Here is a 111,178-nt window from a genome sequence, read left to right as displayed (position 1 = left end):
TTTCCCATTGCCAGCAATGGGGTGGGTGCAGTTTCGCCATGACGCATTGGGCCCACGGGTTGGCAGTTTGACACCCCTGGTGTAGACAATGATTTCCTTCTGACATTCTATGAAGGCGAAAATTAGATTCTGAAAAAGCAGAATAGAAAGCATATTAATTCTTTTGCTGTGTGAAGTTACTGAAGGTTCTTGAGAATACCAGAAAGAGCCAAGGAAATAAACTGATCACCAAATAAACCCAGAATTCTCACTTAAAGCTCACATGATCTGGCTCAAATTATCCTACTTTGAACACATTATATGAAGACTTAGCTCTCTGGTATGATGCTCTGATGCTGGGAAAGGTGGAAGGGAAGATAAAAGGATGACCAGCACCAGGATGAATAGATTCAGTTACGGTAATGATTGGCACACCATTAGAAAACCTGAAGTCCTGGGTTGGTGGCAGATCATCTTGGAGAAAATTGATGTGATTATAAAGGATTGGTACTGACTTAATTGCACTTTGTCAATCAATTCTATTCTTAAATGTTGAATGAATACTTGTAAATCTGAGATGAAGTCCAGTGAATGAAGTAAATGAGAACATTGTCTCTAAAAATACGAAGTGAAGAATAAAAATTGTGGTTTCCATTTGTAAGGTGGAGTCCAATATATAGATGTTCATGTCTTGTTGAACTTTTGTATGCACTCTTATTAGTGAAGTTGTAGGGTGAGCATATAGTAGAGGCATTGCTTTTTATAGAGACAAGGTTTCCTCCAGGGAACTGGCAAAGCCAATGTCTAGTTGTGAACTTTCCAAAATTTATGTTGGTTTCTGCTGCACAGATTACTCTTATGAACTGAGGGAGAAAAACCCCAAACAAAACAGACAGCCAGGTCGGTGTAATGGTGAAAGCACCATGCTAGAAATTGAGTTCTAGTCCCACCTTAGCCAGCTGGGTGACTTTCGATCAGTCATTTGTTCTCAGCCCAACCACCACACAAGCTGTTGTGGGGAAATTAGGAGGCAAAAGTAATAGGTATGTTAGCTTCTTTGAATTATTTATAAAAATAATAAAGATGGGATGTAAATAAAATGAACAAACCCAAACATTGTAAATACCTACCCTATTATTCCATCTTTGGTTAATAATACATACATTATGTCTACTCAGAATGAAAGCCAGTTAAACTTTCTTTTCTTTTTATGACCCTGTAATCCTTTAATTTGGGTAAGAGTAAGGGCAACTGAATCGAGCTGAGTATTTACTGGCCAGATGCCCTTCCTGACACCTACATGGAGTTCGCAGCAAATTATTTTCTCTTTGGGCCCTGAGAGAGAGAAACATCCACCACTGCCTAGGATTGAACTCTCAGCCTTCTCAGTTGGAGGCAAGCACCTTCATTACTAGACCATCATGCTGCTCTTCCAATTAAACTTACATTATTCTAAGTTATTTCCAAATTAAGTGTACATAAGATAGCATCCAGAGAGAACAATACTAGAGACACTGGAGAATGTATGTAGAACAGACACCACCACTTTCAAAGCCAATATAGTTGTGTGATCACAGGGGGCTTTGGGGGCTTTTGCCAATTTACTTTTTTATATAACTGTCTTTTAACTGTGTGTTTATGTACTCACATACATAAATAAATAGACAGATATATGCATATATATCTTCACACAAAATTTCTATCTGACTGGTTTCACTGGGAAAGATAACTATTTCTCCAGTTCAGTGGTGGGATTCAGCCGGTTTGCACCACTTCGGCAGAACCGGTAGCTAATTTTTTGTTGCCTAGGCCCAGAATGGATTTCCAGAAGCAGCATCCACACAGAGAACCGGTTGTTCACATATTTGAATCCCACCACTACTCCAGTTCTGGGACTGATGTTAATAGTGTGTTGAATAGGAACATAAGATCTTTGAACGTACTTAATTCAAGGTTTCCCCAATCATCCTCTACAGCAGGAATAGCAACTATGGAGTGATACTGGCAGCCTTTCCATCACTATAATGAATAGGCTTTCAGCGATGGACATATCTCTGCTTTAAATATCTGAGCACTTCCAGCACCTTCTCTGAAAATGTAGAATTAATATTCTAAATCTGAATATATCTGAGATGGACTCTTATTATGTGGTAACTTCCTTAACTGACCAGACTAAAAATATAGTGGTTATCAATCTGTCCTAAATTCAGTAAGGCGTTTAATTTTAAATCCACTAAGGACCATCTTAAGGTAGCAATAGACAACCTTTCTGAAACAATGATTCAAACTGCATGTGCATCTGCACGATTATGCCTTCAACCTTAATAAGTCAATATATTTACACTCCTTTCAAAACGTATAAATCCTCAGTTTAATCAACACAACCATACAGCGGTGACTTGTGTTCAAATCAATGTTGACATAACTTCATGCTGAGAATGAACTTTCCATCATCTTCATTTTGCGGTGAAGACCTTGCCAGCAATAAATCTTCCGGGCTCTATCTCAAAGCCATGGCACTCTTTCTGCAAAAGAGATACTTATTAGCCATTACTAGAGGAAGAAAAATAGAAAAAAACAGTATATGAAACACTCCACTTTGAACAAAAATAGATTTTATTTTCCAACAGACTGTAAATAGCATTGCTGTGACTTATTCTAATTTAAAGGCTGCGAGCTATGAATGACATAAAAATGCTTAAGACAAAAAAGATAAAGACATTTCACAATTGGTTGTAATTGGGATCTTAGGGAACTTACTCACTTATTTTAGGATCAGAGCATACTAATCCAGACATGTATCCCTCAATCCTAATGTTTTCCAGGAATCCATGACTCATCAGGACCCAGGAAAGCTAACACCATTAAACAACTTTAATTAAGCATCTAAGGTCAAGTTTGGTTGGCATTTGGACTTTAGCCAACTGATTTGCAAATGCTAACCATTCAGTTGGCATTTGGACTTTAGACTGTCTTGCAGTGCTAAATAATAGTGTTGCTATGCTCTTGTGGGAAACAATGACATTAAGAATCCTGCATGTAATGTCATTTTTCTCCACAGAAGCGATTCCTTATTTTCCAACTGTTCTGGAGGGTGGGTACATTAGAAATATGCCTGGCTATAATATTGCTCTAATGCAGGGGTTCTCAATCTTGACAACTTTAAGGCTTGTGGACTTCAACTCCCAGAATTGCTCAGCCAGGCTGAGGCCAAGGTTGAGAACCCCTGCTCTAATGGCTTATCTTGCAGCTTTTGTCCATGATTTTATAGCCTTCCTGAGATTTTTTTTAAATTACCCAATATATGCTATTGCTGCCCCTCCAAAGACAAGAGTGCTTAAGAAACCTACCTTGCCAACCATAACTACAAGCTGTATCTCTGTTCTGTTGAGTCACAGTGTGGGGAACTCCTCAAAGAGATGGACCTTCTCTCAAGGACATCATCAATCTCAAAATCAGTGGCTCCCTGCAAAATACTTGTCCCATTAACTTGGATCATTCATCATGATCAGCAATGCTAAATGTTCCCAACTAAAAACAAATATATCAGCTGTTACAGGAAGAATTAAAACAGCCTATGATTACATGTTCGGGAAGAAATGATGGATGACACTGTCCTCTGTACATTATTGGTGGGGGTAACTTTCTATTAATGTTCATTACAAGTATGTATCATTTTAGAGAGACAACAGCAAGTAATGTCACTGTAGGTTAACTCACATGGATCTGTACCTCCAACATAGGGCACTGGATACAAGTGCAAATAGCTTCTCTGGTTTAAACAGAGATAACAAGAGGATTATGGAGGCGAGGTAAAATATCTGCATGATTTCTCAATAGAAAATAGCTGTGCAAAGGAGCGGCACACTAGTATAAAAAAACCATCTCTTTTATATTATGAGAACCATAAGACAAATTCTGTGATTAATCTACAGCAGACATGTCAAACACAAGGCCCGGGGACCGGATGCAGCCCGCGAAGTGGTTTCATGTGGCCCACGAAGCCATCCTGGAAACAGTGAGGGAACGGCCCCCGCTGCCTTAGCCCTGGCCCAGGCCAGCCGGGCATTAATGTACAATTTTGTTGTGGCCATCTTGGCACTTGCCCTGGTGAACCATGCCTTGGCACTTGCCATGGTCCCATCCCCTTCTGCCAGAGACCCTCAGATCTGTCCCACTCCTGCCCAGACCCTCACAGGCATCCTTGACGCGAATGATGTAGAACTGGCCACGCCTACCCAGTAGGCCACACCCACTCCAACCACACCCATCCAGTAGGCTGCACCCACTCTGGCCACACCCACCCGGCCCCCCAAGGGCAACAGCAATGCTGATGCGGCCCTCAGTGAAATTGAGTTTGACACCCCTGATCTACAGCGAGTAGCTCTACCATTGTAACAATTAAGGTAGTCTTAGTTGACAAACAACTCATGAACCTTTCTGCAACAATGGGTACTGGTGTCATTAGACTACGGGGTTTTGTTTTTAGCAACAATTTATGGCAAAATCTAAATGTGAATTATCTAAATAACCATGCTCCAAACCATCCATCTAGGAACCAGGATTCAGATTAGCTTGCTAAAAAATATAGAGTAAGAAGCATCTGCTGCTTTTGCTGCCTGTTATTCAAAGTCATCTGTCCCAAATGAGTTTTATTACATTCAAAAAATACAAAGTTAGAATGCCAGCAATCCAAGAAAATTCTTTTCTAGGATACTCCATTCCCCCTTTCTTCTGATTTTCTAGTTTCTCTGCTGCAACAGGGAGTTAGCATTTGATGTACAGACAGCAAGGGCTTTTTTCTGAGCGATGGAAGGAGTATTGGTAGGAAAAGATTCTTCTTGTTAGGACAGTTTTTAATCTTTGTTTTTTTAAAAAATTCCTATAATCCTTTTATTTCTCCCCAAAATCTCTTTAATGTGACCCTCCGCGTAGCTGATACAATTTTAGCTACCAAAATCCACGTTCAACAAATTCAATTTGCTAATAGTACAGACTACAATCCGTGGAGGAAAGTTAGCATATAAATGTAACAAAGAAAAAGAATTCACCAGCCAAAGGATTGCAGAGATAGCCTCAACAAACAGCTGCTTAATAAATGATACACGTAGGAAATAAGGACCCACCTCTCTCCTTATTTGAGCTGAACTTCCAAATCTAACTTTTGAAAGCTACCATTATTTACTTGACCTAAATATATCACATGCTCCATTGTTTTTGCTCATATAAAGGGATGACGATGATGATAATAAAACCAGGATAAAAGTTTGTTTTTGATTTTCCATGTGGAAGGAAATCGTTCCCTCCTTTTCGTTCTTCACCACTACCATAGCATTCAACTATTGAAAGGCCACCACTATCTTTGCAATACCATGTGATGCGGCCCAGAGACGGATTTATCATCTCAGCAAAGGCCAGCCTTGCCAAGGAGTAAGTGCTTGATTTTTGAGAGGAAATATAATGCAAGAAATTGACATTACAATTAATCAAAGCAGAAGATGAGCTTTCTCCATGACTTTGTCACCTTCATTTGAATCGTCAAAACTGGCAACTTGGGTGTCATTTTGCTACTCTGCAATGCCTAAGAGTATTGATTTAATTAATTAATGTGTATGCTGCCCATCTCACTAAGAGGCAACTGTAGGCAGCCTGCAATGAGATTAAAACAAAATAAAATATGAAAACAGTAAGTAAGTATCCCAGTTAAGCACATTGTACTTACAATGGAAAGCCTTTCCCTGGCTTCAGGAGAGGTAAGCAGATTCCTCACTCTCTCATTAATCTCCTCCCAGGTGGAATTGGGGCTGGAGTATAATCTGAAAAACATCCGACACTCAATACCCATGCTGTTGTCTAGGCCAAGGGTATCCAACCTTGGCAAGTTTAAACTTGTGGACTTCAAGTCCCAGAGTTCCTCAGCCAGCATGGCTCCCTGGGGAATCCTGAGAGTTGAACTCCACAGGTCTTAAAGTTGCCAAGGTTGAACACACACCTGGTCTAGGCAGATGGTCCCTTCAGATAACACAACAACTTCCATCTGCTGGCATTTCCGCAGGTTCCCCATTAGTAATGGATCTTCTTCACTCTTTACTACTAAATATGACTGCAATATATGTTCAATTTTTGTGTTCTGCAAATTGGGCTCACAAGTTACCAGCACATGAACAGTAAATGTTACTATTTTGCTGCAGAGATCAACTTTTGCTAAAGTGCTGACTAAGAACTCGAAGTATCTCTTTTACCAAGCAATTCAAATGTGTGAAATTCTCCCAGATTTTTTTTTCTATTTATACCACAAGGTCAGAATTGTTTATGGGACTTGCCTAGATCTTCGCTCATATTTTTCTTAATCTAAGCTGATCAGCATCACTGCATTGTATCCTTTAGTCAGCAGGAGGGAAGAAAATGCAGAAGACTTTCACTTTAAATTGTCAATAGCCAAGTACTCCAGACATTGCCATCTTTCATCGAAGTACATAGATATATCTTATTTAGTCATTGGCACTTTTTTTTCCCACTTTCCTCCTAACAAAATTCTCTGAGGCAGCTTGCAACAAATTTGGATCTAAGTTTTACAGAAAGTATAAAAAAATAACTATTCCAATTTGTGACACTGATGCACTAAATAGAAATATTAAAAATCCATCAGATATCACCAAGGATTTGATAAATAAAATCTATTAGCTGGTGTCTAAATTTTAAGAATTGGGACATGCTCAAATGAAAGATAGACATCTGCTTTCTGGTCCTGGAATCACTATAGAAAAAGTGGCACTCTGCCAGAGCACACCACCTTGCCTCTGAGATTTACAGATGATTCACAGTGAAAAAGGGCTATAAAGTCAATATTCTTCCCTTTCCGAAAATTTTAAAGGTCTTGGAACTGTGTCTAGAAAAAGATGGGAAGCAGGAATTTTGCTAAGCATTGGCAACAGCGTGGACAAATCTATTCAAATATAGATAAAAGGGCCAGGCTATCTGAAGGACTTTCTATCTCCTATAGTTTGATAAGATCAGGTAGAGCTGGTGTGCTTCAGATCCTGTTAATCAACCACATCATTTACTGGGATCCAGGAAATTTGTTTCCTCTTTAGTGGCACCTGCCCTATGGAATGATACCTGTCAGAGATCCAGAACATCAGGGTGGGAGCCAAATCTTAAGTGTTCTTCCAGACCTTGGAGTAGGATCCTGATGGAATCCTGCTGGTTATGTTTAGTTACAGGCAGTCTGCATATCCAGACCATGGAATTTTCTTTTTTGGTTTTAATGTCAAGCAGCTTCTAAATCTCATATAATAAATTCAGTGGCTGAATTTCATGCTAGCTGACGTTTCCAAGCAGACTTCAAAAATAGCCCTAATTATAGCATCCTGGAGGACTCTAACATGAATGTTACTTTTAATTTTAACCTTCACTTCCTGTACTTGTAATGTAATCAACCTTATTTCTTCTGTTGAAGCAATCATTTGTTTTAATTTCTTGCTTATGTCTTTATCTGTACTATCTTAGCTGTGTAGCTGCAACAAAGGGAGACTACGGTACAAGATGCTTAGAGAAATGGAATAATATTTTAAAAACCTTAAGAGATATTTTACTAGCAAATCAACTGATTGCTGAAAGGTGTTCTCAGGACTAGAGAATAGTGCACATCAACACAAAAAGCCAGATCTGGATGCAATCATAAGTTGTAAAACTGATCTTTCAAGAAGACATGAGCAAGCAAGATATAATGCATCCAAAAGAGGCTACAGTATATACAAACTTCCTGACAAAAAAAAATTGGCTGACATGGCTGAACTGAGCTTCTAATTACTGACTCTATTTGCAACTACTATGGTTCTTAGACAGCTGTTCCCATATCCTATGCAGTGATAGGGAGGGAAAAGCAGGCCTCTTTCCTGGTAATAGAGGTTATCACCAAGAAGTGGGTATTTGAGTCTTCCTTGACAGAGAGACGGAGCTTAATTATTCTATGACTGTTACTGATATGATGAAGGCAAGAAGCAGCAACTGCAGATGTCAACAATTTCTGTTGATAGGGATATGCTCTAGATCAGTGTTTCCCAAGCTTGACAATTTTAAGGCATGTGGACTTCAACTCCCAGAATTCCACAGCCAGCGTTGCTGGCTGTGGAATTCTGGGAGTTGAAGTCCTCATGCCTTAAAATTGTCAAGTTTGGGAAACACTGCTCTAGATATACGGTCCACTGGTGCTACAGTTAACCCCTAATTATCTAAGAGTGATAACCTGTGCTGGAGAGATGCCCATCTCCCACTAGGACTTGATGACTCATAATGGTTTGGGAAAGGACTTCTGTGGCAAAGACCAGGGGTCTTCCATGCATAAGTGGCAGCAGATGTCTTTGCTTCATGAAATGGTGACTCGTAATCCAAATTCTGGCCTTCCGCCGGTTCTCTGATAATCTATGAAGGAAGGAAGAATTTCCCAATAAGAGAAGCCTGCTGTAGTCCGCTGTTTTTTTCAGACTACAACTCGCCAAAGTGCCAGCCAGCATTCTGGCAATTACAGACTCCAAACACATCTAGAGGAAAACAAGATGGAGGAGATGGAGTCAGAACAAGGAACATTAATTGTGAAAAAGAAAGACACAGATAGCTGTCCACCGAATGACTATCAATGGAATCAACAGAACTCCAGGGGAGGAAGTTGGCAAATGTAACTTCCGGATTTTCATATACATACCATCACCTGTGTGGAATAAGCATTTGTCTCACCCAGGCCGAGTTTACAATATCAGATATGTTGATGCTTCAGCTCTTTCCCATTCTGAATTCTAGCTGACCATTGCAGTACTGGGGGGAGGGGGAGGGAAGGTGGTAATGGAGTTCACACATCAGAAGGCATGTATTAACTACACAATGGAATAATTGCTTAAATAATCCAGAATTCTGAATTCATCAATCAACTTATTTGCCATGTTTTTACAAACCTCTCCCCAAATGTTTACCTTAGCAGCTGGAGATGTGGTTTTCCAACTATCAAACGATATTGCTACAAGAAACAAAAACAAGCATTCTGATTAATGCCAATAATTCTTATATTGCACATGTCTTGTGTGTTAAGAGAGTTTATGAAATATCACAGGACGGTTTAATACGGCTGGTTAGATCTATTTTCTGCAATACTTATCATCCAGCTCTAATCAATTTTCAGGTACAATCTGAAATTTCAGCATGGATCTAGGCTATATTTATTAAAAGTATATAATACAGGGCATGGTTACAGCTTCCTGCTGAATTAAAACTTCTGATTAATGCTTAAGAATAGAACAATCTATAAATAACTGTCTGGAGTGTAGATAAAGATTGAAGTGCAACAATTTGGGAAAGGTCAAAACATGGAGCTGGGTAATCTGGATTTAATTAGATATAGGTATATTTTGGATGTTTCTGAATTCTTTTTTATTGTTTTAAAATGTTTTTAATATTTTGATTGCAATATATTCCTTGAATTGTATGCCATCCAGAGTCGTTGACTGAGATGGGCAACTATAGAAATTGAATAGGTAGATAGCACACAAGTTGTCTATTTATCTGTGATATGCATTGGTTTAGAATGACACCATGTCCTGATTCTCTGAAATTTAGACTGGAGTATTTTTTTTCCTGATTAATAGGAAAAAGAAACACGTTGAGCTCAACAAAGGAAATACTAATGCATGAAAGGTTTTGTTCCTTGGTTTGCCAGAATTTGGACAACATTCAATTGGGCTTTCAAGAAAAGAGATAACCTCACTTGTTTCCCTCTATTAGCAGTTGAGAATATGGTTTGGCAAGGAAATGCAAACTCCCATGTCACATGTCACTTTGAAAACCAGAGAAAGAACTGTATGCAATATAGATGCTTATGATTATTTATTAGCTGGCTAAATGCCACAGTTTATTCACAACTGAGTAACTCAGAAGTGTTTTCATCATTGAAAGCGCCTTCTACAGTACCACACTGATTAAATATTTACAATACTTATTTATCCTGGCATGTAAAAGTTTATACAATTTATCTAATAAAATGTAAGGTTTAAAATTGTTACCAAAATGGTATGAAGTTGGAAGAAGAATGCAAATCTATGGATACCTAACAAGCATCTCCGACACCAGCTTATCTCAGTTACAATTATTTTGTAAAGATAGATTTGGGTCAGGATCAGAGAAACAGATGGCAGTTTCCCGGGTACACAAATCTATGATTTGGGGGGGGGGGAAATCCCTCTACTGGAAGACTTTGAATGAAAGTCTTGGCTCTCTTCCAGACCTATGTAACAACTGCACCTTTATTTCACGGATAATCTATTCCAGATATCCTGCATAATATTACCTTGCAAGGGCATGCTGCATTGACTACAAGAAGAATAAACTGAAAGAAGACTCAGCAGATATAAGTACAAAATGTGATGCCTGAGGAGCATTTTTCCTGAGCATGAAAGGCGTTATGAAGGGTTTGTATTATGTGCCACATTTTATCTTAATTTTATGCCATTAAGAAAGATATCCACTTCTGATATAGAAAAGAAACAAGATTACTAGTGGGAAACACAACTTTGCTTAAATCACAGATCTAGGTTATCTTCTGGGCCATGGAGACTGTGAAGCACGTCATCATTCACTAGAATTAACTACTCCAGCCATGTGGTTTGTGGTCTCCCATAGCAATCTTTGTTGTAGTTTACAGAAGCAGAAACTTCCATTTACTAAATAAAATTAGATGTTCTGCCTTTGCTCTAAAATAACTCTCCTAATGTATTTAAGATCTAAGTAGTTAGTGCATGGGAAAATGGTCACAAGGAGCATCTAGAACAGATCTGGTATTTTATTTATTTATTTATTTATTTATGAGACTTATATACCGCTTTAAGTGCAAGCACTCTCTAAGCGGTGTACACCAGTAAGCAATGTATATATATATATATATATATATATATATATATTTTACATTGCCCTCAACAATCTGGGTCCTCATTTTACCTACCTCGGAAGGATGGAAGGCTGAATCAACCTTGAGCCGGTGAGATTTGAACCGCTGACCTGCTGAACACAGTCAGCTAAAGTGGCCTGCAGTACTGCACTCTAATTGCTGCTCCACCTCCAACTCATGGCCTGTAGACCACATGCAGCCCTAGACAGTTATATATGCGGTCCAAGACAATTCCTCTTCACTCAGTGCAGCCCAGGCAAGCCAAAAGATGGGACAACCATGATCTAGATCAATGGAGATCTCCAGAACAGGTTCATCAGAAGGAATAAAGATGATAAAATTCAGCCCCCATAGCATCAAAATGTGACAACATCCTGAGATGTAAGCAGACACAAAAACAATTAACATTATAAATCAATGTGTAATAAATGAGTAAGTACCTCGTTTCAACTGGTATTTGTGAGGATTTCTTGAAGTGTTGGTACCCTGTCTTGCATTTCGATATGGTAAGGGAGACAGAACTTCCTCAGAAAATCCTTTAGAAGCATCCACCTAAAAATAATGAGGAAATAGTCTCAAAATGGAATCCTAAACAATACTGAAATAATTGAAATAAAGTTTCAGGGGAGTGTGGTACACTTACTACTTATCTTCACTTGCCCCTAACATCCTTTAATATAATTATTAGTTTTAATATCATTGCAGGGTAAATATTAAACTAACTGGCTGATTTAAAAACTTGAATTAAGTCAAAAGGTTTTGCAGATACTACAAAAAATAATTACCTAACAAGTGGGCTGCTTTTAGACCTGGCATTAAGATGGGTACAAATCCAGTGCAGGGATATTTGAGGTCTTTATATGGTCCATATCTATGGTGTAGATAGGAAGGAATGCTATGTATGTATGTATGTATTTTTCAGACTACAATTTTTAATGCATTTCTTGGCTTAAAATATACCATACGTCATGAGATGAAAACACTGTGATCCACTTATCTCCACTCCCAAGAACCCAACTATGGCTGTCTCCTTATTGCTTACTGTTCTAGCTGATTAATTTTGGTCAGTCTACCCTATTGATTGTGATTACATTGTTTACTTATTCAAAATTAGTTCACGAAGCAACTGGAAGTTCTAATGCCTTTGAATGAATCAGTGTCCTGGCCACGTCTCTTTCAAAGTAAGGATGGAGGAATCAGAATGGTATAGGTAAATTTACTGATCGGCAGTTTAGTCTAGTATTTAAGGCACCTGGCTAGATTGCCAGAGATCGTGACCTTAGCCATGAAAACTTTGGGCCATTCACAGTGTCTTAGCCTGTCTACCTTACCAGGTTGTTGTTGTGGGGAAAATAGGAGGAAGAAGGATGTATTCGCTACCTTGAATAATAAAGATGGCATATCAATCAATCAATCAATGCACATAAGCTCTCATGATGTTGATTTTATCCTACCTCAAAATAATGGGTGAAATAGACTTTTGCATTATCAAGTATAGACAAGAGTCATTCTCTTGTTACTTATAAATCTATACTGTTTAAATAGACCCAAGTGGATTAAGTCTATTACATGGCTTGCTGTTAATTAAATCCCGTCATTTCTTAAGAATAGGAGATAGCTGGGATTGGTGATTTCCCAAGAATAGTATTGATTTGTTTATATAACTTTTGCAGAGGAAAGGGGCGATATTGTGAGCACTGAAACACTGGATTTATAAAGACTTCTAAAGAGATTTTTTTCTTTAGTTATATAGAAAGAAATCTTTATAACTGTCTCTGTAAGGGCAGGGAAGAGACAAGAAAAGAAACATTGATTTTGGGATGGGAAGAAAAGTGAAAATTGCACCATAACAGTTTTCTTGGAAAACATTACAACCAGCTTCGCTTGAAGATGTCAGTAGTAGCTTTACACCACAATCCTACACATGCTTACCTGGATTAAACTCAGTAGGAATCTCTTTGAAATCAATGTATATCCTTCATCAGAAATCCAGACCAAAGACTCTTATTAGGCAAGAATCCCCACTGATAGATGTGCATCTTACATCTGAGTAAAGACACACTGGCAGCATTTGTAGAAGTTTGCAAGCAACTTTAAGATAGTAAGAAATTCTACTTCCCCAATTTTTATTACACCACAGGAAAAAATGACAGTCAGACCTTCTTCATTTTAGGGTTATTATGCTAGTAAAAGGAAGTGACTGGAAGTATGTATATGTATCTATATCGGTACACATACACACGTACTTTCTGTACAATGCAAAACACACATGGGAAGTTGAGGCAAATCAAGGCTATTTTCATGTCACTGGAGAGAGCCTAGCATCAGGGAGAAGAAAGGTCTGCCCTTACAACTCCCATCAGACCAAGCCATCATGGTTAATGGTGAGGATGATGGGATGCAATCCAGCAACAGAACCAAATATTGTCAACAAATTCTTGGATCTAACAACAACACATTCCAGCGTGTGTTGAATGTACGCAGATAAAAACAAGATGAAAAACAGAATTTATTTAAATCAGCCCAATTTGAATTCTTAATCAGCCCAATTTGATGCATGTTCTTTTTTAAAAAATGAATATAACTTAGCTTTGTTATCATCCTTTTGCTTTATTTAAAGCAAAGATGCATTTAAAAAAAGGTATTACCTATGGATAAACTGAATGTATACAATTGCTAATCAATATAACATTAATCAAAGATAATAAGCAGCATATATTTAGTTTTTAGGATATATAAAAAATATAATTTAAGGTTAAAGCCAACATCTTCACTATATTGTTTATAAATGTTGCAAAAGAAGAAAAGAGAAAAAGGAAAGGTGCCCCCCTCCAAAATAGTATAGGTAAATATTTAACTTCTAACTTCCCTCTTCTTTGTGTTCCAACTAGTTTGCAATACTTAACTGGCATAAGCTTTGAAAACATTACTCCTGATGAATGTTCTTAATTGTCCCAACTAAAATCTACCATTCAATCAAAATGAATTGTTATGGAATGAAGCTGTAATAAGTTCTATCCATTTGTCCTAGAGACTCTTAACACGGATTACTCCAAAAGGAAGATGCACATTGCTTTTGTACAACACTATGTTCCTGAAGCTTTGAGAAAACTGCCCCAATGTTGAAATGAACATTTCCATCATATTTTTGGGACTTACATGCCTAACTACGAAAGGTGGCCGGTGGTCCACTTCTGTTTTGAACCGAACACCTCTCAGGTTCAGGGAAGATGGTGGCTGGTGCTTATCTCTGCAGACTTCCTGGAGACGCCTTCTCGGGCTTGGGGACGAGGAGCGGGACTCCAATGACCTCGAAAGTCTCTTACAGTTCCGACTTTTTGCTGCCTTATGTTGCACTGGTGAGATGTTCCTTTTTTCAGGTGATGTCGAAGGCCCCCCTTGTAACTTGATTTTATTGCGATCCTGCAAAATGTAGCTGATTTGTAATCTCAAGAATCAGCTGGGAAGGCAATGCACTATGGTACAGGTAACATCCCAGAGGCAACTGTTTGAACCCATGTTGGGCTGCACCCTCAACCCATGAAAGAATCCTTCTGGGCAGGACGAGGAGCCTCAAGGACAACAATGTGGTCAACGTATACAATCCTCCCTACTAATGGTGGAAACAGGCTGGCAGCTGCAGCAACTTTCAGCAGCAGCAACAAATTGACAGCAGGGTTGAACCGAATCTCCGCTTTTAGATTTGGTTCAGGAGCTCCATTAAGCCCCCCTAACAATGGCCCATTAGAGCCACTGACTGCAGGTAGTTCTCGATTTCCAACTCCAATTGGAACCTGAATTTCCATTGCAAAGCAAGGCAGTTAAGTGAATTTGCATCCAAATTTATGACTTTTTTTGCCATGGCTGTTAAGGGAATCGCTGCAGTTAAGTGAAACGCGTGGTTGTTAGGTTGTTGCAGCTGTCATGAATACATGTTAGTTGCCAAGTGCCCAAATTTTGATCAGATGACTGTGGGGAGGCTGTGATGATTGTTAAGTCCAAGAATCAATCGTATGTCATTTTCTTCAGTGCAGCTGTAACTTGGACTTACAATCATCATAGCCTCCTCACAGTCATCTGATCAAAATCTGGGCGCTTGGCAACTAGCACGTCTTTATGACAGCTGTGACATCCAGGCACAGAATCCACATCCCCAAGAGAAATGTGGTTCTTGATTACATTCAGAGACAGATTGCCCCAGATCCCCTCTGCTCAAGATAGGAGCTGGGAAAAACATAGGGCTAACATCTCCCCACAGACATGGATAAAATTGTGAAACTTCCAGGGAAAAGATTCTTATTATAGCTAAGAACTTCATTACTGCACTTTTTCTTATTTCTCTGTACGGTTAAATCTTTTTTTTTTTAAAATGTCTCTGCCCAATCTAGTGAATTCTTGCTAACTTCAAGTTCAAAGCAGGCAGATTTGATCAGATGAAAACTTTTGATAAGGTCAGAAATACCTGTTTTGAACTTGGAACAGGACATTTTGAACTTGAAATGGGACTATTTATAAAAGACAATCTTCTATTTTTTATTATTTTCAGATAATCTGAGTAAGCTTCCTTGTTTATTGTTGCTCTCTTTTTTAAGACTGCATTATGGATTTAAGTGTTTTCATAGAACATTCAAAACATACAAAGCATTATATTAAGAGTAGAGATAGGAAAAAATAAATTTGGGCAAATGCAATTGGGTCTGAAAACGACCATTTACTAAAATTACTTACACTATACCACTTGCTGGGAAGAAGCGGAAGCTCTGTAATAGTTGTTCTTGTTGAAAATTCTAATTTTGGTGCAATGCCCTTTAAACAATTTTAACATGAGGAATTAATATAAATAAATGCATGCAGAACAAGATAATACATAAATGCACTACATGAGATTGCAACTGTGTATTTTTCATTAATTTGAAGAACATCAGGTAAAATAGATATGAATTTAAATTAACTGTTAACAAGTGCATGTGCTTACAAGTTACTTTAAATAAAAATGTAAAGGTTGCATCATAAACTTACCAATTGCTTCCAATATTTTTATTTGCAGCTCATATTCTAGCTAGTAGTTACGCCAACTATCATATCATTTCAATTATCTCAAGGAACAGCAGCGTAAGGGTTTATAAGCAAATTGCTTAGTGTGATTTACATATGTGTGTTCTACTTTTAAATCATGCTGAATCAATTTCTAACTTCATATAGACTATATTTCCTTCTAGCACAAGGAACCAATGAGTTTGCTAGACCTAATATTACAGGTAATCCATGACTTATGTCATAATTGAGCCTGGAATTATGGTAAGATATGTCGATTGTTAAGCAGGTCACATGATTGACTTGATTTCACTTTTTTTGGTTGCAATAGTCATTAAGCAAAGCAATTGTCCACAACTGATATTTTTTTGTCATAAAACAGAAGTAAATGCCAATTTCTGGCAAAAAAACATCATAAATTGTGGTCCTGTGACTACAGAATAGTATAAATCAGGGGTGTCAAACTCAATTTCATTGAGGACCGCATCAGCATTGCAGTTGCCCTCAGGGAGCTGGGTGGGTGTGGCCAGGGTGGGTGCAGCCTACTGGGTAGGCGTGGTTGGAGTGAGTGTGGCCTACTGGCTGGGTGTGGCCAGCTCTACATCGTTCACGTCAAGGGTGCCTGTGGAGGCCTGGGCAGGAGTGGGATAGATCTGAGGGTCTCTGGCAGAAGAGGGTGGGACCAGGGCAAGTGCCAAGGCATGGTTCACTGGAGGAGCCTCACTGTTCCTCTCAGGCCATGTGGGGGGGGGGGCTTATGGAGCTAAGACTGAATGTGTTTCAGCATATATGGCCACCACAAAATTGTACATTGGCTACCGGCTGGCCTGGGCCAGGGCCAAGGCAGCGGGGACCGTTCCCTCACTGTTTCCAGGATGGCTTCATGGGCCACATGAAACCACTTCGCGGGCCACATCCGGCCCCCGTGCCTTGTGTTTGACATGTCTGGTATAAATGGTTGCCAATGTGGGACAGTTGCCAACTGCCTAAAATGTGATTACATGATTGTGCGGGGAGGCAGACATCAGAACTTCAAATCCAGGTTTTAAGTACCTTTTGGGAGTCTGTTGTAACTTTGACCAATCATAAGTCAAGAACTACCTGTATAAATGGCTACTTTAGATAAATCATGACACAATTTGGGAAGGGGAGCTCTCAAAAAGTAGGTAGCCACAACGGCCATTTTAGCTTTTTTAACCACCCCGCCATGTCCTGGCCTGGGACCAGGCTTCAGGTTGTTGACATCATTAGTTTGAATCTATGATATTGATTATTTTGTCTCCCTCGTGGCTCTTAAGGTCACCGTTGCTATTTCCCAACATTATTTCAATTTGGAAACATAAAAGGCACTTTCAATATTGCACAAGCGTTAAATACATATTCGAAAAGGAATTAACAGATGGAAAGGAGTTCTCTACAACAGCTTTATCAGATTATAATAAAAATGAATGACTAGGAGAGAATAACGTTTTAATATATTCTTTCATAAAACAGTCATGTAATCTGGCAAAAGCTGAAGGAGCAAATCCAACAATCTGCATCTAGAAAATCTCTGTTATTACCTTCCACAGTTCTGGAGCTGTCCAGACAATTGCTGAGAATTATGGGATTTTAATTCTGGCCCATTTCAAAGACACCAGATTAAATTAAGGCTGAAGTAACACATAAAATAAAAAAAAATCATACCAAAATTTTGGTATATGCTTTGTCACTTAAAAAATAATCCAAATTCCAAGGAAAAAATTAAGTTCTTCCCACATAGTACAATGGTTTATCACTAACTTACTAACTACTGTTTTTATTATGTCAACCGAGACTATCACTGCAGTATATTTTACTCTTTGAATTATGATAATGATTTTACTGTAAAGGGACTGTTCATGCTTTGAAGAGTTTTTAACTAATGTTCACAAATAAAAAGGAAGAAGTTGACAGATCAAATAATTCATTTCAAGATCAGGTTACTGAGCAGACATTTTTGTCATTGCTAGATGTAATCTCATTTCATACCAACATACCGGGAAAGAAGGGTAGATGTTCATTAATATCTCTCGATCCACTCCAGGATAGGAAGGAGTCAGCTTTGGCTCAGGAAATAGAAAATACCGAGTGTTTGTTTCATAAAATGCCAGCTCTTTTCCATCTGAATAGTAAATAGAGAATTGTGGCCAACAGAATAATTTTGACCAATGAAACATACAATCTCATCACACTGTACCGTATTTCAGAAAGCAAGTAATTATACTGTCCCCCATGACACATTCTGTCCCACGGCGAACAACAAATAGGCTAACAATTACTACATAATGGTAAGCATTGGATCCTGGGTTCTTCAGCCAAATGGAACAAGCAACGTGTTCACATGTACAGCTATTTCTTCTTTACACAAGCAGATAAACCAATCCAACAGAGAAATCACTGCATAATGAATAAATCCTGTATTATTCCCAGGTGGGCTAAAACTATAAAACAGTTTCAAACAGGGTTTGTTATTCACTTATCAATTGTGGCTTGTTTAGGTTTAATAACCCCAAATTCCCTGTTCAAACATCATGATAAAATTTGAAAAAGGGCTTGTACACAAGAGACAACTAATAACCTCAATAGTTTCATTTCATTTATGTACTGCAGGCAAAAGCTTTGCATTAAATCCATATGCCTCAATGCAAGAAGGAGAAGAAATTGTTGCTGAAATCCCAGGAATCATGAGAGCACCTTTTACAACATTATACAAAGACCTTTCTAACTGCAGTCAGAGTATATATCATATTATTCATCCAATTATGACTTCAATGATAATAGCCGAAATGTACTGCTGAACCATATTAGGAACACTGCTGGGCTTTGTGTCTGTGTCTGTCTGTCTGTCTGTCTGTCTCTCTCTCTCTCTCTCTCTCTGTGTGTGTGTGTGTGTGTGTGAGAGAGAGAGAGAGAGAGAGAGAGAGAGAGAGAGAGAGAGAAAGAAAGAAAGAGAAAGAATGAAAATGTCATTCAATAAAATCCTTCTTCCACTGATGAACTTTTCCTTTTTTGCAAGAAATTACTTCATGTTCTCAGGTTGACATGAACAATAGTTTCCATACTTCTCTCCTGAGTTATAATACAGTTTAGGACCATAAAGCTGTCTAAAGCATTTCCAGGATTTGCTCTATGCAGGTAATCCTCATTTAGTGACTGCAGCTGCGATTGGCAACCTGATTGTTAAGCAAAGCAACTGGTAAGTGAAAAATCACCTGACTCTGATATTTGCTTACGATTCTGTACTAACTTGACTATAACGGAAAACACATGACTGAGAGAAAAATGCAAGGATTGGTTACCAAGTTACTTTTTCCATCACTGTCATATCTGCAAACAGTTGCTAACTGAGGCGGTAGCTAAACGAAGATTATCTATACTTCCTGTAAAGGCAGAGGGATCATCATAGAATCATAGAGTTGGAAGGGACCTTGGAGGACCTGTGAGGTGGAAGTAAAAAATCTCAAGGTGGTGGTTATACCCACATGATCAATGATGGAAAAGGGGGGCGGGACTTCAAACTGTATATTCATATTTACCCTTCTGACTTTTTTAGCCCCGCCCCTCACAGATGAACCTTTGCAAAGACCAAGCACCTTCCTCCTCCATTTTTCAACAATCTCTAAATAAGAATCCTAAGCTGAAAGGAAGCCCAGCACAACTGGTCAAAAAAGGAGCTGGATTTTGTTCTGCCATTTACACGAAATGAAGCATTTAGGAGCAGGGCAAATTCAGTTAGCTATCAATGAAATAGCATTCTTCACTAGAGATTAAAGATTCTTTCCCCTCAGAAGTACAAGCGCATGCTTCAGCTAGTTGCTAATTGCATTGATAGAATTTAAACCTAGCCATAGGAAAAATGGATAAATATAGCACATGCTACTGTTTCTTATTGTAAAATATGTCATTTTTCTCTGTGACATGGGATTTAATTTCCCATTCTCCCTGTCCTCTGGCATGCGTCATTATTATATATAATTGGATTTGACCCTTCATTATCTTGAAGCATGTGGTATCACCAGAAAGTATTGTCTGTTCACTTTCATGCATTTTGTCAGCAAGGGTTTATTTTTAGCTTTCAATAGCAAAGCAAAGACATTTAATTTGGGAATGGCAAGATTCACAGCAATGTCCAGTTACTGGAGAGGGCGGTTTTGCAATGAAAACATATATAAGTCTCCTTCAAAATAAGTCCCAGTGAGTTCACCTAACAGTATACAAGATTACATATCCAAATGGTTGAAATATACCAATGTAAAAACATATTCAAACCCCAAATGTTTCAAGGATACACAGGGTTTATTGTGATTATTCCTACACCTCATAATAACACAAAATTACATGTTCTCTTGAGAAATAGCCACATGTGATACAATCACGGCATGAGAGAAAGCAGGAAAACAGTCATTTTACACTGGATACGTAGGTGCATCTGTCTGTGAACTCCAAACACTCATGATTTGTTTATCTTATCACAAGACTCTCTTTGTGGTTTGTGTTGTTGTAATTGGTCTAAATAAAAAGATGAAGAGGTCTTAAATGTGGGTCATTCAGCAGTCATTGCAATGGAAGTACCATCAGAACAGTGAGGATCCCTTTCTTATGGGTTGGTTGTTCTAGAATTAGTGGAGATATATAGCTGAAGACTCTCTCTCAAAATCCAAGAACATGCCTTGGAATTAATTGATTTGTTAAGCCACTGATTTGGCTACTATGGTATAATAATTAATGTTTATAACCTGGGGAAGGAAGAACCCTGAAGTTATGCTTCCTTCTGTAATGAAAACTTGGCGTAATGTTGCAAAACTAGAGTGTGATACTATATTAAGCTCTTGGCTGATTAGCCCTTAGTACCACATTCTATTTATGGATGATGACTATAAAAATTCAATGTCAAACTGCCCTGTAAATTTGTAGACAACTTTCAAAATCACATCTCAGCAAAGAACATATAATATTAAGATCCTGTACACCGTTGTTACACTTTTTTAATTCTCTATTTCTTGGTCACTAATTTTAGGAAGCTTGTGAGAGGCTAAAGTTATCAATATCATGAACGTTAAGATACAATTATTGCATTGCCTTCCAGTAAGTTATCAATACCAGATACATTTATAATAGATGTATGTTTGTACGATCTTTATGAAAACCACCATTGCAGTATATAGCAACTACATGTGCCTATTTTCAGTGCTAACTACAGAGCTTTCTGGATCAGAGCATCCATACATGGTGATTCATGCTGTAATAATCTTGCCTCTTGACCTCTGTAATATACTCTATAAGAACTGCCTTTGTTAGATGCTCTAGTGCAGAATGAGCTGACTTGTTACTCAGCAGTATGCGTGATAAAACTATTCTAGACCTACTGAGGAAATCATACAATCTAAAAGTAAAGATGGTACAAGCAGACCGTGAGGAATCTAAATGTTGTGATGATGTCCAAAGCTTAAATACTGAAACAGAAACAATAGAAGACATATTTTTTTAAAAAATTCTTGTCTTAGAGTGGCACAATAAATAGAATTCTAATAAAATCCAGCTAAGCCTGAAACAAGTACTTTATATTAGACACTTGCCGAAAATGGAGTCCATAAGCTGGACCTGGGAAAGGTCAAGCAATGCAAGGGATTTTGAGACCAAATGACATGAAAGGAATCCAGAAATTCTTCAGTATAAATAAGTAGCCTGGCAAAGTTTTGCACAGAGATCATTGTGGAACACTCTCATAATTGAAAATAAGAATGTTGAGTGAGAATGATACGAAAGTGATTTGCAGGCATTAATTTTAAAATTAAAGACTATCCCAAATCTCTGTTTTTCTGTACTAAAGTTCAGCAGAACAGCTTACGCTGCAAAACAACACAACAGAGATATGGCTAGGAACTCTACACTGTATATTCTAATCAAGCATTCTTTTAAAGTAATCAAAGTTACACATAGTTTGGGAAAGAACCATTACCTGAACATAGAAAAGTTCCATGTGTTTTCATTTGGTCAAACAGTGCAGCCCCAATAAGAACACAAACCTTGGAAATGTATTGCACAGATACTATTGCAAGGTGCCCTGAAGAGTTTCAAGAAATCTTAATAAAATTTCAATGATTTGATATATGAAAATTCCATAAAAACTTCATCTTGCACTGGGAGAAACTTTATACAGAGCATTCCTCTATAAGCCACCAAAGAGGATTTTATACAGAAGGACACAGAACCGATAAAGTGTGGCAGTATTTAAGTTTTCTAACACTGTTAACAGGCAATGGGAATACAGAAAACCATAGAAGAAGATGAAGATATACAGATGGTCAGACACAGGAGAAGTGACCAGACTATATATGAGCTACCAGTGGAGGTTTAGTGCCCAAGATGGGATCTTAATTAGAGGCAATGAGGCTACTCTTTTTCAGGCCTTGCAGTTCCACATAAGTAAAAATACTGATAGCAGACAAGAATATCAATCTTAGCCTGGCATAAATGCCCAGATGAAAATGTAGAAAACTGAGATAATCTATTACATTTTTATTCTAATTTTGTGGAGAAAGACTTACTGTCAAATACCAGGTTAAAGTTAAGAGTTGCTTCATTCACTGTGTAATAGCTGATGTAACAGTTCTGAATAATAAGTCACAATTTATATATAGGGAATTTAATGCTTTCCAGACATAGTGGGAATCATAGTTTCAAACTACTTTGCCTGCTTGTTCCCATAACAGTGAAAAAGCACATCCAGCTGTCATGATAACAATAATCAAAGAAAACCAAGAAAGCTGGACCTAATTTATACCAAGTCTTCTTTGATATCTTTAAATGCTTTTGAATCTGACTCAAAAACTGATGAGTTGGTGAACTATGATCTTCTGAATATCAGAGGGCCATAATAAAGAACTTGGATTTTAGTTGAGCAGAAAGTAAGATGTAATGAATACTGTAAAATATTGATTAAGTGTCTTTCTGCCTTAAGAACAATGGGCCAATATAGGGGTGTGTGTGTGTATCTATATATGTATCTATATATCTATATATCCATACACACAGAGACACACAAAAAGAGAGAGAGAGAGAGAGAGAGAGAGAGAGAGAGAGAGAGAGAGGCAGACAGACAGACAGACAGACAGACATGATTGACACCCCAAAAGGATATTTTCCTTGCTTAACCCACAACACGTAGTGGGCCCAGTTACCAAAACTGGAGGTTTCAGGACCACCCAAATACTTTTGACTATCATCAGTTTCAACATTGCCAGGAAAGACCAACCTTTGCTGTTATACCATGCAGTAGAACTTTGGCTGGATTACTTCTGCAGAGATTCGTTTCATGAGGGCATATAAACACATTTTAAAAATATAATTATTTTTGAATGTTACCATTAGAAATAATATTTTTGTTAAAGTGGTTGAAGGAAGGATGTATCAATACAGGGAGACCCAAACTGAAAAGAAGTAGGGAAGCAGAAAATAGGACAAAAGGGATTTAGTCCTTGCTCAGAAGACCTATTCTGCCACCCTGTGTTCACTTCTAAGAAAGTTTTAACACATAACAAGCATAGTTGCTTCCCCTGAACTTTAAATTATGCACTCCTATCAGGACATTTATTTTGCCCAGAATGATTTCCAATTTTGAGAGCAAATGAAAATTTCAGAACATGTAAGGGCTGGTGGGTAATGCCTATTCTCTAAATGGTTTTTGTAGGAGAATAAACATGGCCAGTCACAAAACATAGTGTCTCAATATAAAAAAAAAAGTGGACTTCTGAGTTCTCAAATTCAAAGCAATTCTTAGTATCTTTATGAAAGGAAAGATCACTCCTAAATCAATTTTCCAAACAGACCCCACGAAATAAAGACACGGCTATACATCCTATACAGCAAACTCACAGAAGTGTACTCAAAATACCTATTCCCTTACAGAAATAACTCATCATACTTCTGCCATGCATTCTTCTCCAATTTTCTCAGGAGTCTAACCCTCTTTTCACACCACGTCAATATTTCCTTTAAAACAGGTCTGTCCAATCTTGTCAAATTTAAGACCTGTGGACTTCAATTCCGAGGATTCGCCAATTGGCCATGCTAGCTGGAGAATTCTAAGAGTTGCCATTCACAAGTCTTAAAGTTGCCCAGGTTGGAACAACCTTGTTTTAAAAAGTTTGCATCCCCCATGATTATATCCCTTGCTCTAGAAGTATCACAATTGCTCCAGCAACCATCATTCATGCTGGCCTCAGGTTTCCAGGCAAAGTTGGCTGCTCTTTTTCTGTCTTTTAGTTTTAACAAATGGATTTCAATGCCAATCACTGGTCTGCAGGCGCTATCAATTTCCTACAATGCTAGGGGTAGCTTAAGGAAATAAGAACTGTGGCCAAAGAATTGGCATTTGTCTTGTTTATGCATCAACAATTACATAAAAAAGAAGAAAGAATGAACTTTACAGATTTCTGAGGAAATAATATTTTTCATATACAGGTAGTCCTCAACTTACCTTTACTTTTGTTCATTTAGTGACTGTTCCAATATAACAGCACTGAAAAAAGTGACTTATGACCATTTTTCAGACTTTTGACCATGGCAGCATCCGCATGGTCATGTGACGAAAATTCATATGCTTGGTAACTGACTCCTATTTAATATGGTTGCAGTGTTGTAGGGTCATGTGATCTCCTTTTGTGACTTTCTGACAAACAAAGGCAATGGCAAAGCCAAATTCACTTAACAACTGTGTTACTAACTTAACAACTGCAGTGATTCATTTAACAAATGTGACTTGAAAGGTCGTAAAATGGGTCAAAAGTCACTGAACTGTTTTGCTTAGCAACATAAATTTTGTACTGAATTGTGATCGTAAGTGAAGGACCACCTGTATAAATTTCATACTCGGAAACTTCAGCTATATAACTTCTGTTCAAGATCATCTCATTTATAACTAAAACTAATGATAAATATGGCAACATCAGAGATCAAAAAGCTCTCTTCATAAATAGTAATTCATTTCACTTCACTTCACTTACTTCACTTAATTAGTAATTCTTCCATTACAGAACAGATGAGGTTGAAAAAATATTTCTCAAATTTACCTGAAGGTATCAGTTCAGATAATCGAAACTTTGTCACATTTTCTGAAAATGACAGATAAAACACGTTATTCACGAGAGCTGAGCAAATATCACATTTATATGCAAAAGTGCTGAAGCCTCGAAACCCTATGAGGCACATGTTCTTAGATCCTCCATATGGTATTACTCATCTTTTATTCTTCAAGGGACTCCCCTTCATTTTAGTTCACTTTAATGAATGATAGATATTGAAAAAACATTCAAGATTTATTTATTTATTTGTATCCTGCCTTTATTATTTTTACAAATACCTCAAGGTGGCCAACGTAACCAACACACCTTCCTCCTCCTATTTTCCTCACAACAACCCTGTGTGGTGAGTTGGGCTGAAAGAAAATGACCAAGATCACCTGGTCAGCTTTCATGTCTATGATATCCAAATGCTACTTCTTTCATCTAGTAATATTCTACTCTATTGCAGGAGGGAAATAAAAGGCTTTTCTTGAAATATTCCCAAACCACACATGATCTTCAAACGTATTCCTGAACATTACAAAGAAGGAAATGCAAAAAACAGCACACAGCAATTCTTTTTTTCTTCACATTCTATTTAAAAAAAAAAAAAACCTATACTTTTGATTGTGATTTCACAATTCAAATGGGGTCCTGAAACCTTGGTTTGGTCCTTTGTTTGATCTCAGTATTAATACAGTAGTTTAATCAAATCCATCCCCCAAGCTGAAATAGCATCGGGAACTGCTCAATTTAAAAGTTAAAAAAAAAAGTCTGCTTTTGATCCTCTGCACTGCCACACAAGAACAGAAAGGAAAAGATTTTGTATATATATATATATATATATACTGTCTACAGCACCTTCAATCTGGTCCAGTTTGGTGAAGTGGCTTATGTATTATCTCAACCCGTGAGTTGAGAGCAGAATTAGAACTGTCTCCCAAAGGGTTAGGGGAGGTGAAAAATGATGACACAAGCATTGCAGCTTCACAATGTACCTTATGCCCTTTTTGTACATGGGTTGTGGCACTGCAACAGCTATCAGGCCAATTATGGCATAATTACTGAAAAACATGACTGCCAGGCCCCTGCAGGATGGAATTTCAAAGCTATAATTTTATGTTTTTATAATGCTAAGTAACCGTGAGAGCAAATATGATTTACTCATTTATCCAGGCTTGTACACTTACAATAAGTGCCTAAGTACATTTAAGAACCAATGAATTAGAATGTTGGGATATCGTTATCTCAGTTTTTACTAAATGTTTAGTAATTAGTCTGATGGTTTAATTCAATAATTAATTTTGTGTCTCCTACCTCCTCTTTCGATATCTCATTATTTTATTTTTATGCCTTCATGTATTTAACTTCTTTAAAAGAAACTTACATAATACTGGTCACCGGCCATTCTGAAAGCAAATTTTACTTGTAAGAGCAAGTAATATATTTTGGGAGACTTACTTTCTAGCAGCTCTACAACAGTAATAGGATCTGTAGCATTTTCAAATACCTACAAGAATAGAAACCAAAAAAAAGGGACGATATTAAAACTGTTAGAAATAGCAATTTGTTCAAGAAAGTTCTATTTGATTAATATTCATCCTTTCAGATTTTTAATTTATTCAATTGAGTGAAGTTAAATAAACATAAATATTATCAAAATGTCAATTCAGACATTTTCGGCATAGTGAAGGAAATTTAAAAGATCCTTCACTACTATCCATCAGATAAAATAACCTTGCTAAATAAAACAGTCTGAATTACTAAGTTGGATTCTGGCATGCAGACACTGTGGTAGATGTTTGCTGTCATTAATCATTAAAATAAACCAAAGTTAATTCACATTGATAAAACATACCAGCAACCCTTAAAAGAAACACCCCATAATACCCATATTATATGACAGTGGTGGCGAACCTATGGCACACGTGCCAGAGGCGGTACTCGGAGCCCTCTCTGTGGGCACACATGCTGTTGCCCCAGCCTTGCCTCCTCCTGTGACCCCCTCACCGGCAGCCCCCCAGGAGGAGAGTCACCGAGCGTGGCCCGCGCGGAGCAGCGCAAGCAAGGACATGGCAGCCCGGCAATGTAGACAAGACTCTGCCCTCACACCCCATCACGCACAGTTGATGCTGTGGAGCGCGGGCAGAGGGCATGGCTGCAATGGTGCTGCTGGGCTGCCTGGGTGATCTGCGGTGGGCCCTGGAGGTGGTGAGTGGCCCTGCGGGCAGGCAGGATAGGGGTGGGGCAGGGGATGGAGCAGGGGCGGGGCCAGTTTTTGGGCACTCGGTCTCTAAAAGGTACGCCATCACTGTTGTATGACAATCTTTACATGATGAGTGGAAAGCAATTGGCCAAAGTTAAGCCATGCTAAAAAAGAGAGGGAGAGTGTTTACTCCCCTTAAAAAAGGACTGGTTTAGAGGGCACAGTTTTGCCTTCTTCTCCGATCCTGCCTCTCTCAAAAATTGATGGAGATGGAAAGGGTGCTGTGGGGAGCAGCTGTTGCATCACTGCGGGAACCACTGATGCAAAAAGCTGCATCAGAGAGACCCCAAAGCAGCCTCTGAGGCCTAGAAGCACTATGGAAAATTAGGATGGCAGCTGCTATGCAGTAAATGTCCCGCCTGATATTTATATTCATTGAGCAGAATCTTGAAGCTCACTTGAAAGATTGCAAAAAAACATTTGGAATCCTGGATTCCAACAAAGAGCTCAAAAACATCTACACGGGGGGTAGGGGTCAAGAAATGCAAGATAGCAGCCATAACCCAGGATCAAAGTCTCAGCTCTCTGGGGCATTGATCCTACCAGGGTTATTCCCTTTCTCGGCAACTAACTTTTACAAAGTGCGGAAAAAGAGTAAGATACAAAAGGTATCAAAGACAGAGGATAAAAGACAAGCCAATGAAATCCTATCTAATATAGAATAGAATAGAATAGAATAGAATAGAATAGAATAGAATAGAATAGAATAGAATAGAATAGAATAGTGTTGGAATATTCATGAACAGGAAGAGTCATGTGGTAACTCAGTCAGCCAATGGGAAGAAAGTGCTACTGAGTCTGTGCAAAAAAAGAGTATTGAGTTAGGAGCTGGATTTCCAGTCTCAAGTTTTTGTCTCTGGTCTGTCTCTGTAAGAACTCTTCAATTAAGCTATGTTGCTGTAAAGAAGAATGGTATTGTAAATATTTTTATATAAATATAAAGTTATTTGAATCACCTAAATGCAGTCAACTGTGAGAGCTTCTGATTTATTTTTCACCAATAGAGAAAATTAAAAATCTCTAACAAATAGAATAACACAGTTGAAAGGGACCTTGGAGGTCTTCTAGTCTAACCCTTTGCTCAGGCAGGAAACTCGTGTTTATGCCTATACATTTCACTGTGCCTTTCTGTTCTTTTTAATCTTTGCAAACCAACCTTGTGTCGTGAGAAGAAGAACAACTATCTATGTAGTAGATGCGTACAAAATGGCTTTCAAAATATTTACACCTCCCACATGATTATAACAGGTGAATGTAAATTTCAGACAGTTTTCCATCAAGCATTAAGAGAAACAGCCTAATGCTAGTGTTATTTAATATTTCATCATTCTGCCTTAGAATGAAGTAGATACTCTTGTCATTATCCTTCTCATTACAGATGTTGTCTTGACAAGAGATTGGGTGGGACAGATGATCTCCTAGGGCAGAGGTCCCCAACCCCCAGTCAGTGGACTGGTACGGGCCGCAGCATGCCAGCAACCGGTCTCCACAAACAAGCAAAGCCCCATCTGTGGGACGCAGGCACTCTCAGGTCTGTGGAAAAACCTTTCTCCACGGAACCGGTCCCTGGTGCCCAAAAGGTTGGGGACCTCTGTCCTAGGGCTTCTGAATGAGGCTATCTTGCTTGTGACTTTCCATACCTTTGGGTCTGATCAATGCTTACACTTAAATAAGAAACAAGGCCATGACATTGGGCGTTTCTGTTTTTGTTTTTAACATACCTTCTCAAACCACATTTTCTCATGAAACAAGAGAGGGAACATTGGAGGAAGGCAATCGGTCTCCTTGCACTGACCCAGAATACAGACAGTGAGATAAACATCGTTCTTCTCTGTCAAATATACACCAGGGCAAGATATCTTGGATGAAAAAAAGAAGAGATTACAATCATCATGAGGTGGTCAGAGTACTCAGTGTAAAATATCAGGTAGTCCTTGACTTACAACAGTTCATTTAGTGACCGTTCAAAGTTACAACAGTACTGAAAAAAGTGACTAATGACTGTTTTTCACACTTACAACTATTGCAGCATTCCCATGATCAAGTGATCAAAATTCAGATGCTTGGCAACTGATTCTTATTTACAACGGTTGTTGTGTCCCAGGGTCATGTGATCCCCTTTTGTGACTTTCTGACAAGCAAAGTCAACGGGGAAGCCAGATTCACTTAACAATTGGATTACTAACTTATCAACTGCAGTGATTCACTTAACAACCGAGGCAAGAAAGGTCATAAAATAGGGCAAAATTCACTTAACAAATGTCTCACTTAACAACTGAAATTTTGGGCTCAGTTGCAGTTGCAAGTTGAGGATTACCTATGAATGGGATACATTATCTATTTAATACATATAGCAGGGGTCTTCAAACTCGGCCCTTTTATGACTCATAGACTTCAACTCCCAGAATTCCTCAGCCAGGCATGCTGGCTGAGGAATTCTGGGAATTGAGGTCCATGAGTCATAAAAGGGCCCCTGACATATAGCATTATCTAATTGCTACATATTCTACCATTTGCAAAATTATGAATAATTGCAGACACAGTAACACAGACATGGGATTGATTCAATGTTTTCTTGGAAATATTTGCCATGGTAGAGAAAGAAGATCTGTCAGATAAAGTAGGTGGAAAGCCATTTCATACTATGCATGCCTTGCCGTCACCTGGCATAGGAAGTGTTACACATGGCTGCATGATACCGTATGGATGTAATGTTAGATTGGCTGAGGATGATAGATGTTCTACCTGCTGGAGTCATAGTATTCCATCTGCAAGTGCTTGTTGTGCTACTCTTTAGAGTGCTTTTAACGGTTAGACATAAGGGGGGGGAGTAAACATAGAGTTAGGATTTTAAATGTTTAATCCTAAAAATAAATTTGAGGATTAGCATTAGGGTGAGATTTTGGACACAGCAGTGCTTATTTATTTATTTATTTATGAGACTTATATACCGCTTTAAGTGCAAGCACTCTCTAAGCAGTGTACACCAGTAAGCAATGTGTGTATATATATATATATATATATATATATATATATATATATATATATATATATTAAACAATAAAATATACGAACACCAGGAAGTTATAAAACTATAAAAAGTTTTAATAAAACCAGAATAAAACCAAGCTTTCGCTGGCATCTGCCAGCATCATCAGGGTAGTCTCCAGTTGATGGGAGAAGCTATTTATAAGTGTGGCGTTCTTTGCGCCCGGCTTCTTGACCTCGTCATGGGTCCCAGCCAATCCACCTGCGTTTTAATCGTAGTTTCTGTGTTGCAAGCTGTAATTTCCTCACTTTCCTTACTTATGCTGGTACCGCAGCTCTTCCTCCCTTCTTTGCATAACTGTAAGTCAGGGGGACTCCTTAATTCCACGTAATTAGATGTGTACTGTCTGTGTTTATGTTGTTTATTCACCTCATCCTCCTTCTTGGTACTCCCTATTTCTCTTCTCCTCCCCCTGTTTCTCTGTTTACGACCCTATATATAAAATGAGGACCCAACAATCTGGGTCCTCATTTTACCTACCCCGGAAGGATGGAAGGCTGAGTCAACCTTGAGCCGGTGAGATTTGAACCGCTGATCTGCTGAACACAGTCAGCTAAAGTGGCCTGCAGTACTGCACTCTAACTGCTGCGCCACCTCGGCTCAAAAATGGATGTTAAAGTTAGGGCAGAGTTCTGGGGCAATGCTTCAGGGAAAAACTAAAGCTGAGGTTAAGGTTAGGGCTAGGTTTCCTTGAAATCTATAATAAAAATGAGTGTGAGAATAGAACATGAATATTTATGCAAAGTGCTATCCTTTGGTTGATATTAGGAGGAAGGTAAGAGTGCTGAAGCAATACTTTAAGTACATATTATTGATATACCTAAGGATAAGGATACGGCTAGGTTTCGGGTTCCTTGAACTAGGACAGCGGTAGGCAACCTCGGCTCTTTTATGACTCATGGACTTCAACTCCCAGAATTCCTGAGTCAGTTATGCTGACTTAGGAATTCTGGGAGTTGAAGTCCATGAGTCATAAAAGAGCCGAGGTTGCCTACCTCTGAACTAGGAGAAGGTAGTGTTGGTTAGGTCGGAGTTGAACTTCCATTCACCCAAATGTGAACCATAGTAATCATTTTTAGCTGCAAACTATACAGAAGATTCCCTTTAAGAATAAAAAAATACTCCCCAATTTTATTTATTTATTTATTAAACAAACTTATATGGCTGTGTGACTCTGGGCAGCTTTACAACACTAAAAAAAAAAACAGTTAAAACATTTAAAAGCCTATCATATCTTAATGGATTTTAAGTTTAATAAAATTGAATACATATAAAAGTGTTTGCCTATGCATTGACCTATTATTCACCTTAACAAAAATCTTAAGACACAATCCATAAAATTGCACTGCCTCCCGGTTTGGGTTAAGATTCCTTAAAACTGAATTAAACTTTAGTATGAGGGCTGTGATTAGAATGCATCCTTATGATGATTATTGATTAATATTGATTATTGATTAATATTAGTATTAACAGTAATAAATGAAATATTAATATTTATTAATAGTAATAAATTAAATTCAATGTAGGTAATAGTAAGGTCCTACCCTTAGGCAAGAAAAACTAACTGTATGTATAGACCAGGTCAAACTTGACTCAATGCCAGTAACTGTAAGAGGGATCTTGGAGTCCAATCACTTAAGTATGATTGTGCGGCAGCAGCCAAAAAAGCAAATGCAATCCTAGGCTGCATTAATAGAGAGATAGAATCAAGCTCACGTGAGATATTAGTACTGTTTTACAAAGCCTTAGTACGGCCACGCTTGGAATACTGCATCCAGTTTTGATTACCATAATATAAAAAAGATGTTGAGACTCTAGAAAGAGTGCAGAGAAAAGCAACAAAGATGATTAAGGGGCTGGAGACTAAAACGTTTGAAGAATGATTACAGGAATTGGGTATGTCTAGTCTAGAGAATAGAAGGACTAGAGGAGATATGATAGCAGTGATCCAGTATTTCAGTGGTTGCCACAAAGATGGGGGAGGGACAAACTATTTACCAAAGATAAGAAATAATGGATGGAAACTAATCAAGGAGAGAAGCAATCTAGAACTAAGGAGAAATTTCCTAACGGTGAGAACAATCAACCAGTGGAAGGGCTTGCCTTCAAAAGTTGTAGGTGCCCCATCACCAGAGGTTTTCAAGAAAAGACTGGACAGCCATTTGTCTAAAATGGTATAGACCAGCAGTTCTCAACCTGTGGATCACGACCCTTTTGGGGGTCGCATGAGCCTTTCACAGGGGTCACCTAAGACCATCGGAAAACACATATTTCCGATGGTCTTAGGCAGGGCTTGTCAACCGCCTTCTCTCTCCCCTCCCTCCACTCCACCTCACTTGTTTGTGGAAAATATGCTGCTTGGTGGTAGTCTGCACAAACTCTACCAAATGCGCCCTGCAGGGGGCGCATGAAGAGCACAGGTGCAGAGCAAGGCCCCGTCGTCCCCAGAGACTCATTGTGCAGCAACCGGATTGACTTCTTCTCGTGCATGCAGGTCAGCAAAGGGGAGGCTGCCACAGCACCCAACTCCTGCACCCGTCAGCTGGTGACCCCCGAACTTGCGCTTGTCAGCCGGGAGGTCTGGCGACGGCCACCGGTCTCCTTTGCCACCCTGCACGTCCTCGACTCTGCCCGTTCATGTCGAGCCCGCCGGGGCTTGACAGGGAGAGAGGGAGGGAAGGAGGGACTCCTCCTCCTCTCCTAAGCTTCAAAGCACAATCGGCTTCCCAAGAGTGCCACAATCCTCACAAAAGCGGGGGGGGAGAAGCAAAGGGGGCGAGAAAGCTCATGGCAGGCTCGAAGGAGCACCTGTCAGCATTGGTGACGAGAAATTCCCCACAAACCCAGGGAAGGGGTGGAGAAAAGGAGCCCCCTTTGGGAGGAAACCGCCACCTTCTTCTCCTTGGTTTTGCGCTCTTGTTTCTCGCCAGCCAGGCTGCCAAGCCTCTGCTGGCTGGAACTTCCTTTCCTTCCCTCCCTCTTGGTCTCTTTCTCTTTCCCTCCCTCTCCCCTTGTCCGTCCCTTCCTTCCTTCCTTCCTTCTTTCCTTCGCCTCCCTCTTTGTCCCTCCTTCCCTCCTTCTTTCCCCTTGTCCCTTCCGTCCTTCCTTCCTTCTTGTCCAGGATCGGGGCAAATCTCTACAGCTGATCCACGCTTTGCGGGAGCAGCCAAGAAGCAGGTCAGCTGTAGCAGCTCCCCTTGGCTCCTGCCCAGCAAACTTGCTCAAGCTTTGCTAGAAAACATGCTGCTTGCTAATTTAGCAGAAGCGCAAATCAGATGTAGCCAGGCGCTGATCCTGGGGCTTCTGCTAACTTAGCAAGCGGCCTGTTTTCTGGTGAAGCTGAGCAAGTGAGCTGGGCGGACTTCTCCTCTGCCTCTGGCAGCCTGTCCCCCTCCCCTTGTCCCTTCCTGGGCATGGAGGGGGGGGAAGAAGGAAGGGACGAAGAGGGAGGGAAATAAGGGACAATGAGAGAGGGAAGGAAGGGAGGAACAATGGAAGGGAGGGAAGGAAGGGACAAAGAGGGAAGGAAGGAAGGAACTAAGAGAGAGGGGAAGGAAAAGAAGGAAAGGACAATGGGAAAGAGGAAGGGAAGGAGGAAGAGACTAAGGGAGGTGAAGGAAAGGAAGGAAAGAAGGAAGGAAGGGACAATGGGAGAGAGGGAGGGAAGGAGGGAAGGAGGAAGAGACTAAGAGAGGTGAAGGAAAGGAAGGAAAGAAGGAAGAAAGGGACAATGGGAAAGAGGGAGGGAAGGAGGAAGAGACTAAGAAGGAGGTGAAGGAAAGGAAGGAAAGAAGGAAGGAAGGGATAATGGGAGAGAGGGAGGGAAGGAGGAAGAGACTAAGAAGGAGGTGAAGGAAAGGAAAGAAAGAAGGAAGGGACAATGGAAAGAGGGAGGGAAGGCGGAAGAGACTAAGGGAGGTGAAGGAAAGGAAGAAAAGAAGGAAGGAAGGGACAATGGGAGAGGGAGGGAAGGAGGAAGAGACTAAGAAGGAGGTGAAGGAAAGGAAGGAAAGAAGGAAGAGACAATGGAAAAGAGGGAGGGAAGGCAGAAGAGACTAAGGGAGGTGAAGGAAAGGAAGAAAAGAAGGAAGGAACAAGGGGAGAGAATGGAGGGAAGGAAGGCAGGCACCCACCCCAGTTCCATCCCAGAAACCCACAGATTCCCCCCCACAAGCACTCTACAACCTGAGTGATCAGCTAGCCATGCCCCCTGGCCATTGATCACGTGACCCTGGGACACCGTGAATGTCATAAGTATGAATCAGTTGTCAAGCATCCAAATGTAAATCACATGACCCTGGGGATGCTGCAACAATCATAAGTGTGAAAAATGATCATAATTCACTTTTTCAGTGCTGTTGTAACTTCAAACAATCATTAAGCGAATTGTTGTAAGTCGAGGACTACCTATACTTTCCCATTTTTTCTTTTTTTTTTTTGGTCAAGTTTTTGATACCCCCCAGCTAGCTGGATGGGGGGGTTGGGGGTCACCACAACATGAGGAACTGTATTAAAGGGTCGCGGCATTAGGAAGGTTGAGAACCACTGGTATAGACTCTGCTGCTCGAACAGGGGGTTGGACTAGATGGCCTCTGGGGTCCCTTCCAACTCTCTGATTCTATGTTCTATTACATTGGGAATTGCCTGCTGGAATAAGGGTTAATGTAAATATTTGAATTGGCTTTAAGATGAAATTACAGAAGAGGTTACCACTCATTGAGGCCTAGCTCAAATTTTGCATTAAGCTTTAGAATGACATCTTAAGCTTCATGCTAATTTTATGTATATCTTCCCCCTAAGAATGATTCTTTCCCTTCACTTTGCAGTGAATATATTTTTATGTATGAGTTAAGGTTAGAGTTGAGATGAATTTAGGATCAAGGATAGCAGACAGTATATGCTAATAATAAGCACAGAGTTTTAATGCATAGAGTTTGTTTAAACTGATATAGTTGGGTGCTGCAACAATCCTTTGGGAAAATAATCTGATGCCAAAAGTTGAAGTTAAAGTTAGAAATAAGTTTCCTTGCAAGACGGTTAGCATCAGGATGCAATTTTATAAATACCATGGTCTTCAGTTAATTTACCAAGTAAGATTTATAAGTGGAGCAATGTTTGACAGAATATTTTTCTTTAATAGATTGAGGTTAGGGTTAGGGTTAAAATTTCAAGACTATTAACCTAGTGTCAAGAGCAGCTCATTTTAGCAGTGCATATTTGAATGAACAATAACGTTGCAAAAATGTACTGGGATAGGGTGTAAAGTGACAGCAGAGCTGAATTACAGAGATCAGGACTTCCAAATTTCTCAAATTAGTGTCTTCGGCATTGAGCCGTGATTTTTCATCGTTGCAACTTCACTTCCGTTTTGCAGAATAGCCTGGCAACTAACAACATGAATCTTCTGTCAACCATTCCCCCCGTCCCCCACCCGCCGCCAACCTCCCACGAACCACTGAAAGTAGAAAAAAAGGCACATTTTCCCAGTCCAGGATGGGGCTGCAAACATTTCCCGCTCCAGCTACCTTTGCAAGGTTCCCCCTTGCTGGCTTCGAGCCCCTCTCACCGCATGGATCTGCAGCTCCACCACTACTTTCAGCGGCATCCCCACCAGCTGTCTCTCCGCCCGAGGTCTCGGCGCGGAAAACGGGGGCTCGGCCACGACACCTGTCCCGCGGAGGGGTGGAAAGGAAAGCGTCGAGTCACCCTGGAGACGCCAACGTTCCAACAGTCCCGACCAGGCGGAGGGGAGGGGCGGGGCCTCGGCGAGGCTTCAGGTGGAGCGGCCGGGTCGCCTTCGCAACTTCGGGCGATCCCTGGTCGCGTTGGGGGATGCAACTTCGGTTGGGCAAGACTGGCGCTTCGCGGCTGATCTCCTGCGCGCCGAGCTTCTCCTCACCCAGCCTTCGGGAAAGGGGGTCGCCAGCCCCGATCGAGCCCTTTGTAGCTGTGGAGCAGGCTTCCAATATTGGCAGTTCAGGGAATTTAAATGCAGCTGTTACATGCGGACCACGTTTGTGAAAGTTACTGGAGTTAAATGGCCTGTCGCTTCACAATTTGGTGCAATCCAGACTCCAGATGTTTTAAAAACGAACCGAGAACTTTCCTTGTCTTTTTTTTTTTTCCTTGCTTGCCCCCCCCCCTCTTCTCCTTTAGGGAGTGGATGTATTTCTTTCAAAAACAAAACAAAAAATGGAGCATCATCAAGGCTCCCCAACCGGGGGCCTTTAAATTTGTCGGCTCAGCTGCTAGTTGGTGTTGGTGGGAGCTAGCCCATCTGGAAAACAGCAACGCAAATACCTGAAAGGCCGATAGATGATGCGCCGTACCCGTTTGCGTATTTTTTGCAGCAAAAAAAGAAAGAAAATCAGCAATCCCGTGCAGTGACTTTAAAAAAAAAATAAAAAAACCAACTCCGTGGATCTTAATGTACAAACAAAGGCGTGAGGGATCGCTTGTATAGTTGTTATATTTTTAAGTGAGATAAAACTTATTATTTTGCGCCAAGAAATGACTGCCAGCGGGTCCGCCGGAGCCGCGCACGGAGTAGCGAGGGCACCATTCACAAATTACTGAAGCGCGCGCCGTTGTGGCGCGCTCCCCCGGTCTCCTAGCAACATCCTCCCCGCCCGTCAATGCCGAGATCGTCACGCGATAGACAGACGGGGGAGGCAGCGCGGTGAAATCATAAATAGGGGACGCTTTGTTGTTGCCGGAAATGACTTGCAGTCTCGCTTCCGGTGGGGTCCGCAACGGTTTCTGGTAGCGGCGCAAGCCAGGAGGAGGCGGAGGAGGTCCTCGCCTTTTGGTGGGGTTCGGCGAGAGAATGGAGCTTTGGCCTCCGCGTTCTCGTGAGGTACCTTCGAGTCGGGTTGAAGACCTTTCTGAGCCAAACGCCCAGGTACGGCCACTTTCTGCATAGCCACGCCGCTTCTTTCACGCCCCCTTAAAACTAGTCCGCAGGTGGAACATGAATCTCTCTCAGCCTGGGCATTCTGCTATGGCGACTGCCCTAACCTTGTTTCCTTTAACCCTCCCTCCTTTCCTCCCTCCCTCCTTTCTTCCCTCCCTCATCCCTCCCCACCCCCGTCCCTTCCTCCGTCCTCCCTCCCTCCTTTCCTTTCTCCCTTCCTTCCTCCCTCCCTTCCTCCTCCCCTCCCTCCCTCCTTTCCTTTCTCCCTCTCTCCTTCCCTCTCTCCCTCTTTTCCTTCCTCCCTCCCTCCTTCCCTTCCTTTCTCCCTCCCTCCCCTCCCTCCTTTCCTTTCTCCCTCCCTCCCTCTCCCTCCTTTCCTTCCTTCCTCCTCCCCTCCCTCCTCCCCTCCCTCCTTCCTCCCCTCCCTCCCTCCTTTCCTTCCTCCCTCCCTCCTTCCCTCTCTCCCTCCTTTCCTTTCTCTCTTCCGTCCCTCCCCCTCGTCCCTTCTTTCCTCCCTCCTTTCCTTTCTTCCTCCCTCCCCCTCGTCCCTTCTTTCCTTCCCTCCTTTCCTCCCTCCTTTGTAATCTATGGCATTTCAGTATTGACCTATTATCATTAATGGACTTGGCAATTTAAAAAACCCTTATTTTTAAGGGATTGAGATTATTAACTCAATCTCGTGAGGCATCCGTCGCTCAAAGAAAACTCATATGTTCTGCATGGCTATTATATAAATACCTGCATTACTTTTACTATACTCTGTTGAAATAAATACCCCCAAAAAGAATCATGTCACCCAGTTCTGTTCCTATTTGGCTATCACACTCATGTGGGCAGCGAGGGCTACATTTAGTAAGTATCATGCAAACTATCCTTATTCAAGTAGTCCTCAACTTATGACAATTGAACCCCAAATTTATTTTGCTAAGTGAGACATTTGTTGAGTGAATTTTGCCCCATTTTATGACCATTCTTGCCGCAGTGGTTAAGTGTATCACTGTAGTTGTTAAGTTAGTAACATGGTTATTAAGTGAATCTGGCTTCCCCATTGGCTTTGCTTGTCAGAACATCACAAAAGCTGACCCCAGGACACTGCAACCATCATAAGTATGAACTAGTTGCCGAGCATTTAACTTTTGGTCATGTGATCATGGGGATGCTGCAACAGTTGTAAGTATGGAAAATGGTCATGTCACTTTTTTCAGTGCCGTTGTAACTTTGAATAGTTAACAAATCAACTATTGTAAGTTGAGGACTACTTGTATGTATTTGTGCTGGATCTGTGCTCAAATAAGTGAAAATTTCTTCTAGAAGCTATAATCTAATTTTCACAGTTAGAAGGTAGTCCTACTGAACTTAGTTGTAAGTAGAGAAGTCTATAATTGTGATTCAAGGGTCTTTCCTACTGCTGCATTTAAGTGTTAGCCCGTCTCTCTTGAATTGGCAATTTAAGCTTATGTCACTTAAGGGCTAGGAACTAATTTTTATGTCTTTATCTGTCTTGTACTTAGTGCAAGTTTATGTATTAAAATTAGATAGAATATGAAGTCCTTGATTTTATATATATATATATATATATATATATATATATATATATATATATATGTGTCTTTGGTTGTTCGGGTTTTCTCCCGCGTAAAATTGGAAGTGTCTTGGCGACGTTTCGACGAAGTCCCATTCGTCATCTTCAGGCTGGTGTTTTCAGCTTCGTGCTTTGAGCAGCAATGTGTGGTCGTAGCTGTTTCTTCCTTTTAACTGCCAGTGGGGGTATGAACTGATTGGGTGGGAGCTTGGCTGTGTTCTGATTGGGTGGAGGTGTGTTCTGAATGGTTAGGGGCTTGGCTGTGCTCTGATTGTCTGGGGGAGTGTTCTGTTTGGTTGTGCTCAGGTTAGTCTGAGTTGCAGAGAGGTTTAAGATTTTAGGCTGCCTTGCTATTTTTTGGCTTCGCGTTCGTGGTCGTGCCTCCTCTTCATGGGGGGTGTCAGTTTGCTTCATGTATGGATTGGAGGGGTTTAAAGTGGCTAATGATGCAGCTGTGGTCTGGCTTCTGGTTTGTGGTCGTGTCTCGTCATCGGTGTGGCTTTGAGTTTGTTTTTTGCGTGGATGTGTGGTGGTGACATCCTGTGTGGTTTTTGTGAGTGTGGGTCTGGTATCATTTTTTGTGTTAGGGAGTCGTTTGTCAATAAGGGCGGGTTTCCAAATGGCTGGTAGGCGGGAGGTATCATCTCGCTTGTTCATGCTGTGTGGGTGTTTTTCTATCTCGATGGCTTCCCTGATTATTCTGTTATTAAAATGTTCACTTTTGGCAATGGTTCTGGTATTTTTAAAGTCATGTCCTGTGGCTTTAAGGTGTTGGACCAGCGAGATGACCAAGTGAGATGATACCTCCCGCCTACCAGCCATTTGGAAACCCGCCCTTATTGACAAATGACTCCCTAACACAAAAAATGATACCAGACCCACACTCACAAAAACCACACAGGAGGTCACCACCACACATCCACGCAAAAAAACAAACCCAAAGCCACACCGATGACGAGGCACGACCACAAACCAGAAGCCAGACCACAGCTGCATCATTAGCCACTTTAAACCCCTCCAATCCATACATGAAGCAAACTGACACCCCCCATGAAGAGGAGGCATGACCACGAACGCGAAGCCAAAAAATAGCAAGGCAGCCCAAAATCTTAAACCCCTCTGCAACTCAGACTAACCTGAGCACAACCAAACAGAACACTCCCCCAGCCAATCAGAACACAGCCAAGCTCCCACCCAATCAGTTCATACCCCCACTGGCAGTTAAAAGGAAGAAACAGCTAAGACCACACATTGCTGCTCAAAGCACGAAGCTGAAAACACCAGCCTGAAGATGACGAAAGGGACTTCGTCGAAACGTCGCCAAGACACTTCCAATTTTATACGGGAGAAAACCCGAACAACCAAAGACCTACATACAAATACCCGCGAAAACCTTAGAAAACATATATATATATATATATATATATATATATATATATATATATATATATATATATATATATATATATATATATATATTTAAGAACATTGTTGTAATTCCATTCCGTGAACAAAGATAACACTGTGTTGAATGAGTTCGATTTGCCAGAATGATTTAAAGAGACCAAGTAAATTTCATCCTTCGCTGACTATCATTCTACAAGTTTAAGAATATTTATTATATTGACTAGTACAAGGCTCTTGAGTGATTCTTAATTATGTGATAAAATAAAGAAGATATAACATGATACCATTATTACTATATGTGCGTAGCAATTAAGTACATATAGTGAGACATTCAGATTCACTACTGAAGTTATAATAATTGATCATTGTGAGTATGTGTATATTCTCTTTCTTACACACACATAAACACACGTACAGAATGGCCAGATATAGGATTGATTGAAGTATATTTGTATATTTTACTGAATTTCACCCATTCATACCGTGTAACTGTTTCACATGCAATTTCTTAAGAAATCTTAAGAATTAGTTCATTTAACCCCCCAAGTTTCATGTAATTCTGCCTGTCTAATTTCCAAATAATGGAGACATTAATTTGCAGACATATAATGATGGAATCGAACTGGCTTGCCAACAGCAAAAAGAATTTGTAAAGAGTTCTGTGGAATGCAAATGGAATTTAGCAGAAGCCCAGCAAAAACTTGGAAGTTTAGCATTACACAATTCAGAATCCCTGGACCAAGAACATGCCAAAGCACAAACAGAAATGGATGAATTGAGATGGAGGGAAGAAGAGTGGCGGCGGAAGGAGGAAGTATTAAGACAGAAAGAGAGACAGAATTTATGGAATACGGATTTTGTTAGCAAAGAGGTATTTAACAAGGTATAGAATAATCCAGATTGTATAAAAATTTCTGCATTCAGGTTTTCTTTGTGTCTTGAGTTTCTGAAGTAACAACTTCATGTATACCTAAACTCTTCATAGAATTGGGCCATTAAAGTTCATTTCTTCTGAATCCTATAAGTAATTTTTTAGAGCACTACAATTCTAATTGAGGTCTGAAGCAAAAAAAAAAAAAAAACAAGATACATAAGAGGAATGTATAAATTACAGTGGGTAATATGTTTTATTTCTGTTGGCATTAGCAAGTGAAAGTATTTAAATTTAGGCTTGTTTCCACAGTAGGATTCTTTAATATTGCTTTATTGCAATCAACCAGAATGCCTTCCTAGTAGCCACAAGTTATACTGGATCTTTTTTCCAACTCTGCAGAAAAAAAGTGAGAAGAATACATTCTATAGAGGCATTATGGAAAAAATTTGATTCCAAATCAAATTAATTGATTTGAATTTGATATGAATTCTTTGAAACCAAAATTCCACTTTTCTTCACTTCCTGCTTTTATACTATTGTCAGCAGTATTGCACAGTTGGTCTAGATGGAATGAGAAAATGGGGTATTAAGAACAATTAAAAAATGGCACAGTCTTAGAGATTAAGAAGTTTATTTAAAGGGCCATGAAGAAATTATTTGTTTTCAGTACACACTAAATAAGCTAGTGTTGCATTTAAACTAAACATTTAAATACATTCCATAGTTTAAGACATTGGAAATTATGATGTGGAATCAGAGGTTAGTAGAAAAAAAATATATAAAACCCGAGTGAATGAAAGATTCAGTTCAGATTCAGACTGCTGCATAATCATAATTAGAGTAGCTTTACTAATCTAAATAATTTAAATAACTCCTACTTTTAGAGAGCCTAAGTATATTTTAATTAGTATAAATCAAATGGATGTATCTAATACAAAATAACCTTGAAGACTATTTGAGATAATTGAGCAATGATTAATTAATGACTGTCAGATGTAACATTTTAGTACATCGTATATTTTGTTTGCCAGAGTTTCATTAATCAAAAGAAACTGAAAGAAACTGAGGATGATGCATCTAAATCGTTTATGCAGAAACATGAGGAGAAAATTAGACATTTTGGTAAGTTTTTTCCTTATGAATCATTTCATGACCTACATGTACTATAATAATGTATTTCTGTTTTAACAAGCGAAATATTTTGCCTAAAATTCATAGTAGGGTCCTTGACACGCATTGTTTCTGAATAACTGAACTAAAAAAAGTAATAATATGGGATGGGTATCAGTAACAAAACGCCTAATTTGTTCCTGTCCAGCATAAATGGGACTCAGTTATAACCAAGTATTTTTTTCAGTTTTAGGACAACTATTTGTTGCATCTCATTGTTTTTCAGGAATGTTGAGCAGATGGTTTGATAGTCAGAGATTTCTCTCTGATCACCCATACCTTGTCTGTGAAGAAACAGCAAAATATCTTCTTTTATGGTGTTTTCATCTAGAAGCAGAACAGGTATAATTTCAGTGTTTCGATGTTGTAATTGGAACAAAGCTTTTTTTTTCTATTTACCCTAAATTGCATTGAGGTTGTCCATATTGGGAAATTTACTAATTTCAGGGTCATATTTTCTTCTGGACTTAAATATTTTAACTTCCTAATATAGTGCAAAGTTGTATTGTTTCATTTTAGCAATGAGATTTAGATATTCTGCAGAGGCTTATCACATGTTTAAGATGATTTCTTATTTGCTGACTGAATCCTCATAAAATCCATAGTTATACAAAAGTCAAATTCTGAAATCATTTATTTAATAGTAGATATAATGCATCATAACTGTACATGTCTACATAAATAATTAATTTGTGGATGGATAATGCATTTAGTTCTTAAACCTAAATCTCAAAATCATTTACTCTATGTAACATTGCTAGATTGATATTTAACCACAGATTTGTACATTTTGAAAGGTAGTGTTTGGTTTACATTAATAATTGGCCATTATTACAACAATCATCCAAAAGCTTTGAATCACCCCTTTTATTAAGCATCAGCCTTGAACCATTTTTTATTCTGAACTACAAACTAATGACTGCAGTCATAATAACTATTATCTAATGTGTTTTCAGAATCAGACTAATTGAGCTACGTCTGTACAGCAACTCATTTGGAAATACTGACTTACCTATAGTATTACATTTACATATGTGGTTATAGCAGGTCTTTCAGTAAACATACTGTTAGCTAATACTGTATTGACATTTTCAAGTACTGTTTGTAAAACTAAGAATTATTGAAGATGAAAAGCTATAGAAATCCTGTATTTCACATCACACCTCCTTGGCAGTTAACTAATATGTTTTGACTATCAAAGGAAGTTTTCTAGTGCATAGCTTAGTTTTGCTCCAATTAATATGGGCTTCATTGCATTTTGAATTGTGGTACAGGTAGTCCTCAACTGACACCTCTACTTAGTGACTAAACTTATAAAGCTGCTGAAAATAATTACAGTTGGTCCTTACACAACCATTTCAGCATCCCAGCGGTCACATAATCAGAATTTAGATGCTTGATGACCAGTATGTGTTTACAATGGATGCTTTGTCCCAGATTCACAAAATCACCATTTGTGATCTTCTGACAAGCAAAGTCAATAGGTGAAGCTCAAAGGCTTCACTTAATGACCACATTGATTTGTTTAACAACTGTGGTAAAAAAAGATCATAAAATCAGGCATGGCCTACTGAATGACCATTCATTGAATCACAAATGTTCCTCTCCCAATGTAGACCTGTGTTTGGGGACTACTGTACGCTGATTGTTTCTTACAGATAATTTGGATTATCTTTTTATAGAAAGGAGCTCTAATGGAACAAGTAGCTCATCAAGCGGTAGTGATGCAGTTCATCATAGAAATGGCCAAGAGCTGTAATGTGGATCCCCGGGGATGTTTTCGTCTATTTTTCCAAAGAGCTAAGGTGAGGAGGGGAGTTTTCTGTTCAACATAGAGGAGGTGGGGGGGCTATTCTAAAATGTTTTTAGGAACCCACTTCAAAGCCTAGCCAGACTTTCTCCTTGGTTGTTAGATGCTAACATGCCTTATCAAAAGAATAGTTTGGTGATTATTGCTATTACTGTTTTTGTTTTCATTATTTCAGTCAATGGCCACCTATCTTAAAAACAGTAACTCTGGGTGGCTAATAAAATAAAATAAAAATCAATTAAAACCACAATTATATAAATGAGCATAGTGGCAACCAAGGACAGCACTTCCTAGGTTCTATCAGATATCATTTCTTTATAGATGAAATCCAAATCATGCCTCTTCTGTTGGACATATTTTTGTCCATCTTCCTTCCATTAAAAACTGTTCTCACCAAATCATGGATATTGTTATCTCATAGGGTTTTGTTGTATTGCTTGGTTTCTCTTAAGTGTGGTAACACTCTTCAACAAATACCTGTTGAGAGTAAGCTGTTTTAAAGGGCATTATAATGTAGATTCATTAATAAGAATGATGGATTCTACATAATAACACACAAGTAAATTTATATATATAAATGGACTTTAAATTCTCCTTGTCTCTTTTCACTTCCTCAAGCACAATCCAAATCTATTCTAAAGATTCTTCGTCTTCTGATATAGGGGCCCATTTTTATACTGTTTTATGTTTAACAGATTAAGTATATATAGGATTATTTCCTAAATTATGTACAAAAATATGCTATTTTCATATAATATGAATCACACAGTGACAAAAAGTGTCATGAGTGTCCATCCATCCTGTTAAAAAGATCATAAGGAGAGGGGAGAAAATTTGCTTTGTGTGCAGGCGTTTTACTCTTTATGGATGGTCAAATTGGATGTATTCCCCACTAAGAATATTCCTTGGAGACATAACTTTAACATGGCTGTATAAACCTCTGTAACAGGTCTTCTGACACTTCAGGAAGTTTAAAATTTAATTATTAGCACTTATTCAAATTAGCAGTAATTTTATAATTGTAGATTAGCGCATTTTTATTTCAGTGCATGTGACTAAAATGCCAGAAGACTTTTGATAGCTCTAGGGTATATTCTGCCATTCTGAGTATACACTTTTAGTTTAGTCTGTTTTTGGGCTGAGCATAACATAGGAAACTGATATTTAAAAATAGTTATCTGCTGATAGCCTTGCACATGGAGGATTATGAAAAGAAATTTGTTTTATTTTATCATATTTACACAGCTGCCCATCTCACAGAAAAGTGACTCTAAAAGGTAACTCTAAAAGGTAGCGCCTAATAAAAATCAGTTGTAAAATCAAAATATTAAATATATTTAAAAAGCCATAAAGCAACATTATTAATAAGATATTAAAGAAAAGGTGATGTTAAAAACAATGCACCCATTTCAATAGCTGACCATTTCTCTGAGATCCACAAGCCTGCTGACACAGTTATTTTTTTGTGGGACTTCCGGTAAGATATCAAGGATGGGGCCAATCTCACGTGTGGGGAAGAGGATAATGCTCCACAGGGAAGGTGCTGTGGCAGAAAAGTCCTGGGTCCCACTAGATCAGGGTTGTCAAACTGCCAGCCCACGGGCCGGTTGCATCATACGGAGGCCGTGCTCACCCCAGCTCCGACAAGGCAAAAAAAGTCGTGATACATCACAACACGTCATGTGACGTGGTGAGTTTGGCACCCGTGCAGTAGATGAAACTGTTTTGCAAGGCAGGACTCACAGTATACCTTTTCTGCCAGACCTGATGGGACAAGCAAATGTGATCAGGTGGAGGTGGTCCCTCAGCCCTGTCCCAAGCCATGAAGGGCTTAATAAGTCAAAACCAGCACCTCGAATTGGATCCATGTGGTAGCGTATGCAGCTTGTGGAGCTCAGGTGTAATGTGTGTCATGCCACTGCATTTTGCAGGTAGCTCCTTAAGGGGCAGAGGAATAACAGGATAACAAGAGTTGGAAGGAACCTTGGAGGTCTTCTAGTCCAACCCCCTGCTGAAGCAGAAAACCCTTATATCATTTCAGACAAGTGGTTGTATTTCAGACAAATGGTTGTGTACAAGGAAGAACCCCCTTGAAAAGTTCTCCTCACTAGAACCTATCCACGTCACATCTTTCTGGTAGCTTTAGTTAGCCAAGAGAACATGGCTCTGAAGAGTAGTTGGGCAAGCTCACTGTCATAAGGACTGTATCTACTTCCTTGGGTCCAACATTTCAAACCCTTCCCGGATAATAGAGCATTTTAATTCCAAGGTCTTTTAATTCTAGGTCTTGCTATAACTATCGGTAAAACATCACAAAAATCCATATAATAAAACCCATACAGTTTTCTTGCAATATACAATATACACATTAAAAAGAAGAGTTAAAAGAAAAATATTGAGAGAGGTTAATTCTATCTATTATAGCTAAGCACAGTCCATAGTTTGCAAGTCTAATGGTATATCCTAAGATTGAGAAAGAAAGGACTCATTGTATAGATGGTGATTTTTTTCGTGTGGCAATTTATTCCGTTTACATCCTCCAGAATTGCTAAGTTGTTGAAAATTATGAGCACTGTAGTATAATTGATATGGAGGGGAAGAAGAATGCTCCTGTTATAAACTACATTGTCTGAATAACTTTCATAACGATTTGAACATCTGTCACTGTGATTATCCTCCATTATGATTAGCCAAAGTAAAAAAACACAGACAGAACAAAAACAAAAGTAGAAAAATGTGAAAATCTACGCTTATCTGAATGATATAGATTCCATGGTTAGACTCCAGTCTGCTTGGCTGCAGTGTCTTATTTTTTAGCACAAAATATTGAAAGTTAAATTGTAGGGTTATTGAATTACTTTTGTGTTTGTTTGACAGACAGGGGATGAAGGCTATTTGGAAGCTTTTAAAAATGAACTGGAAGCATTCAAATCAAGAGTGAGGATTTGTTCACGATCTCAGAATTGTCAACCTATGCCTGTTCAGAATCCTTTATTTCACAATGATCTGAATTGTATAGGTGGACTTGCACCTCAGGTAACTTTTGTTTAATTATTTTTACTATTGGCGTGTCAAGAAAAAAAATCTTTACTTCCCATCTTCTTCGTATTACTTCCCTATATTCCTTCTCATAGACCATGGTAGAAAACTAAGACTTGTTTGAATGTTAAGTAATTAATATATATCATTTCACCAAGTAGTTTGAATGAAAAGAACAAACGCTAATGTTTACATTTATTTATTTATTTATTTATTTCAAAATCATCCTGCCTTGGCGTCCACTATGTTTCTATCTCTGGTCTCCCTGTTGCAGTATTTTCCACTATTTTTGGGCTACTACAAAGTTACTTACTATAGCAAGAAGCCAACCATTCTAACTGTTACAGTGAACTGGGCATTTTTGTCCGGTTAGTTCCGTTCATTGGATGATTCATTTAAGCTATAGCTCTCCAGCTGCTTTCTTCACTAGTGTGTGTGTTTCATCAGCTAACGTCCCTGATTATTGAACATGATTATTTCCAGAACAGCTTGTGGAGGTATTCCTCACATAATGTATGTCTAGTGCGTGCCATTGTAATCTCTGCTCTGACTCTCTGCATTCCCAGACAGAGTTTCTTGGGGTGTCATATCAGTTCCTGTTACATAATCAGTTCCTGTGCTAAAATAATTGTTTTATTTTTTAAAAAGAGCAGTTACTTGCTTAGCAGTAATACATGAAGGAAATTCACACTTGATTCACAAAGTCACGGAAGCACTTTGTGGGACGAGGCCCAACTTTTGAATAAAAAATCTGAGATTTTTTTATTTATTCCTCCTTTTCCAGTTTGTTTTTGCAAAAGACTGTAATACTGAACACATCGGTAGAACCCTTCAGAAGCTTAAAATGTTACTTTCATTCATTGCCTGCTGGTTTTTGGTGGGAAATCACAGGGAGGAATTTGGGTAGCATAATCTTGGTCTGTGTGTGTGTTCCATTGCTTGTGGAAATTAGCTTATCTACCTTTAGCCCAGTTGAGTTTAAGATGTGATGACAATGAATCTTGAGTGAAGTGTCCACGTGTTCCACCCATGGTGTAAAAAAAAATACAAAGCTGCAGCAACACAAAGCAAAGATTAAAATTAAATGTTTTTCAGAAATTGTTTTCTGACATGTCTATGCTCTTTATTGCAGAATGCAGAATCGCTTCAAGGCTGCAGTTTGCAGGGTTTAGTGGTACACAGAGAGGAAGAAGAACCTAAAATGATGGATACAGTATAGTACTCTTAAGACTGACGCCAAGTACACTTCTTTCCAAGAGAAGAAGACGGCAATTTTCTTTAGACTTCTTTTTATGGGTACTGCACTTTATTTTGATGGAGTGGGAGGGAATTGTTTTGTTTTGAGCTTTTGGAGAGAGAGTAAGGCAGAAACATGCATCATTTTCTTTGGGGGGAAAAAGTGTGCTGCTATCTTTCTTCCTATGTTTCTTACTTTTAAGAAAGGGATGTTCTTGTAATTTGCCGAATGTGAAACTACGTTTTCTGCTACTGCTAAAAAATCTTGCCTTTTAATTTTAGAAATCAAAGTATGAGAAATCTGCACAATTGCAATGTTTACAATTGATTCCTTCAGGAATCCGCTTTAATCTTATTAGACACTACCCAAGAGTTGCTGTGGATACTAAAGATCATTGTAATGTGTTCTGTTGCTTGCATACTAGGCATTCAAATCTGATTTTATCACAGATAGCAATAAATCTATGATTGCTATCAGTGTTGCGCCTCTGGATGGCTCCCACAAAAGCACTAGCCATTTATACTACTGTTTTTTACTGTTTCTGTATTTTATTTTGATTCATACATATTTTGATGTGTAAGCAGCCATAATGGAGTTATAACCAGTATTTCTGCAGATAGATCCACATATGTTACAGAAAGTTTAACTTTTCTTAAATGAGAACAATATGATAAACATCAGCCATTGCTGAGTGTTTCATCAGGTGCCAAATGCTGATTAATTTTTTTTTCTCAGATCTTACAAACATGAGCTTACAATCTTTTATTTGGTAAATGCCTCAAAAGAAATAAACAGGCACTATTTTAAAACCAAAACAACCCAAATAGCCATGAAATTACTTTGGTGTAGACTTGGTTCTGAAATGTTATCATTGTCAATCAGATTCGGTAAACCTTTTGTTATAAATTGTTTACAAACTCCAAAATACTGAAAAACATTTTTCTAGTATCCTGTCCATCTGCTTCTGCATTCATCACCTTTGATGTATGTTAAAATACAACTGTTGTAAATGCTGTCAGTACATAATTGCATTCAATGAGTCTTGAAACACCACAGCTCTAGAGTAAGGAAGGTTTGTAGATTCTATCCAGAAGCATACTTGCCTATGACAAAGTCCCTAAGAAGCAATATTGACATGCAAGATAAGAGTGACAAGCTTTGTTGCTTTCTTTACCCTCCTAAAATCCCCTCCTTTAAGCAGAACATTGACAGTGGGAGCTACTGAGGTAAAAATAACTGAGTCTCAACTCATTCACACAATCTTCCCAGAACTGACAAAGTTCCTTTTGGGTCATTTTTTTTTTTTTTTTTTTTTTTGGTATCGAATGGAATTTCATGCTAGTTTTCTGACTAAAGCAAAGCATAATCTTTCTAGGTCTCACTTAGTACTATGACTTGGGGTTTGATTCCTTCTTTAAATGCCATAAGTGTAGAGGCTGATCTATCATTCTGGATATTCCCCAGAATAGCTTCAAATAGTGAGGTGTTCATAAGAGTAAATCATGATTAGTTATTTCACATTTCTGAAAATTAATCCAGAAAGGGAGGTCAAAATGAGACACTGTTTTTAAAACTAATATTCAGTGATTGATTGAGAAGATATTTTTATGCATTAGCAATTCCCTGGAACCATGGATATTTTTTTTTAAGTGTAGCAAGGGAATAGCTATGCTAGAATTGGCTAACTAGCAACCAGTGATGTGTTACTTGGGTCTTGGTTATTATTTTAATTATGATGAAGTCTGAACTTAACAAATTGGTTCAGATGACAAGATCAGATAGGCCTTGATGATACTAATTGTATAGCATAGAGAATCTTATTTGCAAGAAACTAATTCTGAAAATCCCATTTAAGACCTCAATTTATGCAGAAAATACATATTGCAATTTAATCAGATCTTTTGGGGTTGAGACAATAATGTGTGATTCTGATTTGTAACTGAATGAGAAATGATGGTTAATTATACTCACAAAATAACAGAATGGAGGAAATAAGTCTCAGAATTGTATGGAAGCATCATTTCTTTTGAGTTCAGCCAGTGTTTTTAAATGCTTACATTGTAACATTGTAATGCATGGTCATGTCTTCAGCTCTGTGAGGATAGAAAAATACGGTTAGGAGTAAAAACTGGATTTCTTTTCAGTTAGGTCTGCTCTTCGGAATATTAATCTGTAGGCAAAGTGATTTGGAGCAAGCAGGAAAAAAGCCCCTAGTGCAGTGTTTCTCAACCTTGACCATTTTAAGGCATATGGACTTCAACTCCCAGAATTCTACAGCCAGCAATTCTGGGACTTGAAGTCCACATGCCTTAAAATGGTCAAGGTTGAGGAACACTGCCCTAGTGATTTAAGCAAAAAAAACAACAGAACTATCACTCTTTAAACTCAAATAGAACAAAATTAGGGATGGTGAAACAAAACTAATCAGTATCTCTTTCCAAAAATAAACCACACTTCAGTGGAGCATGAAAGTGGTGGGGTTCTGTGTGAATTCCCCCTTAAATAATCTTAACGCAAATATAGAGTGTTTCAAGATTTGCAAAAGCAGCCTCCTGAAATTTCCAATGGAATTATAATTTAGATGCAAGTGGGCTGATAAGAGTTACATATTTTTTTTTTTAAAAAAAATACAGTTTTAATAAAAGCAATAGAAAAGACTTCTCCATCTGGTTCCTTCTGGATAGGCTGAGTTGCATTATTTAGAATTTCAGATCAGCAGCTTCCAGACCAACCCAAGCACAGTAAATCAGCAACAAGTTTGTGAAATGGCTTTAGCTACCTGTATTGCTATTGCGGCTTTAACCTAACGCTGCAGAATCAGTGGCAAATATGAGATCAGATTTGATAAGAACAAGGTAGCAACAAGAATAATAAAGTCAGTAGAACTCTTGTTGCATGAAATGTTGAGTGTACGTGAGAAAGCACTATTCGACTTCATCTAGCTCAGGGGTTCTCAACCTTGGCAACTTTAAGACTTAAAGTTGTCAAGGTTGAGAACCCCTGAGCTAGCTAATGTTCTGTTATATTAGAAAGAATGTTCTGAACTCAGATTATTTCTAAGATGGTAATTGAGCTGGAAATAAATTCTTAAAGCAAGAGAGTAATCTGGCAGAAGTTGGCTTCGTTTCATGTAAACATTCAGACCAGCCATCCACTGAGTATAGCCGTGCTGTCTAGTCTGGCCTTGTACTTATTTTTCGAGCCATCTGATTAAGACAAGGAGTGTAGACATTTCAGTTTTTGAAGACAAAAAAATAAGTACAAAACCTGGACACTAAAAAGGTGTTAGCTGGCTTGCAAAATGGGTTGGGAAATAAATCACCTCTGGATTGTTCTGGGCATAACTAAAGGAAGAATTAAATGGATATAAGTTAAGAATTGTGTTTTATCTGACAACCTCATTTTGCCTGTGATTTTTTTTCCCATGCATTTTTTTTTCTGGGTCTGTATTCACCTCCTCCTCCTAACACTTTTTTTTTTCACAATCATATTTGTTTTGTTGTTGATCATTTCATTAGTATGTTTTTAACAGCTGTTGTATAATCCAAAGATTCTGAAACTAAAGCTTATGAGCAATTTTGTTCTGTTTTGAGACAGATGAAGTCAGGCCTGTATTCTGAATTGAGCCTTCCGTTCGACTGGCATTTAGAGTAATAGAGGCTGTTTTACGCAAGGCTTTTTACCTATGTGAAATGGGATTTTGACTTTTTGTGGTTTTCAAAGTTAAACACAGAAAGAGGATGAGCAGTGACATTGATCGAAGCAAAAACTAACCAATATTATACTGGCATTATAGTCCTTTGCTTATTAAAAAGGTGTATTCATTAAAGGCAAGATTATATTTGTTAAAATACGAGTTATGTTTGTGTTTTTGATTTGTAGAATAAACCATTTTCAGTTATCCATAGCCACCCTGTATATTTCAAGCACTTGGATGAGGGGAAAAGTGAGAACTGCTGGCTTACCTGCATTGTAGCCAATTTGCCTTGTAACTTCACTAGGTTGTTCTAAAGCAGTGACTCCAAATCTTGGAAACTACCAAGTGTGCAGACCAACTTGTATGATTACCCAGCCAGCCGCTGGCCCTTGCTGAGAATTCTGGGAGATGAAGTCCATACATCTGGCCCTCCCCACTGCTGCAGAGCACTTTTCTAAAGCCTTAAGAAGAGGGCAACGTGGCAAATTTTGCTTCATGGTCTGAAATATATTGTAAACAAAGATTGCCCCATACAAAGTTTGGAATGAAAATATAAGCTACTATTAATAAAATAACTGTACTTTTGCTGTAGCATGTTTGATTTAATCATGACTTGAGATTTTATCCAGAATCATGATTCTAATAAAGCAGGGGTGTCAAACTGCCGGCCCACGGGCCAGATGCATCATGCCAAAACCGCACCCACCCCAGCTCCGGCAATGGGGAAAAAGTCGCGACACGTCATGTGACGTTTTGCAAATTTGACACCCCTATAATAAAGGAAGCACATTTCTGTTCAGGAATTTGGGGTGTAGAACCATCTCATGAAAGGGCAGTTGGCATGGGAATGCATTGCTTCCTCTTTCACCTTAACTGCTTATAAGCCAGTTGGGGCTGGCCCATGTTGTTTGATCTTGTAACTTATCTTAAACCTTGGTGACCTTTCTCAACTGCTAAAGACTTCTACTTTTGATCTTACTATTTGTAGTTAAATGAAAACCAGATGATCTACAGACGTGTCTGTTACACTGGTAGGCAATGTACCTAACACTTTCTGGGTAATTGAGGACCAAAGGGATGGCTGATTGTTGGAGGGAAGGAGAATCCAGTAAGTCCCAAAATCACTGGAATTTTCTGGATATTTTTTTCCTTTGAATTTTTAAAAGTTGGATGATTTTCTTTAAATCAGGTCAAACATATTCTACGTTAATGCTCCATGTTGTACATTAATTCATGTTTCCTATCTGCAATGTTCATAAAACTGCAACCAGTTTTCAGAAAGAGTGGTAAAAGATGGCTTGAAGGATTACACTTGGCTCTTCAGTTGCCCAATCCTGGCCTGGTGGCTGCCTTCCAATGCAGGAAAATATTGCCATGAACTTGTCCTTTCAGAAATATGGGACAAGCAACTTAGAAATGGTGAAGAAAAATGATGGAGGAAGGAAAGAAATTAGTATTCTGACTATCTTCCCTGTTGTCCTCACTTCCATCTAACTCCCTTACCAGGCTCTGTAGTTTTCCATATGCCCTTACCTCTCTCCTCACCCCATCCCCAAGCCCCATTTCTTCCTAGTTTTTCAATACTGTCCTCTTCTTGCATTCGCATCTTTCTTGGATCAGTGAACAAATGGATGTAAGGCACCCTTTGCAAAAGACCGAGACATAACTGATAATGGCTTAGAAATTCTTTTTCTGTGTGGTAATTCTGACATAGCTGAAGCTCTGTGTATCACATCAGCCAACTCAATTTTTTCAAGCCCGATGTGTTTGCTAAAACAAAGGACAAGAAGTTCAACTTTGTCTTGTATCCCAAAGCACAATGGAAATGCAAGTTGCAAATATTTAGAAGTATTTCCTCTAGTTTGAGGAAAATAGGCCTAATGGAGTCTAACTTTGGATCATTTTAAAGAGTATCAAATTGGGGGTGGGGGACTTTTCTGTAGATTTTTTTTAAAATTACCCATTGGTTACAAATCTGGATTCAGATTGCAGATTCAAGTATAAGAGTGTTGATTCTCTTCCTTCCTCTGGAACTAGTTCTAAGTGAGGAGTCCCTAGTCCCATGCTGTGCATTGTTCCAGGTTTATATGTCTCCACTCCCGTTCAGCATCTGCATGAATCCATTGGTGAGGTCATCCCAAGCATAGGTGAGGTATCAGTATAATATGCTGATGATAGACAGTTCAACCATCCCTGCCTGCCCAAATGAGTTCAATTTTTGTCTCAAAATTGTGAGGTTTGAATGGGAAACAACAGCTTAACTTCAACCATAACAAGACTGAATTGTTATGACTATTAGGGCTTTCTAGTTTTAGGGATTTGCTCTGGGTGGGGTTGCGCTACCCCAAACAAAATCTGTGCCAATCCTCCCTGGACTCATGGTTTCTCTTTGAGGAACTGGTAGTAGCTATGGCTAAGAACTCCTTTGTGCAACTTTTTGTTTGTGCCAGTTTTGCCTGTTCCTGGATTTGGAGGCTCTGCTCATGATCACTCTTGCCTTGGTCATCTTTTGAACACATAATGTACTTTATGCCTTGATCCCAAATCTATAGGGGATACAGAATGCAATGATGTGTTGTCAGCCCTTCAAAGTAGACCAGGCTAGGAAACCAGTTAGGAATGCTAATACTATTTGTATTGTAAGGTTATAGTAACAGAATTTTGCAAGCTTGAATATACCTCCCTTCTCCCTTCCTTTAACTTCATGAGAACTAGGGAGGGTCATGTCAAAGACAGTTTCACAAATTACATTTCTGCTAAGGATTCAAGGTTTCTTTCATCTGACCAATATCTTAGTTGCAGCCCTTCCTCCTGTTCCTCAAGGTTATTCCTTCTGCCCATTACAAGCAGACAATTATATGCTCTCCTCTATCAGCCCATTACACCTCTGCTCCACAAGCTAGTATGTTTCTGGGTTCAATTCATTACCTCCAGCAAAAGAGATAAACTCCAGGGCCTATTTCAAAATGTCTTTTGGCAGGACCAAGAAGGCAACCTTTGCTGCCATGGTACCCCCTTTTAAATATCATCCCCCTGACCCTTTCATAAGGCCTTCAAGTCATGGGGTTTTTTCATTTGAAGATCTGGAGGCGTAGCAGAGCCCATGCAATGGTCACCTTCATTTGTTGCTGCTGATTATTTTTGTGTTTTTATAGTTGTGTATTATAATGTTTTAACTGTTATTAGTTGAATAGAATTCTTTGCCTTCCTTTTTTTCCAAGCTAATGGGATGCTATCCTATAAGATTAGGAAGCTAAGCGTTTGTGATACAGCAAATATTATAGTACATTTGAGGAAGCAAAATGGATGCTGTAATCTTAAATTACTAATGCTGTCCTGAAACTGTAGAAAAAGAGGCACCTTCCTACACTACTACTGCTTTCAACATAAAAAAAAAGCCTCATTGATTTAATGATAAATTCTAAATGCCTAGGTAGGAAAAAACATGTCCACCCTTGATATAAACACCAAGATGGTAGGAAGTTCACTTTCAGGACTGCTAGCCACAAGATCCGTCAGCTGTTAGTAACTCAAAAGCATTGGAACATTGTGGTAAATATTGACAAAAGTAGTCTAGAAGCTTGAAACAAAATGTTCTACACGGATTTTTCAGTCTGAATTCTTAATACAGATGTTTTAGGGAAGTTTCCAAAATAGTAAACGGATATATTTAAGATTGCTGTTCTTTTATAGAAGCCTCATGCCCCATAGAGTACAAAACAGACTACCTCATTCTTTTTATTATGATCTTACCTACATCCTGTTTAAAGGGTCTTGTGTAAATTTTCAAAATGGGATTGATACTTCAAATTATTATCCTTATCAAACTCCATGGATACTTTAATTAAATGTTGCTAAAAATCAGTTTATTATTAAATACATTTTACAAAATCCAGATATACCCAGTACAAAAATTAGCAATCGATCATCCTATTAGATTTTGGCATAGAATTAAAACATGCTCATTTTAGAGATTTCAGACAGCTATATATCAGGGTGGCTCATAATTCCATCACTAAAATCCCAGTCCGTTCCTAAATTTTTATGATTCTAAAGGTTGCTAGAAACTGGATATTTAGCCATATATTAGTAGTTTCCGTATATTAATAAAACGAATCATGTTCAACCCGTCTGGTTCACTTCAGGCAGCTTCGTTTGGAGGAAACGATAAACATGAGGCCAGATTTTGTTGGTCTCTGTTCCAGAAAAAGATTCCAGAACTCCTTTTTGGCTAGAGAGAAGACAAGAGTACATTAGTTATTTTTGCACATTAGCAGTTTTTCTCTCAATTCTTAGATTCTGAGATTCTAGTATAGGAGATTAATTGGACCAAAAAAAAAAAAATTAAGATTCTATGTTCTACAGGTTGGCATACTAAAAGTTTGCATACTATGTTCTAAAGATTTGCATACTATTCCATGTATGCAAACTTTTATAAAATGCATACAGATAGTCCTCGACTTATGACAGCTGAGCCCAAAATTTCTGTTGCTAAGTGAGACATTTGTTAAGCGAGTTCTGCCCCATTTGACACCCTTTCTTGCCACAGTTGTTAAGTGAATCACTATAGTTAATCAGAATAGAGCTGGAAGGGAGCTTGGAGATCTTCTAGTCCAGCCACCTGCTCAAGCAGGAGACCCTACACCATTAATAATAATAATAATAAAAAAGTTGGAAGGGACTTTGGACGTCATCTAGTCCAACCCCCTGCTCAGGCAAGAAACCCTATACCATTTCGGACAAATGGCTGTCCAGTCTCTTCTTAAAAACTTCCAATGTTGGAGCATTCACCGCTTCTGGAGGCAGGTTGTTCCACTGGTTAATTGTTCTAATTGTCAGGAAGTTTCTCCTTAGTTCCAGATTGCTTCTCTCCTTGATTAGTTTCCATCTGTTGCTTCTTGTCCTGCCTTCAGGCGCCTTGGAAAATAGCTTGACTCCTCCCTCTTCTTTGTGGCAGCCCCTGAGATATTGGAACACTGCTATCATGTCCCCCCTCGTCCTTCTCTTCATTAAACTAGACATACTCAATTCCAGCAGCCGTTCCTTATATGCTTTACCCTCCAGTCCCCTAATCATCTTTGTTGCTCTTCTCTGTTTTCCTTCTAGAGTCTCAACATCTTTTTTACATCGCGGTGACCAAAACTGGATGCAGTATTCCAAGTGTGGCCTTACCAAGGCATTGTAAAGTGGTATTAACACTTCGCGTGATCTTGATTCTATCCCTCTGTTAATGCAGCCTAGCACTGTGTTGGCCTTTTTGGCAGCTGCAGCACACTGCTGGCTCATATTTAGGTGACTGTCCACTAGGACTCAGAGGTCCCTCTCACAGTTACTACTATTGAGCAAGGTACCCCCTATACGATATCTGTGCATTTGGTTTGTCTAGCCCACAGGTCGGCAACCTGCGGCTCCGGAGCCGCATGCGGCTCTTTGAGCCTTCCCCTGCGGCTCCCAGCCTCCTCTGCCTTTGCAGAGAGAGACAGAGACAGAGAGAGGAATTGCGCTTCCCTGCTTCTCTCTCTCTCTCTCTCTCTCTCTCTCTCTCTCTCTCTCTCTCTCTCTCTCTCTCTCTGTGTGTGTAAAAAAAAGAGAGTGCACTCACAGTGTTTTCCGAGGAGCTGAAAAGCTTACTGGGCGGAGCTCCTCCCTTTGCTACGTCTCTGCAGGAAGCAGGAAGGGCAGGAGAGAGCTAGCTAGCCCAGCTAGGCTGACTCAGGAATTCTGGGAGTTGAAGTCCATGAGTCATAAAAGAGACGAGGTTGTCTACCCCTGATCTTGTTGGACAACAGCCTGAAGCTTGTCAGGTGAGCAGCAGATAGGAGAGGGGGGGGGAGAAAGAGAGAGAGAGAAAGAGAGAGAGGGAGAGAGAGAGAGAGAGAGGAAAGAGACAGAGAGAGAAAGAAAGAGAGCCGGGGAAGAGGAGTGGCAGGCAGACCAAGGGCAGATAGAGAGGGAGGGAGGGAGGGAGAGAGACAGAGAGAGAGACCCTTTTGACATCTAAAATGAAGATAACACTGGATATATCCTTTTTTTACCTGTGTGTGTATGTGTGTGTGTATGTATATATATATATATACATACATACATACATACATACATATACACACACACACATACATACACACACAAACACACACACACACACACACACACACCTATAATAAAGGTAAAAAAGGATATATGCAGTGTTATCTTCATTTTAGATATCAAAATGGTTTTGCGGCTCCCGGTGTTTTGTTTTTGGTGGGAAACTGGTCCAAGTGGCTCTTTAAGTGTTTTGGGTTGCCTACCCCTGGTCTAGCCTAAATGTAGAACCTTGTTTTTTTCATCATTTCAGACAGGTGGCTGTCCAGTCTTTTCTTAAAGACCCCCGTGATGAAGCATCCACAACTTCTGGAGGCAAATCATTCCACTGGTTAATTGACCTCACTGTCAGGAAATTCCTCCTTCCGGGTTGCTTTTCTCCTTGATTAGTTTCCATCCATTGTTTCTTGTCCTGCCTTCTGGTGCTTTGGAAAATAAGTTGACATTCTCTCCTCTGTGGCAGCCCCTCAAATACTGGAATACTGCTAAAGTATTTAGTAACGCGGTTGTTAAGTGAATCTGGCTTCCTCATTGACTTTGCTTGTAAAGAAGGTCGCAAAAGGTGGTTGCATGACCCCAGGACGCTGCAACCATCATAATATGATCAGTTACCAAGCATCCAAATTTTGATCGAGTGGCCTTGGAGATGCTGCTGCGGTTGTAGTAACAGTCGCAAGTTACTTTTTCAGTGCCATTGTCTCTTCAAATGGTCACTAAACAAATTGTTGTAAGTCGAGGATTACCTTACTTGTTTTTGCACTCTTTTATTAAGTAGTTTTAAAACCTCCTTCAGCTTTACAAGCTGTTTCCATCTTTTCTTTTGGCCTTCTCTTACTTCAAGCCTACTGTTTCGTTCATAGTGGACCTGTCAAGCTATATTGCTTTCTTAATATATCGTGTTTCCCCAAAAATAAGATCCAACCGGAAAATAAGCCCTAGCATGATTTTTCAGGATGCTCGTAATATAAGTCCCACCCCAAAAATAAGGCCCAGTTAAGATTGTCAACCAGATGGACACATTTAGTACTATTTCCCTGAATATAAGCCCTAACCGGATAATACATCTTTTGGAGCAAAAATTAATGTAAGACCCGGTCTTAGTTTTGGGGAAACACACGGGTAACTTGTATCAATTCTTATTCTGTGCCTGAAGTCTATACTTAGAACACATTATTTGGCTTAGCAGGAGACAGAGATTTGAAGATGGCCTTGCAGTCAGAAACTCAACTATCTGGCATGTGGGAGAGGCCCTTCTCTTGTGCAGCTTCCAGATCACGAAGTGCATTCCCTCCCATGTTTAGTCTTCTCTCCCAAGGTTTAGGAAACCGCCAAAATGCATCTCTTTTGCAAACTTTAATGATACCGTTGTAGCACTTAACTCTTATTTTACTTCCAGCAATTTTATGACTGTGTTTTCTAAGATATATTTTAATGGCTGCAAACCATTTTGACTGTTTATCCAAACAGAAAGACAAAGTATAACTTTAATCATCAGTAAAATAATAACCACAATTGAAAACAACCCTGCTGATGGAGTAACCAGCAACTTCTAGGAAGATAAAGACACAGGATACAGTCATAACTGTAGATATTGTCTCAGCGAGCAGTAGATAAACCAATAAACCATTTCTCAGCAGCAATTATCTTGCAGGGGCTGATTAGGAAATGACAGAAGTTATTGTAACCATTGGCCAAGTCCTGTTTGTTGCCTTGTTGCCAGAGGACAATGTTCATGCAATATTGTTTTGGTGGTGCACAAATCCAAGTGATTCCATGATAGGGTTGATTTGACTCTAAAGCAGGGATCCCCAACTCCCGGGCACAACCCCTTTGAAACCAGGACACTCAAGCAATGGGTGAGCACATGCAGTTCCATTTGCGCAAGCAGAGAGCGTTCATGCGGGAAGCTCCTTTTGAGCAAGCAGGCCATGTGAGCGACAGGCTGGTGCACATGGAGCTCAACTTGCACAAGCATCGGGCTGATGCACACATGCATGTGTGCGCAGTTCAATTTGTGCAAGTTGAGCTGTATACACAGCTCAACTTGCATGCATGCTGGCCCGCTGCTCATGCAAGTCAAGCTGCATGTGTGTGTGTGTGTGTATGTGCCAGCCTGCCACTCGCATGGCCTGGTTGCAAATACGCCTAATAGTGGGCCGCAGCCTCGGGGTTGGGGCCCCCTGTCCTAGACCACCCCATGGAAGACAAAAATCCATGCATAAGCTTCTTTTGTCACTATTTGCACAGCACAGTGATGGCGAACCTATGGCATGCATGCCAGAGGCGGCACTCGGAGCCCTCTCTATGGGCACGCATGCCATCCCCCCAGCCCCGCCTCCCCCCATGGCCCCCTCCTCTCCAGCGGCCCCCCTGGAGGAGAGTCACTCCCAGGCGTGGCACGGAGCAGCGCAGCCAAGGACATAGCCGGGCAGCAAGGACAAGACTCCACCCTCGTGCCCCAAAGTGTGCAGATGATGCTGCGGGGTGTGGGTGGAGGGCATGGCTGCCAAAGCGCTGCAGGGCTGCCTGGGTGATCTGCTACAGCGGGCCATTGAGGCAGTGTGTGGTCCTATGGGCGGGTGGAGCAGAGGATGGGCGTGGGCAGAGCAGGCAGGACGGGAGGCAGAGCAGGGGGCAGGTTTGGGGCACTTGGTCTCTAAAAGCTTCGCCATCACTAGCATAGCACATCTGAAACGTTCCTAAGTTGTGGCAGAGATGTTAAAGAGAAAGCGTTAAGACTAAATATTGCACATTGAAATGTGCTTACCGGTAATACTCCAGGACAGGTTTGGTTTGTGCTTCATAAGATTTCAATCTCTTCATAATCGTTTCCGGTTTATCGTCATCACGCTGAACAAGAGGTTCCCCTGTGTGATCATCACGGCCCTGTTTATGGTAAAAGGAAAGCTCCCTATTATGAACAACAGCAGTTTATACGCCTATGAGTTTTTTTCTATGGAATCTATGCACGGTCTGGTTTTTGAATTATGCCATAAGCTGCTACTCCTGCCTACATTTTTATTATGGAAGTTAGCACATCTTCTAATAGGCAATATTCTTTATATTTAATAAATATTCAGCTTCCGTGCAATAGTCCAAGAAATCTCTTGAGCAATTAAGAGACAGTTTTAAAATATTGGGCAGGAGAGAATGATGGTTTCTATGGCAGTGAAAAGGCTTTATTGTATGACATGACCTTTCAAAAAGATATGTCCAATCTTTCTTAAATGCATGCTAACATTGTTACTATTATTATGAAGTTTGATCACTGCTGATTTCTATAAAACACTATTATTGTATGTATAAGAGTATAGAAACAAAACTGTAAGTTAGTAAAAAAAAATCAAGTTATGAACTGAACAAGAATGGCTTTATGGAGGTATTATTGACATACCATAAGGTAAATTGTTTTGTAACATCTGCAACATTTTAAGTTGTTCTCCATAAAATCCCCAAATGAATATTTTAAAGAATAATAGCTGAAATCTCATGTTAGTTCATTTCAGCCATTTTAAAATGATTTTTATTTTTAACTCTGAGGCCTAAGGTTCTCGACCCAGCAGGCTGATACTTCTATTTCCTTTTTAATTACCAATAGTATAGAGTTTCTGGAAGTGAAAAGTGCCAATTTATGTCCCTACATTGTGATGATTGCAAAAGATGAGCAATTTTCAAACTAAACATGAAAAAGCAACACATATTGTCCGAATATTGTTAAATCATGCCAGCTATGATTAATAGTTTACTCATCACAACAGAAGAGAAGCAACTCTAACTCTAATCCCAGTCTAGCTCACGGAATTATTTAAAGACAACACAACTCTTTTTTGATTACAATCATAATGGACTTTTTTCAGAGGTTAGCAACAGATAGAATCAGCCAACATTTAGCACACATTTGCCCAGCTCAGCAGCTGGCTGGAAACTATGGGATACGATGTGCAAGTTGGTGAACACTGATGGTTTGATCAGCAGATAGCTTTCAATATTTGTTTTTGCATGGCTGTACTAGATATAGACAAAACTTACAGAGACTCTGGGAGGGTTGAATTCAAGATTGTACACCCTGCCACTAGCAGGATGGATCCAGCGTGCAGTCAAACGTTGCTTGATGGTCTCAAAAGGAACATCTAAAACAATCACGGTGTCAATTGGGCACACCTTATCCAGCGATTCAGCCTGTGGGACAGTCCTGGGGAAGCCTATGGAAAAACAAAATGCCACTGCAGATAGCTAAAAGGTACAGAAATAAACTGTCACTAAGATCAGCCCAGTCAGGTTTCTTTGATTAATGTTTTCAGTAATTAGATTTTGTTTTTGTTTTTTTGTATTCAACCTTTATTATTTTTATAAACAACTCAAGGCAATGAAGATATTCAATACACCTGCCTTCTCCTATTTACCTCACAACAACAACAACCCTGTGAGGTGGGTTGGGTTGAGAGAGAGTGACTGGCCTAAAGTCACCCAGCTGGCTTTGATGGCTAAGGTGGGACTTGAACTCAGTTTCCGCCTTCAAACCTTGTGCCTTAACCACTAGACCAGGGGTGGGCAACCTCGGCTCTTTTATGACTCATGGACTTCAACTCCCAGAATTCCTGAGTCAGCTGACTCAGGAATTCTGGGAGTTGAAATCCATGAGTCATAAAAGAGCCGAGGTTGCCTACCCCTGCACTAGACTAAACTGGCTGTCTTTGATTAATGTTTCTAGTTCTTTGTTTTTAGCTCTTTAATGTTTAGTCTTTAATAAAATGTTTTTAGTTCTTTAATGTTTCTTTGATTAATGTTGCTAGTTCTTGAAGGAATAAAGAAAGTACAGCCTGATAAGAGAACTGTTTCAAACTTGCCAAGGACAAGGATTCTCTTTTCTCCGTACATAGACTTGAACTTTAGTAACTTGCAAACTCATTATAACATTAAGCCTCCTGAATATGTAGATAAGCATTAACAAGATCGTATTAAGAAATTATGGGATGTTTCATGCTACACCCTAGAACCACTGAGATATGTCAAATGATATTAATCAACCAAAGAACTCACTCCAAACCCTATATGACTGAAGTGATTAAAGTTAAAGTGTTTCTCCACACGAGGAGTTCTTGGTGCTCTCTGAGCTTCACTGTTTTCTTGCTGACTTTTCATTACCCAAATGAATCATCTGATGATGTTACCTAGTTTGGGTAATGAAACACCTGCAAGAAAACAACCAAACTCGGAGAGCACCAAGGACCCCTCATTTCAACCCCGAGTGGCAAATATTCTCCTTTATTGATTCTCCATCTTTCTAAGGGGCTCTTTTTTTTTTTTTATTGAAAGTTTTATAAATTTTACAAAAAGACAAAAACAATACAAAACAAAAAACAACATATACAAAAAAATAAAAATAAAAAACTAAACATATAAAAAATGCTTTTTTAACCAATGAGCTTAAAGCTAGATTGATGCCATTTAGATGGGAAATTCCGATGGGTATTGTCTTGAGCCATGCGGGGACACGTTACAGACTGAATACAGTTGACAAAGCTAGAGAGTTTTATACTTCGGTCCTGGGTGCAGGCTCAACTCCATCTGGTCAGAAATCTCCGAGTGGCAAGGAAGTCGACCAGCAATCTGAGGCATTAGGTTTGGTTTCCGCTGGAATGATACAAGCTGAAAGGCAACGCCAGATGGAGGTTAAAGAGCAGAGGATGACTCGTGCAGCTTATAAGCGTAAAGAGAAGGAGCAACGTAAAAAAGAGCCCAAAGAGAATTCTTCTGGAAATGCATCATCGCCGGTGGGAGGAGCAAGACCCAAGAGTTATGCAACACATGCAGCTCTTTCAGATCTTGATGGTGTCTTCTCCAGGCTGCGTGCCAAGGGAGATGGCAAAGTTTTTGACCTGGAATGTTAATGGATTGAATTCTCCTCAGAAACGGAAAAAAATCTTTTATTATTTGAAGCAACATACCAATGACGTTATTTGCTTACAGGAAACTCATATCTTACTTAAAGATCAGAAATATTTAGTTAATGCTCGTTTGGGATCTCATTTTATATCTTCTGCTCCTGGGAAGAAAGGGGGAGTTGTTATATATGTTAAACAAAACCTACCAGCTTGTCTGGTAGAATCAGATCCCCAGGGGAGATATGTGATGATTGAACTTGGTATATATGGTAAGAAAATACTCATAGTGGGACTTTATGCTCCAAATCAACAACAGGAACAATTTTATAAGCAGTTACATCAAAAAATAACATTGCTTGACTATAGATCAGTGGTATTAATGGGTGATTGGAATGGTGTCTTAGATATACAAAGGGACAAGAAAGGTTCCTCTCCTTTTCTTAAACAAGCAAGGCTACCTAAAGCTTTTTTTGATATGAAGGAAGACTGGGAATTAAGGGATTATTGGCGGGAATGTAATCAAGAGGAGAGAGATTTCACTTTTTTTTCTGATAGACACCAATCTTTTTCAAGAATTGACTTTTTTTTGATTACTACGGATTTGTATAATAAAGTAAAGAATGTAAAGATTTTTCCTAGATCACTGACGGATCATAGCCCAGTTTGGATGGAGCTGACTCAAGAGAAAGAGGAAAGGAGATCCTGGAGAGTTAATGAAAATTTGTTCAGACAAGAGAAGAATGTTCAAAAGTTAAAGGAGTGTTTAAAGGACTATTTTGTTTTGAATATGTATAAGGGGACTTCAATGTCAATGGTATGGGATGCAGGTAAAGCATTTATGCGTGGTGTTTTGATAAAAATGAATAATTGTCATAAGCGGAAGCAGATTCAGAAACGTAGAGAACTTGAAGATGAAATTAAATCAAAAGAAAGGGCCTTGATTTTAAATCCTTCTGATGAAAGTATTAAAGAATCTGTAAAGTTATTAAGGTCACAATTTAATATGTTGATAGCAGATCAAGCTGCAACCAATTTATTGTTTATGAAACAAAATACATTTTGTAATGCTAATAAGCCTGGGAGATGGTTGGCTTATCAATTAAGAAAGAAACAGAGACAGAGAATAATAGAGAAAATAAATTACAAGGGTAAATTAGTTTTTCAGAAGGAATTGATCAAAAAATCTTTTTTGGATTATTATCAAAAGTTATACAAATCTACTAACGTGCAACTGCTAGATATAAATAAATATCTAGCTGAGGCAAGTTTTCCCAAACTGACTGAGGATCAGAAACATGAAATTAATGGCTTAATTACCAAGGAGGAAATTGCCTCAGCAATTCAACAATTGAAATTAGGGAAAGCACCGGGTACGGATGGGTTAACAACTGTTTATTATAAAGCTTTAATGGAGGAGATGATCCAACCATTAAGTGATCTTTTTAATGGTATCTTACAGGGTTTAGAGATTCCTCCTTCATGGCGTAGTGCTTTTATATTATTGATTCCAAAGGAGGATCAAGATCTTACTTTACCAAAAAATTATAGGCCTATATCTCTTTTAAATGTGGATTATAAGATATTTGCAAAAATTTTGGTAAATAGGCTTATGAGGGTGGTGCATCATCTTGTGTATAAAGATCAATCAGGGTTTATAACTGGAAGGTATATGAAAAATAATGTTAGACAAATTATTAATCTATTAGAATATTTAGACAAGAACAACCAAGTTCCTGCAGGGCTCATATTTTTAGATGCTGAAAAAGCATTTGATCAATTGAATTGGCATTTTATGCTAAGAGTAATGGAAGAAATGAATTTTGGCGAAAAGATATTACAAGCCCTTACGGTAATATATCAAAAACAAACGGCACAACTTATTGTTAATGGAGGTTTGTCGGAGGTTTTTACAATAGAGAAAGGTACTAGACAGGGGTGTCCTTTATCGCCATTGTTGTTTGTTTTAACATTGGAAATATTATTGATCAAAATTCGAGAGTCTCAGGAAATTAAAGGAATAGAAGTTAACAAAAAAGAATATAAGCTGAGAGCTTTTGCGGACGACTTGGTTGTTACTTTGTCGCAACCTGATCACTCTGTAGTAAACTTATTACAGTTGATTCATCATTATGGTTTGGTTTCGGGTTTCAAGATTAATGTAAATAAGACTAAAATCTTACCTAAAAATATGTCTAGTCAGGAGAAGCAGATTTTGGCTAACTTGACGGGTTTTGAGATTGTTAATAAGGTAAAATATTTGGGGGTGATGTTGTCTGTTTCTAATGTAAAATTATTTAAAAATAACTATGAAAGGTTGTGGGTCAGGGTACAGAAGGACTTGAAGAATTGGGAGAAGTTGCAATTATCCCTCATGGGAAGAATTGCAGTGATAAAAATGAATATTCTACCCAAGTTTCTTTTTTTGTTTCAAATGTTACCGATTTTGAAAAATGAGATTAACTTAAGTGAGTGGCAGAAGGGTCTTAATAAATTTATTTGGGCAGGGAAAAAGCCAAGGGTTAAGTTTAAAATTATGCAAGACTTCCGTGAGAGGGGTGGACTCAAGGTACCAAATTTGAAATTATATTATGATGCGGTGGTTTTAACACTAATTAGTGATTGGGTAAATTTGACAAATCCTGAGATACTTCATTTAGAGGGATGGGATTTACTTTATGGGTGGCATGCCTATTTAATATTTAATAAAAAAATGGATTGGGTCTTTAAATCTCATATTTTAAGAATCTCTTTACTTAGGACTTGGAGAAAATATTATAAAAGTGATTTTAAAGTTCCATTATGGGCCATACCTTGGCATGCGATAGAAGGAATAAAAAGAGGTGTAAAAATGGATATGGTGTCTTATAGTCAGCTACTTAGATGGGATGGGCAAAACTGGCAGTTAAGATTACGGGAAGATTTAGCGCAAGAAAATATTATTTATTCTTGGTTCCAATATAGGCAACTAGTAGATAAATGGAAGGTGGATTGTAAATTGGGTTTTCTTAGAGAAGATGGAAATCTTATTAAGCAAGTCAAGGATCAAAGACAAACCCATATCAAGAGAATCTATGGGGTATTAGTTGAAATGGACTCAGAAACGGAATTAATTAAAGACTGTATGATTAGATGGGCGCAGAATTTTGGTGTCCCAGTCTCATTGGACATCTGGGAAACCATTTGGGTGAGAAATGTCAAATTTACACAAGCACAGAACCTTAGGGAGAATTTTTATAAAATGTTTTATAGATGGCACCTTGATCCACAAAAAATGTCTCTTATGTACCCTGACGTACAACCCAAATGTTGGAGATGTGGTTATACGGATGCTTCCTATTATCATATTTGGTGGTCATGCAGAGAGATAAAAGCATTTTGGATCAAAATATGGTGGAATATCCAGAGAATTTTTAGAAGGAGGGTAAAATTTACTCCGCAATTATTTTTGTTGGGCATTGTTACAGATTGTGATACAAAGGAGGTTGTATTGATGTTAAATTTGATTACAGCCGCGAGGCTGTTAGTTGGACAATATTGGAAGAAGGAATCTTTGCCTACACTGCAGGAATGGTTTCTTAAAGTGTCCTATTTGGCGGAAATGGCAAAGATTTCGGCTTTCTTAAAGCAACAAACGCAAGAGAAGTTTCTTGCCGTTTGGGACAAATGGATAAAATTTATACAATTTAGACTGGGTATAAAAAAATATCACATAGTTTTTTCATAAGTTTTATTTTTATATATAGAGAATGTTATATATAGATACTTTTTTTATATATATATAAATATAAATTTTTTAATTTAATTTTTATCTTTATTTGTTAATTTTTAACTAAGCCTATATTCTGCTCTGGGAAGCTCGGGGGGGGGAAGGGAGGGTGTTTGTGAGGGGTGGGGGATGGGGTTTTTTTTTTTATATGTCTAAGGGGCTCTTCAAATGGGTGGCGTGTCCTCTTCGTTTGTGTAGATCAGTGGTTCTCAACCTTTTTAATGCCGCGACGCCCAACCGGTCGTAAGTCAAGGACTACTCAACTGGTTGTAAGTCGAGGACTACTCAACTGGTGCAGCACCGTTTGCAGACTGGGGCTTTTGGTGGGCTGAGCAGGGCAGAGACAGCCTGGACAATTCCTATTGGCTTTTGAAAGCCAATAGAATTAGACTCTATTCAAGAGAGTCTATTCTATTGGCTTTCAAAAGCCAATAGAATAAAAGGGAGTAGCATAGCTAAGGAAAAGGGGGGAAAAAATAGCAGACTGCGTTGTCTGGCGACCCCCGAGAAATGGTCGTTCGACCCCAAATGGGGTCCCGACCCACAGGTTGAGAACCACTGGTGTAGATAAATAAAGAGAAAATTTTTAGTCTATATTTCTGACTCAGGTTGTATTTGGGCAAGGCATACCAGACTAACATATCTGCCAATGTTTCCGGCAGGGGTTCCCAATCCCCCGGGCTGTGGCATGCCAGAAACCGGGTCGTGCAAACAAGCGAAGCCCAATTCGCGGGATGTAGGCAGCATGCAAAACCACGCTGCCTCCAGTCCGCAGAAAAACCGCTTTTCCTCAGAATCGGTCCCTGGTGCCCAGAAGGTTGGGGGCTTTATGCTAACATACTTTTGCTTTTCTCTTATTTGCATATGGCTTGGCCTGTTTATTAATTGGAAACATTTGTACCCAAGTTCCAAAAATAGGTATATTTTGGAATATTCCCATGTAGCACTGCATCATTTCATTTAAAATGCAGTATCCTGATAGTTTCTATTTCTATGTAACACTAAAATTGAGAAATATTCGATGACATTTCAACTGAAATGCAATCAAACCATCGTCACATCTAATCAGATCTGAAAATCCACCTTGTCCTTGGTGTGTGGGACAGCATGTGCATATTTACCCAGTATCCATTATGCTGGCTAAGCCAATGGTTCAGATTTCAACTGAAAGTGCTTTTTTTCATCTTTTAAAACTATCATAATCTGAGCCACCTTATCTTACACAGACCGTTTTGCCAAGCATTGCAGAATTCTCAGTAATAACCATAACTCTCTAAGAAATTGTGACAGTTAAAGGCCAAGTAACCAGGAGTCTTCCTAGATACGGAAAAGCCAACTTTAACTAACCCAGTGACAGTTGGTGGTATTATATACTATAAGTGCTTTTGCCTCCTGGTTTGTCACAGAATGCCACACTAAGGATCACATCCAGTTTTGGTCACCACGATGTAAAAAAGATGTTGAGACTCTAGAAAGAGTACAGAGAAGAGCAACAAAGATGATCAGGGGACTGGAGGGTAAAGCATATAAGGAACGGTTGCTGGAATTGAGTATGTCTAGTTTAATGAAGAGAAGGACGAGGGGGGACATGATAGCAGTGTTCCAATATCTCAGGGGCTGCCACAAAGAAGAGGGAGTCAAGCTATTCTCCAAGACGCCTGAAAGCAGGACAAGAAGCAACGGATGGAAACTAATCAAGGAGAGAAGCAACCTAGAACTAAGGAAAAATTTCCTGACAGAACAATTAACCAGTGAAACAACCTGCCTCCAGAAGCGATGAATGCTCCAACACTGGAAGTTTTTAAGAAGAGACTGGACAGCCATTTGTCTGAAATGGTATAGTGTTTCCTGCCCGAGCAGGGGGTTGGACTAGATGACCTCCAAGGTTCCTTCCAACAACATCATCATCACCATCACCATCATCACATGGATGGTTTCAGTACATCTCTTCCTATATCCTTAATCTTTATTATTTTCATACCCATAGTTTACTGAAAGTTTAGGTCATTTAGAAAGCTTTTGGACCTTCCTGTCTGCCCTTTGCCCTTTGTTCGCGTCTGCTTCATGCCCCTAAACCCAGGGACACCCAGAAAAGATTCTAGACTCAGGATCAAAGGCTTAGAGGTCTATTCCATGTAATGCAAGGTTTGGTTTAAAACATTTATATGGCTGCCCACCTTACTCTGAGCGGCTCACCACCCAAAAATAAAAATGAACAATAAAAGAAAATATTGCCACCAAAAAGACTTGATACCAAAATTAAACTTCCCCATGCAGCTAAGGGAGGTCTAGAACTCGGTCTTTTCATAAAACTAGACATACCCAATTCCTGTAACCGTTCTTCATATGTTTTAGCCTCCAATCCCCTAATCGTGTTTGTTACCCTTCTTGAGTCCCTGTGAGCGAGTAGGCGGCAACATAAAATTTCCAAATAAATAAATACTGCAAGGAGGAAGGTAAGTCAACAGCTGCTGTCCCACCTGATCTCTACAGCCCAACTTCACGAAGAGAAGCTCACTTCCGGTTATGTCAGGGCCCCTAAAAGCTATCAGAAACTCCTTGATAACAAACAATGTAACTGTTCAATACCTTATCATCAACCAACCTTTTATGCTTAACATATAGGATTCACTAGCTGGAAACTACCCTTCATTGAGAAAAGATACAATGCAAGTTCTCACCATCCAGCAGCAGGTGCTTCTGATCTAGCATTTTCAGCTCACTCAGCATCAGCTGGGTCATGATGTCATCGGGAATCAGTTGCCCTTTTTCAATATATGACTTAGCCAATATGCCAATTTCTGTGGAAGCAAGAATGAACAGAAAAATCTTAAGGAAGTAGAATCTTGCATGCAATTGTGTTATAGTTTTATTTTGTTTTGCTCTCACTCAACATTCATCTTTTATTGGTGGAAAAATGAGCAGAAAAAATATATACTATACATTTTCCCCAGAGAATCAAGTATTATTATAGGACTACACCTGAAGGCTGCTATCACACTACGGATGAGCACATTCAGTAAAAGTTAAAGAAATACAGGCCAAAAAATATCCTCTTGCAAAACCAAAATCAAACTGTATTCTTGCTCAAAATAAGCATTCCTCAAATTAACTCTTTTTCGAATTCAGTCTTTATGGATGACAGATATCTTGTTCCTCTTTCCTTTCACAGCTAAAATCTTTGCTTTTTGGCTCCTATAGCTAATTCATTTCCTTCCTCTCCTTTTACATTTACAGACTGTTCAATTACATTGGACATTTTCCAGATCAACTACTTAATAGGCTCTTAAAGTTGTTTATGGCCATCAGCTTGGTTTGGAAGTATTCCACAACTCAGGATAATTTTGGCTTCTAAATAAACATTGGTCGATCAATTAGGGCGCTAATGAATTACTGTGGTTTACTTTGGGACTTAGTGATTATAAGGAGTAGCCTATACAATCATACTTGCAGAGTGGTTGTCATAATAATATCTGTTACATGTTTACATTACATGTTTCTTTTTGCATAATATGCCTTTCCACTCTATCACTGTTTAGTTTTAACTGCACCATTTCAGTTATAACTTTATCATTTGCTTCTGATTCTGGCTTATTAGGAAATCAAGAAGCCAAGGATTCCAATTTGAAAGAAACATTAAACAAATGATAAAGGTAAGGCAAACTATAAAGCTGGAAAGCTGCATGTGTATTTAGTTGCTTCCACTGACAGGAGTCAGGCAATTTAGTGTGATGCTTTAGCAAAGAACAGGAAATGTGCATAATAATCTCACACATAAATTCTCGAAAGCACATTTCCCTGAACTTAATGGCATTTCTTATTGCCTGTGTAAGTTTAATTTTTAACATATACTGAGCTTAACAAAACATAAATATAACCTTGGAATTAGCATGTAAGCCATGCTTTATGCTTTCCTAGCATAAAGTAGGGACTTTGTCAAAGAAAAGGAACAGTCATTTATTATTATTTAACGTATGGCATATAATATATGGACTAGCAATATATATATTAACATTTCATCTAGATTAGTAGAACACAATAAAATATAAATGTTAAAAAGATCTATATTCAACTACCAATGTCTAGGCCAGCGGCCTCCAACCTTTTGGACACCAGGGACCGATTCTGAGGAGAGAGGTTTTTCTGTGGACTGGAGGGAGCGTGGATTCGCATGCTGTCTGCATCCCGCGGATTGGGCTTAGCTTGTTTGCACAGCCCAGTTTCTGGCATGCCACAGCCCCAGTGCCCGTTCAGAGACCGGGAGTTGGGGACCCCAGTCTAGGCCATCTAACCATTGAAGTGCAGCACAATTTACATGAAACAATGAACAGTAATAATTTTCCTCATCTTCCATTTCCTATATGCTAGTGATGGCAAACCTTTTAGAGACCGAGTGCCCAAAAACCGCCCCCTGCTTCCACTCCTCCTCCCCTCCTGCCTGCTCTGCCCCTGCCCGCCCCCTGCCCCACCCACCCACAGGACCACGCACCGCCTCCATGGCCCGCCGATTGCCCCGGCAGCCCTGGAGCGCCATGGCAGCCACGCCTTCCGCCCACACCCAGCAGCATCATCTGCATGCTATGAGGCACGAGGGCGGAGTCTTGTCTCTGCTGCCTGGCTGTGTCCTTGGCTGCGCTGCTCGATGCAGGTTGTGCCCGGGGGCAGCTCTCCTCCAGGAGGGCTGCTGGGGAGGGGGCCGCGGGGGGAGGCAGGGCTGGGGCGACAGTGCGCGTGCCCACAGAGAGGGCTCCGAGTGCCACCTCTGGCACGTGTGCCATAGGTTCGCCACCACTGTTATATGCTAATCTTTCACAAAACACAACTTGAAAACCTCATTATTATCTTATTGTCTTATAGAGAAAGGGGAGCTCATGATTTGCTCAAGCAAATAACATCTTCTTTCCTGCCCTAAGGAAAACATTCTAAATCTGTGCTCCCTCATATTCCTTCTCTATTACTAAACATACTTTCTGCAACCGCTAACATACTCCAGAAACAGCAAGACCTTAAACTCAGCAAAGTGACGTTAACCTTTAAGTGTCCGTACAAGTAAATGTTTAACTTATATGAACTTGGAACTATTTAAACTGGCTTCAGGGCGTGCAGAGGAAATTCTGCAATCAAAACAACATGGAATATATATATTTAGTGACATTACGCTAGTCTTTAGAAATCTAAAAAGTAATCCAGTACATATCTATCACTTTGGATTTTTTCACATATTCATATTTAAGGCTTTTTTTTCTCCCTATTTATACTACTGCTTATAGATTCGCTGTTTGTAGGTTATACTACAATTTAAGAATAATCTCAAGTCTGTTTCACCATGCTATAATATTATGGAAATTATTCTCATAAACAGAATTCAAGCTGTAAGGCAAATCAGTTGTCCAAATTCCCTACAACCCATCTTTCTAGGATTACAGATTAACAGATTACAGATTAATGGATTATTGTAGTGTTATTGTAGTGTTATTCATCACAATGGTTAATTTAGAAAACTTGGGCTTTGCAGGTTAAGCATGAGCCTTCTTCTATCCTGGTTCTGTACAACAGAATGCATGTTTAGGCATATTATGCAAAACATGACAGAGAACGATGCTCAGAAGCTAAACAGATTCTACTATTTGTTCAATTGGAAAAGTTATAAACATAGTAGAACAACCCACCACCCATCAGTTGTGAAGTAAACTGAACTTCAGACACAGCATATTTCCAAGCATCACGTTTTTTCTTATGTTCAATCATGTCCAAGGCTGCCTGGATAAGTCTTTCCTGCAGTAAGATTTCAGAAGTAGCTTGCCATTACCTCCTTCCTAGGGCTGAGAGAAAGTGATTGGCCCAAGGTCTCCCAGCTGGCTTTGTGCTTAGGGCAGACTAGAACTCACAGTCTCCTAGTTTCTAGCCTGATGCCTTAAAACCTCTACACCAATCTGGCTCTCTAAGCATCACTTTGAAATGTCGAAATAAAAAACACTGTGTTACAATATATAAAAGAGCAGCTTATAATCAACTAACAATTCATACAAAATTCTTAAAAATAATCATAAAACCAGTTAAAAGATCAGCAATATCCACATACTCCTTGCCAAACCATATTTTTCCTTGAAAAGTTTGAACAGGGCAGAATTCAACAGAACTGTTCTTTATTCTTTGCACATTTCCAATGCTAATCTAATATGTGCCATCAAGTTATTTTTGACTCCTAGCAACCACATAGCTTTTCTCCATGACAATCTATCCCTAACCCAAATACTAAACTGATGTATTAAAAAGGATGGATATGGGGATACTCACATTGATGCATTAAAAAGGAAGATACATATATACATACTTTTCATATGGTCACTCATCAGAATATAACAATCAGATGAAACAAAATAAAAGTTTATATTTAGATCATGGATGAAATCAAAGAATGTCTGGTTTTACTGAAGTGTAACAAAATTTGACCACATTCACAGAAATGGAATCATACTGGTCTGGTAAAAACTGCATATAAAATATATCAGAATTGCCTGGACATTTCATCAAAAGGATAATGATAAGATGGACCCTTGTGTCCTTAGAAAAAACATAATATAGTTAGTAGAACTATGGTTTTTATGAACCATTCCCCATAAGGATGCAGCCTTAGTTCAGGAATTATTTTGTACCTGCCGTCAAGAACCCCTTAAGGCAGTGGTTCTCAACCTATGGGTCGGGACCCCATTTGGGGTCGAACGACCATTTCACGGGGGTCGCCAAACAACGCAGTCGGCCATTTTTTCCCCCTTTTCCTTAGCTCTGCTACTCCCCTTTATTCTATTGGCTTTTGAAAGCCAATAGAATAGACTTTCTTGAATAGAGTCTAATTCTATTGGCTTTCAAAAGCCAATAGGAATTGTCCAGGCTGTCTCTGCCCTGCTGAGCCCGCCAAAAGTCCCATTCTGCAAACGGTGCTGCACCAGTTGAGTAGTCCTCGACTTACGACCGGTTGGGGGGTCGCGGCATTAAAAAAGTTGAGAACCCCTGCCTTAAGGAGTGTATTAAAGGAGGCTTAAGGTGAGTGTCCTCCAGAGTTTGGGGAGAGTTCTGTAGCCATATTGCTAAGGTTAATGTCCTCCAGAGTTTTGGGAGAGTTGTGCAGCTTTCTTCCTAAGGTTAGTGTCTCCAGAGTTTAGGTCAACTGCAACTTGCTAAGGTTAGTGTCCTCCAGAATTTAGGGATAGGTGTGTAGCTATATTGCTAAGGTTAATGTCCTCCAACGTTTGGGGAGAGTTGTGTAGCTTTCTTGCTAAGTTAGTGTTCTCCAGAGTTTAGGGACAGTTATATAGCTATCTTGCTGACTCTGAGCAAAAGGATCCAGTTAGGTTTCCATATCTTGGGCACATTGCTTGAGTACAATGCGTGGTTATCAATTCGAAATTTTCAATTAGAAAATTATCAATTAGAGATTTTCAATTGTGTATGTCTAGTTTAACGAAGAGAAGGACAAGGGGGGATATGATAGCAGTGTTCCAATATCTCAGGGGCTGCCATAAAGAAGAGGGAATCAAGCTATTTTCCAAAGCACCTGAAGGCAGGACAAGAAGCAACGGGTAGAAACTAATCAAGGAGAAAAGCAACCTAGAACTAAGGAGAAACTTCCTGACAGTGAGAACAATTAATCAGTGGAACAGCTTGCCTCCAGAAGCAGTGAATGCTCCAACACTGGAAGTTTTTAAGAAGAGACTGGACAGCCATTTGTCCGAAATGGTGTAGAGTTTCCTGCCTGAGCAGGGGGTTGGAATAGATAACCTCCAAGGTCCCTTCCAACTTTACTACTATTACTAATTTTCTCTAGGAGAAAAACCACAATACTACATTTTTTGCTAAATTGTTCTATTCTTTGTTGAATCAAAATGGTCAAATCTGCACAACTTTGCCAAAAGAAAAGAACCGAGGCCTTCTGAAAAGAATAACAGCTTCCACCAGAATGCAATAAAGCAAATCCAAGTGCTGATTTCAATGTCAGTCAATCTTGTCTCCTTCCTTAATACTATATTAGGAGCACATGGGGCCACTTGGAACAATTTGGAGCAGACCCCTTGCAATGGGACAAAAGAACAGTAAAGTCCCAGCTAAGCACCAAACAGTAATTGCATATGCATTTTTGCCAAATAAAGCTTTCATGCTGTTCTGTTAAAAGTGAAGGGCTGTTCTTTGGGTTGGGATCTCTTTATCATAATGGCCTTGTGTACTACAATGAACCTTTGTATTGGTATTCTCACAAGGGTTATAGATTAACAGCAGCGGGCATCTACCAATCATAAAAGAATTTATGACTTTATTCCACAACTTTGTTTTGGAAATGAAATCAAATGCAGACCTTAATACAAGGGACGCAGAGTCTGTTTTAGATGAATATTTTTCAACCAAGTGTTGCTAAAGTTGAACATAGTCAAGGAAGGATAGCATCCATCTCTAAAGCCAGCTTGCATATTTGCTTCTATTTGTTGTGTTGATTTTAGCACAGAGCTTTCTTATGCTTAGAGGCTGATGGGTCAATGGCAGGCAGTTCACAAGTACCCTCTTTATAAGCAAGCACTCTAATGGTTAGGCCCCTGTTGTTGGGCATTTGTGTGGCCCATTATTCCAAATTATGGCATAAGACTTTGGCAGCAATAAAATCATTATCTGGGGTTTATTACGCTTGAACAATTATATGAGGCCTATTATTTCAGAGCTTGTAAAAAAACACAAAAAACCCTGCAAGGACTTGTCCAGGAAGTCTCCGAGAATCTTAGACGCGATTTAATGTAGAAAAGACTTAACTAGGGAGCTAGTTAATATTAGGTTCTACTTTAGATTCAAGTAAATTTTCTTCTCCATATAATACCCTAAAACAGAGATCCCCAACCTTTTGGGCAGCAGGGACCGGTTTTGTGAAGGGGGCGTGGTTTTATGGGCTGCCTGCATCCCACAGATAGGGCTTTGCTTGTTTATGCGGAGTGGTTGCTGGCATGCTGCGGCCTAGTACCGGTCCACGGACGGGAGGGTTGGGGATCCCTGTCCTAAAAGCATTTCCCCATTCTGTGTCTGGTATAAGGCAAGGAACCTATTAATTGAATGGAAAGCTTTATACACAAGATCTGAAAAAAAAAAACTAGAATAAATACCCGAGGCTTCCCAACTACATTTAATAGCAGCATCGTAAGCCTAATGTTAGGTACTTACATTAGGCTTACGATGCTGCTATTAAATGTAGTTGGGAAGCCTCGGGTATTTATTCTAGGTTTTTTTTTTTTCAGATCTTGTGTATAAAGCTAAATCATCCACAGCTATTTTAAAATACATAATCAGTTCATTCTTAGCCCTAGGTCAGGGGTAGGCAACCTTGGCTCTTTTATGATTTGTGGACTTCAACTCCCAGAATTCCTGAGCCAGCACAGCTGGTTCAGGAATTCTGGGAGTTGAAGTCCACGAGTCATAAAAGAGCCAAGGTTGCCTACCCCTGCCCTAGGTACTGAGGGGCAAGCTTTCTTTTAGAGTTTCTCTATTCCTTGATATTTGAGCAGACAGCACTGGATAAAGTGACAATATCTGATAACGAACAGTTTCCAGGACAACCTTCAATTACTGTAAAGTATATCTGCGATGCTACTTCAGAACAGTGCGACTCAGACATAGCCTCTTTGTCCATCTAGCACAGGGGTAGTCAATCTTGGCTCTTTTATGACTCGTGGACTTCAATTCCCAGAATTCCTGAGCCAGCTTAGCTTAGTTTAGCTGAGCCAGCTTAGATTAGCTGGCTCAGGAATTCTGGGAATTGAAGTCCACGAGTCACAAAAGAGCCAAGGTTGACTATCTAGCACAAACTAGCCCCAGCTTCAGATCAAATCCCATGTTAGCTACTGGATCCATTTCCAGAAATAGGCTATCTAATGCTGTTATCCCTGAGATACTAGGAAGGTGATCAAATTCAGATGACTATTTAGGTAAAAATTTTGTATAAATGTTGGCAACATTAAGACTTGTGGATTTCAACTCCCATGCTGATTGGAGAATTCTGGGAGTTGAAGTCCACGAGTCTTAAAGTTGCCAAGGTTGGGCACCCCTGATTTATAGTGTAATCAATTAGAGAAGCCTTCTCCCCACCCAGTGATGGAATCTGCCAGTGTTCCATGCCATGTTGAAATATTAAGATAGTGTATGCTAGAAAACATGCTAAATATATCTCCGCAGTATACACACATATGTTGCCTCTTCAGAATGCTTGATGGCTTGTATTACAAGCACTGGGAAAATATGACAAAGCCATGGTTAATATAAACAAAGTAGACCTCTGAGGACCACAATAAATTTCCACTTGCTGTGCCACAGACTTGGTCCTTCGTCTGGGCTTGGTTCAAGTTCTTCAATGAGGTGAAACAGTGAAACACACTAAAGAAGAACTGGTAAATTAATAAAAGCACTTGTAATTACATTAATTAAATACATTTAATTACAATACTGGTGTTTTAATGATAGCTGGGAAAGGATTATTGATGGCAGTTACATACATTGCCAAATGTAGAGGGATGGAATAAGTAAATGTTGGAGAAATAAAAACCCAAAATCCACATGAAGAGAATACTGTTACAAGGCCTGCCAACCAAAGCTTCATGTAATAGTTGCAAGCTTTTAATTCCAGGAAATCTTGCAACTACTTTCAACTATTTTGTGACCCTTCCCTTTCAGAATCTCAAATCTAGATCAACCAGGGCTTGGTTCACATTTAACACTACGCTAGAGGCTTCGCATATTCTGCAAATTCTGTTCAATAAACCATGGCTTAGCCCAATAGGTGAACCAAGCCACCTGAATATCAGCCTTGCCCAAAACATGTTTTCCTTTCCCACTCTTTGCCAAAATAACAGATATAATGGTTGAATTTCTGTGAAGAGCTGAAAAGAGCTGAAAACCATCTGAAACTGATGGTTTTATATATTGGCGTCCTCGCTCGCCTTCCTTACCGGTCTTCCTATTCATGTTGTCCCTCAGGATGTCTCCGCTGGAGAGATGCTTCAGGGCGAAGTGCTGGACGATGCGGGAAGACACGGTGCCTTTCCCAGAGCCGGGGGCCCCCATGATCAGCGCCCGCATCAGCGCCGCCCGCACCACCATGGCCGGCTTGTTGGCGGGATGGGAGGAAAGCAAAATCGCAGCGTTCCCCCCCCTCCCTCGACTTGCAGCGGCGCTCGCTACGCCCCCAGCATCTCCTTCGGAGGGCCCCGGCGGTCACGGCCTCGACCCGACAGGTACCAGCTCAACTCAGGAAAATGGGCGTCTCCGCAGCCCAGTCGACGAGGCAGCCCGGAATGACTCCTCCCCCGGCCGCAAGCCCGGCCTCCGAGCTGCAAACAGGCCTCCCTGCGGGGCTCAGGTCCCTCGTTTTACCGCTTCGGTCTACAAATTCCTTCCTTCCTTCCTTCCTTCTTTCCTTCCCCACAGATATCACCATCAGTCAGTTATCAGATCTGACCTGCAAAAAATCAGGACAACCAATATGGTAGCAAGAAGTTTGTTTTATTTATTTTATTGTATTGGGTCCGTTCTGGCCAACCCAAAATGAACGGCAAAGGAAGGAGGGTAGCTGCTTTGTTAAATGTAAAGTAAATAGATGATGTTTGCAATGTAGCTGTCTGGCTGCACATTATTAAAGCCTGAGAGTTACAGTGCTCAGTTAGGTCTCAGACTTAATGTATTAACTCTTCAGGAATTTGACTGAACTTTGAAGTCAGTTGGTCACTTTGAGAATATCTGCCTCCAGTTCACTCCTTTCACAACATATAAATCAGCTTGTTATGGAAATAAGGTAATTGAAATATAAGCCATAATCATAAACTTTATGTGAGCAATTTGAGTATCTCACCTGTAAAGTTTGTCTAAAAAATAATATGTTTCTGTGTGTAAATATTTTTGAATGCAACACAACATCTATAATGGCCTGTCTCCTGTATCTCTGACTGTTACTGGTAGAACCAGTTTAATTCTAGGAGATAATGCTTTTCAATCTAAGCAACTTTAAGATGTTGGCTAGGGAATTCTGGGAATTGAAGTGCTTGCCTCTTAAAGTTTCTGAGTTCAAAACCACAGCTCTAGAATTATCTAGAGCAGTGTTTCTCAATCTTGACAATTTTAAGGTTGAAGTCCACATGCCTTAAAATTGTCAAGGTTGAGAAACACTGATCTAGAGAGACAATGTTCTATCGAAGTTGTTTCCCGTGTCACTTAACTTCAACATGGACCCACTCTTTACGAAGCCATTTTACATAAATTTGGAGCAACTGTCATCAGTCTGCAGATAACGGTTGCACTCCTGTGGATATTCTAGGTTCGAAGTTTCCAGGCTATGAGGGAGCAGATGTGAAAGAACAAATTGAAAAAGGTGATACAGACAAGTCTGGTTGCTCTTAATTCCCTGGGCTTGCATACTTTAAATTTCTTACAGTATTTTCATACAGTCCATCTGAGACATCATTTGGGCAAGTTTCAGAAGTCGTACCATTGATATATTCTAAAACCGTATTGTGGCTTAGTATGAAGCTAGCCACCTCAGCAGCACTGAGCCAGAATGTATAGTCTAACCTTTTGGGCACCAGGGACCGGTTCCATGGAGAAAGGTTTTTCCGTGGACTGAAGGGTACGTGGTTTTATGTGCCCCCGTGGATGGGGCTTTGTTTGTGCGGATCAGTTGCTGGCATGCCACGGCCCGGTACTGGTCCACGGACCGGGGGTTGGTGACCCCTGGTCTAATAGTTTGATTCAGAAGTTAGGAACACACAATGTGTTTGACTTGGCTAATGAATCTGTCGGTTTTCCTAGTTAGCACAATATATTGATTCAAACTAAACAAAAATATCATAGAGTCCTCAACTTACAACCACAATTGGGACTAGAATTTCCATTGCTCAGCAGGGCGATTGTTAAAGTGTGTTGTGCCCAATTTTATGACCTTCTTGCCATAGTTTTGAAGTGAATCATTGCAGTTAAGTGAACCACAGAGTCGTTAAGCAAATCCGGCTTCTCCTGTTGACTTTGCTTGTCAGAAACCAGCTGGGAAGGTTGCAAAAGATGATCACATGACCTGAAACCATTGTAAATATACGGTATGCTGGTTCCCAACAGCCCAAATTTTGATCATGTGACTGTGGGGATGAGACAATGGTTGTAAGTGCAAGGACTGGTTGAAGTCACTTTTTTCAGTGCCCTTGTAATTTCAAACAGTTGCTAAACGAATGGTTAGAAGTTGAGGACTACTTATATACAAAACCTGTTGTATTCCCCAAGCTAAGAGAATCAGAGAAATACTAAATCCCAAAAGGCTCTTTAAAACGTAGACCACATGGTCACCCACAATTCCATAAAGAGGATCAAAGGACCACAATAACAATTATCAAAAGAGAAGTGTTTGTGCATTTTTCTGGAGACAGCATATTTCATAACAGCCCCTAATGTCTTTTGGCCCTTAGCTCTCTTAAGATCCTTGAGTACGCTCTCTAAATGTCTGTATAGGGCAGGCAATATAATCTTATTTGGTAAGATGGCCTTTGGTAGATGGTTTTGGCTTTGTGCTGTGCATCTCTGTGCAAGTTAGGTTCCTCTAGCATAAAACTTGAGCTAACAGATCTAAGTCAATTGTTATTCTTTCCACTGTAAAATATATAAGGCAACTGGCCTTATAGAATTAAATACTCAGACTGCTTCCAAAAGAGCTCGTTATCTGTATCTTCCCAGCCTTGTCTATAGAATTATTTAGGAGAGATACCCATGATAAGAGTGTTTGACTTGTAGACCTTCAGTACTTTTTCCCTAATTCTTTTCATTTTGTAAAAAAGAAAGGCTAAGAGAAAAAAAGTGCAATTCCCAGGGATCAGCCCTAAGACATTCTTTACAGTGGAAAACAATTTGTGGGATGTATATTTTGTTGCCTTACTTTACAATTACTTGAAGCCAAGCAAACTTGTAGCGAAGCTCCAGAGCAGACTGGGAAATTGGCCTCTTTATGTGTTTCTATTTTTGACAATGCTTCTAATCAGGATTCTAGTGCACATGGCATGTTATGCAACCTCTTAGTGTCACTGTAATCCAACACAACCACTGTGCCATCCATTTCTTCTTTTCATCAAATAAGTTACATGTTCCCACTGTCTCTCACAGTATACCGAAATCATGTGATCCACTTTTGCGACCTTCTGGCAAGCAAAGTCAATGGGGAAGCCAGATTCACTTAATTATGTTTGTAACTTAACAACTGCAGTGATTCACCTAACAACTGTGGTCAGAATGGTTGTAAAATGGGGCAAGACTCACTTAATATCTGTCTTGATTAGAAACAGAAATGTTGGGCTCAACAGTGGCCATAAGTTGAGAACTACTGCACAGCTGAGTCTGTAAAGCTGAAAATTCCTCATGAAAAATTAAAGGATGAAAGAGAAAACTGACATCAAACTATTCCCAAAAAGTATTACAATAACTGATTTCAAGAATTACGGTACTTAAGGGCTTTTTGGGGTTTGGGTTCCTTTTTGGCTTTGGAACAATTAAAACCAATGACACTAATCTTTTAAATATTTATATGAACTATAGGAAGAATAGAATTCAACTAGAGTTCATAAACATTTTGGTTTTGCTCTGTTATTAAATTTGGAATATTTATTATACATTGCTGTCATTGCGATCAGTTGTATAATTAGACTTAGCCTGTTTTTAAATCTCAGAAAGTCTTGCAAATATGCACAGATGCATACTGAATTTGGGAATACGGTATCTTAAATTTTAGCTAAATTATGTATCTGCTTTATAAATTAATAAATTAAGACTTAATTAAGTCCCATCCCAATTAGGCTTGTTAAACTCTGTACTAAGACTGGACTGCTAGCTAATTATTTGAACATGCAGTCTGCTTGTTCATTACATTGATAAATGTGGTTGGCTGAAGTGATTGGGCACTCTGGTTGGTGAACGTAGGAAGGAGTGCCATGGAACGTCCCTTGGACTTTTACATTCCTCCAGTGAGTCATAGAATACAGTTTGAGAATGACTGACATATATAAAAACTTTTTAATCCTGAGCTTGAAAATCAGCAAGAGCCTTCTTAATTGTCAGGTCCCAAGAACCAAGAAAGACACACAGAGTTACTTCTGAGCAGTTTTCTTTATTGTTCTCCACTTATAGACAGAAATCTTGCCAAAATAAAGCAACTGTTTTGCATCACTATAGATATACTCTGAAAATTGCTAGGAAGGAAACTTAACTCTCATTCTCTCTCTTTCTCTGGACCAAACTATCTAAGCTTTGCTGTCTCTTTGCCTTCTGGAATGCAGTCCCTCCCTCCTGGGAATCCAGAGTGCATTCTATCACATTCACAGAGCTGACAAAGTGAACATCACTAAATTTTTAAAATATAATTGTTAATACCATCAATGACCAATAGGTGTCACTAATTTTTGGAATGGACAACATGACCCATGCAATTTTTCTATTGTATCCTATTAAAATTATATGGAAAAATTGTATATTCTGTATATTAGAATGGAGTGAGATACAAGTTTAATATATATGATTATTAATCAAGAAATGAAAATTTTAAGATTATATTTAAACAAAGTGAAAAACCAAGACAGTAAAATCAGTAATCTGTAAATCAAAGTATCTAGCAAAGACATGAAAATAAAACAACTGAATATTAAAATATTCTAGAATATTCCATTTAGCAACTGAAATAACAAGCACTGAGAGAATAAAAAGGTATTTGCAAAGCAATAAATGATAATAAAGTAAACAGCAGGTGAACCGATCTGGAAAAGTAGTACAGGTAGTCCTCAACTTACAATTTGTGTAGTGACCATTTGAAAGCCGGCATGGAAGTTTACAAATGGTGACCATATCACCCAGGGAAACTGCAACTATCCTAAATACTGCCCGACTTCTGATCATGTGACTATGAGGATGCTGTAACCGTCATTAGTGTGAAAAGCAGTCATAAATCATTTTTTCCATTTTTTTCTGTTGTAACTTCAAACAGTCACTAAATGAATGGCTGTAAGTTGAGGACTACCTGTAAACAGGAATAAGCAAACCATGCCTTTGTATTATGTAGAAAAAGTCAAGTCTTTTCCTGCTCAACAGATTTTTAATCGAAAGAAAGCAGAAGAGGCTAAGACAGAAGGCTGGATTATAAGTGGAAGATGATGATTTAATAACAACATAATTAATTCTATTTTTTAAACAGAGCGCTTTTCCTCTCAGAGAGGAAAAGAGCTATAATGATGTCTGGAAAGATCAGAGAGAAAAATCTGGCCTCTGGATGGCAATAAGTATGCTCCAACAATTATCTGAAATTTCTTTCAAAATAGATCATTGCACTTAGCCAAAACGATTGATTTATTTGGAGCGTTGTATACACTTACCTGCTGTGATTCTTCCAATAGTGAAGGAACAATATTGTTTAAGAAAAAAAAAAAAGCAGAAAGGATTCAAAATTTGGTTTGAAATATATTGCCAGTTTCTGTAGGACACACTAACACTTATCCAGATTTATTCAATTGCATTTTTTGACATAAACCAATGCCCTAAGTTAATACATGGCTGGCTTACTGTATTTGCCTTAAGATTTCCCCATTAATAGTTCACTTTCTTTAAAAAAAAATATCCAACGTTTACACAACAGGAATGGATCTTTCTGACCAACATCCAGTCTCTTAACAGCATCAATTTCTTCCACGTACACAGAATGTGCAGAAATCAATTCAATTTTATAAGAACTGTAAGAATAAAACTTTAAGGCCTTCAATGTTCAGACTATAATTCTAAGCGTTTTTGCTAATCCAGTAGTAAGATCACATAGACATAAACTGCAAATCTACTATGTTAAAAGTTATGTAATTACTTATTTTGAGCAAATTTAAGTATTTTCTACTGAATCTTTTCTTCCCTGTTTATCATGAATTCCCTCGATTCACCTTTCTTCTATTATATTTTCTCTATTTCTAGATTGCAAACTCTTGTTCTAAGGACCTCTATGTATAAATATTAATATTTGTTCATTTGTTTATTTAATAGACAAACCCTCCACAATCAAAATGAGCTTGGCGGATTACCGGCATCCATAAAAATACATTAAAATGTCCATGATTGTCAGCCTTATAAGGTAGACCAGACTAAGAGATCAGTGCCATACATGTCAGGACAATTTTAATGTAATAGCTATTTAATGTAGTAGCTGCAAGGACGAGTGTGTGCTTCCCTCCCCATTTTATTTTCATGTGAGCTAGGGAGGGGCCTGTCTGAAACAATCAAATTAGCTTCTTGGAGTGAACTCAAGCCATGCTTGTCTGATCGTTGTTTTGGTAGTTGCTCTTCTTTCTATTCTTCAAGGCCATTTCCTATGCTCTCTCCAATAATTATAAAACTATCAATCCCCAATTACACATAAACCAATCAATAACCAGTACCATCAAATCATGCATTAAAGGCTTTCCCCAGAAAGCCAACAGGGTGAGGATCAAATATCATATGCACCAAAAGAAAAACAGTATTTGTGGGTCTGTTCTTCTCACCTTGTGGAATGTGAAGTCACAGATACCGTGACATATGATTTGTGTGAGCTAAAACTAGACAGAGAAGTCCTACAAGTACCCTGATGCCAAATCATGGAGGGCTTTAAAAGCTATAAACAGCACTTTGTCTTGCACTTGGAAGCTGGTTTGAAGCCAATGCAATGCTCAATTTGGTAAGTACCGATCAACAGCCAGGCCATTGCTGTCTAGGTCAATTGAAACTTCTGGGCAATCTTCAAATACAATTACTATTAAAAAGAAAAAAGAAAAATATTTGATGGCACATAATCAATCAAATGGAACTGTGGAATAAAATCTAGTAATTTAATCAGGAGGAATTTGAAAAGAGGCTGCCAAAGACCAAGAAAGATAACAGTGGAAGTTGCCAAGAAGAACCTAATTGATAGAGAAGCAGAGAAATGGTAAAATGAAATCAAAGATCTTAAGGATAAATGTGAAAAGTGACCCCATCCCTGAGTGGCCATACTGGAGACAGAACAACCCTGAGAAGGTCTGCCTATGTGGTTGCTGTGTTAACACCCACTGGATGGCACATACTCTAAAACGGAACTGCGAGCATATGGGTAGTCCTCAACTCTCAGCCATTCACTTAGTGACTGTTCAAAGTTACAGGAGCATTGAAAAAGGTGAGTTATGACCAGTTTTAATACTTAACAGTTGCAGCATCCCCATGGTCACATGACCAAAACCCCAACACTTGCAACTGACATGTTATTTATGACAGTTGCACTGTTCTGGGGGTCATATGATCACCATTTATAACATTCCCAGCCAGTTTCCAACAAGCAAAGTCAATGGGGGAAGCCAGACTCACTTAACAACAGCATGATTCAATAACTGTGGTGGTTTGCTTAACAACTGTGACAAAAGGTCATAAAAGGGGCCACCAACTCTAAGCAAATCTGTCTTGCTTAGCCACAGAAATTTTGGGCTCCGTTGTGGCCGTAAACCTATATCACAACACCTGAAAAAAGATGTGATGGGGAAAGAGGAGAGCTATGCAATAGCAGAGAAGCTTTTGATAGGATATAATAAGAATAGAGTGAGAAGGGATCTTGGAGATCTTCTAGTCCAGCCCCCTGCTTAAGTAGACCCTAAACCAGAGGTAGTCAACCTTGGCTCTTTTATGACTCGTGGACTTCAATTCCCAGAATTCCTGAGCCAGCTGGCTCAGGAATTCTGGGAGTTGAAGTTCACGAGTCATAAAAGAGCCAAGGTTGACTATCCCTGCCCTAAACCATTTCAGACAAGTGACTGTTCAGTCTCTTCTTAAAAACCTCCAGTGATGAAGCATCTACAACTTCTGAAGGCAAGGTTAATTGTCCTCACTGTCGGGAAATTCCTCCTTAATTCCAGGTTGCTTCTCTAGATTCGTTTCCATCGTTTCTCGTCCTGCCTTCTGGTGCCTTGGAAAATAAATTGGCCCCCTCCTCTTTGTGGCAGCCCCATAAATACTGGGACACTGCTATCAGATTCCCCCCCTCCTTTTTTCCCTCTAAACTGGCCATATCAACTGGCTGGTTCGTGCTTGGCTGTCTCGTGTGTACACAGCCTACTCCCCCTCGACCAGGAAAAGATGCTGCTGGCTGCCATGCCATCCACGCCCCTTTCGACGGCACTTCGCCGGGTAGAAAGCTCGGGCAGCCCGCCCGCCGACCGTCCCTCTCCGACTTGTCTTCTCATTCTCCCGTAGCTCCTCCTCCTCCTTCCGGCAAGCCAATCGCCTGCGCTTCCGAGCGGCGCTTCCGTAGGTCCCGCCCCTTCTCCTTTGACCCCGCCGATGTCTTCGCGTTTCCATCTTCCTGTTCCAAACCACGTGGACGCGCGCTGGGCACTGCAGGGCAACCGTGGCGGCGCTGGGATCATAACAACGGGCGAGCTTTGGCCGTCCCGCCCAGTTTGGCCGGCTTCAGAACCGGGCGGTTGAGCTCGGCTGGTGGCAGCGGCGCCCGGGCAGTTAACATGGCGAGCCAGGCTCCTTCCCTTAGCTATGTCGGGAGCAACTTTTTGCGGCAGAGGCTGGTGCTCTCCACGCTGAGCGGGCGGCCGGTGAAAATCCGCAAGATCAGGGCCAAGGATGACAACCCCGGCCTCAGAGGTTGGTTAGTCTGGGACTGCCAGGCAAATTCCCTGGGGACGATTTGGTGGTGGGGGGGTGAGCCTGGTGGGAAGGGGGCGGTGCTGCGAGTGCCTGTTGGAGGCTCGCTTGCTGAAAGGAGGCTGGCGGGTGGATTGAATTCCCGTGGAGGCAACGGCAGCTAGCTGCGCACCTGAGTCGATGCACACAAGACGGAGCAGCCACTTTGATTTTGCCCGCGGGTAGCCTGGGCGAAGAGCCCGAGTTATCAGGCTGTTGCCGCTGCCTGATTTGCCTTAAAAGGCGAACATCTGTGTAATCCGCAAGATTGTGTGCTGGTGTGAAAAAGAGCTCGGTTCGATCCACTGGGTTAGCTATCTGCTTAAAGGACCATGGGGCGATATGCCAGTCCCACCCTACCAATGCTTAGGCACCATGGCCCCTATTCATACCACAGGCTTTAGAGAATGTCAAATGATTTTTTTCCCCCTTCAAATAACAGGTAGTCCTCAACTTACGGTTCAAAGTTACAACACACCGAAAAAGTGACTTACGACTATTTTCCCCACTTAATGCCTGTTGCAACATCCATGATCACATGATCAACATTCAGCCACTTGGCAACTGACTCATTTATGACAGTTGCAGTATCCTGGGGTCAGGTGATCACCTTTTGCAATCTTCAGACAAGCAAAAATCAATGGGGAAACCAGATTCACTTAACCACCATGTTACTAACTTAACAACAGTAGCAATTCACTTAACAACCAGGACTAGAAAGATCATAAAATGGGGCAAATGTCTTAACAAATGTCTCACTTAGCAACAGAAATTTTGGGCTCAATTATGGTCATAAGTTGAGGGCTACCTGTAGAATATGGCAATGGCTTTTTCAACCCTTCCTTGAACTATCTATGCAGCAGCAGCAGGCCCTATCTGGGTGAGATGTTCCTAAGACAACACCTGCCTAAAATTAATGCACTGAATTAAACAAGTTAATTAAGGAAATCCTTTGACAGTAGATTCAAATCACAGTCACTTAAAAAGAGCTGTAACTCTCTCCTGCCCCATTCCTCTTTAAGTATTAAAGGTAGTATTACTTAGACTCAGAATGCTGCTTTTTATTGTTCATATACACTATCATTTTAAACCAATGATTCTCAAACCCTGGTTTGTTAACTAACTTAACTAATGTGTTAAATTCACACATTACCAAAGAATCCATAAACCATAACTTAGCGTGATAGTGTGACTGAATCTGTTCGATACAATGTGGTGCCTGGGGTTAAGAACACAGCTTTGCTTCATAAAAGAATTTTTCCTGTCCTGTCTGGTTAGAGCATGTGGCTGAGATATTCAAAATTCAAAAAGAATTATTCCACAAATGACCTAGAACTCTTCCATTAATTATTCATTTTTACATTGCCTCATGCAATGAAAAAATGTGGCATATAGATTTTTTACATAAGATATTCAGTGCAATTATACTTGCTTCCTTGGAAATTAGCTCCACTCTATTGGGAATTACCCCTTGGTTATTGTGTGTGGTGTTGCAGCTAAAATTTGTTCCACTTACTTACAAATGTTTATTCCTAAATTGTAAAGTAGCTAACTCATAAGGTTAGAGGTAGATCAACTCTAAATATTTTGGTAGGAATCAATTCCTGATTTTATGTTTTTAAAAGCTTTTTTATTGCATAATTTTCTAGAGTGTCTTTCTAAACTTTGCATCTATTAGATAGGCTGATATTTTACTTCATCAGTTGCTTCTACAATCACTTTGTTGGTTGATTGCTTTGTCATGATCTGAAGAATATATATAGTTCTCAGTAACTTGGTTAATAGATGAAGGTCCAGACAGTTCAGTACTATGAAGCGAGTTTGCTATGTATTTCCTTGCTGTTTAGACAGAACTGTCTTACTTCCCTTTTTACATCACTACTCTGTAACACTGGTGGGCAACTTTATCAGCTTAGAAGGCCACATCTGCTGCTGGATCCGGAGTGTGTGTGCATGTAAACATAACTGCCTTAACTACTGGAAAAAAGAGGATGATTCATCTTTTCTTCTGCTGATTTTGTTCTAGATTTCATTCCTCCTGTTACTATTGTTTATTAAGAAAGTAAGAGCTTTTAGGAGATCCAATGTGGGTCGGTCATCGGGACCAGAGGTTTACTCTAGAGCCCATCCGCAGGGAACATCTGCTTCCTTCATTTGTAAGAACTTTTATTGGGCTGGAGAATCTCCCAACATTGTCAGTGGGAGCTTTTCTAACCCAATTGAGGTTTACAACTAGACTAGTGATTGATTGTCAGGCTGCCAGGAGGAGCTTTCAAGTGATGGAGACCACCTGGGGCTGCCCAGTGCTTAGAATGATGGATGGGGGAAGTCTTGAGTTCAAATTTAGATTTATAAGAAGCGACACTTTGGCAAACTGATACATCTTAAAATCTAACATATAGACTGGACTTGGGAATGAAATGGGTCCGCTCAGGCAGAACTTCCCAGTGGAAAGTAAGAATATAAATATAAGCACATTTTAACAGAAAATTACACAAGTCTTTTCTGTCTATTTCATCTTTGTTGTGCCGGTGTCACAGTCTTGGACTTAAGTGGGTTCAGGAGAAAAGATGGGTGAGACCAGGGAAGAGGATTTGGATCCAGTTTATATTCAGTGCAAGTATATAAACAATAAGATTTGTGTCCTTTGAAGAGAAACCAAGGTATTAACTACAACTAATATTATACCCAATTATTTAACAATTGTGCCCCTTCTATCACATTTCCATTGCAATTTGGCAGCAATTGAGCCTTGTTGGCCTGGGGGTCCCAAGTTGCACACCTTTTCCCCCTTACTCTTTCTCAATTAGCATCCTATTTTGCTTTCTTTATTGGCTTTATGTTAGTAGTTGCCGTTCACCATTTTCGTAAAACATTTTCTACTTGCACATCTGTGGAATAAACTGCCAGGGACTCCAAAGCAATTAGGGCAAAGTGTGAGCCAAGATGTTTGCACTCAAAATCCATTCACAAGCTACATGAAGTGTTTGTGGGAGCCAATTTAGTAAACACTGAGGGTTAGAAAATATATAGCTTCCTGTAGTCTGGGATGTTTGGAAGAAAAAAGCTAGAAGCAAATATGAAAATTCCTAGTGTGCCTGACTTTTGTGTGCTGTGTGGTACCTCTGCCCTCCATGTCTTTCTTTATTTTTCCATCCCAAATCAAACCAGGCAAACATTTTAACTGCTGCTTTCTTTTCCCATACAGCATGCTTTCTCTCTTCTGTCTCTGTTCTGGTGGACATCCCACTGAATACTGTTTTCTGTTAATTTAGCCTTCTTTCTTTCCCGGATGTCTTTCTTTTGCATCTATTGTTTTTGCAACTGTAGGTCCCCTTATTCTATTATCCTGCCCCCCCCCCCCGCTGCAGAGCCACCATTTTCTCCTCTATATTGTAGAGGAGAAATACAGATAGTCCTTGACTTATGACAAAAATGGAGTCCAAGATTTCAGTTGTTAAGTAAGATATCCTGCCCCCCCTCGCTGCAGAGCCACCATTTTCTCCTCTATATTGTAGAGGAGAAATACAGATAGTCCTTGACTTATGAGAAAAATGGAGTCCAAGATTTCAGTTGTTAAGTAAGATAGTTGTGAAGTGAATTTTGCCCCATTTTATGACCTTTCTTGCCACAGTTGTTAAGTGAATCACTGCGGTTGTTAAATTAATAATACGGTTGTAAAGTGAATCTGGCTTCCCCCTTTGACTTTTTTGTCAGAAGGTCGCAAAAGATGATCACATGAGCCCAGAACATGGCAACCATCATAAATATGAGCCAGTTGCCAGGTGTCCAAATTTTGATCATGTGACCACGGGGATGCTGCAGCGATTGTAAATGTGAAAAACAGTCATAAGTCACTTTTTTCAGTGCTGTTGTCACTAAAAAAAAAAGGTTGTAAGTCAAGGACTGCTTGTATTTTCTGTACCATAATGACTTTATTGGCATTTCCTTTGTTCCTCCCTTTTTTCCTCTAGTCTTCTCTGATAGTCTCAATGCATCTTGTTTCTCTTATATTTTCCCCTATTTTTTTTTTCTTCCTTCAATTCATGATTCTCTCAATACACTAAGAAATCCCCTGCTGTCTTTTTTCTGCTTGCCTTCCCCATTTTTTTTTTGGCTGTACTCAATCATGGTACTTTCATTTTCCCAGCAATTCCTATCCTGGGAGCACCTGGGATGGCACAGATGCTGACAGTGGTGTCTAAAAACTGGTGACAATGCCACAGGTGCCTTCAAATCAGTGGAAGAACAATGGCGATATTTCGGATGGGCTTTTCTACTGCCAAACAGAGGAGTGAATGAGCTGTAAGCGAGAGATATTTGGTTATGCAGACATCCCTCTTACAACTTGCGAAACCTATTGCCCCTAAGCTGCGGAAAGGAAATCACTTAGGCTGGAGGGAAGATGATTCAGATTTGCTCTTTTGCCAGCTGAGGAAAAAACCTGAAATTCAAGGGTATTTTTCCCCCCATTTTTCCTAATTGCGAATAAAAGAGAACATTTTCTCTCCTACTCTAGGTTACAAAACAGGGCATAACTGCAGCAATATAAACTGCAAATTGTAATTACTCTAGAGTCTGATGCAAATTAATCATCAGCGATTCCAGAGTAGACCAGCTAATTATGGAAATCAATTGTGAAGTAACTTTATCATCAAACAATTATATGATAATACTACTTTTTAGATGTATTATTATTTTTTTAAATAAGCTTTTTCCTCCACATGTCACCCTCATTAACAGACATTTTAATTTCTATTAAGCCAACTTACTTACTAAAACAGAAAATTAAGTATATCAATATATGCATACCCCAAATTTATGAATAATCTTCAAAATAAGACTCTCAGCAGGAAAAAGCCCATTTAAATGTAGAGAGAGATGAGATTTTCAGACTTTTTGTAATTGATGGAGAATTAATGTGATTCCAGCCTTGCACTGATTATTTACAACAATAAAAACCTGCCATATCTCTCCTATTATCCACTGGTCAATTTCTAAACCCTCAGAAAATAAGTCAAAAGAACATAAGCATTTATAAGAGCAATGAGCCTTCCAAAGTAATTTATACATATAGTAACCTTTATCCTCCCCCCCCCTTCCTCAAAGCCTCTATAGTGCATGATCCACATAATAGGAAGTGATGTTGCATTTTGAGCATTATAATACCAATAACTAACTAAATCCACTCTTTTATTGTCTAAAGAAACAGGCAAAAGTGTCCAAAACCTGCAGAACAATACTTTTTATTGGGTTATGTGCAGATACAGTATATAGTAGTTAAAGGGTATTTTAAATAAACTATTGCCACTCTACAATTTTATGATTGCAAATAATCAAATGTAAGATGAGATTGCATTCTGGATCTTTGTTCTCCAGTGTTTTTTCCTATTGTAAAAACAGGATGTGTGAGTGTGAGTTTAAATTTTATAAGGGGATTTTTAATGAGCAACATATGTACCTAAAGTGTTCTTGAAACCCTGCCTTTAAAAAGGACCTTGACTTGACATGCCCTGTGAAGGCTGTAGCCCTTCAATCAGTAGAGTTTCAGTCCTCTGCCTTAAGAGGTCAACGCTAAAGTCCTGGGTCAATTTGAAAGTTAATATGATTGACCACCTCAAGTTCAATTAATTTATGATCGTAAAATGGGGCAAAACTCACTTAGCAACAGAAATTTTGGGCTCAGTTGTGGCTGCACGTCGAGGACTACCTATATATCCAATTTAAAGCTATTCGAATTGGCACTGATACCACTGAACTCCTCAAATTTATTTCTTAACGAAGGGTAGTGAGTTTGCTTTTTCACTACAGTAAGACATTAATCCAAATCTAACAGGTAAGAAAACACAATAAGGGCAGCAGGAATGAAAGAGAAAAGATTCAGAGCTAAAATATGAAGTAATTAGCAAGTTCTGCTAAGTTGGTGCTCTTGTGGTGTTGCAATATTTTTGGTTATAGTGGCTATGTGGGTCTCTCTACATTAACTCTTTTGTATGATGGTTACCCATCACTGTATTGACTCTTGATATTGCCCCCCTTCTATCCGGAACCTGCTGACGTTTCATTACAAAAGTGATAAATCTCCCTGGCCTTATTTTCCCCCCTTTTCCAAAATAAGGAACAAGGTAGATACATTCCCTATTTCATTCTTTAATTCCATCGTCTTAAAAAAAAAAAAGCCTGAATTGCCCAAATAGAAAAATAGAACTGGGTTAGAACAATAGTACAGATTTTGTTTTGTAACATTGGGAAGTGAACAACTGAAACTTTTGAATACTTGCTTGGAGGAGAGATTTATTGCGTGACCATATGCATAGGATGGCAAATAGGAGATTTTGGGAGGGAAAAAAATCTTACTGTTACTGATTTTTTTTCTATCGTAAAATTGGAGTAGATTTTACTCACTTGTCTATTTTAACCACATGATCAACCAAGTATTTTAACTGTAATATGACTACAATTATATGCTGTTTGATTTGTGAAGATTTCCATAAAGATTCTTGGAATAGCTGCTGAATACCAGCAATCTAATCTTATGTATGCTTCTCTGACAGATTTTGAAGCAAACTTTCTCAGGCTGATTGACAAGATAACCAATGGCTCTAGGATTGAAATAAACCAAACAGGTAAGGATTATATTTTTAGTGATATTGGCATAAATGGAGCTCCAGTCTTTTGGAGTTGATGGCATATTTGGAATTTTAGAGAACATAATCGTTTAAAAGCACTATTTTACTACATGCTATCTGCCCTTCCTTTTATCCTACCCCTGTTTTGATGGACATCTTCCTTCCTTCTACTTTTTCTCATCTAAGTTCTTTTTCTAGGCAATTGGATCTGTGGCCAGGCTAAGAATTACGTTGCAACTGCCCATCACTTATTTCTTTTTTTAAAAAAGTTAAAGGGGTCCACTTTTGCTAGCTTCCTTTTTTAAAAAAAATTAAAAGCAGCATAAAGAGAGGTGGCTCTCATGGAGCTTGATGGCTGCTGAGAAAGGTGCCCATAGTCATATACCATACTGGGAATCCAACTTTGCAGAGCACAAGGGGGCCTCCATTGAAGAGTTTCACCAGTTGGAAAGTAGATATGGGAGGAAACATAGAATTGATAGAGTTGGTGAAAAAAAAATTGTGAGTATGTCAGTTGCAAGTGCTTAAGCCTGTGGATATAGAGATCTGGGAAAGGGAGTGTGTATTTTCTTTTTTTATTGCTATTCATTTTTATTAACGTAATATTTGCAAAGTAAAAACAATACAAAATTAAAGAAAAGCAAAAGTAAAGTTAAAAAATGAAAAGTAAATAGAAAAGAAATAAAAGAGGAAAAGAGAGAAAAATAAAGAAAAATGTAAGGAAGTGACTTCCAATCTTCTTTGCAGCAGTTAGAAATGCGTTTTTCTTTATCTCCCTCTCCCTCTCTCTAAAAATCAAGCCCATAAATCACAAGCTTATTATTTTGTATTTTCATCAAAAAGTCCGTAAAGGATTTCCAGTCACTAACAAATACAATTATATTTTTCTTAATCAAACAAATCGATTTTGCCATTTCCGCAAATTATATCTAATAAGGGAATGTGTATTTTCTTGTTTTGTATATTGTAAGGCTTCTTTTATTTGTAATTATTGGCAGGTTCTCTTACAGGACACCTGATAGTGCAAGTCAGGGGAAGGGGGGGATTGACCTGACCTTTCTATGCATTTTCCTATACCTAACCTTTATTTTCTCTCCCACCCATTGCTGTAACATCCTGGTTGCACAATGAGAATTAATTGCCACAAAGCCCTTTTGTCGGTTTGTAGAGTCATTTGCACATATGATAGAGACTGATTGACAGGCAAGCCATATGTGTTGTTTTTTGTCTTATTATGTAGCTTTTGCAATAACATTTCTGTTGCTTTATTTTTACAGGTACAACTTTGTACTACCAGCCTGGTCTGCTCCACGGAGGGTCACTGGAACATGATTGCAGCCCAAATCGAAGTATTGGATATTATCTAGAGAGTCTTCTCTGCTTAGCCCCATTCATGAAACATGCACTAAGAATTGTCCTCAGCGGTATAACCAATGATCAGATAGATCCATCAGTAAGTTGAAGATCTACCAATTTATCTTTTCCTAGCATATTGTCCATAGAGAGCTTTCACAGAATTGTAAAAGGAGATGGGTTAGAGTCAAGGGCATCCTTTGGGAGTGTGGTGTGTGTCAAAATAGCGTGCATCTGCACTTCAGGTAATCATCAACTTACAACCATTTGTTTAGCAACCATTCAGAGTCATACTGGCCCTGAAAAAAGTGAGTTATAATTGGTTCTCACATTTATGACCAGTATTCCCACTCTTAAATGATCAAAATTAAGGTGCTTGGCAACCAGCTTGTATTAAAATGGTTACCGCATCCTAAGGTCATGTGATCACAATTTGCAATCTTCCCAGCCAGCTTCTGACAAACCAAGACAATGGGGAAAGCTGAATTTGCTTAACGACTGCATGATTCACTTAACAACTGCAGTGATTCGCTTAACAATCATGGCAAAAAGTCGTAAATCAGACATGAATCACTAAACAATTACCTGGCTTAGACGTGGAAATGGTGGTCCCAAGTGTAGTCATAAGTTGAGGGCTACTTGTACTGAAGTCCCACCTCATTTTTACATGCAATGTGACCCATACAGAAAAGGTTCCTTGATTCCAACGGCACAATCTTCTTGAATATGTAGTTTCCTCTGTGGAATTCCCTTATGAAAACCCTACCTGCAAATTAGGATTTGGGCATTAAAGAGAGAGAGGAAGCATACTCTCAAATGTTGCAGTGCTCCATCCAGTGCATAGAAAAGCCTGTAGAAGAAACATACCGTGTTTCCCCGAAAATAAGACCTGGTCTTATTATTATTTTTTGCCTCCAAAAGAGGTACCAGGTCTTATTTTTGGGATAGTGTCTTTTCCATAGTCTCACCTCGCGGTGGTGGCACCGACAGCTCTGCCCAGTCAAAGGAAATGCCTCTGAAGCTGAGAATGGAGCTCCGGATTGACGCATGCACAGCACGCCCGGCCTACATTTCGTTGTCAGAGGCCTTCTGGAAAAGCATCTATCCGTAGCTTGGTTCTTGGCTGCAGAGGCCTTTCTGGAAGGCCTTTGATGGCGAAATGCAGGCCGGGGGGCACTGCAGAAGAAGTGGGTTGGTGAGGCGAGGCAAGTGTCAGTTCATGGGAGGCCTGGCTGCAATGATAAGCAGGTGCAGGTCGCATGGGGCAGCTCTACCCCCCCGCCAGAGCTTGATTTTTAGGCACGCACCTCACCCAAAACTAGAGTTTATTTTGGGGGTAGGGCTTATATTAGACCCACTCCCAACAATCAAGCTAGGGCTTATTTTCGGGGCAGGTCTTACTGTTGGGGAAAGGAGCCATGCATAGTCTTGTATGTGGTGACTCCCAAGAACAATGTGCCATTTCCTCAGCTCTATGTAGATTTTTATGCCTTCCCATATAATATAATCTATATAGAAAAGTCTGTAAAGGGGAGTGCCTTGGGAACAAGATGCAATATTATGTGGCTATCCTTTTAAAGGTCAGTGTCAGTCTTGAGGAAAAACAAAGGGCGAACCCCTGAGTACTTTGCTTGACGCTCAATCAGCTCATATATACTCTGCATTGGTTCTGATACAGTAAGTTGATCTTGATCAATATAAACATAAACTGAAAATGCAATCCATTTTCAAAATTCCATGTATGTATTTGGAAAACTATTCATCAATAGCTTAATACATCTATAAGTCTATAAATACAAGCTAGGGAAAGACATTTACAGGTTCTGAGACTCCACCAGTTGGACCATCTGAATATATCTGCACTTTTACTTCATTCTTACATTTTGGATAAAATAGATGAGAAGGAGAAAAGTGTGCGAACTATATCCTTCTCATTTTAAACTGTTTATAAAAATGGATGGGGACCAATTACATTTTCCTCCTTGGCCAATTGAGACTCCTTTCCAAAATCTTCTTGGTTAGCTGATTGCCTTTGTAGGCTGGAGGGCTCAGTGTTGTTGGATAAAATAACTGTAACTGAATGCCAAAATATTATCCCCACTGACTTGCTCTGTCAATATTGGTGAGAGGAATTGCCCAAGGAACTAGCCAGAACAAAACAAAATACTCCCAACAACATGACAGGGCAAGCCACTAGTATATAAACAGATATCAAACCCCATCCCTTCTAGCACTGATGATGTTGGGTAATGAAATGTTGGGTAATGAAATGTCTGCAAAAAAACAACAAAGCTCAGAGAGCAGCAAGGATTCCACATTATATGGATATGCTGCAAGAATAACTTCATTTTTTATATAGAAATGTTTTCCTAGAAACAGCAGATTTTCAGTGGCATTCATTGTCTGTGAAACAAGAATGGATTAATAGCTAATTTATGCATCAGGATTGAGGGATAATTTATTGGTTGCTAATTTATGATCTTGCATTTTTTTAACTTGTCACTTAATATACAAACTTAATTTTTATTTTCATAATAGACTTTTAATTTCTTGTTGCTTCACTATTGAAAATGTTCTCATTTAACAAAAATAGTTTTGTAATGAATCTTTCAGGTGGATGTTCTGAAGGCAACTGCTCTACCTTTGTTGAAAAGATTTGGAATTGATGGTGAAGAATTAGAATTGAAGGTAAGAATTTGCTATTGATCAGAACGTCACTGAAATTAAGAGATGTCTTTAAAAAATAACTTTCTATGAGTTCATATTTGACCATAGTATTGGTGGCCCCATCTTCTTTCTCTTCATTTTGACAGGTGCATCAATTTTCTACAATTTTATCAGTCCTCTGGATTTTTGACAAACATTCAAGGGTTCTCTTTTGTTTTCAGATTGTAAGGCGGGGTATGCCCCCCAAAGGAGGAGGGGAAGTGGTCTTCGCTTGTCCTGTGAAGAAAGTATTAAAACCTATTCAATACGTTGACCCCGGTAAAATTAAGCGTATCAGAGGTATGGCGTATCCTTCTTTGAATGTGTCTGAAGAGAATTCTAGACTGCTCTTTTCATGCAAAGATTTAGTTTTTAGTTCAATATCCTCTTAATGCAGGCATGTCCAATCTGCAGCCTTTGGGTTGCACATGGTCCTGGATAGCTAGTAATGCAGTCCCACAAGAATGTAATAAAAATACAAAAAAGAATAAAACGTTTGTTATTTATATAAATTAGCCATATTATGTACTTTACATAAGACAAGAACATCGATAACTGAGCTGTGGATAAGTAGCCTGAATTTTCTAGCAATATATAGGGATTCACTTTCCAAGCATATAGTGAGTAGGTGGAATTCAGATGGGTCCATTACAGCATTTTTTCTCAGCTGTGGAACAAAGTCCAAAACCAGTGTTAGACCATGCAAGTATTTAATTCCTCACGAGTCCATTCATATCTAAATTCATTGTTTAATTGGATTAATATCAGTGAATCAACTATGGCTAAGTTTTTTTTAACTGGTATCTGTTACTAATAAAACAGAATCAAATAGCATGAGAAAATAATAAAGAGATAATCCAGTTGTGACACTCACCAGAAAAGAATACATGAAGATAGAGTATAGTACTTCATTGGTTATATAATAACTATTATATAGCTATTCCTGTGTGATCTTCATTCTTCCAGCTTTATCACTCACAAATAATGACAATACTGGAGCTAAGTTCAGGTACTGTTTGCAGGGGATGGGGGGTAACTACCATCTGATTTCTGGTGGTTGTTAACATTAAACCATACGAGCCATCTCCTCAACATCAAATCCAGGTGAGGAGTTGCCACCACTTTTTCCATTTTGAGTTGGCTGTTTTGAAATTCAATAAGTTGGTAAATTGTCTGGAGTTCAGCATAACATCACTCTAGCTTTCTATAGGGTCTGCAGTCAATGGATTTGGTATGAACTTTTGAACCAGAAGAACATTGGTATAAGTAGTACATGCATAGTGTGATTTAAATGTACATTCTCTGTTTTGCTTTTCTTTGTTGCAAAATATCCAGATGTGTATTGTGCATAGATGTGCATGCATTCACGAAGGAAAGGCACCACTGGTACTGACCCTCTTTTTGTTTTCAAGTGTATTCAGAAATATTTCCTTAGCTTTCTAAACCAGGTATTCAGTCAGGGTGTCCCCCCAGATAGCAAACCGAATGGTGGATTCTGCAAGGAGCATCTTGAATAAATTCCTACCGGATATTTACATTCATACCGATCATATGAAAGGGACCAGCTCCGGGAAGTAAGTTTTCAGACAATGTTTTTTGAAGGTATATGTTATATGACTTCAGAGATTTTCATGAGATCACAGTGCTATCTAATAATATGTATTGCTATCAGTAGTACCATCTAGGAATTCCTTGTGGAGGCCAAAGGGGAACTTCATGTAGACCACAGATGACTTATGCCCATTTTAGTCCATTCAGCTTTTAATTACTTACCCACTAGGTCAGAGGTCCCCAACCTTTTTGGCACCAGGAACCGGTTTCATGAAAGACAATTTTTTCATGGATTGGGGGGGGGGGAGGGGGAGGTTTCAGGATGATTCATTATGTTTATTCTAAATTTTCTAAATAAACAAACAAATAATGCACTTTATTATTATATTTTATTAGATTAGACCAGTGACTTTCTGCTACATTTCCCCTTAAGCACTTTGTCTCCAAGAAAATGGGAAGGAAAAAAGACAATCCTAAACTCAGCCTTCCAGCAAAACAAACCAAAGATCCAGTACGATGATGGACGTGCTGAGAAAACCAAGAGAGGGGGGGAGGGCACTGCGCAAGCCCAGCAGCCTTGGAAATGGTGCAGATGAGAGAGGGATTCCCTTGGAGACACAGTGCTTAAAGGGAAATGTAGCTCCTCTTCCCCCTCCCACATGGCAAGCCAGGTAGAAGCGTGTGCATGGCTTGCAAACTTGGAGACTTGCGTGAAGGGAGCACGAGCCCAGCTGGGGTTCCGGGAGGGGGACAGGAGGAAAGTGAGGAAGAAGAGGAGGAGGAGGAAGAAAAAGTAGGAGGGAGAGGAAGCAGGCAGAGGAGGAGGAGGCAGAAAAGAGAGCAGAAGAAGCAGGAGGAGGAAGGATGTGAACTGAGATGTTGCAAGCCAGTTGCAAGTGCAGCCGCTGGAGAACCTTTGCTCTGAGCAAGCGGCTTCTGCTCTGCCACTCTCCCGCCCCTGCCCAGACCCCTGCAGACTCGCCGCATGCCTCCAGCTACGCGGACCGGTTCCTAACTGGTCACGGACCGTTACTGGTCCTTGGATCGGGGTTGGGGATGCCTGCACTAGGTCATATAACCTGATTTTGGAAAAACTAGGATTACCTCTTTGGAGAAAGAGAGCTTGCCCTCTCATTCTTGAACCTGTTAGCAAGCTCACTCCCATCTTTCTGACATCCTGGAGACTTTCTGATTAGAGCAGTGGTTCTCAACCTGTGGGTCGGGACCCCATTTGGGGTCGAATGACCATTTCACGGGGGTCGCCAAACCATGCTGTCCACCATTTTTTTCCCTTTTCCCTAGCTGTCCTAATCCCTCTTATTGGTGGCCACACCCACTTGGGGGTCACCACAACATGGGGAACTGTATTATGGGGTCATGGCATTAGAAAGGTTGAGAATCACTGGATTAGAGCTGCTGGCCTCTACCTGTTTTCAAACTTGCAGGAAAGGATTTCCTTTGACTCCCTCATCATTTGTCAACCGTTGGGTGGTTGAGCAGGTGCATTGGCCACAGAAGTCTTTGATTTGATCCTGACTTAAAAGGGCCTGGCAGCAGGGACTGAGAGATGCCCTTGTTAGGCGTCTTAGAAAGCTGTTGCTGGTCAGAGTATAAATCACTGGCTTAGTGGACAATTTGCCTGACCCAGTGATAGGCTGCTTCTTACGTTCCTAGATAATAAGAAAAAATTAATTACATCAAATTTATGGTCGGTGTTTGGGTTGGCTGTCATGTAGTTTTAAATACTTGTATAGTTGTTAAGAAACCACCCTAGCAGTCAAAGATTGGACACTTTTGTCAAAGACATCCCCCCCCCCCAAGAAAAATATACCTTTCCCTTCAATTTCTCCTCTGCACCCATCTTTCTTTCAGGTCTCCTGGCTTTGGCCTGTTTCTCGTAGCTGAGACTACAAATGGGACTTTCCTTAGTGCTGAACTGGCCTCTAATCCCCAGGGCCAGGGTGCTGCTGTGCTTCCAGAAGACCTTGCTGTGAACTGTGCAAAGTTACTCCTTGAAGAGATCCACCGAGTAAGTGGCTGATTCTAAGTCTCTTTTGAAGAATAATTACTAGTCCGTCTCCACACCTGATGCCCTCCATAGATGTTGGAATCTCAGCTTCCAGAATTCCTGGCGATCCGGATGTGGTGATCCCAAAATATCTGGAAGGTACTAGAGATGGGAAGGCTCTTTTAGAAGACTCACATTTGTTCATGAGTTCTTCCATGCTGTTTGGAGAGTCTGGTAGCTGTAGCTCCAGCAGGTACCAAGCTGAGGAAGGCTGTGTCAATGTCTCTCCCTTGAATGTCATCCTATGCATTTTAGTTCTGTCCATATTTGCGCTTATGTAATTTTAGTTCTGCCCATATTGTATTGCAACATAAGCTTTTTATTCTCTAGGTAACAGCAGCAGCAGAGTTGCGTTGTATATAAAGGCTTTTTCCCAAATGCAACAAATAAAATGCACCTTTCTTTTGGCTACCAATGGGAAGAAGTCTATCAAGGTGGTCCTCAGGTTACAACGGTACAGTGATTGGGACAGGAATTTCAAGGGATTTCCTTCACTAAGTGATGAATTCATGTGACATCACTCTTTACAACTGCTAAGCGAGGCAGTTGTAAAGAGTGATGTCACATGAATTCATCACTTAGTGAAGGAAATCCCTTGAAACCCCATTAACCAAGTTCCACCAGTCATTAGGCAAGGATCCGTTCCATCAAAGTCATGCCCAGCTTGAATCCCTCCAGACTCTGAGCCCTGGTAAGGTGAGGAACTGCCTCCTCTTGAACTCCTCCAACTTGCCTATTCTACCCACCCCTCCCAAAATCTGCCCTTTTGACTACCCAGCACAGTGGCACACCTTAGCAGCGGTGGCACCAGCAGCACTGGGACTGAAATAGAGACCCAAGTCTTTAGCTTTCCCAGCCAGCCACTCCCACCTCCAGGCCTCTTATTTCAGCCCAAGGAGTGCCACTTCAAGCCCCGCACTGTGGTCAGCCACCACAGTGCAAGGCTTCATCTGCCACTGCCCTGTGTGCAGTGGGCCCTGCTATGCCCATCTGACTTTCACTGTCTTCCACTGCTGACAAGGTGTGCCCAGCCTGACCCTATATAAAAGGCAGCAGCTGGCCATGCCCATCCCTCTCCAACTCATGTGTGTCCTTCTCAGGATGTTTTGGCAGGCCCCAGAAGCATTGCAAGAAGGCCATGCATGATTTGGAGAAAGCTCACGCCGTCTCGGGAAGAAGGCCTGGTATGGCCAGCACCTGCCTTGCATAGGGCCAGGCCAGGTGTGCCTTGTCAGCAGCAGAAGCTGGTGAAGTTCAGGTGGAGGTGACAGCCTGTGGAGCACAGGTGGTGTGGCAACAGCTGAAGCTTTGCACTGGGAAGTCTGGCCACGGTGTGGGCCTTGAGATGGCGACACTGAGGCTGGAGTAGGGGACCGGGTAGATGGGGCGCAGCTGAGTGGGACTGCTGAAGACCCTAGTCCTTTACTTCAGCCCTAATGCTTCTGATGCTGCCACTGCCACTGAGGGAGTGCATGATCCAAGATGGCCAAATGGGCAGAGATGAAAGGGGGGGGGGGGAAGGAGAGAAAGTCGAAGTGCTCCTGCAGTTGTAAGCGTGGACCTGCTGCCAAGCATCAGAGTTTTGATCATGTGACTGTGAGGGCTCTTCAGTTTCTGATTTTGTTTGCCCTGCATTTCACATGCACCCATGCTGAGATGGGTTCCCTGGAACAAGCTGTACTTCCGAAACAGATTGCCATGTGCCTGTTACACATTGTGCAGCACTGCGAGATAACAGTGCGTCACAATTTCAGTTTCAGGAAGCAGTTGTAGGGTTATTTGAAGATATACAAATAGCTCCGATATAATTTTGACTATGTTGCTTTGCAGCTGGACTTGTGAAAATAATTTGTTTATCTTTTGATATTTGAAATGTTAAGAGCAGAGTTCCCCTGTGCTCTCTCCCAGTTTCCTTTTCCCCTTTTATCTATAGTTTGTGTCTACCGCAAAGCTTAATGATTAAAGCATTTCCTTTGCAGGGAGGCTGCGTGGACTCAATAAACCAAAGCCTCATTCTACTTCTTATGACCCTTGGGCAGCAAGATGTCTCCAAAGTCCTTCTAGGACCATTATCACCTTACACGTACGTTTTCTCACCCACACCCAGGAATAATTGTTCTTGCTCAGTTTGTCAGCTGAAGGGACAGGAAGCCATTACTTGGAACAGTTAATTGCTGCCAAAAGAACTACTTAGGCTGATGTTTAGAACACTCCATGCAGTATGTTGTTACTGTTTATGTAATGCCATCGAATAAGTTTCTTATCGGTTCACTGTAAATCAAGCTAATGAAGCTTGCAGGGACGGGATTGCATTTGCTTTTATAGACAGATGCCAACATGCATTATGTAAGTATGGTAACAGGTTCCTTTGTAAAGTGTCTGATATAAGGAGTAACTCCCCAGCTTGCAGTTTCGATAGCAATGACATTGAATAGAAAGTATTTTGAAATAGCAGATGTTCATGTCACAATTTTCAGCATATTATAGTCAATATTGTATTCAAGAGAGACTAAGATCCATTTCTGTTGGATCCGAGAGCCAGTTTGGCATAGTGGCAAGTACACTGGACTAGAAACAGAGGGCCTGTGAGTTCTAGTCTTTCCTTAGGTATGGAAACCAGCTGGGTGACTTTAAGCCAGTCATTCCCTTACAGCCCAACTCATAGGAATTTAGTTGAAGGGGAAATAAGCAGGCAGGAGTAGCATGTACAGTATATGTATAAGTCGACTTTTATTTGTAAAATAAATAATAAAGGTGGGATACAAATGAAATACGTTGCCTTGAATTGTGTAAAATAAAGGCAGGATAGTTATAAGTACAACAATGTGAAATTACAGCTGCCAGTTCTTTAGCTGGTGTTGGCCTTCATATGGATCCAGTTTTTCTTCTTACTGCAGTGTGACTATTGTGTTTCTGTGTATGCATTCTTTTTTTAAGTCTCTGAAGCAAGGCCATTTGTAGACGTTTGAGGATTTGCACATGCTTTGTCAGCTGGGGACTTTCGAAGGAAAATAAGGTTCTTTTCAGTTTGCAGATGATCTGGGGTACTTCAGTAGAATAATGTCAGTGTAACTTGACTGTGAACTGTCCTTTTTCGGTTATCATGGTACCGGTGCTGTATGTATGAAAGGTACAGTACTGTGATAACTGAAGAATGATAGTGCCATCACAATGAGATGGGTAATGCTATGAAATTACTGCTGGGCGTTATGTGCTTTTGAGAGTTAAGTAGGAGATTTTGAGATAGAATAAGGAGAGGAAGAACTTGTATGCCTTGCTGATGGATAGTAGTCCATTAGTAATATAGGAATGTGTAAACATTCATCATGGCTTAGTCATAAAAAATATTTTTTTAACTAGTAATAAACTTATGAAGCCAACTTCTCCAAATAGTATTTTGGAAAAGTTAATTAAAAGTCCACGCAGATTTTTTAAAAAGTTCTCCAAGTGATATTCTTAAATCCTTTTCAGCTTCACATGTCTTTTGTTTTAATTAATTGAAAACTTTACTTTGGAGATATGCAATTTTGCTCACTTATTTTTTTCCACTTTTTATAACATTTGACCATAGAAGAGTGATGTATTTTACAAATAATCAGGTAGACATTTTTCATGAATGGGTATTTGCTTTTGAAATGCAGATGTTGACTACAGTTTAGAAAAAGAGAAGTATACTTACAGTTGTTGTTTTCCTTTTCTTTTAGAATTGAATTCCTGCGACATTTAAGAAGTTATTTCCAGGTTATGTTTAAAATTGAGACCAAATCGTTTGAAGACGAACGAAAGGGAGGTGAAAAAGTCGTAATGACCTGTGTTGGCATTGGGTTTTCTAATCTTAGCAAAACAGTAAGATGATGCTTTGCTTGTGGACTTCGATTAAAAAATACAAAAATTAATGTTTCTATTGATATACTTTCATGAGCACATTTTCCTCAAGAGTATGTGGATTTTGTGTGTGTGACTGACTTTCACTTATTAAAGCAGTAGCCGTTGCATTTTAATCCCTTTGGAGGACAATCTTGAGATGCCATTATGGACTTGAAGCACATGTTGAAGGTTACATTTATTGAAGATACTTCTAGACATTTGTGGTTAGTTTTGGAGTTGGAAATACAACCTATATCTCTATTTTTCCTTTTATTGTAGAAAGAGCATGTTCTAAAATCTTGTTCAAAATCAGATGCACTGATAAACAAATTTGTGCCACACAGTCTTAAAACTACAATTGAACTTTTCCAAGGAAGCTCTTTAATATGCGATAAATTAAGCTGGAAGTTTTGTTACCAGGCTTTTTTTCAAAAAGGGAGGCTTTAAAGATGATGATGATGATAATAATAATAATTTTTAAAAAAGCTGGAAGGGACCTTGGAGGTCATCAAGTCCAACCCCCTGCTAAGGCAGGTAACTCTACACCATTTCAGACAAATGGCTGTCCAATCTCTTAAAAACGTGTTGGAGCATTCACGGCTTCTGGAGGCAGGTTGTTCCACTGATTAATTGTTCTCACTGTCAGGAAGTTTATCCTTAGTTCCAGGTTGCTTCTCTCCTTGATTAGTTTCCATCCGTTGCTTCTTGTCCTGCCTTCAGGCGCTTTGGAGAATAGCTTGACTTCCTCTTCTTTGTGGCAGCCCCTGAGATATTGGAACACTGCTATCATGTCCCCACTTATCCTTTTCTTTGTTAAACTAGACATACCCAATTCCAGCAACTGTTCCATATATGTTTTAGCCTCCTGTCCCCTAATCATCTTTGTTGAGTCCCCTGCTCTTCTCTGTACTCTTTCTAGAGTCTCAACATCTTTTTTACATCACGGTGACCAAAACTGGATGCAGTATTCCAAGTGTGGCCTTACCAAGGCATTGTAAAGTAGTATTAATACTTCAAGTGATCTTGATTCTATCCCTCTGTTAATGTAGCCTAGCACTGTGTTGGCCTTTTTGGCAGCTGCAGCATACTGCTGGCTCATATTTAAGTGACTGTCCACTAGGACTTCGAGGTTCCTCTCACAGTTACTACTATTGAGCAAGGTACACCCTATACTATACCTGTACATTTGGTTTTTCTTGCCTAAATGTAGAACCTTACATTTTTCACCATTGAATTTCATTTTGTTAGATAGTGCCCAGTGTTCAAGTCTGTCCAGATCCTCCTGTATCCTAAGCCTGTCTTCTGGAGTGTTGGCTATTCCTGCCAGCTTGGTGTCGTCTGCAAATTTGATGAGTTATAGATGATAGGCTATAAAGCAGCTCTCCATGGAGAAGGACAAGCTCTTTTTTATAGCTCTTCTTTCTTGACCTTAGGATGAAGTCTAAACAGAAATTTAGCCTTTTATTCTGAGTACCGTAAATGCCGGCGTATAAGGCGACTTCCGCGAGCGCTGAAATCGGTGCCAAAGATGGGGGTCGTCTTATATGCCGAGTTGTCTTATACGTCGGAAATACTGGTAGTTTCTGGCGTATAAGACGACGTTCTAGGAATGCGGCCCGGCTATAAAGACGGGGGTCGTCTTATACGCCGGGTCGCCTTGTACGCCAGCATTTACGGTAAGTGGATGTTAAAACCACTTGTCCCATATCTTTTCTTGCTCAGATATAGTGACAATTGATTCAGAGGCTTATTGATTCCATTGTATAGCAACTTCATTTTTCTGCATCTGGAAGTAATTCTGAGACAGCGATTGGTTCATGGAAATCATTATAGAAAGGATGGCTGTTCTGCTGAATATCATGCAAGCAAAATTCTTGTGTATCTGAATGATTTGAAATCTGTTTTCTACCTGGAAGATAACCTAACAACTGATTCATGCGCTCTTTTTAATTATTTTTGTCTGCTCTCTTTCATTCCTTTCCATCCTCCCTACAGCCTGTCATACTGGAGATTATCATGACAAACCAGGAGCATTTTCTAAAGAAAAGCCATTTTCTTATATTCTACATAATCCTAAGTATGAATAAAAGCTCCCATTCACAACAAACCTCATTGCCCAAACGTCTCATTCTAACCCCCTTTTAAAAAAAATATTAAAACTTTTCAGCAGAGGGAGGGATTGGGTTGTGTGTATAGGTAGTCCTCGACTTATGTCCACTATTAAGCCCAAAAATTCCATTACTAAACAAGACTGTTGTCAAGTGAGTTTTGCCCCCTTTCACAACTTTTCTTGCCACAATTGTTAAGTGAATCCGGCTTCTTCATTTTCTTTGTTTGTCAGAAGGTCGCAAAAGGTGATTACATGATAAGATAAGATAACCTTTATTGTCATTTTTATACTGTAGGCATGATGGCACACATCAAAAATGAAATTTAGTTGCCCGCTCTCAAAGTGAAACACATACATGACACACACCTAAACATACTATGAACAACATATGTATAGACCCACATCCCTACATATACGTAGCAAATAAATATTAAATATTGTCCATCTTGAATATATTACGGAAAGAGGAAGCCATCAGTTGCCAAGTGTCTGAATCCAAAGTCAAAAGCTTGGAGAAAGGTCAACTTTTCAGATTGTTGGCAATGGGTCTGGGCCCTTAACACCCATCAAAAAAGTAGAACCTTTTTGCACTTAAGTGTTAAGTGCGTCATGCAATCGTTGGGTGAATCCAGCTTCCCCCCATTAACTTTGCTTGTCAAATACAGGCTGGGAAGGTTGCAAATGGCGATTGTGTGAGCCTGGGACGCTGCAGCCCTCATAAATGCATGCCAGTTGTCAAGCGCTTGAAATTTTATCCTGTTGACTGTCGGGATGCGGCAACAGTGGGGATTTGCTGTAAGTCAGTTTTTTTCAGTATCATTGTTATCTTTGAACGACCTGCAGCATGGCTGGCTCAGAAATTCTGGGAGTTGAAGTCCACAGGTTGTAAAGTTGCTATACAGCTAGTCCTTGACTTACAACCATTTATTTAGTGACCATTCAAAATCACAGTGGCACGGAAAAAAGTGACTAATGACCATTTTTCACATGATCCTTGTAGCATCCCCATATTCACATGATCAAAATTTGGATGCTTGGCAGCTGGCATTTATGTATGATGGCTACAGTGCTGAGGGCTCATGTGATCACCTTTTGAGACCTTCTGAGTCATAACATGGGGCACAACTCACTTAACTGTCTTGCTTAACAATGGAAATTTTGGACTCGTTTGTGGTCATAAATCAAGGACTATCTGTAGTTGCCTACCCCTCCAATGTATTAAGGGATGGGCCAATCCAAGGAGTATCTCAGATGATAAAGTTGCCCAGAGTTGCTTTGGTTAGTGAAATGGGCAACATATAAATTTAATGAGTAAATAAAATTATGTTGCAATGTAAGCAGTTCCTTCCATTCCAATGCTAAGCTGACTCAGATGATAAATTCCTCAGGCAGGGTGAGAAAACTTCAAACCTTGTAATTCCTGGATTTGTTGGTTTTTGTTTACTTACTTAAGTCCACATTTTGGATGGGTGGTTTGAAGGAGGGGTCAAAGAAGCCATCTATGTCAAAAGTGAACAGCCCACTCTCAACAGAGAGGGGGAGATCCGTCATCATCTATTTCCAGTCTACAACACAGTCCTTTCTGCAGTTCCAAGAAGGCTCCACACTCATTTGCATTACTCAGGTGACCCTGATGACACAGATAAACCCCCAGTTGGCCTCAACCTCTAAAAGAACGCAAATGACCAGCTGTCTGCAAGGAGTATAAATCCTTCCATTGCCCACCATCCAGTCAGAGCTGAAGAAGCTTCTTGGATGAGAAGCAAAACGTCTTCAAAGAAAAACAAGAAAGTCCAGTTATCTTTTGAAAAAGCATCTTTGGGACAATTGTGACCTGGATGACTGAGAATCTCCATAGACATTTTTGTTTACTTCTTCCCATACATCCTGGAGCCTCTTCTGTTCCTGTGCAAGAGCCATATATTTTAGGCTACAGCATAGTATTTCATTTCTATTTAGCTCTCAACATTGTATTGTAAACATTTTCTTTTAGAAATGCCATGTTGCAATATATTGCAGAAATTTATAGTAAAACAGAAAGAATGGGAGGGCACAAAAAGTCCATGTCTTTATAATAAGGAAAACAGGAAAAATTCTTTCCTTGATTAATGGCTTGTGCTATACTGTAGTTAACCCCTCCCCAATGTTCACTTCTGTCCTACTTCAGCACATTTAATATGTATATTGTGCTGATATTTAACCCAGTTTTTTTAAGCATACAAAGAAAATGTATTTTAGCTGTACATCAATAGAGTTGGTACAATTTCCCTGGCACTAAAGGTACACATAGTGATTTCCTTCTGAATGCATTTGATTTAACCTGCAAGGGAAACACAACTTAATTCCCTTGCCAACAATATCCATCTGCTCAGAACATCTTATTTTCCTTCTGTTGAAGCTTACACTGAATTTTATACTACACTGAATGCAAACAGAAGACATCTGAGTATTGTACCTTTCCATTATCTCCAAGTAAAGGAAAGCATCTGTTTAAAATAAACAAGGGCTAGAAAAAGTACAGCTTTGAGAGACACGATGGATGAAATCTCAAGCAGATACAGATGTTTCAAAGAAGTTGAAGCATCATTGTTTTCAAAACTTGTGACAAAGTAAGATGTGCTGGAACATTTTGTACATTACACTTGGGGGAATATTGTGTAAACTTTTCTCATTTCAGGCCAGGAAGAAATGCTTTCTCCTCCACTTTTCCCAATAAATTTAAGAATGATTACTCATTGTTTTTTATTAGAAAAACTCATTTTTAAAGAAACTGTGGATTTGTTCCTGAAAAAAAAATAGTCAAGATTATTTTTGTTGCTGCATGCAATCAATTTAAGCCATCAAGCCATATCCAGTACTAAGTGCAAAAATCCAAATTAAAGCATCTCAGTGGATGATTGTCTATTTCTCACTTTAACTCATTGGCTGATGCAAGTTCTCTTGGCAACTGGTTCCACTGACAAACTGCTCATGTAACAAAGGACATTTTTTATAAAGTGTAATTAGAATGTGCCTTTCTGTAACTTAAATCCATTATTTCATGTCCTACTGTTTCAATAATAGGAAGTTCTATGTGACATCTTTTCTGGTACTTGAACAGTATCATTCAAACCTCTCTTTTAAGGCTAAACATGACCAGCTCCTATCTCTGTTCATGGGATTCAGTTTCTAGCCCACTGATCATCCTTACTGCCTTTTCTGTTCCACTTTCTCTAAATACTAAAATTTGGTGCCCACGACTGCATGCCATACTTTAAGTGGTAGACTTATCACAGAATAAAGTGGGGTGGGTTTTTTTTCCAGTGATGTGGTCGAAATATTTCTGTTAATTTACTTGTTTTTCTAACTAATGAATGTTATGCCT

General features: G+C 39.5%; 4 protein-coding genes across 7 annotated transcripts; 2 read left to right on the top strand and 2 right to left on the bottom strand.

The window, feature by feature from the left end:
- Positions 1 to 2,326: 2,326 nt before the first annotated feature.
- Positions 2,327 to 36,205, bottom strand: SPATA6L (spermatogenesis associated 6 like). 2 transcript variants are annotated; one of them, XM_039364436.1, is made up of 13 exons: positions 35,911 to 36,205; positions 29,017 to 29,154; positions 26,491 to 26,539; positions 25,039 to 25,080; positions 17,965 to 18,089; positions 15,641 to 15,718; positions 14,072 to 14,335; positions 11,353 to 11,464; positions 8,949 to 8,992; positions 8,228 to 8,403; positions 5,702 to 5,795; positions 3,330 to 3,445; positions 2,327 to 2,504 (listed from the first exon to the last, which is right to left on the bottom strand). In XM_039364436.1, exons 1-12 carry the CDS (start codon positions 35,947 to 35,949, stop codon positions 3,344 to 3,346), a joined length of 1,263 nt encoding a protein of 420 aa, XP_039220370.1. In that variant the 5' UTR covers positions 35,950 to 36,205; the 3' UTR covers positions 2,327 to 2,504; positions 3,330 to 3,343. The 2 variants fall into 2 exon arrangements, with proteins under 2 accessions (XP_039220370.1, XP_039220371.1); XM_039364437.1 differs by having other exon boundaries at positions 35,870 to 36,038.
- An 819-nt stretch (positions 36,206 to 37,024) lies between these two features.
- On the top strand, positions 37,025 to 52,277 carry CDC37L1 (cell division cycle 37 like 1). 3 transcript variants are annotated; one of them, XM_039364440.1, is made up of 7 exons: positions 37,025 to 37,245; positions 40,884 to 41,129; positions 42,152 to 42,242; positions 42,517 to 42,632; positions 43,973 to 44,095; positions 46,978 to 47,136; positions 48,272 to 52,277. In XM_039364440.1, the coding sequence occupies exons 1-7, from the start codon at positions 37,171 to 37,173 to the stop codon at positions 48,356 to 48,358; spliced, it is 897 nt and encodes a 298-aa protein (XP_039220374.1). In that variant the 5' UTR covers positions 37,025 to 37,170; the 3' UTR covers positions 48,359 to 52,277. The 3 variants fall into 3 exon arrangements, with proteins under 3 accessions (XP_039220374.1, XP_039220373.1, XP_039220372.1); XM_039364439.1 differs by having other exon boundaries at positions 40,848 to 41,117; XM_039364438.1 differs by having other exon boundaries at positions 40,848 to 41,129.
- A 3,640-nt stretch (positions 52,278 to 55,917) lies between these two features.
- Positions 55,918 to 79,111, bottom strand: AK3 (adenylate kinase 3). The gene is made up of 5 exons (XM_039364442.1): positions 78,785 to 79,111; positions 70,490 to 70,609; positions 62,187 to 62,359; positions 60,925 to 61,043; positions 55,918 to 56,304 (listed from the first exon to the last, which is right to left on the bottom strand). The coding sequence occupies exons 1-5, from the start codon at positions 78,933 to 78,935 to the stop codon at positions 56,196 to 56,198; spliced, it is 672 nt and encodes a 223-aa protein (XP_039220376.1). The 5' UTR covers positions 78,936 to 79,111; the 3' UTR covers positions 55,918 to 56,195.
- An 8,053-nt stretch (positions 79,112 to 87,164) lies between these two features.
- RCL1 (RNA terminal phosphate cyclase like 1) lies at positions 87,165 to 105,733 on the top strand. The gene is made up of 9 exons (XM_039364483.1): positions 87,165 to 87,491; positions 94,085 to 94,156; positions 95,437 to 95,612; positions 98,126 to 98,200; positions 98,401 to 98,525; positions 99,667 to 99,792; positions 101,642 to 101,798; positions 103,817 to 103,920; positions 105,542 to 105,733. Exons 1-9 carry the CDS (start codon positions 87,356 to 87,358, stop codon positions 105,690 to 105,692), a joined length of 1,122 nt encoding a protein of 373 aa, XP_039220417.1. The 5' UTR covers positions 87,165 to 87,355; the 3' UTR covers positions 105,693 to 105,733.
- The last annotated feature ends 5,445 nt before the right edge of the window (positions 105,734 to 111,178 follow it).

This window comes from Crotalus tigris, unplaced genomic scaffold (assembly GCF_016545835.1).
Source record: "Crotalus tigris isolate CLP2741 ecotype Arizona unplaced genomic scaffold, ASM1654583v1 scf7180000019762.1414395, whole genome shotgun sequence".
NCBI lineage: Eukaryota > Metazoa > Chordata > Lepidosauria > Squamata > Viperidae > Crotalus > Crotalus tigris.
The sequence above is the reverse complement of the archived record's forward strand: the minus strand, read 5'-3'. Positions and strand labels throughout refer to the sequence as shown.

Excerpts from the sequence above, each read along its gene's own strand:
- SPATA6L (XM_039364436.1), bottom strand. The coding sequence starts at position 35,949 with ATGCCGCTGAAAGTAGTGGTGGAGCTGCAGATCCATGCG. Across the intron at positions 15,719-17,964 it reads ACATCTACCCTTCTTTCCCG|GGCATTGCACCAAAATTAGA; the intron begins GTATGTTGGTAT and ends AATTGTTTAAAG. Across the intron at positions 11,465-14,071 it reads CACCTTTCGTAGTTAGGCAT|GTGGATGCTTCTAAAGGATT; the intron begins GTAAGTCCCAAA and ends CATTATTTTTAG.
- CDC37L1 (XM_039364438.1), top strand. The coding sequence starts at position 37,171 with ATGGAGCTTTGGCCTCCGCGTTCTCGTGAGGTACCTTCGAGTCGGGTT. Across the intron at positions 42,243-42,516 it reads GGAGAAAATTAGACATTTTG|GAATGTTGAGCAGATGGTTT; the intron begins GTAAGTTTTTTC and ends ATTGTTTTTCAG. Across the intron at positions 47,137-48,271 it reads TAGGTGGACTTGCACCTCAG|AATGCAGAATCGCTTCAAGG; the intron begins GTAACTTTTGTT and ends TCTTTATTGCAG.
- AK3 (XM_039364442.1), bottom strand. The coding sequence starts at position 78,935 with ATGGTGGTGCGGGCGGCGCTGATGCGGGCGCTGATCATGGGGGCCCCC. Across the intron at positions 70,610-78,784 it reads CAACATGAATAGGAAGACCG|AAATTGGCATATTGGCTAAG; the intron begins GTAAGGAAGGCG and ends TTGCTTCCACAG. Across the intron at positions 56,305-60,924 it reads CCTGTCCTGGAGTATTACCG|CCAAAAAGGAGTTCTGGAAT; the intron begins GTAAGCACATTT and ends TCTTCTCTCTAG.
- RCL1 (XM_039364483.1), top strand. The coding sequence starts at position 87,356 with ATGGCGAGCCAGGCTCCTTCCCTTAGCTATGTCGGGAGCAACTTTTTG. Across the intron at positions 87,492-94,084 it reads TGACAACCCCGGCCTCAGAG|ATTTTGAAGCAAACTTTCTC; the intron begins GTTGGTTAGTCT and ends CTTCTCTGACAG. Across the intron at positions 98,526-99,666 it reads AAGCGTATCAGAGGTATGGC|GTATTCAGTCAGGGTGTCCC; the intron begins GTATCCTTCTTT and ends TTTCTAAACCAG.